This window comes from Phyllostomus discolor, chromosome 13 (genome assembly GCF_004126475.2).
Source record: "Phyllostomus discolor isolate MPI-MPIP mPhyDis1 chromosome 13, mPhyDis1.pri.v3, whole genome shotgun sequence".
Taxonomy (NCBI): domain Eukaryota; kingdom Metazoa; phylum Chordata; class Mammalia; order Chiroptera; family Phyllostomidae; genus Phyllostomus; species Phyllostomus discolor.
In genome coordinates this window covers 19,519,536-19,663,064 of record NC_040915.2, presented here as the reverse complement: position 1 = coordinate 19,663,064, position 143,529 = coordinate 19,519,536, and the positions used below count along the sequence as shown (strand labels likewise).

Sequence of the window (143,529 nt, the reverse complement as noted above, 5' to 3'; positions counted from 1 at the left end):
AGGCCCCCATCCTGGTGAGACCTCGTGTCCCCGCCAGCCAGGGAAAGGGCGGCCAGTCGGCCAAGGGGATGTGACTCAATGGAAGGAGCCGGGAAAGAGCAGTCTTATCAGGGTCAGTCACCCCCGTCACTGCATCTCCTCTCAGCCCAGGGCCCCGTGGAAACAGCGAACTCACGAAAGTAAAAGGTCACTGTGATTCCAGAATTCTGTGTCATCTAATAGCAGCCCTGTCAGTGGAGAGCCAACCCCATTTACTTTCTAATTTCCTGGCATTTATTTGTTATTCAGACCTCCCTGCTGCAGCTGATGGTTTCGCCTGGGTTAGCCTTTGTGATGGGAACAAAACAAAACAATATAAAACACCACTTCTGAATCCACCTTGAATTCTGCCCTCACCGCCTGGGGACTTCTGGCAAGCCCATCTGGGTCTCAAATTTCCCGTGAAACAAATGTCCCAATCTACCGCACTCATACCAAATTGTATTTATCTACTTGGCAAAAGTATTTGTGCTGCTACAGGAGAGATTAAGTGAATCACTCAATAAACACTCATTGGCTTTTGATGGCTCCCATGTTAGGAGGTAGGAAAAGATGCAGTCACAAAAACTAAAAGCCAGGCAAAAACTAATACATCCGGTGAGGTCAAGGAAGACACAGTATTCTAAAACGTATGAGATGAGCAACATATGCCAAGTATTACTGTTGTTATCATTCTTCGTCTGGTACTCCTGGTGGGAAGCCACCTCTGACTTCTTTACCTTCTATGTGCTCTGTATTTAGTCTCCAAATTCTCTTCCTTTGAGAAGACCTATATCTCGTCTTTTCCCTCCAGTTTCACTGGCACCTCTTAGAGCTCATTCCCAGCCACTCCTGCCTCATACTACCTAACTACCAGTAATCCTTTTGTTCTTTACACCGGTATAGGCTAATCTGTTTGTTAAGTCACACATGTACACAGGACCACTAACAAAAAGAAAATAGTGAAGTGCCCAGCTGATGTGGCTCAGTTGGTTGGGCACTGTCTCACAAACCAAAAGGCCACCAGTTTGATTCCCCGTCAGGGCACATGCCTGGGCTGTGGGTTTGGTCCCCTGTCAGAGTACATACAGAAGGCAACCAATTGCTGTTTGTTTCTCATATCAGTGTTTCTCTCCCTCTCATTCTCTGTCCCTTCTGAAAGAAAGAAAGAAAGAAAGAAAGAAAGAAAGAAAGGTAAAGTGACACTCCCCTAAACTTTTCCTTATGCTGAAACTCTTCTGTATTCAGCAACTCTACTCAGAAACATAATTGGCCCCCAGGAGCCTGTCAAGGTGTGGTTCCTACCCACAATACTGTGTCCAGCCGAGAGCAGAATGAGTAAAAAATGGGCCAAGTTCCACTTCACTTTTGAGCTGCCAGTTCCATACTCAACTCCTCCCTGCTCTGCAGCGACACACCCTGCTTTTCTCCCACCCCTTGTCACTGAGAGGCCAAGGCCTGCTTCACAGACAGCCTTGCCTGTGAAGTCTAACCCCGCCCACCCTGGTCTAGGTCCATAGCACCTACTTTCCGGGAGCCCCAACCATAATTCCCAAAGAAAGATGCTCTCCGGCCCACACACCAAAGAGAAACATTCCAGCTCCCTACCTTGGCATAAACCCTCACCACCAACAAACAGTACAAAGTGAAAACGCCGTCCAGTTGACAGAGGCCTGTGAGTTTATATAGATAGAGTATCTCAAGAGGTAAGAGAATGAAACAACCTTATTCACCATCCCAGAAATGGAAGGACTAATCGGTTTAATCATCTTCATCTTCATTCGGACCAACTTGTATTAAACACCAACTACGTGGCAGGCAATTTGCTAGGTACTAACAATGCAAAAAAAGGAAAAAAATAGCCTCGGGGTTGGTCACTGCCGGGTGTCTGGGCCTGGCCGTGGGCCTGGGGAGGAAATGGAAGAGGCTCTGTGGCTTCATCCTGCGGCTGCTTTTAGCCTGCTGGCGGCCCGGCATGCTGGTCGCTGCAGCCAGCCCGAGCTGGTGATTCGTCTCCTGGGAGAATGTGCACCCCGCACCTGGCCAGTTGCTGTGGAACCCTCTGTGGGGTCCTGAGGGTCTCACAAAGCATCACACTGACAAGGGCCTCTGGAAAACCTAACCCTGATCGCTGCACACCAGCAAGTTCATCTTTCCTTTTTCCTCATCAGGAAACCAATACACTGCAACAATTTTATTATAGTTCTAACATTTAGGCCATTTAGGGCATAATAAAACTCTTTGAGAGCCTGACGAAATTTAGGGCCTTTCCGTGAAAGTCTGGACAGATGCACTGAATTTTGAATGCAATTCCAAGAACTTCATTGATTCCCTGATGTAGAAACCCAAGATTAAAATAAAAATGTCTGCTTTAATGTGAGACTGTCATAGCAGCTATGACAAATGTTGACTTGATGAAGTGACTGAGTCCTCCCTATTGTCCTGCATCTGGCTTGTCCATATATTTATCTCAAAGTCATAAATACAATCTCCAAGTGCCATTCCTGTCAACAGAATGACTCACTGTAGAGATCCTATTTCTTTATGTAACATCTTTCTTTTCTCAAGAGAGCGCTATGGAAATTATCACATAAATGGTTGCGGGTATCCTATGAGCCACACAAAGGAATACGTCATTGCTTTCACTTACAGACTCAAATGCAATGTCAGAAGAGGTCGAGCAACCAGCTGAGATTTTGGTGAACCGTGAATTCAATCCGAAATCAGAATGACTGCAGTCAAGAGAGACTGATGGCATGCCTACTGTGTGCCAGGCACGGCACAAGCCATTGAGTCTGCTCAGTCTCAGACTGCCGTCTTGTTCCCACATCTGCTGCAAGAGGGAACAGTCCCTTCTCTCTGGAAACTGACTGGGATGAGCCCAGCATTCCTAACTCAGTGACAGTATCTCCCATTTCCACAGCGGACACAAAAACAGTAGAGTGTGGATTGACACAGTTTCTGGAAGCAGGCAAAACTGGATTAGGATCCTGATTTTAGTTACTAAAGCACTTGAGTCTCTGTTTCCCTGAAAAATGGAAATCGTTTCTGGAGCAAGGGTCCACAAACTTACGGTGGGCCAAGTTCAGCCATTGGCCTATTTCTGGGTGACCCGTGAGCTAAGGATGGTTTTCACATTTGTAAAGCAGTGTAATAACAAACAAAAATAGTAGACAACAAAAAAAACTGAACAAAAGAAAGAAGAGGAGGAGGAGGAGAAAGAGAAGAAATCCAATAGAGATTGTATGTGGCTCCAAAGCCTAACCATCCAGTCCTTAATAGAAAACATTTGCTGGCTCTCGTTCTATAATCAGAATGCCTGTGTTTCAATCCTTGTGGCCTCCTAGCAGCGCTATGATCTTGAGCCAGTTACCCAACTTCTGAAATCTCCTTTTCCTCATATGTCACATAGATGGTAATAGTACTTATTGCCATGATGCAAGGGTCACATACGTTAATATGCAATAAAGTGCCAGAGGCTGGTATATGGTAAACACTTGAGAAATGTTAGCTGTTGTTACTCATATCATTATTACCATCATCACCAAGTCTTTAAAAGATGTTTGTATTAAAGGAGACAGTGTCCATTAAACACACATTATGTTGCACTTCCCAGGCAGGCACTCAGTAACTATGTCAGCTAACCTTGTTATTATCATCGCCATCACTGCCATGGTTCGAGTTGCCACAGTTCTTTCACATACATCATCTCATTAGAAGCTCCCAGCACCGCAGTGGCTGCTGTTACTACCTCTTTCTAAGAAATGAGAAACTGAAGCTCAGAGAACGAAGGGACAGATGCAGAGCCAGGAAGAGGCAGATGATAGACAAGTGCAGGATTCTGTGTTCTGCACCAGCGAGTCCTCTTTCCACACCATGGGGCTCCTCCATCAAAACATCTGAGCATCTTTTGTTTGTTAGTTTTCTCCAAATGATATACTTTGAGTCCTGGGAGCCTGACAGGGCAGGCAAACATGACTGTGTTCTTCCCTGGCAGAGCTCTGCAGACAGGAAGCTGGGATAATTGGATTCCAGCCATTCGATCTCAGGACTGCATTTGTAACCAGCCAACGGCTGATGACCAAGTCTAATGGAAAAAGCCCTGACCAAACAAACAGAAGCCTCCTGCAGCACCTCATTGTTTATGCTGCAGGGAGTGAAATTCATCAGCAGCGGCCAACACTCTTCTCCTGGTTCTTATCCAGGACAGGGATGGCTTCAGAATGTGCCACGAGGGACTAACAGAGGTACCTGGAGTGGGGACGTCGGAGGCGAGGAGCCAGGGCATTTTGGACAGCAGAGCTGCTGTTGTCTGACCCGAACTGTATTTTACTTGTTTTTGGCCAAAGGCTGGAACACATTCAAGCAAAATGTGCTCTCAGAGTGATGTTTAGAGCAAGTTTTAAGATCATAGCGGTACAGGCTCAGAGTGAGTTGATGACAACAAAGATAGGTAATATTTCAGAGTCAGCTCATGACAGGAGTCTTGTCATTTCCAAGCAACTTCAACTTCAACTTTGACTTTGGCTCAGATTATTTTTTTTTATTTTTTAAAGATTTTATGTATTTATTTGTAATGAGAGAGGAAGGGAAGGAGAAAGAAAGGGAGAGAAATATCAATGTGTGATTGCTTCTCACTCACCCCCTACTGGGGGCCTGGCCTGCAACCCTGGCATGCTCCCTGACTGGGAATCGAGCTGGTGACCCTTTGGTTCTGAGGCCGGCGCTCAATCCACTGACCCACACCAGCCAGAGCTTGGCTCAGATTATTTTTAAGGCAGTAGATTCAAATAGAGTTTATTGTTGGGAAGTGTGTAAAGTCGTGCTTCCTGATGTTATTGCTGCAAAGTAATGAAAAAGACCCTTAAGAAGCTTCGGCGTTGCCCCTGATGTGTAGGGCAGAATGGGACTGCCCTTTAAGGACAGGGATTTGCCCTCGGGGGGAAGCTGATGGTCTGCCTCTACTTGTGACAATAAGCTTTGCTCGGAATCAACTCTGTGCCTGTTCCCCAGCTGTTGTCCAGGAGGCACAGAGCTCTCAGTCTGAAGAACAGGACTGTGTGGCCTCCCTGCCCAGGGGCAACGTCCCTGTGGCTCCTTATGTTGGGCCAGAGGCAGTCTTCTCTCCTGAGCCTATAGCAAATTATTTTAAGGTGGTAACTTAATATTTGTGGGTCAGACACTTTTAACTAGTAGAGACTTCTTCCGAGAGTAATGAAGGTGGAGCTTACCAGGAAACGTAGGGTTCTTCGAGTGTCCAAGCAGGTTGTGGGTGCTATGCAGGTGTTTGGAGCATGCTGAGTCTTTATTCCGGGCCTGGCCTCTGCCCTCCGTGTTTCACCAAGCCTTGTCTTCTTGGCTTTGAGTTTTGCTAATACCTACTGCCAGGCAGTTAGCTAACCACCAACTGGCCCCTGGCCCTCCACATCACCATCCAAACAAGAGCCAAGTAGCCTCACTGTGCTGCTTCCTGGGTCTGCGGTCTACCCTAGCTCCGTCCCCTGCTGCCAGGCTGAGGCCCTGGCTGGACCAAACATGTTGAACTTAAGAAAGGTGAGGCCACTGAGTGAGCATGGTCTACTGGGATTCTTTCAAGTCTACAGGCGAAGGGATGTGTGCCTTCTTTTCCATTCAAATCTACACAATACCAACCCCATGGGTTTGTGGTGAGTAAAAAGTAAAACAGTCAATGTCAAAGGTCTTTGCAAGATCATGGTCTGAAATACAAATGTAAGGAACAGTGTCTGTTTAGGAAAACACAGCTTCAACCAGCTGTGTTTTAGGTGCTCACTCCAGGCAGGGAAACCACAAACAGCCAGAGGTCAGAGGAAAACCAGGCTGTTAATTCAGCAAGCTGGACGTGGATGGGGGGGCAATCAATAAGGCCTTCAGTACAAATGTTTAAATTTTTGAAAATCTAGATGCTAATTTTATATTAGTATTTTAAATTTCATCTGAACGTTGCTTCAGAGTGCCCCATTAACCACATCTCCCATTTTTAAGTATAGTGAACTGCAGAAAAGTGTTTGTAAGGATTCTACCTTCTGAAATTTTCACAGGGAAATGTTTTGTTTGTGATTTGCCAGAATCTGCTCACTACTTTCAGATATGTTTATAATTTACCTATATGTTGCACTCTTAAAAGTTCATTCATCAGACTCCATAAGGGTCTAATTCAAGAAAAGCAATATAGTTATTTGCATTTAGAAGGAAACATGTAAGTGACTATGCAAGAGTAGTTACATTTTTTATTTTATTTTATTTTAATTGTTGTTCTAGTACAGTTTTCTGTCTTTTATTCCCATCCCAGCCCAACCTCCCCCAGCCCTCCCCACCTCCTTCCCATTTCCACTCCCCCACCTCGTTTTTGTCCATGTGTCCTTTATACTTGTTCCTGTAAACCCTTCCCCCTTTCCCCTGAAATTCCTCCCTGTCTCCCCTCTGGTCACTGTCAGCCTGTTCTTTATTTCAGTGTCTTTGACTATATTTTGCTTGTTTGTTCTATTGATTAGGTTCCTGTTAAAGGTGAGATCATATGGTATTTGTCTTTCACTTCCTGGCTTATTTTGCTTAGCATAATGTTTTCCAGCTCCATCCATGCTGTTGCAAAGGGTAGGCGCTCCTTCTTTCTTTCTGCTACATAGGATTCCAAAGTGTTGGAGAGGGTGTGGAGAAAAGGGAGCCCTAGTGCACTGTCAGTGGGATTGCAGACTGGTACAACCACTATGGAAAAAATTTTCTCAGAAAACTAAAAATGGATCTGTCTTTTGATGCAGCAACTCTACTGCTAGGATTATGTCCTAAGAACCCTAAAACACCAATCCAAAAGAACCTATGCACCCCAATATTCATAGCAGCACAATTTATAATAGCCAAGTGTTGGAAGCAACCTAGGTGCCCATCAGTAAATGAATGGATCAAGAGTAGTTAAATTTTTAATTAAACACTTACTAAGGCCTAATAAAGCAACATATGTGTGAGTGTATGTATGTGAATATGTATATATACATCAAGTATTAGTTACTATGTATATGATATATGTAAGACTACAATTGTCTCACCCCATGTGTAATCCCAGCCACACGCATACTTGAAACCACTGAATCACGCAGCAGACCCAGAGCAAAGGAGTGGCTTCGGCTCCTCCTGCGTGAAATTACAACATGGACTGGCCGGGTCCTGACTGCCTGATTTCCAGGAAAGCATGCCATGCAAAAAGGTCCCTATATATTTAAATCTTTAGTGATTACTTAAAGCCCACTGAAAGTTTCTGATTTTTTTCTTAAATTTTTATGGGAGGTTTTCATCAAATGTGCACAGTGTTCTGATGGTAACCCTTAGCTTCGTCAGGGAAGGGTAGATACCAGGGCATGTCATTGGGCTGATCCAGGACTAAAGAAACCCCGTTACAGGGTCCGAATCACTGTCTAACCACATAATGAACTTGTACTAGCTAATGATGAGTGAGCACATGCCCGGCACAATGAGCACACAGTGGGACTGCCTGGCTTCAGTTACTGCTCTCCCTAACTCACTCAGGGGGGGACTGCTGCAATAAATGCGGAAAGTGGGGCAGAGGGAGGCCCCTGGGGGAGGGGCTCCCAAGGAATGAAGCTGTGGTTAGAATTCTGGACATTTGACTCTACCATCCTAATGGTCAATAAAACACCTAACGGGGCTAGATGAATAAGTCATAGTTTCTATCCCAAACAGTCTTGTAATTTATCTGGAAACATGCTGTGTACATGCACACACCGGTTGCCTTTAACAAGCTACAGGAAGGGCTGTCACAAGGCTGCTTACATTGTCAAATAAATCATAGAAGCAGAAGGTGCTATGTCTGTATTAAAGAGGGGAAGGGAGTATCACGCTAAGATGGGCAGAGACGGCTGTATGGAGGAAGTAGCCGCATCCATCCGATTATACATCAAAGATCTTCAACACAGACGTACCATAGGAGGTGAGCTGAAGGAAGGGGCCCAAGATGGTATCGTCTGTGCTTCTGTTCTGCTGAATTGATCCAATCAAGTTGCCCTTAAAAATCCCTTAAATTGGGCAAGTTGCCCAATTCCGGGGTCCTGGCTTTCTGCCTGGCCTCTTGCCTTGTTTGAAATGGAACTCAGTGTTTTGCTGAGGGAACCAGTGGACAGAGTTAGGAGACCGTGGCAGAATTCGGAGCCCTGACGGTGTGAAGGGGATATTTGGATGGGGTTTCCTAATGCAGGTACCTGGGGCACCTCTGGGAAACCTGAGGGAGCCACAGATGGTTCTTCCCTCTTGGAATGGGACCCAGAGTTCAAGAAGAAAAGCGTCTCGATGCTGACCTGGGCCAGAGTCTGACGGAGGATTTGAGGTCACAAAAAGGGCAGGCTTTCAGAAGTGAGGCTCCGGGAGTCTTGATGCTTAGAGATTAAAGGCGTGAACTTCTAAGTCAGAGGGCCCTGGAGTAGAGAGCCGGTCTTCCTTCTCACTAAGAACATTTTCTCGGTCACGTTGCATCTAAGCTGCAGGTTCCTCACCAAAAAACGGAGGTTAATAAACCTACCTAACAAGGTTAACATGAATATTGTATGGGAAATTGTATATGAGTTCATTATAAAAGGGCATATTATATGGGATAATTTCTGGAAGGAGTGCAGGATGGGGCCTGGCCAGTGATGAGGAGGAGGAAAGGAAGGAAGGAGGGTGCCCTTTCTGTGCATACTTCGACCATCACCCCATGAAAGGTAACTCAGAACACCTGGCTTAGGTGCTAACTAGCTGGGTGGGTCGCTTTCTCTCTGTGCCCGTTTCCTTTCCTGGCCAGTTAAGGTAGTAACCTGCACTGGGAACTTCCCAGGTTGCCATGGGATTCAAATGAGACGCTACCTACGCAAGTGCTTTTTAGACATGCAGTGTGGCATAACCATGCTGCGCAATGATTAGGTGCCCCGCCCTGCCCCCCAAAGGCACCTGGAGGCTGCTAGACTGCTCATTCAGGCCAAGGTCACCTGTCCACTAACCTCTGCATTTTCTTTCTTTTTTTCTTTCCCCACTTCTGTTTGGCTCTTCCTCGTCTGTGGCTGTTTTCTGTTTCAACCAAAAGTGGCTGCTCCTCTATCTCCAGCTTCCTCCTGCTCTTCTGCAATAGACCAGTTCCTGTCTAGCTCTGAGCATGCTCTGTAAGTCTGTCCCAGTGTTGTGAGTCTGTCTGTGTCTGTCCACTCACTTCTTCCTACAAAATGGATTCTACGTATTCTTCTGTCCTCCCCGGACCAGGTTGAGTCCAGTGGGCACGTCACATAACACGGAAACCTCACAGTAGGCTGAGACGTGCCAATCCCAGGGTTCCTTCTGGGCCCCGATCGCCATTGATCTGAAGGCTGAAGATTCATACCCTCTGGGAGCTTGATTTTATGTCACACCCAGTGCTCTTTCAATTCTGTTTTGGACTTCTTCCCTGTTCTGGGAGCACAGCCTTCCCAAGTCCTCTGGGGGTGCTGAATTCAGCCCGTGCGACCCCGGCACTCAGAGCTTCCCTCCTCTGGGTTAGCCCCGATTCATCCCAAATTGCACTGAAAATCAGTGGTGAATTCCTTCATCTTTTTCATTTTCAAACAAATGATTGTGATTAAACCTTTGGGGTATTTTTTTAAGTTTTAAACTTTTAAATCCTCACCCAAGGATATAGAGGAAGGGAGAAGAAGAGAGAGAGGAACATCAATCAGTTGCCTCCCAACCAGGGATTGAACATGCAACCTAGGAGTGCCCTGGCCCGGAATTGAACCTGCAACAATTTGGTGGTTGGGACGATGCTCCAACTAACTGAGCCACCCAGTCCGGGCAAGTTTTAAACACTTAAAAAAACCTTTCATTTTGAACCACATTTGTATCTGTAGAAGAACAGTACAGAGGCAGGATGGATGTTCCTATACACCGTTCACACAGCTTCCCCCGACGCTAACGTTTTATATAACCAGGGAATGCTTATCAAAGCTGGAAAATTACCATTTATCTGACGCTGTTAACTGCACTACAGACTTGATTTGGATTCCCCCAGTATCAAATCTGATTTCGAGAAATTATTTTGAATTTCTAATATTAGTTATCCTACTCTACAGTAATGCCCTTGAGACATGTACGAAATAGTTTCCTCCGCTCCAAAGGGCCCCCATTGCTTTTGCTGTGTTGACTTTGGTGAGCTTTCTTCTGATCTTTCCCTCACGGCACACATCCACCATCGTTGTTTCCTATAATCACGTCGTTTACCACCTGCATCGTGTACCACCCTGCTAGGGGCCAGTCTCCGCTCCGTCGTGTGTGGAAGAACCAAGCTTTTGAGAGCTGTGTGTAAACCAAGTTCCAATATTTTGAGTGAAAAACTGAGGAAGGCAACAAGAAAAGTCCACATCTACATTGTAGCAACTACTCTGATGACTCAGAGATCTTTCCAGAGAACGAACGAACAAATAAAAATCTGCTCAGTGCCAGTTTCTGGATGGTTATGATTGTTCGATGCCCGGCCTTTGAGTAAAGGGCTGCCGGTGAAGGATTCACGGAAACACATACATACACGTGCCTTTCTGACTGTTCATTTTCTCTTCATGACTCAGGTTCTCCTAAAGTAATAGCTAAGGGCAAAAAGTCACCGCTCCACCACCTAGACTGAGTTCCTTGTCCCTTTATACGCATTTTCTCTTCGAGTCCTTGAGAACCCCTGTATACGTCGGCTTGGGCTGCTCTAGCAAAACACCACAGACTGGGGCCCAAACAACAGACATTTATTTCTCAGTTTTAGAGCTGGCAAGTCCAAGATCTAGGTCCCAGCACATTCAGTTCCTGGTGAGGATGCGCTTCCTGTCCCCACCTTCTCATCGCATCCTCATGTGGGGCTGGCGGGGGGGCGGGGGGTGCCAATGTCTGGTCTCTGTTCCTCTTCTGTAAAGACACTCATCTCATCATGAGGTTCCCACCACGCAGGACACCCTTTTGGAGCACTGACTACTCCTCAGACGAATCATGCCCCTCGGGGCTCTTGCCTGCCTCTGTGCCTTTGCCTGGGCCATGTCCTTCCTCCAGTACCCCCGTGTCCAATGCAGCAGCAATGTCCCATCAGCTCTATCTTCCACATATATCCTGAATCTCACTACTTCACAACTTATCTGAGCCCCCAGCATCTCTGGACACCTTGAAAGTTGCCCGTGGCATGCAAAATAATAGCTGTCCAAAGAGGTCCACATCCGAATCTCCAAAACCTGGGACTATGTCACCTTAGGTGGTGAAAGGGATTTGGAAGCTGTGATCATCTTGGGGAGATTATCCTGGATTGTGCGGGAGAGCCCAGCACAATCACAAAGCATCCTTGTCACAGGGAGGCTGAAGGGTCAGCGACAGAGGGGGAGACGTGAGGACAGAAGCAGAGGTTAGAACAGGGAGGCCACAAACCAAGGAACGTGGGCAGCTCCTAAGAGCTGGAAAAGGCAAGGAGTGGTGTGGCCCTCTAGAACCTCCAGAAAGAATGCAGCTGTACCTAACACCTCGGGTTAGCTCACTGAGACCCGTCTCCGATATCTGGCCTCCCGAAGTATAAGGTACTGAATTTGTGTTCTTTTAAGCCAGTACGTTTGAGGTAATGTGTTACAGCAGCAACAGGAAGCTAATGCACCTCCTAATTTGCTTCTGGGCTCCCATGCCATCCTCACTCCAGTTTACTCTACACACTGCAGCTAGATTGTCCCTTCAGAACATAAAGTCCTTGTGAGCCCACTCTACTTATGACCTCGGTCTGCCCCCCACCGACCTTAGGTGAGCACCACAGTCTTTAGCATGGGGAGCCTCCCGAGCCTTAACCCTCAGCTTAGACTGGCACTACGCTGTTCTGTTCTCACAGTGCCCTCTGCCCGCACAGCAGGGGGCCTCTGCACATGCTACCCTTTTGCTGGCATTCTCCTCCCCGCTGCCTGGGTCACCTCTACCCATCTTTCAGCTCTCATCTCCATCACTTCCTTGGTCTCAGAGCCCTGACAAACTACCCCTGGACACATCTCCCGTGACATGCTTTCACAGCATCACCGAATGCTCCTCCCTCTCGACACTGCTCACGGTGGCACTTTTGCTTCTACTGTGGGCCTCCTGCACTCCACCGTGAGTTCCAGGAGGACAGGGATGGCGTAGATTTTTCTAACTGCCCTGATACCTCCAGGGCACGGCTCAGTGTCTGGACTGTGGTAGGCACTCAAAATACGGTTTTACATAAGTAAGTGGTGGAATGAATAAATGTCCAGAATTTGATAGCCTCTTTCCTCCTGAACATCCAGTAAACACCCAGTGTGAGAGCCTCATTTCCAGGTGTTGGGGCTCTAACTTCCATGAAGCTCTGCCTTAGGGTTGAATCTCTGTAAATCCCTGCACCTTATATTTTAATAATCAAAACATCTCCTCACAAGCGCCCCCGTGCGATCACTGCTATAAGGGTGTGATATGAAATAAAGTCGAACCGCTTCCTTGTAATGCCAGGCTGGGCAAGCAAAGGTGGCTATTATTATGCCACTAATTACCACATGCAGGCTGCTCTGAGTGTGATGCTAATTGCTCAGTGAATGAATTGTAGACCCAGGTAATTGCCAAACCTAATGTGGCTCCTGTCATGTTTGACTAAATTAATGCAAAGGGTGGGGGAGAACCCAACTGGGAGGGAGCTGCTTCCTGCCTTGCTGTTGCTTGAGAAACAACAGAGAGTTTGCGCCTGGACTTGATCCTGTCCAGGTTCACCCATACCTCTGCTTCCTGCCTGCAGCTGCAGGGCTGCAAGTAAGACCCTCCACCAAACAGAGACCCAAGACTGCCACTCTAAACAGATGACAGCCCTTTGGGGGGTTGTTTCCTGATCTGTGAAGTCCTCTTGAAGGTCTCTTTCAGCCCTGTGATCAACTGCTAAGTGAACAAACATTTGATCAACTGCTAGGGAACGGATTTCTGCACCAAATCGGCAATGAAGTACTGGGTTCGAGTCTTCCCTTTGTCATTAAATAGCAACTGTAGTAATTGATATTTATGGGGTCCTTTCTAGTTGGTTGGCACTATTCTGTTAAGCATTTTATGGGCACGATCTCATACAATGCCCACGACACCCCAGAACATTGGGAATAAGCACAGAACTCGTCAGCGCCGGAGCCGGGATTCCACCCCATGTGTTCTGCCTCCAGGGCCTGCACTCCCAACCATTCAGCCCTGGGAAGGTCCCGTTTTCCTCCTTGGTTTCCCCAGTAGTGATGATTCCTGCACTCGCTGTGTGTCTAGCCCTTTGCTAAGCCCTTGAAAGATGTCAATTTTATCGTCACACCAGAGCTGTGAGGTCCCTGTAACCAATGTGCTTGAGCAGGTCCCACAACTAGTCAGTGGTGGAGCCAGAGTGGAAGGCTGTTGTTTGCCTGCAGAAACATGTGCTCCCTTCTCCCCAGTATCGCTCAAATTGGGGGTGAGTAGGTCCCCATAAACATGCCCGGAGACTGCCTGGGGTTCATGCAACCCAGCTAGATAAATGCCGCACAAAGTCAGCCACTGTCACTGTGACATCAGGGGGAACCTGAATGCACGGGGGACCGGAATTCACAAGGCCGTGTGGATTTGTAAGGTGGCCATCCGGAAGATCCCAGATCCACTCAGATTATTTACTAACTACCAAAGGGAAAGCACCACGTCAAAGATATGTATCTCACGATGATTCGGGCACACCCACACCTGGGGAGCACCTCTGCAGGCCACACACTGTTTAAGACGCACTGTCCTCAATCGAAGTCCTGCAAGGACATCTCAGACAATCCCTGCACCCTGTGTGTCACACACCAGACCGCGGTGACAGGACCCACCGATGCTGTAACGAGGAAACACGTGTGTCTGCTCACCGCCATCATTCATGAGGCCTGCTGCCTCTCCACTGCACGCTGGCTGAAGGGAACCGCCCCTTGGAATAGCCACTCCAACCCCACACCTCTTCCTGGTTACTCCTGAACCACCCCCTCATTAGCACAAGAGAAGGAGACACAGAGATGTGTCTGTAGAAGGCTATAGAGGGGTGGGACGCTCTCTTTATGTGACCATGCAAAATGAGGAAGTGCCATTGATTGCCAGTGAAGGTGACTTACTGGTCAGATTTGGGAGTGTGTTTTGAGGGTAAGAGTTGGGGCTGCATGGGGACTATGACCTTATGTAATTGCTTAACCTCTCTGAGCCTCTGTTTTCTCATCTGTAAAGTAGACCTAGGTATAGTCACTACAACTCAGAGCTGTGAAAGTGAATGACACAGATGAAATCACATTTTTAATTACTAAAACCAGTGCCAGCACACACCCCTGTTTCTCAGTGGATTGAGCTGTGTATGACTTCTCATTATTATCATTCACGTTTCTCCTGCACAAGCATCATTTCACAGATATCCCTGTACCTCAGGTACCAGAGTGCAGCCCCATTTCATGGGGTGTTAGGTTCGAAGCCCTTTCTTGAAGACCTGTATTTAAGTCATGAACAGAGTCACTCGGGGGCAAGAGCTATGGGCAGGAGTCTTCCCGTGGTCCTGGCCCGGCTCTGCCACTTACTTACCACGGGGCTCAAATACTCACTTGACCGCTGTGAGCCCCACTTTGTCCTCCCGGTACGTGGTCTCACTGCCCGCCTTGCCTGGCCTGAGGAGGAGCTACTCTGAAAGGACCCATGAAAGGAAAAGTCAATTAGCTCTGCTTTAATATGCTGACTTGCCAAATTAAAAGACATCCAGTTGTCTTTTCTATCTCGAGTCCTTTTAGGTTTCACCTATCAAGAAAATACAGGAGAACAATATTCTTAACCAATCAACTGCTGTACACGCATCATCACCATCATTACTATATACCGATAACTGAGAAGTGAAGGGAAGGAAGAAACAGAGTCCTCCCCGTTTCAGTGTGTTGAGATTCTCCTCTGTGCATGCCCTGGGCTCGTGTTCCATGCATTGTGTCCTTTAATCCGGACACCAGCACGGTGAGGTAGACACCGTTGTTCTCCATCACAGAGGAGGACAGGGAGGCAGAGGGAGATTAAATAACGTGCTGAATATCTCAATGCTGGTAGGTGGTAGAGCCTGGTTTGGGTACTTGGTCTAGATTAAGGTTTCTCCGTCCTGACACCATCGACACTTTGGGGCCAGATCATTCTCTGTTGTGGGAGACCGTGCTGTGTACTAGACCGTGTTCAGCAGCCTCCTGGTCTCCACCCACTAGATGCCAATGGCACCGCCCCTGCCGTGGCAACCAGAAATGCCTACTCAGTGCTCCTGTTGAGACTCACTTTTCTAGATTCACACCTGGTCCATGGCCACGTGGGAACCAGCTTAGTATTCGGGGTCATCAGTTAGACCAGGTCTGATTGGCTGGACCTTCACGTACTACCTGTGTTCCCTTGTCATTTTGCTTAACTGAAAAATGAACACAATACTGTCTCCTAGGGCTGTTGTGAGATTAAATAAGGTTCATGCACGGAGAGGGCTTAGTACTGTTCTTGAGACATACCCACCTGTTAATACAAGTCAGCAATTAACTATCACAATTCAAAGCAAAGCATTAATGTAATTCATGACAAACCATCAAGTTGGTTGTCAACATACAAAGTCAAATAACTAACTGGGGTGTGTGTGTGTGTGTTACTGAATGGGTTTGACATTGGCTTCAGGAAGTGAGTGGTCAGGGAGATCTTAAAGTCTCTAGAAGTTTCATAACAACCACGGCCCGACGCTGGAATCTGGGTTACTGATGACGAGACCCACTTGCAACGGAGATTGACCTAAATGCAATTAACACACTGTGCGCCGCCGCCGTGCAGTACTGCGGAAAAACAGGAAGCACTTGTCAAGCAGTCAGTTTCACTGCGATGCTTAGAGTCAACTTGCTGTTTGATTCATCTAATGGGTTTACTGTTCCAAATGTCACCAGAAAGAATCAAAGGGACCGATTTAGCTCCATTGTCTTTCCGGCTCTGAGTAGTTTAGTGACCTCGGTCAGCTCTTTGATGCTGCTGAACCCAGAACCAACCCCGGTGGAGGTATGGGGGTACAGCGTGAGGTGGAACATAGGGTCTATTTTGGTGAGTAACACCAGAGCCCCAGGCTCTGCAGGGGGGAAAGAAATCTGGGCTCTAGTCCCAGCTCTGCCACTCACCGTCTGGGTAACTCTGGGCCCATTGTTGCCTCCAGGCCTTCAGTTTCTCAGCTTTAAAATGAGCAATCTGGATGCATTGCTTTGAACTTCGCTTTGATGATCTGCGTCCCCCTGCCCACCCCACTCAGCCATGCTCTCAGAAGCACGCAGTAGAAAAGAAGTCAGGATTGGTGGGGAGCTCTCTTTGGTGCCTTTGAAATATGCCTGTTGAGCGCTCATGCTTTCCGTCCTTCCTCTTAGGTACACGGTTCTGCACAGTGGGCATCACCAGGAACTCGAGAAACTGCCCATACACAATGACCCAGAGTCCCTGGAATCATGCTTCTGATCGAGGACATGGCACACAACCAAGCCGTTCATTCCATTCGTGTCTGCATGAACAGGACACCCTGGCACCTCTCCTGACCCTCGTCACCGCCAGTGGGGCACAAGGCAGCAGGGCCGAGGGCCCAGGGCAGGTATGTGGAGCACAGCGTTGGACCGGACCCGAGGCCAGAGCTTGGAGATAGCAGAGTGGAAAAAGGACTTCGAGAGTCGTCGGGTGCAGCCTCCCACCTCCCGCCTCACGCAGGGGTAGTGGCAGCATCCACAGCTTCCCTGGAAGCCGGTCAGTCTCTGCTCGCATACCTCCAGGGACAGGAGCACGTGGAACTGCATTACCCTCGAATGCAGCTCCTTCTGCTGTGGGGAAGATCCGAGTAAAGGAAGTCCTTTCTTGTTGGCGCAGAAGACTGTCCCCGCTCCACTGGGGCCGTGGAGTCGGCCCCTCCTCCCCTCCATAACTCAGAGACAGTAGAAGACGGCGATCTGCCACCCACTCACCCTTTTAATCCTTCCTCAACTAGGCAGCTCTGGTGTTCCCTCCATTCTGGCCATCTGCTTCCGGACATGCTTTGGTGGGTGAATGAATCAAAGCTCTTTTCACAAACTTAGGTCGATATCAAAGCCAAAAGGTCCATCCAGAAGCACCGAAGTCCTGACAAGGGAAGAGTCGATGTATTTTGGTTTATAGACATGAACATTTTTCTTGTCTTTGTTTTTTTTTTAATTGTGTATCAACCCTGGAAACAATGCTTCGGTTTTGGTTTCAGAGGCACTACCCAAAGACATTTTTATAGCTGGCCTGGTATGCGTGTCTGTTTACAGGTGACATTTTGTCATTGGCACACTGGCTTGGAGGTCATTGGGAATGAATCTTGACTCACTTCCCCTCCATGACAATGCACGTGAACCCGCGCCTTTCCCGAGAGTGGCAATTAAGAGCGGTCCTACCACCTGGATTTGGGGAGCAGCACTGAGTTGCTGCAATCAGACACGTTTTAGGGCCTTTCAGGGCCCTGTGCGGAGTCAGCTCCTCGTCTCAGCAGGGGAGTTTGCTCATGTGAGCAAAGACCGAGCTGTGGACCAACTCAGTTTCCGGGAAGCCTCACTGGGCCTGGCCTGTGAAGCTGCTGGGCTGCCATTTCTCTGCATCTTTTACCAGCATCTCATCCCTTCTCCAACCTCCTAAGGAGATGCTTCCCTGATGTCCATGTTACCACCAAAACTCTTATCTTGGGGCGAATTTTGTCCCCAGGCTCAGGCTCAGTTGCCTTGCATTCAGTTGCTGACTAAAGCCCCGTGGAAGGGATGGACTGCTGGTCCTGCCAGGGGCCCCGGGAGCAGACAGTGTGGGGGGTGGTGGGGTGCATATGTGAGACACCCTTCCAGGCAAAGGTGTGCCAGAAGTTCCTAACCTCCCCAGCTGCCCTTGTCCTTCCACTGGGCCTGCTGACCCCACTTTCCTCCCTGAGTAGTCCCAGAGGCCACAGTTGCCTCCCTGTCACCTATTTCAGCAGTGAGGGCAGAACCCATCCTCTCTCCCTCTTTTCTCTCTGCCCCCAGGCATGGTCAGAAGGATGGTCAGACTCCACGTAGCACTACAGTGGTCACCACCCTTGTTTTAACACCAGAAGTCCCATATCCCGAAACCCCGTCAGTCCCAGGCAAACCAGGCTGCTTGGTCGCCCCACTGACTGGACGCTCCTGAGCTGATGATTACTAATAAGCCTCCTCATGGTTGTTTTCCTTTCTTCACTTTTATGGGAAAGGTGGAGATGAGAGAATGTGGGGGCCCAGAGCTCTCCACGTGCTGTCTGGAGGTGGTTTCTCTCTCCCTGAATCACAGGGCACTTCTTGGGGAGGGGCAAGACAGGTCATAAGAACTGGACTGCAGTGAGGAGAAGTAGGTGCAGCACTTCGAGGCAGCTGGTGAACTTTGTTTAACGCCCCTGAAGCCAACAGGATCTGCTATTAAATGCACATGTGCACACACACACACACACACACACATGAATACAACAGGATTTCTTCCCTATGAGATGCTTCTTGTCCCGGGAGCTTAGCAACTGTACCTGCTTATATAAAATCTTATTTCTCAGTAGCAGGTCTACCATCTTAAAGGGTGACTTGGATGCACAGGGCCAGCTGATTGCGGGACAGGTGGGAAAATGAGACCTCATCACCTCATCCCTGGTCCATACCTTCTGGACTCACACCGGTGGGCCCACACCGGTGGTTCCCCGGGCAGGACCAGGTGTGTTCCGTGTGGACAGCTGCTAGCTCGGCATTCTGGGAATCCAGGTAACCTACCACATGTGTGAAAGACTCAGCAGGGGCAGACTTGGAGTGCATCCAAGGAAGGAGGAGACCTACATCTGGCCCTCTGAGAAGACCACCGTTTCCCAGGGAGTGCACAAGGTCAAGAAGAGATGCTCCTGGGAGGAGGGGCAGAAGGGCCTTGACAATGGCTGGGGTGAGGGATGCTGCAACCAGACCACCCCACGCCGGGGAGAAAGGGGGCTCACCCGTGCTGCTTCTCACCTTGACTCTCCAGCCTACAGGCTGTCCAGGCAGCAGCCCGGAAGCTCCCTGTCCAGCTCATGGTCAGCAGCTAGAAAAGAGATTAAAAACCAGTGTCTTCCACTGACACCCAAGTATGCGTTGGTAGAAAAACTCATCGTTTCTGAGATTTCACCTCATCTCACTGACACGTCCTCTCCATGCTGCTAACTTGCTGTTTCTGGAGAAAGCTGCCATGTAGCTGGGCTGGGGGGGGTGGGGGGGGGCGGATATGGGGGCGGGGTGAGGTGGGGATCCGGGGAGGGCCTGGGAGTGGCTGTAACTGAACGGCCTTTCGTGTTGTCTTCAGAACAGCAGGGCTGTCTCCTTGGTGCTGTGCTGTCTACCTACCTGTTTTTCTCTTTTCTCTTTGAATCTCTCTTTCACAAGAGATCAGAGTGGCTTTACTCTTTTTCTCCACTACTCAGCTTTGCTTGGTCAGACTCCTTCCAGTAACAGCTGCTCAAGTGCCAAAAAAAAAAAAAAAAAAAGGCAAATGCATTGACCTCTCCTAATCATACTTCGTCATCTTCCTTCCGCCCAGCCTGGAAAACTGAGGCTGAACATTTTGTTTGAAGTTAAACGAATCAGGGGTGACTCTGAGTGTGGGGCATCATGTCACTGTGGGCACCAGCCTCACTCGTCTCGTCCACAAAGTGAAGACAATCTCTGAGCTGCTGGGAGTGTTGTGGGTTTTCCAACGTGTACCATCCGAGGGCCACCATCGGGGTTTGTACCCAGTGTGCGTCTTGCTGGTACTGTGACTTGTGTAATATTTTTATTCCAGTCAATTCAAGCTTTCACTTACATAAATTTACTTGAGGAAGCAACATTTTGTCGGCACCCAAAATAGAAAATCATATTACTTGCCATAAATAGAAAGCAGCCATGGAGATAGAGGACAACAAGACAAGGCTATTACGTTCCGATGAGAGGCCAGTGCCCAGAGCCCACCCAGGCCCCCGTGGCTGGAAGGGAGGGGAGTGAGTGCGGGCGAGCGAGCCGGTGGGGGCACCCGCCTCTGATGATGAGCTCTCGAAAGCAAGGAAGGGGTGAGAAGAGAATTTGCCAGAAATGAACTTTCAAACTTTATGAGTTAATGTGATTTAATTGCAAGTTGTATTCCACACTTTTGGAAACATAGACAGGAGGGAAGCTGAACGAATCTTTTCAGAAATATTATATGAGGAAGCACCCAAAGATACCTGGAATTATCTTCTGGAGGGCGGGCCCCTTGTAGTACAGGGTTTCCTCGCTAGGTGAGTGTTCTAGGAACCCATCTGTATCAGTGTGCCAGCTGCTGTTGTTATGAGAGGCTGTGTTAGGCTCCAGTGAATTTTTTTGAGGACTCTTTCAACGCATTAGCCCATTTCCCGATGGGTGATTTATGAGCGTACCTGCCCACACTGCGAGCAGAGTGTTCAGCAGTTTTTGACCAAAAATAGCATGACGCCCGTGCCCCACCCTCCCTATTCACCTGATCTCACCCAGGGCAACTTCTTTTTTTGTTTCCCTAGATGAAAAAAAGGCCTCAAAGGGAAACATTTTGCCAATGTGGAAGAGGTGAAACAAAAAAGGCAGAAACACTAAAATGCATCAAAATTGATGAGTTCAGAAACTATTCTGAACAGTAGGAGAAATGTCTTGATAGGTGTATTACATCAAATGGAGAGTGCTTTGAAGGTGACTGAAGTTTCAACGTGTAAGAATAAATATACAATTTTTTATAAATAAATTCTGGGTTCTTTGGGATCCCCCCTCATATTTGATTTAGATTAGGTTTTGCTTTTCCCCTTCTTCTTCAGCTCGCCAAGAACATATATTAGTTCATGGTAATAAAAATAATGTAGAATCAAAACTGCAGCTACCGTTTGCTGAGCATCTTTCTGCTAGCACTGCGGAGAGTGCTTTACATGGATTATCTTATTTAATCCCTGTGAAATCCTACGACGTAAACGTAAATACCCGAATCACCCCTGCTTCACAGATGAGCAAACCCCGGCGGAGAGATCTGCTGCCCAAGGAAACAGACTTGGAAAGTGTGGACTTGACTGTGAACAGAGGCAGTCTGATGCTCAAGCCCCGGCCCTGTTCATTGTCAGGCTTAATTTATTCCACAGGCACGTGCCGGACCCAGTGCTGGGAGAGAGCAGCAAATAAGCCAGGTGTGGTGGCCTCCCTCATCCCATGTTGCCTAAGCGTCATCTCCCTTCTGCACCAGCTTGGAACCCGGAGAGCACCTGGGGAACGCCTGATCCAGGGGAAATGCCCCGTCTTGCTTGCCCTGTTGCTTTCTCCTGCACCCTTCCGTTGTCAATTTCCGTCTTTAAGCAATGGGGAGACACAGGCAGATTACTGGTCAGCAGGAAAGGCCTTTCCGCATTGATCTTTCCCAGCCTTTTCAGTATTTAGGAGCCGGAAGTCCCTGAATAACCGGTGATGCACTTCAGTGATGCACCTCGAGAGTCAGACGTGTGAGCCAAGGGAGAGCTAATGCTTGTCTATTTCAGGCCCACCCTGGGACACCCCCCATGGGAGGCACTTTGACCTCCCACTTTTTTAGCTGGAAACTGCACTTGGTGGCTATGCCCGCATTGGTTTCGCTGCGCCTGCACCACCAGATCTCTGAGCCTCTCACCGCCCCTTGAGTGGGGGGATCATTGACTTCACTTGATGGAAAAGGAAACAGACTTTGTACAAGGACATGGAGCGTATGTTGGGACAGAAATCGAGACTGAGACGCTTCCGGTCACTCCATTCTAACAGTGTTTTCGTTCTCCTCTGCTTTAAATGTGTTTGATTTCTAAATATACAAATTCTATATTTTGAGGCTATATTAACCATGGGTTATACAAATAATGTATTTCTGCAATCTAATCTCATTATAAAAATTATAATATAGATACAGCGAAATACTTTTTGACTCCAACTCAATCTTACTCCAAGAAGTAACTGCTCTTATTGCCTGGCTTCCATCATCCAAGACAGTGTTCTGTGTATTTCCCATGTACAAATGTACGTACAATGAATAGTTTTGCCCTTCTGTAGAAATAAGACGAGGCTGTACGTGATAATGCACAAATCGCCTTTCTCAGTGGCACACACCCCCAACACCATTTCACGTCCGCACGGGATTCTCCTTCGTTCCTTGTAGCTGCCGTGCGTGCACTTCCTGTGACGACGTCGTGTGGTATGCGGCATTGCCTTTCGTGTCCTAGCTGCACCCCGTGTCTGAGCGGGGTGTCGGCGGCATCGGGATTTCAGCAGCCTCCTTTTTCTGGGACTGTGCTGACCATGGGAAGGGCAGCTGGCTTGGCTCTGGGTCTGAGCGGCAGCAGCAGCTCTGACTTGGCAGCTTCCCTGTGGGGCGGGTGGCCCTCACCTGGCTCCCCGGCCTCTCCCCTCCCTTTGAGGGGCCGGGACACTTCGCTCAAGCTGCATGGGCTTTGGAGTCTGACTGCTGGCTCCACCCCTTCCTATGTTTGGGTTTCTGAGCAAGATTTTTAACCTGCTCAACCCTAATTTCACCAACAGTAAAGTGGGGGACATAAGGACCAGGCATATTTTGAAGTGTCAGTATGAGGATGTATAGAAAGCACTAGGTAGACACCTCTAAAAAAGCTCTCATAGTGTCGTTTTCCCCTCTGAATACCGTCACCAGTTCTCTCTGCTCCCCGCCACCTGGCGTGTGGTCAGGGGAAGCGCAGATCATATGGAGGGACTGGAAAAGGGGGAAACCCTGTCCTACTGAAGGGAGCCACACCGGGAGCAACGCTGCCCCCACTCATCACACCTTCTGTGCACCGACGGCTCTCGCGGGGCCCTCGCCACTGCCCTGGGCGGTGGGCACATCGTTCACTGTTAACCATTTTACAGATGAGGAAACTGAGGCACCAGAGCCAGGCTTGCAACCATTTATCCCAATGTCACCCAGGAGTCAAGTGAATGAGTCAGAATCCAAAGCCAGGCCTTCTGTGTCCAAATGCGAAGGCCCTGTAAGAACAATGGTGCCATGTCTTATCTGCAGGGGTTATCAGGACTCGAGAGCACTGAGAGAGAAAGCCGGTCCCCCCCTAACGGTGGCACGAATTCACGGATCCCTCCATAAGGCATCCTTTAAGGCCTTTCAGAATGTGCCAGCTCCGCATCTCTGAGTGGACAAACAGGACCCAAGCCAGTGGTAGGCAAGGCCTCCAGTCTGTAAGCGAAAAATGATTTTTACTTTTTTAAGTGGTTGGAAGCAAATCAAAAGGTATTTTGTGACATGTGAAGATTATGTGCAATTCAAACTTGTGTCCATAAATAAAGTTTTGTGGTACCACAGCCAAGCCCATGTGTTGGTGGATGGTCTGTGGCTGCTTTCTCACCACAAGAGGGGCGCTGAGAAGTCGAGGCTGAAATATTTACTATCTGGCTCTATGCATAAAACGTGTGCTGACCCCCGCTGCAGGACAATCGCTCCGTAGCCATTCGGTCCAACCGCCTTCTGTAGCAGGTATCTCCCGAATTCTTTTTTGTTCTTTATTTGGCCCTATCTGGGCAGCTGTAGGGTGATTTCAGTGCCCCCTCTGCTGTACTCATTCTAGCAGCGCACTAAGTGAGACAGCTCAATGGGTCAACAAAAGTTAGAAAGCAGCGACCTCTAGTGGCTCACCTAAGCATTAGATTATTTGGTTAAGGTTACAGTGAAAAAAGTTTGAATACACTAAAGGTTTTATATTATTTTGAAATATCTATTATAGAGTGTTGATACTTTTCTTGCCTTTTAATGACCATTGTTCTAACCTAGAGAGTGGGACATGCTCTTTTAGTTAAAAGGGAGGTTAGCTGACTGAAAAACAAGGTACAAAAGACATGACTATTATTAATACAATGGGAAGAATTTCTAAAGCCTTGGGAAAGACCGCAGAAAGACACTGGTTATCATTTACACTGTTTTAGTGTTAAGAAAGCTTGCTGGGAGGGACTTCCAGCCAAGATGGAGGCATAGGTAGAGACACTGTGCCTCCTCGCACAACCAAAATAAGAACAGCAACATTTTAGGAAGAAGATAACAACCAGAACTGACAGAAAATTGAACTGTATGGAAGTCGGACAACCAAGGAGTTAAAATAGACACATTCATCCAGACTGGTAGGAGGGGCAGAGAGGGGTTGCAGCACAAAAAGCGGTTGCACTGGGCGAGCAAAGCACCCCGGCATGCAAGACCGCAGCGGGTGGACCCTGGGCATGCAGGCAGCTGCTGGCAGACCCCGGGGGGTGGGGGCGGTGGCAACCGGCAGACCCAGCAAGGTGGGGATTGTGAAGCAAGGCCCTGCACGCAAGGCAACTGGCTGACCCCGAGGTCCTAGGGTCCCAGTGCTGGGAAATAGAGCCTCGGGGAACTGATTGAAAACACCTGTGGGGATTGAGGAGCAGGGAGAGACTCCCAGCCTCACAGGACAGATTGTTGGAGAGACCCACGGGGTCCTAGAATGTGCACAAGCCCACCCACAAAGGAATTAGCACCAAAAAGTCCCAGTTTGCTTGGGGGAAGCGGCAGAAGTGACTGAAATCTGGCAGAGAGTGGAGCAAGCGCCGTTGTTCACTCTTGGACCCTGCCCCCCCCATATAGCATCACAACCCAGTGGCTGGGTTGCCCACCCTGGTGAACACCCAAGGCTCTGCCCCTCGTACATAAGAGGCGAGACAAGACAAAAAAAAAAAAAGCCCAAATGGAAGAACAGATCAAAGCTCCACAGCAAATACAACTAAGTAACTAAGAGATAGCCAACCTATCAGACGCACAGTTCAAAACACTGGTAATCAGGATGCACACAGAATTGGTTGAATTTGGTCACAAATTAGATGACAAAATGAAGGCTATGCTAAGTGAAATAAAGGAAAATGTACAGGGAACCAGTAGTGATGGGAAGGAAACTGGAACTTGGATCAATGGAGTGGATCAGAAGGAAGAAAGAAACATCCAACCAGAAAACAATGAAGAAACAAGAATTCAAAAACAAGAGGAGAGGCTTAGGAACCTCCGGGACATCTTGAAACGTTCCAACATCCAAATTATAGGGGTACCAGAAGGGGAAGAGGAAGAGCAACAAGTGGAACACTTATCTGAACAAATAATAAAGGAGAACTTCCCCATTCTGGCAAAGGAAATAGACTTCCAGGAAGTCCAGGAAGCTCAGAGTCCCAAAGAAGTTGGACCCAAGGAAGAACACGCCAAGGCACATCATAATTACATTAGCCAAGGCAAAAATGAAGGAGAGAATCCTAGAAGCAGGAAGAGATAAGGAGACAGTAACCTACAAAGGAGTTCCCATCAGACTGTCAGCTGATTTCTCAAAAGAGACCTTACAGGCAAGAAGGGGCTGGAAAGAAGTATTCCAAGTCGTGAAAGGCAAGGACCTACATCCAAGATTATTCTATCCAGCAAAGATTCCATTTAGAATGGAAGGGCATATAAAGTGTTTCTCAGATAAGGTCAAGTTAAAGGAGTTCATCACCAAGCCCTTATTATATGAAATGTTAAAGGGATTTATCTAAGAAAAAGATAAAAAACATGTATAGTAAAATGACAGCAAACTCACAATTATCAACAACCACACCTAAAACAAAAACTAAGCAAACAACTAGAACAGGAACAGAACCACAGAAATGAGATCACAAGGAGGGTTAGCAACAGGGGAGTGGGAGGAGGAGAGAGGGAAAGGTACAGAGAATAAGTAACATAGATGGTAGGTAGAAAATAGACAGGGGGAGGATAAGAACAGTATGGGAAATGTAGAAGCTAAAGAACTTATGACACATGGACATGAACTAAAAGGGGGGAATGTGGGTGGGAGAGGGTGTACAGGGTGGAGGGGAATGAAGGGAGGGAAATGGGACAACTGTAATAACATAGTCAATAATATATATATATTTAAAGAAAACTTGCTGGTATCCTTGCATTTCTATAGACATTAAGGAGAAGGAGGCAGCCTGGGGCGGGGGGGGGGGGGGGGGGGGCGGCGGATCAGCCACTGGGATTTGTCCTGTCGTCCTTAACCAGGTCTGGACCACTGGCGAGCTGTCCCTCTGGGCTTCAGTTACTCTCTTGTAAGGGAGGGGGTCGGACTAGACAAAGGGCCCTCACCCCTCACACAGACCACGCTTATATACTTGTCGTGCACCACATACCAAGGGGGTCAGGCTCTGAGAAATGTCCTTGGGTGATGGGGTTGCTGTGCAAACAGCAGGGTGCACTTACACACACCCACATGCTACAGCTACTACTGTAGGTGTACGAACTGTACTTTTACAGGAGGGGCCGCCCCACAGGTCTGTGGACACCAGCAAACACGGATTGTTTTGTGCTCGTTTCAGCCTTTCAGCAACCAGTGTAGTGATTGGACTCACTTGTAGTCCGATTGCAAGGTGGCCCTCAGCAACGACCCCCAGGGAAACTTGAAGTTTATTACAGACCTGGAAATGACCCACGACACTTGAGGCCACACAGGAAGCTTGAAGCTTGTAGAGATCATGGGCCTGAGGTTCTGCCTTAATTGGGGTTCAGGGCGGGAGCTCAGGGTCTCCAGGGTTCATTCTTTGTGAATTTAAACCCCAAGAGGTGACTATAAAACGGGGGAAGGCAAGAGTCAAGCAGCCCAAACGGTCAGTTAGTGGCCAACCAAGGCCACTGAGAGAAAGGAGCCTGAGAGGGATGCAGCTGCGCTCCTGGGGCCGCGGCCGCCCAGGTTCAGCCGCCTTTGAGACGGGGCCTTGCAGCCCAAGCTTCCTCAGTTACAGGAACGGCAAGAACCACCTGCCAGGGCTCCCACCACGCTGACGTGCCGGGCTGAGATTCCACCAGATGGCCACAACATCACCAGGGGACAGGGTTGTTTTCACTCCATTATAATCTGGCGGGAACACCATCATCCCTGTGGTTTGTCGTCAACCTAAACGTCACCACGGGGCACGTGACTGTTTGAAAAGACTGGAGGGTTTCCCCCAGACCTTCAGTGAAGCAACTGTTGAGGTCACTCAGCCAGCACACAGCAAAGCAGGTGCTGCTTTTGTTTTGTCTTAACCTGATACTCTAAAAACTGCAGAGATCTCTGCCATGCCAGGTTAACCTCCCTCCTCGAGAAAGGACAGAGGCCATCTCCAAACGCCCAGGCTGGGAAATGCTGTTCCGTGCCCTCTCCGTCCTGTGGTTCCGCGAGCTGGAAATCTCGCAGCCGCGGAACTGAAAAAGGGCAACACAGGAAAGGGAGTTACACCGGAACCTCAGACGCCACTCCACCCGCTCCCTTCGTGTGTAATTTGCAGTAACTTGCAGTTCTTCTTTAAAAAGAGGGATTCACGTCCACAGCAAGAAAAAAGTTTTTAATAAACTTTTATTTTTATTTTTATATTCAAGATAAAGCATATACACAATTGAATGTGGAAATAAATAACTAGAAATGCTTTGCAAACTTTTCCATTTCCCTCTCAAAACTCAGTTTTTTAAACTCATGAATCTTTTTATTTGATTTTAAGAAATATGGCCACTGTAATACCAAGAGGAAAAAGCCCCACAATTTTGTACAGACACATGCGGCCCCCCGCTGGCCACGGGGTGCAGCTCTGTCACTAGAAACACGAAGAAAGCACACAGGACACAGACTCTCCGACGGTTTACTCAAACCGCTTCGCTCGAGAAGGAAAAGGCACAGATTTAAGGGGTGACAGTGATTATTAAGAATATAGTAAATGGGGGCTCAGCCAAAAAGTGACATTTATGAACTAAGTCAAAAATGAACTCTTTCCAATGATCTGCCTTCATTAAAATGAATTTTTAAATTAAACTATATAAACATATGATATAAAGCTGGTACTTAGGAAATGTCTTTGTATAGTTCCTCTATGTACAAATCTTCGTATACAGCCTCAAGGTTCCTTCCGCATTTCCTGTACACAGCCCCGAGCCGCGCCCGGCCCCTGCGGAACTCTCCCGGGCAGCGAGGGCCGGCCCAGGACGCTGGGGAGCGGGAGGCCCGTCAGATGTAGTCGTCCTCGACCGGCTCGCCGTTGACGTCACAGTAGTGGATGAAAATGGCCACGACTCGCTGAAACACACCCTTCTTCATCTGCCGCATCTCGGAAATTTCTTCTCCTATTGTTTCCATGCAGATGTCCGCAGACAGCTGCCCTTTCCTTCGAGGAGCATAGATGGTGCCTTGGAAATCAGAAAGAAAAGGGGAAGCATGTATGATGATCAGACTCCTTTGGGAAGTCGCTCGATTGAGCTGGTCCACGAGACGTGCCTGGACACAGGGATGCGAAGGCACCGGTGTGCGCGCAGACCACGGAGCGGGCACCGCTGCCTGGCCGCACAGCCACGGCTGACGTCCCAGGCAGCCCACATGAGTGGGCAGAGGCCCAGGGCGGAAACCCACCTGAGAGGTTCAGTAAGTCATGGATGTACGTGGAACTTACAAAATCCATTTACCCATAAAATGGTTTTGAAAACATCCTGTAAGTAAAGGGTGCCGACAACGACATGCGCACCTTTCTTCAAACTCCCCCCAAATTCCTGCATCTAAATCGTAAGTTCCTCCGTGCTACCCAACAAGAAGCTGCTCATAAGTAGCAAAAGGACAGTTACTATAACTGGAACAAATTTGAAATATTATAACTGACAATAAGAAGTAACAAAATTATAAACAGGAAATAAAAACATCAAGGTAGGAAATCCGTCTGAAGGAACCCTTCCCACCAGCCTTCAGAGACCCCTGGTAAGTCAATGATTATCTCTTGTACAAATTGGGAGGTATTTTTTTTTGGAGGAGAACCAAACATCAACAAAAAGCAAATAAAAACGTTTACATGGGAAGTGATTTAGAAGCTGCGCTGCCCCTAACTCTCAGACAAGCCGATGTGTCTAACACAGTAGATGGGCTCAAACCAGAGAACACAAATCGGGTTGTAATTACTTTCTTCGTCGTCTTCAAAATCGTATCTGGCGAAGCTGTTGGGTTCTGCTGCCCGCAGGGACCTCAGCCAAGGGAAGTCGGAAATCAGGGAGTACGGGGCGCCGTCCACCACACCTGCAAGAAGACGTCAGCAGTGCTACTGCGGAGGCGGTGACTGGGCTGCACATGCAGGGTTCCGGAAGCGGGATGTACAATGTACTCTCGCCCCTCCTGGCTGAAAAAGCGTCATCGGACCAGGACATGTGAATTCCAGTTCCCGTCCTGCCGCTATCTGGTCAGACTCTGCTTTCATGAAGCTTCCTGATGGTTCTTCCCTCCCTCCATGTATTTAAAATAAAGAGGCTGAGCCAGGTGCCCTCAAGGCACTCCCGGCTCTCAAACTAGAGCAAGTTCCAATTGCCTTCCCCTCGGTTTCAACACTGCTTGGATCACCTTGGGGCCAGGAAAGATTCACCCAGGGAGAGCAGTTGTTAGCTGGTCCCTGCTACCTGCAGATGGTCAAAGCACCCATAGCTGGACCAACTGTCAGGCTCCGGCTCCCGTCTCCCAAGCACGTGCCTCTCCATCTAGTTAGGTGACAGCTCTTTGGCTCTCCAACCGGTCTGGGACGGCTCACCTTCTAAAGTGTAGATGTCTCTGCCCCAGGGGTACCTGGGGTGCTTCTTTAGGTCATCTTCAGTTCGCGTGGCTTCAGGGAAGAATTCATACTTAATGAGCTCTCTGGAGGCAGCACAAAAAAAAAATCACATAAAAATTACAAAACTGGAAATTATGTTGAGGTGTGGGGTAGGAAGAAACTGTCAACTGTGCTAGGCCTAGATGCTAATGAACATCTCAAATTAAATAATAAATACCCAACGGAAGACTCAATCGAGAGAATATGTATCTAGTCAGGTCAAAATCACTTTCTTCACCATCTTCAAAATCATTTCAGGTAAAAAAACAAAGCCATTCTCTAATCAAATGTCTTGGTGTATAAGGGGCTTAACATAATGCTTATATAACGGATGCCTTAAAAGTCCCATTGTATGAGGAGGTTAAACACCAGTTTTAAGATTTTTACTTGCTCTCTTTTCTATGCCCTGAGGCTAAAGAAAGGAAGTCGGCTGTACGCATACAGTTCCTGCTCCTGGAATTTTTCTTTACATTTGAAAAAAGCTGCAAATACATGCAGGCTTTCTAGTTTTAGGCTCTCACTCCCTCAGTTTTTCACACGTTGTATCTCATGGGTCTCGTGCCGAAAACGCCCAGATGAGATCATCGAAAACGGAGAACAGGATTTGCTCCCAGGGGCCCGCGCGGAAGGGCCTCCGGGGGCCGCAGGTGACTTACTGATTGATGTTCGCTATGGTGTCCATCCAGCTGCGGATGCGCACCTTGTTCCGCACGTTGGGAGGGTTGCTGAACTCGTGGATGATGCAGATGTGGTAGGGGTAGGGGCCACTGAACAGCTTCTGCTCCAGCGTCAGCGTGTCCACCTACAGAACACAGCACAGAGAGCTTTGGACCAAAAAAACAGAGCACCTTAGAAATCTACCTCTTAGAGCTTGGACAATGTCTCCAGGGGCCCTACGTTTTAAAACCTTTGGCTGATTTGAAAATCGAATGTCCCATTTGGCCCTGAACACAGCTTACCAGGCTGGCGACGAGGCTGAGCAAATTCGTCTGTCCAGCGAGCTCAGCGTTTACCTTTCACTGTTGTGTAAATGCCCCTTGAACCGAGAGTCTGTCCTCACAGGGTTCAGTGCTGACTGCACTGACTGCCCTGTTCAAACTGACCTCGGCCCGCCCCAGCTCCCTGCCCACCCCGCTGGCCTTCATTCCCCTTGCTCTCTCCTCAGGCGGTGCCCTCCTCCTCATCTCTGCTTAGGAAGCCCCCTGGCCGCCCAGTGGCATTCATGCCCACCCCCTCCGGGAAAGGCAAACTCCCTGCGGGAAGGAGGACGCCGCCTGAGTCTTTTCAGCCCAGCACGTTGTAGACACTCGCCAGTCTGTTCAAACAGAGACAGTTTGATAGTTCCTTTCAACTCCCTTCAGGAATTAAGTGCAGAGCCTTACATATAGTGTTTACTCTATATTTTTTGTTGTTTTATTGAGAAATAAGTCATATCCATCCCTGTATAAATTAGAGGCACACAGCAAGTTGGTCTGGTTTAGGAATACTGTGAAGTGTTCAGCTAACATCCATAATCTCGTATAGGCACAATAAAATGTCTCCTCTTCACAGTAGTGAAAATGGTAACAGTGACAGCAGCTATCACAGGGTTGCTTACTGCATGCCAGCCGCTGCTCCGCACTTCACACATGAACTTAACCGCCAGGTTTTCATTCTTCTGATTTTACTGATGAAGAAACTAAGACAGAAGCTAAATCACGAGCTGTAGGGCAGTGAACCAGAACTGAATCGGGCGGTGGAACCAGCCTGTTCTCTTACTACAGCCAACTTGAGTGAGGATGAAAATGTGTAGAGTAACCATGACCCACCGATGTAACCTCCTTTTAAAGCCCATTGAAATCTAGCGGGGAAGCCTGACGGAGGACTCTGTGGAATCTAAAGCAGCACGACTGTGGGGAGAGCGAGCGAGTCGATGCCAAGCCCCAAAGGCCGAGGACTAAGAGGAAGTACCCCTGCAGGTGAGGCGTCCCGAGCGAGGGGCGGGGCGCGGTACCTGCTGCATCGGGCGTAGGTATATGATGCGGTTCCTCTCAGGAGGCATGCGGAGTATCTGGTCTAGCACCTGATCCATGTTCAGTTTCTTGCACTGTGCGTAATCAAATCGGTTCACGATTGGTGCGTTTTCAACTTTTAAGTGTTTCAGAACCCTGCACCTGGTAGCTAGAAAGTGAAAACAATGGTAAGCGGCACAAAAAATCTGTGCGAAGTAACAGAGCAACGCCCGGCCTATCTAGAGTCGTCCGTGGAGGACTGGCCTGATGTGTTTAGCATGAAACACTGCAATGTAATACAGATCTCACTCGTCATGTACTGTCATCAAGTACAACAGGTAGTTAAGTAATTTGAAAAGGGGACTCCGTTCTGTTCAAAAGGAGGGGGTCACCCACATGCTAAGAGGGATGGTCAGGTACCTTCTCTCATCTAAGATTTCACTGGCAAGGAATCCAAGTCCCACAGAATGACTTGCCTAAACATAGGAATTGTTCAGGAAATGTTTACTGAAAAGAATGAATGATGGTAGCAATTAAAGTCTACAGTTTATGGTGATGGTCAAATACACCTGGAATAATTCACATATATTTTTTTGCATTCACCCACAGAAAACAAGCAGAGCTGATTTTAATTCCTACATTGGGTATAAAAGCAGAAGCTTCAAAGACCCAGAAACACATGCCACCATTGGTCTACAGGTGGACAGTCCAATGTGGCCACCACCAGCCATCTGCAGCTATGTGCAATTAACTACAATGAACAAAGCAGTTCCTCAGGCACTAGCCACAGGTCAAGTGTTGGACAGTCACGCGTGGCCGCTGGCTGCCGTGCCAGATAGTGCAGGTGTAAAATAGTATACCAAGTCCAAAAAAAAATCTCCATTTTTTTTCTTCCCAAATTTCAATCTGGTTTTATTTTTGTCATAGATTATAACCTGGTCCAACTCAACAGTGAGAATCAGATGAAGATACTATAAAACCGTAAGGCCGGTATGTCTGATCTTTTTAACGCATTAAGGGAGTCTTCTGTAACGCCTCTGACCCAGATAGCATCATCTTGCACACTCTGGCCCTGGAGCTAGCCTGTTCGAACAGGGGCAAGTCCAGTCTCCGGCCTTTCCGACTCATCTCTCCTGCGACAGGGCAGGAGAAAGGAGGCAGGAAAGGAGGAAAGGCAGAGACAGGGCTACCTGGGGATAGGGGTTCAATGGTTCTCAGCTGTAAAACCAGGCATGGTGAAGGCCATTCCAAACTCATTTGGTCATCTCACCCGACATAACTTAGCTGTCTTCTAGTGACTGAGTTACTTATCTAAGTCCCCTGTCCTGTGAGCTAAACAATATGGTTTAAGGGCAAAAGGCTGAGCCTGAGGTCATGGGATCTACCACTAGGTCACAGAAGATACAAGGAGAGCCACCCAGTCAAGCGCGGAGGTGAAAATTCTCCAAGCGATCATCACAGAGAAAGGGAGGACCTCTGAGGGCAGAGCTAAAAGCCCTTGTCTGCGGCCTTAAGCTAGGCTGGGTTCCCTGCTGTTATGATCTTCTGAGCTTTCAAAGGGTCCCTGCCCTGTTTTAGGAGAAACTACCATAGGCAATTATTATTTATTAGATGTGTTAAGACCTCATTGGTTGGAATGCACCTCTTAAGGTATTACTTAGTGGGCCTGGGGCTCCCCACTAGGTCTGGTGTTTTCCAGAATTCAAGAGACAGGTTATTATGTTTAAATCTCGGTTTTATTTCTCCTTTCTGGGATTCTCCTAGTTTACAGAAAAATGTTTGGTAACAATTTGTTGTGTTTTGTTTACTACCAGTGTTATAGAAGAAGTGCAAGAAAAGAAAGCCCCTAATTATTTTCTGCAATACTAATATAATACAACTTAACACTTATTAGGCTTTTATTAGAGGTCAGATCCTCTACTGTGTGGATGGATGTATGTGTACACACACACACACACACACACATCCATCACGGCATTTAACCTTCATACATGCTTTATAAGGTAAGCATCTTCTGCACACTTTACAGATTGAAAAAAACTAAACGCAGAGACTATATATAACTGTCCCAAGGCAAGACACAAGTCAGATCTTCATAATTTTACATGGATAGGCATTAATGATGTAATTATGAGTGAAAAGAGAAAAAGAAAGAGATCGTGTACAGGGCATACTATGCATTTAAACATTTTTACACTCACACAAGGTAACGCCCTAGTGTTTCAGAGGTAAACGTGCACAAGCAAACACATGAAAGATGGACTGGAAGGACACGCATCAAACACACAAGTACAGGTGGTGGACGATGAAGGGCCTGGCAACGAGGGACAGATGGGACCACTGGACTGATGGTCACACGCCACAAGTGAGGTTGTGATTAAGCATGTCAACCAGAGCCAGAACAGTTAAGCACTTAAGGCCCAGTCACCACTCCCCCCGAAAACAGTCACAAACACACCTCCAGCCTCGCACAGTCAGCCCACAGCAGAGGCAGGATTCAATCTGAGGCCTATCTGATTTGGTCAGGTCAGGCGGCAAACACCATTTAGAGGAACTGAAGGAGAGGCTATTTTAAAGGATGAACCAAGCAAGTCTCTGTCACAAATACTACTAACTATCTGAGAACTACAGAGCAGGACAGAATTAGAAATAATCCCACACAGTGATTCCTTTGAAAAATAGCACAGTAATGCAGTGTATGTGAGCCCTTAATTCTTTACACGTGCTCACGACGCCGTGCCTGACACAGGCCTGGGTACGCACCATGGATGAACATCATCTTGGGGCAGTCTTTTAGCACCAGGTCTGTGATTCCGCAGTTGGTCATGGTGACACCCACCAGGTTTTTGGACTTTAACACAAGGACCTACGAGGAGAGAAATTTCAAAGTTAGAGGTCTCTTTCTGTACTTTCTTTGGAAAACTTAAATGTTTTCACTGGCACAAGTGAGAAGTCGCTGTGACCGATTTCTTTTGTTTAGAACAAGGAAAGCGGACAATCGTGGAAACCCTGGCTCTTCTCCATTACTCAGGCCCTTGGCTGGACTGAAAGGTGAGGGCTTTTTCTTCACCTGCACATGGTCATCCTCAATCACAGGGTCACTGGTACTGGTGGACTTATCTGCTGTCCGCTTCCGCTTCACAGAATGACGAGGCTTTGTTTTAGCAACCTCTAGAAAAAGCAAGAGGAACATGCAAATTTCAGCCTTGCTTTCTTCCCTTGAAGACAGCACATTCAATTGTGTGTATACAAACTCCATCAAGGCAGCTCTCAAATCTACAAGTGGTCCCCAGTGGAAGAGTCAGACTGCTATTTCCAACCGACTGCTTCAAAACCAGATCACCCTCCATGGTCGCAAACACAGTAGCCCCTTCTCACCCCTGAGCCATTCCAACCATCTAAGTAACATTCCCACCTCTAGTCGCCCAAGCCATCTGAAAGATCATTGGTGGATTAAACTCACCGGTGGCCTGCCAACAACTTTAAATTTTCAACTACTGCTTAATAAATGCATTTCAATGCCTGAGCTTTGAGGCCATGCTTCAGCCCACCTGTCAGTTTCATCCGCCCTATATCCTAGGCAACCTCCACTGCCCATGCCTCTGACGCCACTGATCATTCTAGTTCCTTCTGCTCAGAACAACTTTCCTGAGTCCACTCTGGGAAACACTACCCATCCCTGAAAACACCATCTCAAAAGTCACCTTTTATGACAAATCACCTGGATTCCCAAACATTAATAGGGTTCTGTAATTCCCTGTACACTTCTTTTGTTGTTCCATTTAAACTAAAAAGCTCCTTGAGAGCACCAACACCGTCTTAATTTTTGTATCCATGCCAGCTACTAATAATGATCTAAAATGAGTATTTATTGAATTGCACTCAGCATTCACTGAATGAATGAATGAATGAATGCATCATAGACACATAAATGATATAATAATAGCAAATATTTACTGAGCACTTACTGTGTGTCAGGCACTTTTCTAAGGGTTTCACTAGTACTAAAATAATTTAATTCTTTTAGCAGCCCTTTGAGATAGATTTATTATTCTCCTTATTTTACAAATTAGGGAAGTAAGATGTCGGAAGTTGGCAAAGGTAAGTAAAACTAGTGGAACCAGCAGCCAAACCCAGGCAATCTGGTGGCAGTCACTGTGCTAGAGAATCTGCAGTCTTTCACCTGCCAAACCCTAGTTAGCATGCCCTAACTCATGTGCCAACAGTGCTCTTAAACACTACAGTTTAATTATTAAAGCTAATATGACTTTATATACAAGTTCTAAATTCACCTCTACAACTTAACAAGCATGTATATATTCTAAGACAAGACACTAAAAGTCAGTCCTCACTTTTGATAGTTGTTCTGCAGTGGACACTCCATGAGGAAAGACTGAGCTTTGTGAGTAAAATCCCCCACCACACGGCTCTTTCACATACCACAACTAGACCACAACATCCCACTGGGTAATTCTCTGACTTCACACATGACAGGTTACTAAGACAGACAGGGAAATAAGACGCAAATATTGCAAATTCCCCAAGGCTTGGGGTTACTCTAGGAACTGTAGTTAGTCTAAGGGTTTTGTTTTGGTTTTGGTTTTTTGTTTTTTAACATACCAAACCTTTCCTCCACCACCTGAAATCTTACCATATGAAACAACTGAGAGCAGCTGCTTTTGGTCCGAGCCTAAAAGGGAACTCAAAAGTTCTACCCAGCAAACTTCCAGCATCTCCCTGAATGCAAGCAAAACCCTGGGGTTCTTGAAAAAGACACAAACTGCTGATCCGGGCAACCCAGGGAAGGCTGCCTCCCACACGGTCCCTGCAGGAACTCCGTGTCAACTCCGATTCCCTTCACTGGCAAGGCATCTTCAAAAGGCAGCTTATTTCACCTGACTGACAAAATTCACACACTCGCTACAACAAGTAACAGGTCCCGTCCCCCTCTCCCTGCACCACAAAAATGAAAGCAAACACACACACAACAGCAGTTTGGTGCTCACTCCTTTGTGACAGTGTTGAAAGAAGGGGCTTCTAGCAGCGTTCTCCTTTTAGGATCCATTTCCAAACCCTCCCCTCCCCTTTACCTTGCTAGAATATGAGGTTCAAAGCTAAACTGCCTGCTCTCCAGAGCACCCAAAGTGGAGGCTTATGTTTTCACACTTTATATGCTAATTACCTTGAAAATGGCTTCCCAACATAAAAGGACAACAGAGTTTATCCTGTTACATTTTTTTTTATGCCTCCCTTTCTGTTTATGGACAAGTAATCTTGTTTAGGGACAACTGTTAAGTGATTTCAACATCCAGTACCAACATGCTTCATGTGATGGTTCCTACCACTTATTAAGTTCACAGTTTTTCACCATGTCCCACACCACATGAGACATTCCCCTAGAAGCTGGGCATACAATGGCGAACAAGCACTGTCCCTGCCCTCGTGCAGCTCAGAGTCTACGGGAAGACAGACAGGAACACACGAAATGACAACATACCATAGCTGAAGTTAGCAAAGAAGATGCTACAGAAACCCAGCAAAGCAGACCCCTCCCATCTTAGGTGTTAGGGAAACAGGTTAGTATTTATGAGTCACACCATATTAATCCTAAATGTTATTCTCTGACCATCTAATCAGTCATTTTTGTGACATTTATTTTATAAAGTATTATACAATTAGGATAAATAGAAAACATATAGACATTTATTCCCAAATTTAGAATTCGCAAGACAAATAACTATATTAGCTTCTAACATATGTACTACATAAGGCCATAAATTGAAAACTAAATAAAAAACTCAAATGTTTTCTTTAAAGCAATTTAAAAACTCAATTAAGTTTGTTCCTTTATTAGTTTGGATTTTTCTCCTTAAATCTTTTCAGGTAGGATGGCAATAGATATCAAAAACAAGCTAGATTAAAAATAAAAAGTTGAAAGCCATCCAAATAACCTGTTCTTCTTTCCAAAAGAGAGCTGGATAACATTCACATCAGCACTTTGACATTTCTCCGGAAAAGCTATTATTGAAAGTTAAGTGGATATTTGTATTGTGTTTAAAAAATATTAGAACAAAATTTACCTACTACATATACATTAGCTGCATACATTAGAAGCCTCCCTAACTAGAAAAAAAGTCAAACAATAACAGATGTAATTTACTAAAAAAGTAAAAAAATACTATATAAATGAATTTTTTTTATTCTAGGGAATCATTTAACCTGAAAAAAGCTCTAGTCACAAAACAAGCCAGAAGGAAATGGTAAATGGGGTCGCAGAACACAAGGTGGAAGTTAAAGTCCCCACTGGTTAATACAAGGATATGTGTTAAAAACAAAAACAAAGCAAAACTCCCCAAATGGTAACAATGATAAAATGTTACCATAAGACAGGGGAAAAAACAGTCTCCACATAGGAAGTCTCAATGCTGTAAAAATGACAATAATCTTTTCAATCAATGTAACAGAATTCCACACCAAAACCAAGATTTGTTTTGAGAGCGTGACAAAGTTATCATAAAATACAACTATAAAAATAAATAATAAATGTATGCCTGGTCAAGGAGTTCTGACAAAGAATAATAAAAGAGGATGGAGCACTGGAACCAAATGCCCAGAGACGAACTTAGGTGTATCAAAGATACATGATGAAAGAGCATTTCAAAAATAATGACATGGGAATGGATGTCAATAAACAGTATTGACACAATCTGGTGATAATTTGAAATAAATCAAGTTAGTTCCCACAGATTAAAATAAACAAATAAAAGAATGTGAAGTTGTAAACAATTATCTGAAACAGTTGTAGAGAAAAGCTTCCACAGCATAAAAATAAAGAAAAAAATCATAAAGGTAAACAAACACACAGATCTGACAGAACAAATATGAAAAAATAAAACTCTGCCACCACAGGGCCGGAACGGCGCGTCTCTGTTTCACAGGCAGAGTTCCGGTTTGGACCACCGCGGAGTTCAGAGCCTGAGCACACTGGCTGCCAGTGAACCGTGCACTTCAAAACGGTTAAAATGATGAATTCGCTCATGGATAAAAAATATCACAGAGCATTTAAACTTCAAGCTGGAAAAAATATATTTTCATCATATGGCAGAACTAGTTTCTGCAAAGCATAATGAAATCATGATGAAATAAAACTCCTATCTTTAAACCTGAGTTCACGCTACTATGATTATTAGCATGTAAGTTCTCATATTTATCTCATAAAACCTTATTTTTGTTAGTTTAATTTTACATAATGCAATCAGCTCTACTTAGTATATAAAAACGCATTGACTGGATGTCCTGGGGCTGATTTTAAGATTCTGAAATTGAGGGAGACTTGGATAAAATAAAAATGTATTATTCTTCATTGATAGATATACAAAACTTAATAAAGGCAGAGGAGATGACTTAAAAATAAGGTCAGATAAACAGAATTATGATTAAGAAAATGTGCTCACCCTCACCCAACACAATGCCTTTGTATACACATTACAAATATTAATGAAATTATATACGTAGATATACTTTCAGTATATCTTCACCCAAATAATTCTCAGCTGAAGTACTTACCTGCTTATATCCCAGCAAACTTAACTAGAAATGAAACTAGACTTCAGAAAAAATGACTAAGTAACTGTGGAGGAGGATATTCTAGCCCCAGCAACTTCCGGTCCTAACTCCTGGCTGAGGGTGCAAGCTTCACCCCCGGGAGGACTTCCTCAGTGTGGGAGGGCAGCCGAGTTTATCTGCTGGGACTTACACGTCAGAACCGGGGTCCTAATTAGGGTCAATATACACAGTGGTCTTTTTTTCTTAGAAACTTAACTTTCGGAGTTTTTCTGGGTTGGATGCTTTATAAGCTGTTTTACACACCCTCCCCTCCCCCATCACTGCTGAAAGTTAGCCCCAAACCTGTAGGATCACAGAACCCCAACACAGAACTCAGTCTGCCCAGCTGGCCTCACGTGGGAAACCTCATGGAACACACTAACGCCTCCTCAAGTCCTACCCTGCAGGTGCCAGTCCTGGCGGCATTGTCATACCTGACTCAGATACCAGCGGCACATGGGACAGTCTGCTCCTGGCCCTTGTTAGGGGCCTCCGAGGGTAGTCTTCATTAGACTGCACGTCACAGCTCTCAGGCTGGGAGCTCCCCCTCCTGTCCTCACCTGTAGCCCCCGAGCCACTCCCATTAGTCCTCTCATCATGTGCTGGGCCTGAAGACCCCCCTTGTGGCAGAGTCCTAAAGGAAAAGGCGGATCTCGTACCATCCGGGCCATTCACAACACAGGCTCGGCTGGTTGAAGGACGTTCCTCATCAGAACACCTGCTAGTTCTCCTTTGGGATTCCTGAGGCCTGTGACAGCAGCATCTGGGGCAGACAGAACTCTCTGCATCTCCCTCCTCCATGGCCTCAGAGTCCTCTGACCCAGCGGGGGAGCAGACACACTGCCTGGACACATCCACTTCTGTAGGGCTAGGCTCGGAAGAGCCGCCGCTGTCCACCGTCCTTACACAGTCAGGGCTTTGAGAAGCAGCGCTGAGCGAGCTGGAGTTTCCCGCTGTGCTGGCGGTGGTGCTGCTGCAGCTGGGATAAACATCCTTGTTTTTTTTCTTTTCAGGAATATCCCTAGCTGCTTTCATATCGGCTTTGATCTGCTCACTGGTGACCTGACAGCCTTTCTCACAGCTGCTTTCCTCGAGGGGAAACTGCTTCGACTGGCCCATCTGATGGGAGTTGTACCTCTTTCGAAGTGGAGTCTTGCCTTTTCCACTTACTGCTTACAGAAAAAGAAGAATGGCCCGAGGAAAAGAAAAGATTTCAGTATAAATTCTGGACAATAGGTCAGAGTAAATTTGGACAGGGAACAATGTACACGAATTTTCCTAAAGTTTAACGGTGACCACATCACTCAACTGCTCACAAATCCTCTATGGTGCCCTGGCGCCCACTCGGTTTACACACTCCTCAGCTCAGCCCTTCCAGGCTCACCGTGATCTGATTCCATACTTACATTCCACTTCCTTCCCCTCGGGATGCTTTCTATACCGCAGCCCAAACTGACTATGACCCTGCCTTACTACACGGGGGGCTTTGTTCTCACCAATTCTCCGGCCTCGGATCTCTGTTCAGTTTCTTCTGCACCCCACCCCCAAACCACTGGAGTCCGTTCCCTGTAATGTTATTCTACACGTGGCGGACCTGACGTTCCCACCAGACTAGAGGTTCCCCAGAGAGTCCATGACTTACACATCCCTGCACCCCTCCCAGCGCCTAACACAGTACCTGGGGCACAGTAAGGCTCAATGAGTATGTGAGAAATGCTTAAACAACTCAGGTTTTGTCAGGCTGACAGAAGATCTAGTTTCTAAATTCAGAAACTGAACTTTCAAGGAAACATGAGGTTAGTCACCTGGTCATACTACTTTCCCTAACTTTCAGTTTCCATTAAAGCTCCTTTCAACCAGTGTAAAGATATCTGAATTTCTTAAAAGGAATAAAATAAGAATTGAGTGATCAGTCAAGGGTCAGTAAATTTCCCAAGTCTAAAAAACTGAGCTCTCTGTACACAGAAGGGTATGTATATTACTAGTTCGGTGTTAACTGTATACCGAACATTCTCACATATTAAGGAGTGGGGTGTCCAAGGAAAAATGAGTGGAGAATTTTTAAAAGCCTCATTCTTTGCTGAAAGTGGTAAACATAAGGTTCTGAGAAATAGAAGGGTAGGAAAGACAAGGAAGCTGTATGAACCTAAAAGTTAAGAGAATTACAGTTTTTTTGGTGAGGCAAATTTTGGCAGAAGGCTGCTAGCCAGATTTAAAGGGAGGCAAAGGGTTATAAGAAAATATGTTAAGACTCCCTTAAGCACCAAACTAGCCACCAACATTCCCCGGGCACAGCTGCAGAGATTATGATCTGGGCAGTATCTGTTTTCAGTGCTCTGGCTGGCTCAGTGACTAATCCCTCGCGATAATCCCTGAGCCCCTGATGCCACCACCTCCTAAAGCCTCCACCTGGGAGCCACAATCCTCACGCCTTCTCTTCCCTGAGCCCTGATCCTGTGGTTGTGCTACACTTGCCCTTGACGGCACCACCCAGGTTACCCTCTAAGTCGGGCTGCTGCCCTTCCTGCACCACTGAGGCAGGGAGAGCTTACATAAACAAACAAAGGCCTCGTGGGCCGGTTCTCAGGACTCCCACTAACAGGTCAGAGGACAACATAATGTCTCACCTGACAACTCCCTGGACTGCACAGGCTCTCCGGTTTTCTCTTCGCGCTCCGAGTAACGCCGAGGACCATTCTTAGGAATCCAGACTTCCTGGAGTTCCAGACTGTCTTCCTCGTCATCACTCTCTGAATCGTGAACAGTAATTGGGGTTGGTTTCACTACACGCTGAAGACCACTGGGTCCTGAAACAAAAAGCACAGGCCTAACAGTTACTTTTTGCCCAAGGCAGGCTCTCACTCAAAGCGCTGCTTCCAGGAACCCGGGCTCACAGAGGTGCCTTGGCTCCATGCAGCCTCCCTTAGCACTCATTTCAATGGACTACACACTTGGATGAGATGCTGCGACAGCACCTGGACTCTAAAGCATTACGTAAACTTTAGGTATGATTAACGTGCCAACCAACATTACACATTTCTAAAGCCAAACAGAAATAGGCTGCATGGCATCCCCCTTCAAGACCTTCACTATTTCGAAGTCTCAAATCATGCTAATATCATCAAAATAAAAGGCATGACAATCATTTAAAAAATGGGCCGTTTTTCCAATTTTGCAAATGTACAAAAGGCAAAGGAAATGCAGGTGAACCTCGGACACCCACGGGACTGGCGAGCACTCCATGTCCGTTAACCGAGGACAGGTCCATCTCACTGGATGAGCAGACGCGTTCCTGAAAGGCTACATGAATGCTACAGTTTGGTTATTTGAATGTTTATATTTATGTACCAAATGTTTTATCTGCTTGGCAGTACACACTGTAAACCTTTAGCTTGTCCCAGCCAACGCTCTGGACAGTGACTGATACTCGCTCCATCAATAAAATGTGGGCTCCAAGGAAGCCCGCCTATCTGTGCCCTGTTACACTGTATGATGCCCAGCAAAGAGCAGGCACACAGCACTTGCTGAGTAAGTGACTGCATCTGTAAGACACTTAAAACAGGGGTAAAGCTATTTTCCACTCAAAGACAAGGCAGCCTTCTAATAGACCAGGAGAGAAACTAAATTCTAATTTGCTTCTGTCTCTTGCTCACTGGCTGAGTGGGCTTGAGCAAAACATCCAAACTTTTGAAAGGATGCTAGTTTCCCTACCTGTAACACAAAGGTCTGTATTAGGTCATCTTTAAGGGCCCATGACTCCATGGCCGGCCTTAAGTCACCCAATGGCAAAAGGAGATTCGGTCTTGGTCTATTTACTAAACCAGGACAACTTCTCCACTGTTCGCTGTCCTCACCAAAATGGAGGGATGGGACAAACAAAGTATTTAATCAGGTCATTTATTTTCCCATCAACAATTCGAGCGCTTTCTTTCTCTGCACTCACACGCATGCGCGTGCATGCCAATAGTTATCACAGTTACAAAAAGTCAAAAACAAACTTTAATAAGACATGCACACATGCAGCAAGGAGAACATCAACACAACACAGCCCTCAGTAGTAAGCAGCATACAGCATATCGTTAACTGTTCTTAGTGCTTTACATTAGCACAGCCAGGGCCGAGTTTTCAGAACCATGCAAGTGGCAAATCACACGATTACCTGCTTGCTCCTCGTCGACATCCACGGGAATAACTGCCTGACTGTGAGCTGGCGTCTCATGCCCACTCTCAGCCACTACCTCTCCATCTTCTTGTACCATGTCTTCCATCTCATTCAATGCTGGAACAAAATAAACAGTCAAAGCCAACCCAGAAGAGGTAAAAAAAAAAAAACACAATTGCAGCCAAAACTGGGGCTCCTCTGAAATGAACAGCCCTGTGATTGTAAGACCAATTACGGAAAAATGGCATATTAATTGGGCTTCACTATATCAACATTAACAAGATGTGTGCAGTTACTCCGTAGGGGAGGAAACCACAGATGGGAAAGGAGCGCAGAGCGGAGAAAGCCCATCCCTGGCAGCCGGAAGCAGGGACAGAGGGTCACAGCTGAGAGGAAGTGCCGTGTTCATTCCTGAAGATGTTACCAGGGATGGCTGTAAAGGACAACTGTTTGTCTCCTTCTAAGTTGTTTGCCTTCAAGTAGCAAGAGCCACCTCCTGGAAGATCCTAGGATCATCTTATCGGCAATTAGTCTCATAGTACCTGCTGGCTAATCCAGGCTGTGCTGGGCAGGCAAGCTCAAATTGTTTCTTCTCCTACTCTCTAGAGGGTATGTTATCATTTTTGGCCAATGTGTGGCAAGGATTACTAACAAATACATGAAGTACATTTTTAACACTTCAATATCACTCAAATGTCTTATTTGCATCAAAGTCTTCACTACAGTTATTAGCGCCTATCAATAAATAGAAATGTGTCATTTTATTTACATTTTCCAGGGGATAAGCACAGTGAGCAACTTCAGACTGGGAAGCTTCAATCTGTTTACTAAGCAAATACTAAAGCTTCAGTCAGTTTACTAGTGTTAAAATAAAACAGTCACTTTTCTAAGAGGACCATAAATAAAAGAACTCCTGGCTTTGCCAACTTCTTGTTAAGACTACATCCAAAGCTGTCAAGGCAGGACTCGAGGCACGCCATCCAGTGCACTGGCGCCCTGCGAGCCCCGCCTCAGGCTGCATCAGGACAATGCCACACTAGGCTACATTCCAGGCTTGGCCACACCCTGGGAAGGCAGCGCACATCCGCCTGCGGCGCCACTAAATCCTCAGCGCCCAGGGGTGTGCGATAACCCCAGCTGAGAAGTCGGTCATCCAACCCTGTGAGTGAAACATGAAAAAGAGCAAAAGAGAAAGAGATCCTGCTCATGAAAGAATGTCCTTCAGGAGGCGCGCCGAGTTAATGCAAGCGGATGGAGCTGAAGACAACGGGGTAATAGAGTGGGCAGCTCTGACTCCTTCTGGGGCTGGTCCAAAACCAAGCAGAGGCCCTCGTGTGAGAGTTTTAACATTCTGCATTAAGGAAAGTCAGCACATCAACACAAATTTTTAACTAATTTTTAAAATAGTGCTAAATTAGCACCTAGAGTGGAAGCGTCAATGTTAGTCATTTTAACTAACACTGACTCTCGTTCATCCTTTTAATTTTGAATCCCTGTACCACTTTTTTTCTTATTTCGTTTTATTTTGTGTCTCTTATTTGAATTCTTTCCACTCATGGTTTTGACCAAAAGTCACAAAGCCTTTCTCCAGCTTATTTTTTTATTTAAAAGAATCAATGCAATTGATGTGCATGTAGTAATACATACAAATGAACATACTGTCAACCTGGAGAGACCCATGGAACCGCACATTTTACACCTATCTTCATTTCTCCACAAACGCTGCCATCATCTTTGGTATTCTCAGACATCCTTTTATTGAAGCTGTTTAATTCTTCAATCTCAGCTTTTATGTGGCTCACTGCTTTGCTTCTCGGCCTTTCACAGCATTTGAAGCTCTCGTATTTAACAACAGTGTAACTTCAGTATTTGTTTAAATGCAGGTCTCTAATCAACTAAAAGCCTCTGTTTCCATGTCAGCAGACTGGAGTTCCACCGTTCTGTCCGAAACCAAACACAGGGTTCTCGCACATGTCTGATCCCTGCTGCACCAAGGGGTTTCACAATGAAAGGCATTCTCCAGGATGTACTCAGAAGCCTATAGCCAACTTTCCAGTGGAGTCTATAATCTGTCCATTTCAGCAGCTCCAACCACACAACCACAGCTGGGTTCACAGGGTTTGGGCAGTTTTGGTGCTACATCTGCTCTCACAGTGTCCCATGGATGGTCTATGTTCTCTGAGGTCCATTTCCTTATGGGGCCAGTGACCAGTACGATGGCACTCAGGGACAACAAGGCAAAAGAGATAATACCTGACCTGACCTCACTCTCCTTCTTTAACCCCTAGAACCTTCTGTGTAGTTTTTCCTGGGGGGTGGGGGTGTCAGGGGAGAGATCTAGCTATAGGTTTGAGTGCCTAAGAGTACTTATGTGGAAATAAAAAGCATGAAGCTACATGTTACTGTAGTATTTCAATAAGTAGGAAGATGAAGGCTGGCAAGAAGGCTTAGAATTCTTAGCGTACAGTTGGTATGAAAGCCACGCTCGAGATGGAATGAGCTCATGTAGAGAAAACAGTGAGACTGAGAAGAAATGAGAAACAGAGGAAGTGGTGCAGTCAAAGCAGCACTTCCGAGCACCACCGAGCAGGTATGGCCAATGAGCTGGCGAGAAAACCAGGAAAACGGTTTCAGAGATGCCAAGAGTTTCGAACGATCTTAGGAAGGCAGAAGCGGGCATCGATGACAAATGCTGCTGAGATGTCGAAGAAGATGAAACTGGAGAAACCACCGCTAGCTTCTGGAAGAGTCCCTGTTGACTTTGCTGAGAACCAAAGTGGAGAGTCCCACGGAGACCGTGAGGGGAGAAAGGGAAGGCTGCGCTCACAGAGGATGCCTAGACGAGGGCCTGCATCCTCGGGAGTGACCCTACAGGAAATCGTGCTCCACACACTGTTTTTGTTACAAAAGCAGTCCCAGACCACCAGGGCTCCCACTTCTCATGAATCACTGTGCCCACAAGAATGGGTGAATGAGCAAGAGACGGATGGCTAGAAGAGATTCCTTCTGTAGTTCTTACGCGCCCAGCAGAAGCAGAAAATTTGGTGAGGAGATGATGTCACTCTTTCTACACTCATCAACAGAGGGGCCAACGAAACTGCCTAACACAAGGGTTGGCACACAGCAGGTGCTCAGTCAACACTGAAGAACTGGATGGAGTTACATAAGTGACATCCTGTAGGCCTTTATTAGTTCGTGTAATTAATTTGCTGATGGTTGTAAAGGACTTAATAATGAAAGGTAAGTGAAATATGCCTAATACAATGTCTACCATATCGTCGGTATTCTTTTCTTCAGCTCTAGGGACGTCCAAAAACAGTCTCTATATTCAAACTTAATAATCCTATCTACTGGTAAGGAGATGTTCTTTTGTCCAAATCCTCAAAGTAAAATCTCAGTTAAGCCAGGCCCCTGAGGCTCATTGTACCCTAATTCCCACAGGTTCTATGAGTCCTTCCCATTCTGTAAGCAGCCTTAAAGATTCTCTGGCAAGAGGCATTGCACAGACAAGTCTGAAACAAGCAAACAGATAAATTTCATTCACCCCTTCATTTACCTTATCAACTTGGACCCCAATGTGTGAAGTGACAAAATGAAGTTGGGGGGTGGGGACAAAATAGAATCAGAGAAATATGATCCAAGGTAAAAATCATTCCTATCTGGAGCTCACAAAAGATCTGGGTTACCGTCGGCTGCAAACTGCTGCTCTCCTGGTTGCAGATCTTGCCGGAAATCATTCTCCTCGTCCGAGTCATCTGGATGATGGTGATTGTTGTCATGGATGTTGGCGTTATTCTGAGCATTGTTATCGTTGTCGTTGTTGGAGTTCTGGTTGCTGACGAGGGCCGAGGACACCCCAATCCCCGTGCCTGCACTCAGACCTACTCGAGCACAGCCCTGAGGCGAGACAAAACCACATGCTTAAACCCTTCGCTCCATTCTCCACATGAGAGTATTTATATAGCACTTCATTTATGAAATGTTTTTACATACACACATGGGACTTCATTTAAGGCACACAACACTCCAAGCAAGAGTTTGTCATGCCTGTTTACAGATGAGATGCGCGGTGGGAGGAGAGCTGCCCACAGCACAGGACCAAGTAGGCGGTGCCACTGGGCCCTGAACCCCAGCATCCTGACCTCAAATCCTGAGCTTTCCCTACTCTATTGCACTGCTCCAACAGTGAGGACGCAACCACCAAGGGCTGACAACACAGAACATAGTAAGTTGAAGCATTAAGTTCTTATTACAGTGAGAATATAAGTTTTGTTTGTTAAGCAGTTTTAAAATAACATTTTGTTCAACTAGGCAATTTCAAATTTCCCAGGACATACATCTAAATAAAAAGATAGCGGGAAAGTAAACCACTTCCAAATACATTCCTAATCCTTATTTATATTTTGGGTTCCCGATTAGATTTAATCTCCCAATTAATTAGCCCAGGTAATAATTTGTCTTAGCTCAAATTTCCACCTTCGCTCTCTTACCTTACCTTCAGATTACAGAGCTGATGGAGACAGTTTTCCTACTTCCCTTTTTCTTCCCCTTGTCTAGAGACCCCTAAATGCTCACTTGTAAGGAAAAGACGCCATGCAAGCATTATCACAACCTTTATGCCCTCAGTGCACTGGCAGTAGAGTCCCATCATAGCATTGTAAAGGCAAGTCATTCAAAAGAAAAATATCACTTGTTCTGTTTTCTTCCTCGGGCACCAAAATAAACAAACAAAAGCTCTCTCAAATGTGATTTACTTTGGGTGGTTCCCGAAACATCTGGTCCAGCGAAATAAACTCCAGGCTGGGCAACAACTCAATAAACTGGCCGAAGGAGTCCAGCTTCAAAGCATGACACCTCACTAAGTTGATATCAACCAATCGAGTCCATCTTGAGTGGTCTGTTGACAAAATGCCGGAGAGATTTTAAGTAATACTTTTTCCATTACTAATGAATTTTGCTACAGTCACAAGGACTTTCAAATCCTGTAACTCTTCTCATGACCTCTAAAACTGGATGACTATAAACTATGATGTTTGTTACCTAATTTCATGGTGAGAGCTAGGTAGCTTGTAACCAATCCGCCTTTATTTAAATGTGACTCACTCAACAAACTACATACTTATTCAACAGTAGGACACTAGTTAAAGAAATATGGGTGCATTCATTTAATAGAACACTATGCAATTCATAGAATGGAGAACTAAAGACGCTTGCTGATATGGAAAGCTCTAAAACTATTCTTACTATAAAAGACAAGCTATAGGACAGTGTATAGACACAGCAGGATCCTTTTGTACATATAAATCATTTTAAATGCTATAATGTATAGGCCGCAATATGCACAAAAGAATCTGTCCAGAAGAAGATACAAGAAACCGTTGATGGTGGTTACCTTTGAGAAGAGGAGACTTTTCATTTTGTACCTTTCTGTACTGTTTGATATTATCAAGTGCATGTATTACTTTTAGTTATTTTAAGTGTTAACAGGAGTTCTGAGTGATGGGATTATAGGCCATTTTTTGTTTTCTTCTTTATACTCTTCTGTATTGAAGAAAACAAACAAATCAAAAACCCAATAAATGTTATTTTTTTAAGTGATCTATATGCCCCCTACAGCCTCAAGTTTGTATTTCCCAGTAACTTCTTGGTGCAGCTGGGCCAGGGATGTTTCAGTTCTGGGGGGTGAGATATGGTCATTCTACTGAGGAGCCGATCTCAGCAGAGGCCCAGTGCCCATACACAGACCTGCAAACGACTCTGTGAGCAGCTACGAAACTCCTAGGAGGCGACTCACACAGCAGACGAGGCTGTTCTGCAGGTGCCAGCGAGGAGGCGTGGTGTGGTTAGAGAGGATATCACAATGAAAACTTTAGCTCTGAATTTCTTTAAAGGTTTGTGGATTTAGGTATCTAAGGAGGACCTTTAAAGAAACAAATCGTACTACTCTCTTAGGGAGAAAAATGAACTTCTTCAATAACGAAAAATAACCACTGGGGGTATCTGAAACAGCCTAGAATTTTAAGGTGAAAATTTTGAATATAAGTTAATGCTTAATATGTCATGTAATTTATATATTTATATATACACATACACATGCACACATACCCATTTTGTCCCTGTCCTTTCAGATAATGTGTCATTCAAAAGGTAATTCAGAGATAACAAGTATAATATCCCAAGCAACAATTTCTAACCTTCATTGTATGCGCCTGGCCCAAAGAAGTATATATAAAGATGAGAGCACTTGTATCCATAACCTGGACAGTGCAGATTTCTAGGTAGAAATGTCAGGAGTTCAAAGAAGCACTGAGTATACTTCCCAGTAGGTTATCACAGGTTCCCAGAACTTGTATGAACAATCATGTAAATTACCTACATTTTATTTTAGGAATGCTATAGCACAGATAGAAAACAGAGATACATATTATCTCGATATAAAATACAACCATATTTAAGACTACAGTACCTGAGATCCAATTGTATGGATTATGCAGATGGGGGCAATTGTAAATTGCCAAATATTTGATACAGGAAAAAACTTCATTGACTGCCTTCATCCCTATATCGGTGATAATGCCAGGATTTTCTACCACATCAGCCAAACCATACTTCACCAGATCTGCATTAGCCATTCTGCCTAGAAAGAGAAATACATTTTTTTATAATTAAAAAAAAAAAAAAAAGAAGGTTAATTGTTGTCATGGGGCATTTCCAATTCTTTATCTTAACATCCAGTACGATCACTCTCTGAGATCATTCTGTCACCTGTTCGTCACTGGATTTAAGTTCAGGTACATTTTCTGGTTAGGTATACCGTATGAACACTAACATTTATTTTGCAAAGTGAGAATTTATATTAAAAGTTCAGGAGCAGCTAATAGGAAAAAAATTACTTCCAAATGTTTAGAAAAGGCAAAAAGAAAACCGAATTAAAGTAAAACTGAGGGATATATTGTATTACTGCATGCTTATGGTGAAGTTTTAGTTTTATCTTTTAAAAGAAAAATAATACCTTAACAGGTAGCTCTCTCACAATGCAAGGACCAGGTGTTTGGAGCTAGGTGTGGCTGAGTGTAGAGAAATGTAAACTAGGGCGGTGGGGGGGGGGGTTCAGATTCATTTTTAGAGCTCACTGTGTTGGTTAGCAAACCTGTATCTATCCCCAGAAAATGGATTTCTAACTCAGGCACACCTGCTTTCCCTGCCACTGGGCTGTAGTGCCTGCTGGCACTACTGGTCACAGACGAGGGGTGTGTATAAGCAGAAGAGGTCCCTCCATTCTAGTTCACACCATTGTGAATCACACCTCATTCCCAGTCCTCTATCATTGCTTCTCCTATCTACCTGCCCTTTACCATGCAGGACGGTCCACTTGACTCTGAACAATTTGAAGAAAAAAAGGAACTATGTCTAGTTCACATCTGTATCTTCCATGTCCAGCACAGGACTAGGGATACAGAATTCAAACGTCTCTCATGGTCTCTGTAATCAAGTGACGAAAGCACAAAGAAACGCAGTTGCTCTGGGGAGCCACCCTGCACGTTTCAGGGATTTATACCTTTGGTTCGGAACACATTTAAAACAACCAACCCATTCCAAACTCTTCCAATTCCACTTTCCATATAGTTCATGGTCTGTCTCCTGTAGTCCCCCCCTTTGGGTGTTACTGGTAGTTTTTGCAAATTTCACCTTAACCCATCTTTTACAATTTAGCCGAGCAATTTGCTTCAACCTCCTGGTAAGAAGTTTTTTCTTGCCCTTTGGACTCAAAACTTACCTTCTCCCTCCAGCCAGGTAAATCTGGGACTAGTCCTGTCCCCTGAGTGCTACCTGCATAAAGGCTGCAGCCTAACACGAGAAACCCACGTCCTTCACTCAGTGCTTTGAGACGACCACCGTGTTCCTGCTCTTGGGGTCTCCTGACTGTCACACGCCCTCAAAGCTCTGAGGACTTCACCAAGAACTCACTTTGGTTCTTTTTGATTCAGCCCATAGGTGTGCTAAATGTTACCATTACTGAATGCTTTCTAAATGTCAGAGATTGTAAAGATAAAAGTCCGTGTTTTCTCATTTGTTAGTTTTACCTTCATTCAACAGATGAGAAAACAAGGACTAAAGAAGTAACTTGCCGAGGTTCCATGATTAATATAGGCAGGCCTCAAAGCCATCTCTCTCCATCTCCCCAAAGCTTCAGCCCTAAAGACTACTCTGTACTGCTTCTGGGTTCCAGTGAGTGTTATCACCTTTACGTGCAGCTCTGCAATCCCAAGGCTAGGTGAACAAAGAACCCTTCTCTCAGCATCCTTAGTACGTGTAAGTACTAAGTGATCCTTGGGTCACTTTTCTCATATTCCTAATACACAGCGCCTGCTTTTTGGACGTTCATGTCCCCATTCAAACACTATCACTTCTACCGTAAATGTGTAAGGGACAAAGGTGATGCTTTGTTTGTATTTTGCCAGACCTGCGTAAAAAAGTGACTCGAGTTTTACCAGGGACCACCTCTTCCTCCTGGAGAGCTGCTTCAAAATCTAAATCACTGAAAAGGATGACATTAAGCAAAAGAATGTGGTCTGGGACCTCTCATTCCTCTCTAGATAGTCTCTTCCAGGCACCTGGAACCTATTCTGATGCAGAGAATCCTGGGCTATGCTTGGAGAAGCAGAGGAGGGCACTTATATGAGAAAAAATGGATGAACTGCAACACATGTGAAGAAAAGCACAGCTTACAGAATGGGCAAAGCTAAGAGACTATTAAGTGTGAAGGAGACTGTGAAATGAGTTATTCGGGAAATATAAGATAGCAGTAGTCAAGGGTAACGTGTTTGTCTCTGAAAACGTGTGATGAGGGGAAAGAAGCACGACAGGGAAATATCTGGCTATAAAGGTGATCCCCAAAGACAGTCTCTCCCTGGGCCTAAATGTGGCCACCTTAAATACACAACATTTGTCATTTTAAGCTTTCGAGGAGAACAAAATACAAGATTATAGAAAGAGGACCAATCACCAAGCTAACAACTTTACGTCACTACATAGATATTGTAGAAAGCCAGAGAATGGGAGCAACGTCATCAAACCCAAAGAAAGCCTGACACCAAACACAGCAGGTGCTGGAACGCTTTTCCTCACAGCGCAGATGAGATGCCGTGGCAACCTCACTCCTTCTGTAACAGTGAGCCTACAGGGAGATGGGTTTCATCATACAAACATTGTTTCACTGAAGTTCCAAGAATTTATTAAGGACTTTATGGAAGGACTTGCTGTACACTGATTTTATATGAAACTACTATAGTGGTTTAGCACTTTAAAGCTATGCTGGTAAAAAGCTGATCTTTTTCAAAGCTATAAAGATTAAAAGTGATTGCTGTGTAAAATGGCTGATTGGATTTTTTAAAATCCTTCACGTGTATAAATGAAAACTACAACAACAAAAAAGTGAAAAAAAAGAAAAGACAAAGAATAGCTGTGAAATGAAAAGAAATGAAAAAGGACGACAGCTGTGCTGTTGGACCCAGACTGTCCCGACCAGAAGAGTAAGCCTTCTCTGGTCTTCAACAGCGCAAATTAGATCCAAAGGAAAAAACCACCTGGGATGATAGTGACAGGTGAAGAAAAGACTTCTTGTAAACTACATGGGGAAGAATCCAATTCTTGTAAAAATAAAAACGTGGTGTCCTTGCATGTATGACTAACGTCATGTTTGAATAATGAACTGACATGCACTCGAACCCAAACGGTGAGGTCCCATTGTAAATACATTCCAGAAAAGGCTGTGAACAAGCCTTCCAACAGCAATCCTCATTAAATGAATACTGACCATCATGTGCTCACACTATCTGGGAAATCCAGAGGCCCCAGCGGGCTTATTATAGAAATGAAGAGCATGGGCAGGGAATGGGACCTTATCTGAGAGGACCATCAAAAGCTTCAAGAAGTGTGGTAGGTCAAATTCAACAAATGGAACCAAGGATGGCGTTCTGTGAAAAAAACGAAGCAGAATGGGCAAGAAACGTGTGCAGCAGAGTGGAAACAATATCAAATGTAGATAAAGGTTTTTAGGGGGAGGCATTCTGATAATCACTGTATTTTCTACAACATGCTAAAATCAGAGGCAATATTGAAAAAAACAGTGGCTGACACTTCAAGTTTAAATTCGTAATTTCTTTTTCAAGAAGTGAGAGCACCTAAGATTTTAAGTTGTCTTATAGATTCAGGATAACACGGAACATCCCAGTTCAGGTTTCCACTTGTCAAGAAAGTTTCCTACAGCAATTCTAAGGAATAAAAGAAGGTATTAAGTCTTACTCTGCAGCAAAAACTCATCTACATATCCCAGATGGAGGGTTTCAAACTGGGGGAACTCCAACTCTGCCATCTTCAGGGCAGAAAAGACGCCGTCTTTGGTGAGGGAAGGCTGGATCCGAACTTCATGTAACCTATGGACAAAGAGATACGTATCGCAGTAAAATGAAAGCAACCAGAATCAAAGGTTCTTCCTAATGTAAGGCTCTGAAAGAAGTTTACCTTACTGAAGTGTCAAATGCAAACAACTTTTCTCCCCTCCATTAAAAAATATCAGAGATGTTTCCTTTAAAGGGGCATTCTGCAAAGTGTGGGCACATCTTAGGTGGTGCACTGAAGTTCTATTGAATAACAATGAATCACACCATAAGAATCGTAAATCCTTTCCAGTGCTTTCTTAAACCTGATTAAGTCTAGGTAAGAATCTGCTGCTGGTATTCTCACATCTTTTCTATGCTAGCTGTTAAGTCCATTTGAAAAAAAGAGTACAGTTCTACAGTAGGTAACAATAACTACTTACTCAAACTCAGAAATGGTTTTGTTCTATTTATATTCTTAATATTTTACTGATGAACAACTGTTTTTGCATAAACTGAAAAATAATTAACTCAATGTAAATAAAACACTAAAGTAAAAGTAGCGGTAGACTTCTAAATAACATATGAAACAGTAAAGGTGGCATAAAATGATATGAAAATGTATTGAAAATATAAAGGTGTTATAAGGGCAGGACCTGAAAAAGCTGATTTTAAACAATGTTTCTCAACAGCAAACCATAACTCCAACTAACTAATCTGATTCGGAAGGCCGCTGCAGCTGAGACAACGCCCCCTGAGAGGGCCGGTGTCCTGCGGACTTGGGCGGCACTCTCAGGCGCTTCCCCACGGCTGCTGCTTTCCTCTGACAACCAACCACTGCCTTTCAGGGCTGGCGGGATCTGAGGAGGGGCAGAACTGGTCACCCGTTACAGCTTCAAACTACCACTAAGCGACAACCCTGCTGCTACCTAAACAACTCCTGTGTACTTTAAATCTGAACGAGGCATAACACAACTTCACACATACAGATTCTCCCAAATTTTTGTAAAACAGGAAAAAGCGTATCATTCTATGACATAAGATACAGGTGAAGAGGAAACATACCTACGAGCAGCAGTGATGATGAGGTAACCAAGGTCTACTTCAAGAGCATTTTTGCAAGCCCCCAAAACAATGGTGTGCAAATTTCTAAAACCACCTAAAGGAGAAAAGGAACAAGACAAAAGACATTTAATTTGACTACAGCACTTTTAGTAAAGCATTTATTTACACTTTAGAAAATTATCTGTTTAAAAGTAAATCTATAATTAAGATCTATCATAAAGAATAAAATATACAATCTGGAACTGATTTAAAAAAAGTAAATCTAAGTTTATTTTTCCATTCAAATTATTATGTCAAGATCAATTGTGACTACTAGTCATCTCCTAAAATGAAAACAGATATCATCATTCTGAAAAGACATTCTGATGGTGTGTGAAAATTAGTCCAATTATTTAGATTATTAGGTAAGAATTTCCAGAAAGCCAGAGCTCACAAGAGAATTGTAAACAAGGGATCCTGACACTTTGGCCAAAGTATGAACCTCCAATATATTTATAAGGAATAAAATCAGCACGATTTTAACTTCAACTGGTTTTGTCCCATGTTTTTGAAACTAGTGCAAAATACAGAGGATAAAAAGTATACAAATTATCAATGTATATAGCTCATGAATTTTCACAAAAGACTGGTTTGTTCTGAACTTTTATAAATAAGATCATATCATATGTACACTTCACTGTCTAGCTTCTTTCACTGAACATTTTGTTTATGAAATTCATCCACATTGCTGCCTATAGCTAGTTTGTTCATTCTCCTTGTTGTACAGTATTCCATTGCAAGACTGTGTTACGTTTTAATTTTCCATGCTACTGCTGGTAGGCATTAGGGTCATTCCCATTTTGGGGTATTTATGAACAATGCTACTATAAACAATCTTGAACACTCCCTGGTAAACATATATATGTGTGCATTTCTGTTGGCTTTCAAGTATTACTGTCATTATTACTGTTAATAATAATGTCTGTTACCAATGGTACTTGATTTTTCATTTATACTTTGAATGTTCAAAGTTAGATTTTTAGTTCTCAACTATTAATTATCTAACTAGCAAAATGTCTTGGTATTTTTATTTCAATGAAATGATTAACATGGAGAAAATTTTATTTAAAATATAATTAAGAGACCTAGAGAATAAAATGTTTTTCTTTTAAAAGCCATCGTCTAATGGACAGATCTATATCCAAGTGATAAACATGAAAACATGTTATTAATATCTGAATTCTCTCATAGGCCTAAGGTATCCAAGTCAAAAAACATCTCTTAATACCAAAGTACATTAGACATTCCTGTTAACATTTCTCAGAAATGTTCCAAATATAACAGATATGTTACTAAGTAAAAAGTATTAACAAGCCAGAAAACATGCCTTACAACTATTTATTTTAAGAAGGTTTAGCACTGTTAAGCGTAAATGAATGCCAGCCTGTGCTCATGGTTACTTATTCTCCATGAAATATACCAGACAGAACGTGCCATTAGTAACAAGCATTTTCTTTTGAAAAGACTCAAAAGAGAAGTAAATAAAAGCTTACTGATTTTTAAAAATCCATTTTTAAAATATTTAGTAATTAGCCCTGGCTGGTGTGGTTCAGTGGGCTGAGAGCTGGCCTGCTAATCCAAGGGTCACTGGTTCAGTTCCCAGTCAGGGCACAGGCCTCTGAGGTTGCGGACCGGGTCCCTAGTAGGGGGTGTGTGAGAGGCAACAACACATTGATGTCCCTCTTTTTCTCCCTCCCTTCCCTTTTCTAAAAATAAATAAATAAAATCTTTCAAATTCTTTTTAATAAAATAAAATATTTAGTAACTAAAGAAAATTACCTGATCTCCAACTGTCTTCCACTACATGCTGGATAAGACCTCCAAGGAAAGGAACTCGAACCATTTCTAAATGTTCCAAGTTTCGGGCAGAGGCCAAGCCTGTTACTAAAGGGACGTATTTCAAGGAATTTGTGGGACCTGGGGAAAGGGAAAACAAAATTCAATCAAATGACAGAAACTGCCTCAAAGACAAATTTGCAAATTAGAAGCTGAAATAACTTAAATTCTTTTTTGGAAAGTGACAGCCAAGTAGTCGGCTCTCTCCCGTTTATTCCTGTTAGAGTGAAAGCATTGCCCTGCTCACCGTACACTTATTCAGCATAAGGTTTATCAGTAACATGGGAGAGGCATTTAGTATTTTCTTTAAATAAATTCCCTGAAGTCTTAATAGTTTTGAGCTCAAAATAATGAAGGGAGAAAAAGCTAAGTCGAAAATTTGATCCTTTATTCAAGTAACATAGCTCAGTCATTTAAATCTCTCTCCATGTAATGAGCGTTGTATCGAGTGTAAGGCAGTTCACAACAGATGGTCCTACCACAGGACTTGTGACTGACATGGAGACAAAACTAATGTGAAAATTTATAAAAATATAAAAAGGCAGAACATATCAAGTACAAAAACAAGATCTTCTATATCATACAAAAAGAAAGGGAAGTGGAAAGAGGCAGAACCGAAGGACGTATGCAAGTGGAGCGGAGGAAGGAAGCGTGTCACTCAGGACCAGACAATACAGAAAGTACGAGGAAAACCACGCCAGTGAAAGGTGTTTGGTTGTGGACGGTGTGCAGGCAAACCTGACTACAAAAGAAGGTGCGGCTTGGAAAGGAGGCAGAAACAAAGCTTCAAGTAACCAGGCCCCTGGTTACTGTGAACTTTACAGCAGAATAGTTCGCAGCTGACACTCTTGGGAAATGGAGACACGGGAGGTTTCTGACTAGGGAACGAGCATCATAAAAGCAGTGTTTTATGCTTTCAAGTAAAGAGACTGATCAGATAACTTTTTACACACAGAATGATTGGGGACCAGAGACAAAGAAAGCAAACAGAAACATATTAAAACAGTCCTATAAAAAGTAAAAGTGCCAAAGTGCCTATAAATATGTAGAGACATGGTGACGCCTTTTTTCCTCATGGTCAGACACAAATCATGCATCTACTATCTTTAAAACAAAAAGTATATTTATCTTCACAAGGGGAATAAAAGTTATAAAACACAGTAGTAGCAAAATACAATTTCATTTATGAATGAAGCTGTGGAGTTTGCTTTAGGGTACTTTTAGAATAGCACAGGTGTAGCTCCACCATAACGGAGACCCATTACCTGCACAGTTCCTCATGACGAAAGTCCGTAAACTGATGCAAAGAAAGTCTTTGAACGGCTGTGGTTTAGTGAGTCTCACCCACTTCATATAAAGGTGCCTTAGCATTGGAATACAAGGAATTTCAGGAACATTCACCCCTAAAACATATTCCAAAAAAGAACAAGCAAGAAAATCACCAGGAAACTTTGTATTCTGTGTCTAAATGCAAGAGTCTATTTTTCAATTTGATAATGTATCCTTCAGGGATATTTTTATCAGAATTACCCAATTAAAGTCTATCAAGTTTGACTTGCTTAACACACTCTTGTAAAGAACAATCTAAACAAACCACAAACAGACTAGTACCTTGTTATTTCTTTAGAAAAAGCATATGGGAAGATAGGATTTAAAAAGTATTTCTGCCCTGGCTGGTGTGGCTCAGTGGACTGAGCACCAGCCTGCAAACCAAAGGGTTACTGGTTGATTTCCAATCAGGGAGCATGCCTGGGTTGCAGGCCAGGTCCCTAGTAGGGGGTGCACAAGAAGCAACCACACACTGATGTTTCTCTCCCTTTCTCCCTCCCTTTCCCTTTGTCTAAAAATAAATAAATAAAAATCTTTTAAAAAAGTATTTCTATATTTTATACACATAAGTCTTTCTTATAACTCTACAACCCTTCCCAGATATACCTGCCCTATAGATATAAGATGAAAGCAGGCACTGAACACAAAATTAAGAAGACACAGAAACAATACACATAGTTACTATCTGACTACCAATGCCCACTATCCCATCAGTGAGAAAACTAAATTTCTCAGCACAAAGGCAGGCTAGCTGGCCTTAAATATCATGATTTCCAGAAGATATCCAGAGACAGAGATAAAGCTCCTTCTAGAAATATATGAATCGTACGGGTTTGTAAATGTGCAGTAGGAGCCAGTCACCATGATGCTGAGAAAGCTAACTGCCTGTCTTCCTCCTCCTTCCTCGATTGGGATAAACATTAGAGAATGTTTAGACAGAGAATGCACACTGTGCCCACTGCAAATAGGGTGGCTCTGAAAAAGACCACCTCCTCATTTCTCAGGGAAACAGAGAAGTGGCAGAGTGTTCCACTGGCTCTGGGTTGAAGAACACAGGGGAACCTTCTGCTTGGAGAAGATGCAAGTAAATAAGAGCTATAATAAGGATTCTTACTATATTAAAAAAATTATCACTAAAAAATCTTTATAGTGAGGATTATTTTTTATTATGCGGTGTTCTAGGGCTGAGCAGTGTTATAAAGTAGCCAGTAGCTACAGGTGGCTAGCGGATAAATTAACACAAAACATTCAGTGCCTCTGTCTCACCAGCCACAGTGGGCACCATATGACAGAGTACAAAGAGAGGACGTTGCTGCCGTCACAGAAAGTTATACCAGAGCGCTCTGTTCCAGAGGGCAGAGCCAGGACCAAAGGGTGAATGTCAGGAAACCATGGCAGGATCTGGCTCATTGAAAAAACAAACAAACAAATAAAAAACCCAAACAACTTTCAAAACTACTCCAACTGTCTTCAAAAAGGGAACAGATTGTTCGTAAAACAGTATTTCTCCCACGCTCCACCTCAGACTCTTCAATGGGAAATTTTTATACAAGTCTCACAGGCATGTCTTTTGCCGTCACCAATCAACACAGCCATCTCTAAAATTACCCTCACTTCCTTTCAGAGAATATTCAGTTATGTGGCATTTCAAGGAGCCACAAGTGACCTGACAAACAGTACTCACCAACTAAATGTAAAGTTTGAATTTTTGCTCCTATAGGAATTTTCAGTTTATTTTCAGGAGGAATTGGAAATGCTCCATTACGATTCCGAAATTTCCCCAAAATGTGAACATGTGGCATATATGTCCAAATGGATTCTACCAACTCCAAGTGAGAAGTCTCCACACCCTAGAAAATAATGCCAAAGGAAGAATGAGAAAGGCTTTTAATTTAGCATCAAAGCTTCTACTTCTGGACCATAAAATGTTAAGCATGCAATGGAACTTAAAAGTTTGCTATGGGTGAAATTTGCCTGTGAGTGAACATGTATTATCATTCTCTTGATTTATTTCATCAGTGAATTGATGTCAAATATTCAGCTAGATGCACTCACCACTAAGTTTGGGCATGCCTGCAAAGCTTCCAGAACACCTGGAATGCTAAAAGCTTCATGGCCCCGTACCCTTCGCCTCTCAAGGTATCTAGGGTGAAGGCCATATAGTTGTTCAACATCTGGCATCTTCTTCAATAGTGTCAGAAAACTGGAATCTGTGAAGCCTGAGAAGTTCAAAGATATTTAGTGCCAAGTTCATTTTTCTGCTTGTCAACATTTATTAGTCACTTTCGTCCTCCCCAAAAGGTACTCTCTGGTCCATAAAACCTCAAGGGCTCTGTGGAGCAGGCAACTGAAAAAATGAGTAAGATGTGATCTTCATCTTCAGGAAGCTCAGTTCTAAGCTCAATCTGTCCCAACCCAGATTCTCTTAGTCTGACCATTTCCCAGTAACACTGCTCCATCCTGTGTTTAACTATTGCCCCCCAGATGTTTTGAACCAGCAGTTTTCAAAATTTTCATCTCATGGCACATGTAAACTAACTACTAAAATTCTGCAGCACACACACAAATATATTTTTTTGACAATCTGGCAAAAATAGGTATAATTCCTGATTTACAAAAAAATTAATAATAATAGTAATAACCTATACTGTTTGGCTCCAAAATGACTTCTAAAAAATCATTTTTATATGCCTATACTTGCATATAAGGATTTCTGGTACGAAGAATTAACAGCTGCAGCCTTATTATGTGATGTGACCAATAAGATGCAACTCTATTATATAACCTATGTTTATGGTTCAAGACAGGGCATTCACTCCTGACAGCTATTGTTATGTTGGCTGATGCCTTTTTTTTATTTGACCATCTAAAAGAAAAGAGGTCAGTGTCCTTGACTAAATAGTTAGGTATTGTTCATTTAAAAATTCTGGAGTTATAAATTGCTGTTTGAGACAGTTCATTCCTTTGGAAAAGACAGATGGATGCAAGTTAGTCCCTAAGAAAACATAAGTGACCCGCGCTTTGAGGATGCTGCGCTGACAGACGGCTATTTGTCTGGGAGGCCAGTCACGCCCTCTAGTGGGGATCAGCCATCGGAGCACAGAAGGAGGCAGTTAACTCCCACAGAGCAAGTGCTGGTGAGGTAAGCCAGGAGAAAATGCTCATACAGATGACACTTTATTATCTGGGTGTTTTGTTTTTTAATGTAGTCTGTCAGAAAGCCAACTGTCTGCTCACTAATGACAAATAAAAATATTAACTCTCAATAATAAAAATGAAGCCCCAAATCACTAAGTCTTACTCAAGTTTTCAAAAGTTGTACCAGTTGTACAGGGCTAATCCAGACGATATGTTAACTTTAAAATCATAAAACTGAAGAGTAAGAAGGGACCTCAGAAATGACTTGGTCTCTCTAATTACAACAGTTCGTATTATTATCCTGTATTGTAACCTTTACTGACTGAGCCATTCACTGGGTTAACCATTTTACATTTGTTCTCATCTATTATCACAACCCAATGAATAAGGTTATCACCCCATTTACAAATGTAAAAAAAAAAAAAAAGAGCTTGAAAGAGTTTAAAAAGCTACCAAGCAGCAGAGCCCAAAGTCAGAACTAAATCTGGGCACCACCAATGTCCAGTCTCTTCTGTTGTGCAGTACACACTGCCTTGCACTAAGTGTGTGTAAGTCTCACCTTTACAGAGATGGTATGAGAATCCAAAGAGATCACATATGAAAACCATAATGTACTATCAGTATATAAAAATCTTAGCATGATTATACAATGAGTCAGGGTTTAAAGTCCAGAGGATAGGCCAGGATGGCATTAGTAAGTAGTTAGTAAGAGTTTACTCCAGGCTAGAGACTGTTTGCTTTGACTCTCTTTTCGTATTCACTGCAGGGCTGGGAAGCCTTGGCCTGGCAGGCATTTATCACAGTCTGAAAGGAGCCAAAAATGTGCGTACGAATTCTTCTAAAACTGTACCCACTGGGAGCTCTCCTCTGCTGCGGCTTCTCACCGTGCACTGATCCCATCTCCAGAACTCCTGCTGGCCTAACCTCCACTAAAGCCAATCCAGTGTAAGCAGTATCAGTCATTTTCACACTGCTCTATTTTTTTTCTTTTCTGCAGTAAACGATCACTCTCCAGAAAAGATGAATCCTTTTCCCTTAGGATGGTTTCTTTCAAGTATTTAAAGACAAGGTTTGCCTTCTCCCAAGCTAAGCTCTAGTCTCAGTTCTATATACTGTTAACCAACTATGGCCAACTGACAAGAGTTATCGATTAACAGAAGACACTCTTGAAAGGATAGAGTACCCCAAGCTGTGCAATACTCCAGCATTCCAGAGGCAGTCCGTCCCATTCCACATATGGGACAACGCAGGACAATTATCTCCTCAGCCCTTCATATTCGGGAAGGGTCCCTGTGCCCAGCCCTATCGCCTTTTCAAAATACCAGGATCTGGATTATTTTGAAAGGTGGTTAAAAAAGACATGCAATGAAAAGTGGTTAAATAAGACATTTAAAATTGCCAAACGGCATTAATTAATAGACTGATATTAACTTAAAAAAAAAAAAAAAAAAAAAAGACTAATTGGCCCTTTGATTCTTCCCTCTCAGCTATATTCTTAACTGAAGTCATCAACTTTCTTTCCTCACGGTCTCTTTATCTGAGGTCTGTTTGCTGTGGAAAGGCTACTAACTTTGAGATCTTTACCTGCAAGGCCAATACCTTATTTGAAAATATCCAAGACCTAGTACAGGCCTTTGAAAAGTGCTTAAGAAATTCAAGTTCCAGAAGTGGCCTACTAGAACAGCTTTAGAAAAACTGGTTTAGTTTACCTGATATTTTAGAATATCTGTTTAACCAGAGGGTGCCCTCAAGGGGTACAGGAAAACTATGAAAACCTGCATCGTAAAACAAAGGACCCTTTGTGTCTAATAAGGTCGGCATATATGTAGTTAATAAAAGTCTCAATAATATTCTCTAATCACATATTTGTGGAATGGGCTGATATAGTTCCTGAAGGGAATAGGAAGTGAAAATGACAGATAACTAAAACAGTAATACATCAGGCAAAATGTATTTTATCAAACTTAACCTAAATAATTCACATAAAATCCTGCCTCCTTACCTGCAAGGTGATTCCAACTGCCTAGCTCAAGACAACGAGAAACATCTGATGACAAGTAACCTTTGATGGAAACATTATTGATAATTTCCAGTAGAAAACTACAGACACGTTAAATGCACTTACCGCTTGGCATGTATTCCCACCACCGCCCTGCACAGAGGTCCACAACCCGCACAACTCTCAGATACAGAGTCACTGCTTCCTTTAGCTTCCGGGAAAGACATTCCATACACATGATATCCTGCAGAGGGAGGTACCTTTGTGAGAGAAAGAAACTCAAATTTATCAAGTGGCTAAGTACTTCCTCTCCCTCATGGGTTATTTTTTCCTTCTTCCACTCTCCTACTCCTCAAATGAAATAAGACCTTAGGAATAGTCACAGGGTTTTAAGATTAATATGCATTTATGGTTTTGTACTAAAAATAGCTAAGTCAGTAAATACTCAAGTATCTAAATAAAGTATTGGGCTTCCTCCATAGGGCATTTGATGGAACCTGCCTTTCTCCTTTTAAGTTTTTAAGGACAAAGAAAATTTCAAAAAAAAAAAAAAGGACAAGAGAAGTCTCAGTGCATTTCAAAGCAGGATGATGAGGGAATGCAAGGATGATGAGAGTACTGATCAATCTAAGGTGGCCAATTTTATTTCACAGAACCAACCTTCTGTAGTGGCTAAAAATCCACTCTCTGCTCCCTCAACACCACCCCCTGCAGAAGCTCTGCTATTTTCTTCATCAACAGACATGTCTACTGGGTTTGTAGTGGATCATTTTTCCCTAGATCTTTCACCTTTTGGATCACATACTCTGAGGAAAGTACTGCATAAGTGTTAAGTGAGAACACTTTATCTGAATAGCAATTTCCTCTTTCCAACCTCCCATTATTTTTCCTTCCTGAAACTTTTCAATTAACCTCTGCTCTTGTTCTGTTTCCAGTAATACCAATATATATTTTTGAAAGATCAGAATATCTCATTCTTTCTCAAAACCCCTCATGCACAAGATTAATTTAAAAAAAAAAAAAAGGAAGAGCTGCCCTTTACTGAGCTGGTGTCCTGTCACAGACAGAAGTCACTGTTTCACAACTTTACAGGCAGGTTGTTCAGTGCCTCCCACACAGCCCTCCCCCACCCTCCCCTTCTCTGCTGGGCAGTGTGCCCTGCCCTCTGGCTATCAGCTGACTGTAGACAAGTCAGGCCCAGGCAAAGGCTGTCTGCTGTTTCTAGTCAGCCCCCCAGTTGAATTCTTCAACATCCCTCATTGATTCCCTTAACGCTACCCACACCGCTCTAAACAGTCCCTTCATTAAATTATCTTCAAATTCCAGCTGAGTGTATCTTGTGTCCTGTTAGAACCCTCATAGATAAAGTAGGTACTTTGATTTTTCTATTTTGCAAGTAATGCAACCAGAAAGTTGGTTCTCAGAAAAGCTGACCTGCAAAAAGTCCACAGCTAGGGAAGAGGAAGAAAGAGATGTCCACACCGTTGGGTCTGAGTCTAATTCCTAAAACTTAAGTTCATTCTAAAAGAAAAGTCCAAGTATGCCTGCAAAGTATTTCTCTGTTCTGTGATTTTCCTACCTCTGGCTCCTCTCTCTTCTCCTTTCAAACTATTTAAATAAAAAGAATCAAATCAAATCAATTTCTCTACTTAAAAAACATATTACTGCTAAGTTAATTTACACTCTCCATAACTTAAATATAAGTAGGATAATTTTTAGAAACTATACAACTACATATTTTATAAACAATGAAAAATATTGAATTTTTTTCTAAATCAAGTTTTGCCTCTAAAACATTTCCCCCAAATCACTGTTACCCAAACTATTTGCCTAGGTTGGTATTATACTCCCTTTAAGCACAAACAGTTCAGCAATCATGTGAAGTTATGTCACGTTTGCCCTTAGAAAAAGAAATGCTGCTTTTCCTTCACAGATACATAGTCAGTGGGCTGGCGTTCAAAAGACAGATCAAATACGTTTCAGAAAATCTGTGTCTGACACAGCACACACAGCAAGGCTTAGGTTCCCTTTAAGGAAACCATGGTTTGTCTTGGTTCATGAAAACATGCTAAGTAGTTATCAAAAATTAATACATGGGTCCTCAGATAAAAACTTTAGAAGCCTAAAAATACATCTTTTTTAGAATAAACCGTTCATACCAAATTCAAGTATTCAGCTTAGTTCACAGTTCTTCACATTTTGCCAATTTGCTGTGCGTTTTTTTGCACTAGAACTCAAGTAACATCCTTCTGCTCGACTGCCTTACATCTGGCTACTCTGTTTGAACTGCAAAATGTTATTTGATCTACTCTCAATTTTAAAAATGGTCCAATTTGTTCATAGTATGTCCTCCCGTCACTCAGCAAACATCTAACACACATGCCTGGGAACAGTTTTGCCTATGACTTCTTCTGGAATTTTAATAGCTTTATTGTTTAGTTTATTGATGCATTTAGAATTTAGTTGTCAGATATGAGATAAGAACATGCTTTTATTATTTTCTCCAAATGGTTTTCAGGTTGTGACATCATCACTGAATAATCCATTGTTTTTCCTCATTGATGAAAATACCAAATTTATCATAAACTGGGTCCCCAAATATATTTGAGTCTACATATACAGCCTGCATATGGAGGCTATCTGTTTTATCCAACTGTCTGGATATCTTTTTCAGTTCCAAATCTTTAATCATTGTATATTTTAGAATATATTTGAGTATCTGGTAGGGTCAGACTCTTTTCCCAAAAAATTTTGGCTATTCTAGTAGACTTCTTTCTGTAAAGTGAACTTTAGTATCATTCTGTTATGTTTAAGAAAAAAATCTGTTATTCTAATTGGGCCTCCTATTCCCAGACGGAACTGAACTATGTCACAGAACAACAAACTGAAGAAAATAAAGACTAACGCACATTTATATTAGAGAAGAAAAACAAAGTGAAATAAAGTAAGCCGTGATTCTCTAAGGGAACTCTACTTTTTAAATACTTAATTTACAAACATAATACTTTTTAAAACTTCAAAACATTTCTAAGAACTTCATATGAGAATTTCCCCTAGTAAATAATCTAAAATAACTGAAAATCCAGATGCTTACAAAAGTTAATTGCATAAGAGAAACACTGGAAGCAATCCAGATGTCAGAAAACAAGGGCAAAGATAACTATCATGTTATATGACTAAAATGGTAACTCTGAAGACCATGTAGCAATATGAAAAAAGGTAGGACATAATCATAACTATTAACACCAAGAACTTAAGGCATGCAGTGTGTTAAGTGCTTTAAAAGCATTATCTCAGTGAACCCTTCTTATAACATCTTTATACCTATCGTTGGTCCACAGATAGCAAACAAGAGGCTCAGGGTTCAAACTCTGGTCTTCAACTCCAGAGACAAAATATGTTAAGGTTTGTTTACTGAATGAATGGATAATGACTGAAGGAATAGAGCTGGGGAAACCAGAAAGTCAGGTTTTCTTTCCTTTTCTTTCTTTTTTTTGAGGGGGGAGGGATTTCTTTTTTTTTTTTCTTTAACTATTGCTATAATGCAGTTTGGACAAAAATATAATTAAAAAAAGATTTTGAAAAATGTTACCACAAAACAACTTTCACGTGTGCACAGCATATGGCGATGATGGGTACCACTTCATAAAACCTTGGTTTCAATCACATACTATCTGTCTACTAAATGTGTTTCTCACTGTGGGCTGTAGTAAAAAAAGTCCGGAACACTGCCTTATGTACACACAGTACCATAATAACAAAAGTCAACAAATCTTCCCGTCAATAAAAATTCCAAGAAGCCTGGAATGTTAACACAGTCTAAAGAATGGCTGTCCAACAGAACTTTCTATAACACAAGAAATAATCTTACCTAAAAATATGGCAAAGCACTTCATGTGAAAGTTGATTCATATAGTCCTTCGTTTCATCTGATGCTGTTTCCTCCGTGATGTCATTATTCATGAGACATGTTTTAACACTTTTCTTTCGTGGACCCATTGCTGTGTTATCTCCAGTATCGAAGAGCAAATCTCCCCTCTTGGTTACCTGAGGTCAGAGTACCTGAAAGCAAGCAGAGAACAGAGTAGATAAAGCAGCAAACCAGAGGCAGACATTAGCCCTATAAAGCCTAGGTAAAACAACATTTATTTTAAAATACCGACAGACAAAGGTAATTACAATAGTACAGACCACATCCAAATTAATAAAAATAAGTACACAAAAGACACAGAACATCATCTTCTGAAGGGCAGCAGAAAATATAAAACTGAATTATTTAAAACGAGCAAAACTCCAAGGAATCAGGAGTCCTGGATTGTCATTTGTGCTCCTAGCTAACTCACTCACAGTCATTTGATTGCTCTTCCCATCAGTTTCAACACAATACTGCTCTTGCACCTACTCCTACCGGCTTTCAGGCCTCTGTCGGCCTTCACCTGGGCTACTGCCATGACTTCCCAAGTGAGGTCCACCACTGTATCGCCAGGGCCTGGAGCAAAGCCTGCCACACAGTAGGCTTATAATACATAATTTGCTGAATCTTTTTTTCAAAAATTTTTAAAGATTTTATTTATTCATTTGTATAGAGGGGAGGCAGAGAAGGAGAAAGAGAGGCAAAGAAATATCAATGTGTGGTTGCCTCTCATGTGCCCCATACTGGGGACCTGGCTGGCAACCCAGGCATGTGCCCTGACTAGGAATGGAGTTGGTGACCCTTGGGTTTGCAGCCCGCATTCAATCCACTGAGCTATACCAGCCAGGGCTAGACTTGTCTTTTTAAAACATTCCCCTGATTACACACTAAGTGAAAAGAGCAAGATGATGAATTTTCATAAAAGAAAATAGACAAATATGTTTATGTTTGCATGGGGTACTTTTGGAGGATTGATGACAAAAGATTAACAGTGGTTACCTCTGGGAAGGGAAAACAGAGGTTTCGAAAAGTAGGAAACAGGTTTACTTTTCATATTCTTCTCCATTGTCTGAAGATTTTAGATTGGTTGTATATATATATATATATATATATATATATATATATCTTAAAAAACAAACAATGACCAAATCAGTTTACAAGGAACCCTAGATTCTAGGATAAAACCTTTTCAATCTGGTCTCAAGCCAACTTTCCAATGTCATCTTTCGACCCTACCACTTGCTCCGTCGGACATGCAGTTCCCCCACACAAACATTATCTTTCATCCCTAGTAACCTACTGACTCTCACTAGAATAGAATGCCCTGCCCTTCCTTTTGCTTTTGCTTTTTTGCCTAAAAAGCCACTAATTTATTTTTTTTTAATCTGCCTTCAAAATCTAGTTTAAATGTTAAATCCTCTAGTTTAAATCCTCTGTGAAAACTTCTCCAACTCACCCCCTCTTCTGAGCTCCCCGGGTGCTTCTACTATAGCAACTTGTACTTTTTTCATCGTGTCTCTGCCAGGAGAAGAAAAAGAAACTCAACCTCCTGCCTCTAGGTGATAACAAGTCCTTGCTCATAATAAATCTTCAAGGGCCTGATGTATATGAACAGCCGCCCGTCATTCCATTCCTCCAGATGCATCCAGTCGCTCCACGGCGGCTAAGAACCATCTCATAAGAACCTATTTGCTACCACAGCACTCAATGATCTCAGCAACAAACCTGGAAGTCTGGCAAAAATGCAACCAGATGTTATTCTAATAAGGACACATCACAAACAGCTACCTTGCAATATATAAATGACTCAACAAGACTAATAAGTAGTACAGAACAATCCAACCATGGATCAATTCTCTAGCTATCGTATTTTAACATGTTTCACCATTGAGAATCTTTACAACTCTAACTGTTCACAGACACCATGTTCTTAACTTTTCATACTTTAAATAAAAAGCTTTCTTAGCCCTTCTCCCTTCTTTTTCTTCACGAAACTCACACCACTTATGATTTACACCCTTATCTATAATCCACCTTTAATTGTCCCTTTTGTTTTGCAATGCTGTGGTTTTGTGTGAGTCAGATTTAGTAGCCCCAGCAAACAAATTGCATTTGAATTCCTAAATCTCATAGACTGAGTTTATAAAAGTGCACTTGTCTGTAACTCTGAGAAACATTTAATCACAGATACGACCTTATACAACATCACAGGGATGTTAGGACTCCAGCAAGCCCACAAAAACCTGTTGAACCTGCAGTGTGCACTAACACTACCGAAGAGCCTCAGTGAGAAACACTAACAAAATTTTAGGTGAAATTGTCTATTTCCCATATTATGCCTAGAATTAGAGACTTGGTCATGTAGCCAGAGTCGCAGGCTTGGTCGCGTCAGCTACCTACTGGCCAGCAGGCAGAGTAGTGACTGCGCTCCCTCTCCCCTACTCCAAGCCTTCGGTGGGGAAGGGACTAACGGAGATGAACGCTAGGGTACGTAACAACTCCACCCTCCACCCAGGGCCTCAGCAGGGCAGGACCTCTAGACAGGGCAGCTCCCTCAATCCTCTCCAGTCCAACTAGGTGTCCCTGGAAATGTCCAGGAGATAAAAAGCTTCCTCATCAAAGGCTATAAAAGACTCCCCTTGCCACCACCCAAACTCTACAAAGGATACCACAATCGTTTCAACAAAACTCAGCTTCACCTCCATTAACATGAAACACCAGCCAGGCCATGCTAAGCATTTCATCCCAGGCACTGAGCGACAGAGGCCTGGAATCCCTGCATGAGAGGCACGCAAAGTCCCAAATGATGATGGTGTCTCTCTTGTACATGCACACCCTCTCCTAATTACTTTTATTTCAGTGGAAGGAGAGATGTGAGCAAGTGAGAATAGAAAATGATCATGACTAGCTTTCTATGTCTTGGTTTCTTCCTACCCTCGTCTCCACATCACCACCATTTGCCCCCTGAGTAACTAAACGAGGCAGGAAAGGTCCAGAACAGCAGGAGGTGAGAGGGCAAGTGGAAAGGAGAGAGATCCCAGTTATCAGCGGCAGAGAAAGAGGAGGTGTTGGAGTTGGCCTGCAGAGGAGTCAGGGAGGGTACGGGAGAGCTGAGTATACATAACAGGTGAGTATAACAAAAATGTGAAGAATATATAGTGTGCAGCACTGGGTATTTCTAAAGTTAGCAAGTTCTAAGGGCTGAGGCCCTAAATCTCATTCTGACAGAATTATATGATCACAGAATGTTCCAAGTTGAAGGGGCCTTCACAGTCGACCTAGACGCACACGCCTTCATTTTTTCTGGGCCCTGAACCCATATGTGACTATGATGAAAGCTGTACCTCTTCGCCCCCAGAGACAAACAAAACACACCCAGACCCATGTATGCTGAACTATACACACACAGTTTCAGGGGCTGCACAGACACAGCGAAGCTCACTCAGAGGTCCCTGTCCAAGACTGGCACCCTCAGTTTCCAGATGGACAAATAGTACCAGAGAGCGTCAGTCACCTGCCCCAGGGCATAGACTAAGCGTCAGAGTTCAGGCTGGATTAAGACTCCCCAACCCACACTACACACCCTATCAAGTCAGTCCTCTGCACCTGGGCTGTCTCTCTGCATTCTAGAGATACACCCCAGTGCTTGCAGATGGACTTCTGGGTGCTCTGATAGAACTGCTGCTGACTGCAGCCTCCTTCACACACTAGTTTTGTGGTCCATGTGTGTAAGGCTTCCACACAGTAGCCCATGACAGCACGGGCACCCTACTTCTGTTTGAAGGACCTTAGCCACAGGAAGCATTATTTTTGTCCTGCAGGCCCAAGTACATCCTAAATATCAATCCTGTGTTATTTATGAGTACCCTTTAAATGGATCCTTCCATAACACAATGCTCTTCTTTCAACCTGCCAGTTCAAAGCTCCTCCCATCCCAAACAAAACTACACTATTCTCTACTAATTTAGTTCCTTCTGGTTGCTCCCAAATTTACCCGTCTTTTTAATCCATAGCCCTGGAGGTTATCTCCTTCTTGTAGAGGAGCATCAACATTTCCTTGCTTACAAAATCAACTTACTTTCATTTTAATCCTCTATTTCCATTAAAGAGGTTTTAACACTTTTTCACAATTCTCACATCTGATACCTACAAAAGACCTACATAAACTCACTCCTTTATTGTCTCAGTGTCACACCTAAAAGTCTTCCCATCCCTGTTCCATCTTGTCCACATCCTCCTCCATCCCTAAATTATTCTAATTACTCCTTTCCTCATCACACCAGCCCCTCCAGGATACATCTTTGTCTCTTATTACACACATTACTGAGCAGAGAGAAAACTAACCAGAGAACTTAGGGACTACTTCTTTTACAAAACGTTCACAATTCTGTATAATTTCTCATTCTGTATCTAACTAAAAACTCTGTGGCAACTCTTCATCTTGACTGCTACTATCTGTCCATCCACTGCTCATGTAAGTAACCCATCCTTCTGAGGGTAGGTGGTGACAAAGTCTTCCTTCCATGAAGCTCGCAATCTCCCAATGGAGTTAGACTTTTACCACGAGGATCTCACAACTCAGTCATTTCAATTATTGTAACTTCAATTACTTTTCATTACCCTCATCAAAAATAGGTTCTCCCCTTTAAAACTTCCCATCACCCTATCTGGTCAAGGGCTTCCCTGCCCTTCCGATTTAATGCCTTTCTTTGGTTTTTATGGGCTTCAGCTTACTCCTGTCAAAGTAATCTCTTGCATGCCACTTAATTTGGTCACATTTCTCACATCCAAAATCATCAATGTCTCCTACCTAGGGCAGCCTCTCTTTCCTAAAGAAGTGCCACACCATCTTCACCAAACTGCTTAAAGAAACAAAACCAAAAAACAAAAATAAAAACAGACTTATAGTGCAGAAAGGATCAAGAATCATCCAGTCCAGCCCTTCCAATAAGGAAAGGTTTTCCAGATAAGGAAAGTGAGGCCCAGAGAGGTAAGCCAGGTTGCCCTAAGTCCTAGATCCAGAAAATAGCACTTCTAAATGAAGCAAGGATCCGGCTCTTCAGCCCTAGTGCCGGTCCAATTTTATTTCACTGCCACTTTAGCACGCTGAAATACAGTTGCTCCTTTTCCTCCTATTCCATGTTAGTATCTTTTTTACTAAAGTGTGTACCTCCAGGGCACACATTCATTTAAACAAACACACACACAAAAGCCTATATTCTTCACCTAAAGAGGACACAAGAATTACAGCACTGCAAATTTTAGAGTGGGGAAGAGCTGTAGTAACTGTCCAAAATGAAAGTTAAAAATTACAAGCACAGATTTTTCAAGTTATATGACTACATATGTACCCTCCAAACCCCACTTTTCCCGCCCCACCGGAGAATTTTGATATGATAGAACCACTGTTTCGTTCTTTATTTGCGCTGAGAGTTTGCGAAAGGGGATGAAGAACCAGTGACCCTACCCCAACACCTTCATTTGCCAGATGAGAATCTCAAGTTCACAGGGAGGAAGAGATTTGCCAAAGTGAACGAGCAATTTAGGGAAAAGTTTTAAGGCTAAAAAAAAAAGTCTCCTAGTTTTCACACTGGAATGCTCTACACTGCCGGTATGGGTTTATAGACAAAGCCCTCAGGGCAGAGATTCCTACTGCACAGGAAGCACAGGGACCTTCCCAAGCGCTCCGTTGCCCCAGGCCAGTTGAGGTCTGGAAAGAAATAGGGTAGACATGTCTCATCGGCGACTCCCTGGATAGAAACACATGCTCTTCAGATCTGTCTCCAAGGAAAAGAGTCGGCGAGGCAGTAGAGAATCTGACTTCCTGAGCTGGGAGGGACATCAGAGGCATCCAAAACATTCATTGTACCGACAAGCAAACTGTGTCACAGAAAGGGTAATGGACCTGGGCAAAGTGGACGAAGTAAGACTAGAACTCAAGGATGTATCCGTTGAATCCTGCTCAGGGTCATCCCCTGCGTATGCTGGGTATAGGCCTTTTCCAATTTACTGGCTTAAACACTAATTTAATTTAATATTAATACCATGGAAGTCATGACGCCGGGAGTGGGATGGGGTCCCCCATGTTGTCCAGGCCAACAACTCCCATTTTGCTCAAGAAATCGAGAGCAAAAGCGTGTTCCGTATGCTGGTATCTTGGACCAGGTTCAGACAGAGAAGCAAACCCTACAACGAAGGCCTAGAAGGCCAAGAAACACAAACCCAATCCCTGCTTTTCCGGGAGCCACAGGCCCGAGAGGGGCCGAGACCCACAGCCCGGGGGGTAGGGAGCCCGAGAGCCCCCATCCAGCCGCCGCACGCACCCCCGGCACCGCGGTCCGCCTCCCGGCCGCGGGCCCACCCAGCCGCCGCCTCACCTAAGCCGGCCCTCCTTCTGTTATCTGTGGTTGTTGAGAGGGAGGGAGAATCTGGACCGACGCTTCCCGCGGCCCCCACCACCGTGTGCTTCCGCTTCCGCCGCCGCTCGGGCATTTCCGGAGTACTGTTCCCCCCCGGCGCCGGCCGGGCACCCGGACCCTGTTGGGCGTGGGACACAGGCGTCGAGACACTGCCGCCATGTTAAGAGTGGCATCTTAGGAAGGGGTGGTGGCAATCCTTTCCCATGACAGTGTCAGCGCCCCGGAAGCAGCTAGAGTCCGACGCCAGGGAAATAGTTACGACTCAGGCGATTACAGCTGTTTTGATTGACAACCTGCACTTAGTGATCGGCAATGCAGGGTTTGGGGCAGAGCAAGGTGGTACAAGTAGGAGTCCCTCCACTTAACTGGCGCAGAGACCACAATCAAGCACTTCACCTCCAAGCCTCGGGTTTGTTAGGTGAAGATGGACATCGCTATGGTACCTACTTCACAAACGACTGCAGAATTTAGTGGCTTAGCACAGTTTGTTATGGTTTTGTGAGGTGACCGGGCTCAGCGGGGCAGTTTCAGTTTGAGGTTATTTGTCAGCTGAGACTGCAGCTAACTTCAGGAAAAACTGGCTGTTGCGATGTTGCCAATACAGGCTGGAAGCCATCCCCCACCCTCTACGAGCTCAGCTAGCGCTTAGTATCAGAATGCCTACTGGCCCCCCTCTCCCTCTGGTTTGGCTTTGTCACAGCGCAGCGCTTGGGTTCTGGTAGGAAGCACTCAGGAGCGGAAGGAAGAGACAGCACAAGATCTAACCTTGAAAGTCCCAGAACTTCTGTCACATTCTGTTAGTCAAGAAGCCACTAAGCCAGCCCAGAGTTAAGGAGGGGAGAATAAGAATTCACCTCTTATTGAAGGAGCAGCAAAGAATGTGTGACCATCTTCAATTTACCAAATTACCACATTTGTTTGTTTTTAATTGGGGGGGGGGGGGTGGCATATGTAGATTTTATTAGCACAGGTATCAAAAAGGAAGGCTGGTAGCCCCATCAATAAAAAGTCTTGAATCTGCACATGAGTGATTTTTGTTTTAAATTGTGGTAAAATATACATATCATGAAATTTACTATTTTAACCCTTTTAAGTGAACAGTTTGGTGGCATTAAAGATACGTATTAACATTGTTGTGCAACTACATCACCAGCCACCTCCAGAACATTTTCATTTTCCCAAATTGAAATGATGTACCCACTCAAGGACAGCTCCTATTTTAATCCCCACATCCACCGCCATTCCCATTCTACTTTTTGTCGTTAGGTGTCTCACGTAAGTGGAATCATGTGATATTTGTCCTTTACTGTTTGTCTTCTTTCACTTCACATTATGTCTTTGAGGTTCATTTATGTTGTAGCAGGTCAGAATTTCCTCCCTTTTTAAGGCTCAATAGTATCCCATTGTACTCATATTCCGCATTTTCCTCATCCATCCATGGCTGAACATCTGGGTTGCTCTTCTATTCTTGGCTATTGTTGAATAATGCTTCCATGAGCATGAGTGTGCAAATATTTCTTCTAGATCCAGCTTTCCGTTCTTTTGGCTATATCCCCCAAGGTGGGATTGCTGGATCAATTCTACCTTTCATTTCTCCATAGCAGCTATACCATTTTACATTCTCACAGTGTACAAGGATTCCAATTTTGCACATTCTTGCTCTTATGTGTTCTTTGTGGGTAATGTCTGTAAACCACTTAGAGCAGTGCCTGGCATAGAGCAAAAGCTGTACAAAAGTTAGCAGTTATTATTTGATTGTTCAGAGGCCTCTATTTCTTCCTTTCTTCTTGGCTATTGTTGAAGTCACAAAGTCTGAATCGATGTGTCTGAAGTTCCTTTTAAAGTGCGCTAAATCTCCAAGTAACATAAGGAAATCCTGTAAAGGATGTTGTACATAGGTAGAGAGAGGATTGCAGTTTCAAAACCAAACACAAGGTGGTAGGTTAGGCAAAAGAAAAAGGAAAGAAGAAAAACCCACAAGGGAATCTTACAAACATGAGCTCTGAGTGAGCACTGAGGAACAAAGCCTTTGCTTTTCGTTTTTAATTTGGACCATGCTGCACAAGATCAAGGTTATGTTACTAGAAAGTGAAAAGATCAAGGATGAAACTTAGGAAACTGAGCCTGCTTTCTTTCTAACAGTTAACTTGACTATGTTTTCCCTGTCACTACATCTAGTGCACGTCCTTTAACCTGATCTCTAGGGGCATGGGGGCAAAGGGGTTTTTCTTAAGAAAAGAAAATCCTTTGAAATACCAAGAGCTGTTCACCATCAGCCAACATTTACTAAAAGATCAAATGGGACCTGGGAATTTGTTCCATACCAGGGCTGCAAAGGTGGCTGGGAAACTCTTTGCTCCTAGGCAGGCTGGGAGACCTCACCTAGAGAGAACATTCCAGTGAAACGTGAGAGATCCTGGTACGGTGGAATGTCGGATGCCAGAGCAGCACAGAAGGTGCTGAATCAGTCCAGTCTCCATGCAGCTACACTTGACATAGTTGGAAACACCCTTTTATAACTCACCTTTCTTCCCCCGATAGGCTTCTGTCTCACTACTTCTTCACTGTGTCTCTCTGTCTCATCCTGGCTCTAGCTTCTCCTTCACAGCTTCTTGTTTTAATTGGGTTCGTTTTTGTTTATGCATTCTTGTAATCACCATGTGACTACCAATCATTTTAAATACATCATGACATTGAATTCCTATGAACTCTATGAGGTAGGCATCGCTTGCCCCATTTTATAGGTAATGCAACTCAGGTTCAGAGAGGTTAATTAGTTTGCTAAACATCACATGGCTAGTAAATTGCAGAGCATTGTTGTGAAATTTGAGCAATCTGACTTCAAAACCCACATTCCTACTTACTAAATTGTGCACTGTTGTAATTTTTTTGCCCCCAATGACAATCTGATGTATCTTTCTAAGGCATCCTGTGACTTATGGCAATGGCTCCTTTTTGCTTAAACTTTACACCTCAAAGCACACACCTGTATCTTGTGTTATGAGACAGCCAAGGTCCCAGATGCTTTGGTGGCAGCCTACCATTTCCACCTCATTCTCCTTCACAAACTCCGCGTCCCAGCTGCACATAGGACTCACGTTTGCCCTCACACACCTGTGACTCTCCTGCCCTTGGTGGAGTGAACAAGTTGCCCCATGTAGGCAAAAGGTGTATGAACCTCCTTCAGCTGTTACCAGGAAAGACATGGAAGATGCTGGTACCCCGGGCCCAACTAGCTGTGTCCCATACTGGGCCAGAAATGGGTGGTCCTTACATTCCAAAAGTAAGGGGGAGAAAACAGTTGTGGGTTTCAAAAGCTGGTTGTGTTCTGAGCCTGGCATGATTTATTCATTCATTTAACAAATATTTCCTGAGGATTTGCTCTGGGGGTAGGCATTGGACTGGGTGCAAGGAAACAATTGTGAGAAGTTGGTACCTTCGTTTTGGTAAGTGGAGACAGACAAGTAACCATATAGGTGAATCAGTTTCTTAAAAACAAGCACATGGGTAGGGGGATTGGCACACAGTTAAGCTTTGTTGAGTGAAGAATTAATGAATGGATAAAACTTTTATGCTCAAATTTTCCTTTTAAGCATTTAAATTTAACAAAAAATAAAACCCCTGCCAAATAAATGTAATAACTCTAATCAATTAAACATATAAATATGGAAAATGACAACTTCTCCTCAAAATGCCAACAATAATATAGATAAAATTCCTCTTCTTTCCATTTAAAGTTCTAAGTTTCAATCAATATTCAATTAAAAATTTCAAACTGGGATTATAAGCATCGTTCATCTTATTCTTTAATAGGCCATAGTTTCTTAAAACATGACAAATAGTTTAAATAAAAATTATAGACTTTCTTAGCTCATAGTAATCATATAGAGGTGATTTAATCATTTCTGTGCTTCAATTCAATCTTTGGGGGGTTACAAGACACCCACCTACAAAGCCATTCTATTTCCCAAGTCTGGGGATTGCAGGAGCGTATGGCTTGGAAGAATGTCTGGCTGGGCCTCAGGATCCTCCTGCCCCCCAGTGCTCTCCTTTCTGGTTCATGAGCCGTCAGGACACAGGCCTGGTGTGGTAGCAGCCATGATGTCATCATGTATATAAAGTGTGTACCGGGGATGATGAAACCAGCAGTTAATGAAATGCATAGACTAGCAGAGGGCAGAGGTGAAGAGGGAGACTCCTGGTGTTGCCTAAGCCCGTGGATGCTGCTCTGTTTGTACTAAGACCCACCCAAGCTCCTCCCAGTGGCATGACCCCACTCATTTCTCGTCTGGCCTAAACTAAGTTTCGGTTGGATTTTTATTGCTCTTAACCAAAACACTGACATATTGCAACCGGAAAAGACACCGGTGTTCGGGCTGCCTGTCACTACCAAATCCAATAAGCAATGACAGTGATTGAATCTTTATAGGCGCTTTATTCAGATGGCTGGCGATCCAAGAGGATGGTGGGTTCATACCCTAACAAACCATCTTCCTCTTTCTTTCCCAGCCAGATCTTTTATAAGGGGGTTGGGGGAGGGCAAACAAGGTGTCAGCGAAAGCCTTTGAAATTCAACAGTTGCCTCCAAGGGGGAAGGGTAGTCGCTTGCTTCTTCCTGGCACAGACGTCTCCAAAAGGTCATCTGCTTACTCTTAGGCGCCAAGATAGGCCTTATCTGTAGTTACTGAAACAAAAACTTAACATACATATTACTTGCTAGATTTATGACTATTTACCTTAAGCAAATTTTCCAAGTTTTGAGTCCCTTATCAATATTTCTTATTCTGTATTAACCACGATTCCCCTTTATTATCCCAGATCTTCAGAAAACTTTTTTTTTACTCTGAATAGCCTTGAAATGAGGCAGGGGATAATATAAAAAGAACTCTGAGACTGTGCTGCTGTTACCAGCCAGCGTCTGGCATCCTGGTCACCAGGAGAGGCCTTTTGGCACTTAGGTAGGGTGGATAGTAAACAAAGGCAGGGAAGGAGGAGGGAAGCCCTTGAAATTCTATATATCGTTTCCACGGTCTGGGAAAGAAAGCCTTGAACCTGTGTGTTCATCCCAAGGCCTGGAAGGGGACAGAGGAGGGAGTCCACAGTGCCCAAAGAAAAAGCCCATAACACAACTTCAGTTCATCGCCCACCTCTGGTCACTATCTGTTCTATGAGGGAGAACATAAAGGCCTGGGGTCCTCTGACATTAGGACAACAGACCTCCCATCGTCTGTGCACTGGAAAGTTGAATCATTTTGTATTGTTATGAAATGTGTTTTCCAGGAGACTTGGATCTCTGGGTGACATTTCCTTGCTTCCCACCAGGATAGTAATGTTTCAGGTCCTGGGAGTGTCATCATTTACTATGATGCAAATAGGTTACATAGTTCATTGTGGTGGAGGCAGGAAAACAGCAGGAGGTGGAGCTTCAGGCAGGCCTGAGGGCAGCCTCCTACTCTGAGGGTGGAAATGTGGCATCCAGAAAAGATAGTGCCAAAGCATCTGCTGTTTTTGCTTGACTTGCATTCACTTCTCCTGGCAATGGTGCCTCCGTTATTTCTTTGGGGAACGATTCTTTGCCCTCTTCTAGTTCTATACTGAGGGCTGCCTCACCCTGGCTCCCACAGTGCTTTGTGAGTCAGTTCACTTTAATGAAAGTTGGGCATCCTTGTAGCCCTAACAACTGATTCAGGAATCATCCCAAGGATGTGGGTCAAGTGGGGTGGTGGTCAAAGCCTATCTGAGAATGAAGACAACAGCAAGGAAAATGTGGATGGATCCAAACAATGGAAGGAAAAATTTCTGCCAACATTTTTTGAGAGACTGGATCTCGCCATGTCTGAATTCAGAGATTCCTCTGCACTTTCCAGGAGTCATGGAACCCACCCTCAACTCCTTGCCTTTTTCCCCTTCATTTACTTTGAGTTGGATTTTCTTGTGGATGTTATTCTTCCAAAGAAGTTCCATATACTATTGGATATGATAGGGGACTCAAAACTTGGAAAATTTTAGCTTAAGGTAACGAGCCATAAATCTAGCAAGTAATGTGTATGTTAAGCTTTTTGTTTCAGAAACTACAGATAAGGCCCAACTGGCGCCAGAGGAAAAAAAAAAAACTGACCTTCTGGAGTGCTGGCTAAAGATACCGCCTGGAGACATCCCTACCAGGCGACTACCCCTCCCCTTGGAATTTCAAAGGCTTTTGCTGACACCTTGTTTGCCCTCCCCCACCCCCTTATAAAAGATCTGGCTGGGAAAGAGAGAAGATGATGGTTTGTTAGGGTATGAACCTGCCATCTTCTTGGGTTGTCGGCCATCTGAGTAAAGCGCCTATAAAAGATTCAATCACTATCATTGCTTATTGGATTTGGTAGTGACAGGCAGCCCAAATACCGGTGTCTTTTCTGGTTACAGATATATGCGGTTTTCCCACTAGAGGGTGTAGCTCACCCACTGCATTTGTTCGGAGAGGTAATGCTGGCAGGCAGGCATTCACTGTCAGAGCTGCTGGGATGGTGCGGGTCCCAGCCAGACAGCTCACATTCCTGACAGGGCCCTTGTCTTATTAGAAGTGCTGGGAGAGCAGTTAGATGACCAAGGCATGGATACAGAGATAGATGATAGAATAGGACTAAGGTGCCAGGTGAAAACTATGTCTCAAGAACCACAAAGCTTCCTTAGTCTTAAAAAGAAAAATGGTGAGGGCAGGAATGGCAATTAGGTTTTGTCTTCCATACCAAATCTGATTGCCAGCGCACGCCTGGGGTTGCCGTGTTAAGAACACATCCAGCTCAGTGGAGTGTACATACTATCCTTGATGACTGGTATCTGCTCTGGGCACGGGGAGCAGCAGGAAGATTGGATATGATACATACTGCTCATCCATGGGTGAGATGTTTCTCGACAGGAGTACCATCAGCATTTCGATGGCTCAGTCTTCACTGTGTGGGACTGTCCAGGGCATTGCAGGGCCTTAGCCCACTGGATGCTAGTAGTTCCCGTCCAGCCACTGCGATGAGCAAAAATCAAGTTCCCTCATATTTTAAATGTGCCTTATGAGAATAGTACTGCTCTAGTTGAAAATCATTAGGTTTGAGCAAGATCAGGCCACTTTGATTTACCTGAGGATTGAACTAGAACTTTTAAAATTCTTTAAGGCTAAAGGAAAAAAGTGATTTTTTTTAAGATCCTGAGACCAGACTGAGCTTACCTTCAGAAAGGAGTAGGGATTGAGAATACGGATGGAAATGAAGACTCTCCAGCAATGCCTATGGGAACAGGGAGTCGAGTAGAACCTCAAGCAGGTGTGATAAAAATGTCCCCCCTGGCTGAGGAAAGTGTAGAGGGAGCCTCAGCTGGGGGGAATGGGTGTCCTGTTAAGCATCAGTATCATTTGGGGTACCCTCCTTCCACTTGAGGGTTCCATTATCTGTAGGTGTTTCTTTGGTCAGAATGTCTTTAAATGACAGTTCTCAGAGAGCTGCTCTCTGTACCTTGGAATCTGCTGAACATCAGCCAGCCTATATCATTTTTTGGAACAAGGCAGCCTGAGTCCATGAACAAATAAATGCATGAATAAAATATTCCCTACCCCCTAATGTAAGAGTTCAAGTGTCACCTGTTTTCATATTCTTGATGCCCCTGGAGAGGGGAGAAAAGGCAGTTTGAGCTACAAGCATAACGTGGCAGCCACTTGCAAGTATCACATTTGTCGACGCTCACTATCCAAAGACCAGCAGAAACACTTCAGTTGAACTTGTTATTCACTGCTGAGAGAGAGAACGCCCATGATAAGCCATAAGGCATCTCACTGAAAGGGCATTAGAGGATGTAGGATTAGGGATTGTTAGGTGGATTTGGGGGAATTTTAGGGAAGGCTGGCTTTGCTCTGGATTGGAGTTCCTCAGGAGTGGGAGTGATTCTGTAATTTGGCATCCTAAAAAGTTTATTTAGGAGTGTAGGAGGCCGTTCTGCGTGGCGTGGGCCCAGCTCCCACTCAGAGATGCACAGGACCCACGCCCACAGATAGGTTCTCCCGTGGGGAATCAGGCCTGCAATGTGCCTAGGCCACTTTGAGTCTTGCTCTTGCTAAAAAACTCCCTCACCCAGAATTGAGGATATTTACTGCAAAGTAACTTCCTAAAATCCATGCTAAACCTTCCAAGGATGCGTGGATCTGGTTCAACCACTTCTGCCTTTTCATTTGCAAATATCCCTCTTCTGTGATGTGACTAGCGTCATTGGCTCCTTTGTTTTCTGTAAAAGGTAACACCTAAAGCGAACCTGTGCTTAGTAAATAAGGACCATCACTGTAATGTGCTGGAGAGATGGAAAAAGAGGCCTGTCAGGGTGGAGTCCGCAGCTTTTGCTCCCCTTGAGAGAAAAGCCATGCAGTCCCTTTTTCTCCACCAGACTCCGTAGTCTGTGTGAATGTCTCATTTCATCCATACTGATGTGGACACTGCGGGCCAGTATCTGCATCAAGGAGGAGGGAAGGATAACCAAAGGCTAGAGTTGAAATTGTTGAAGAAGCAGCAGTCATTCGTACTAGTCTAGACAGGGGATGTTGGTATTTGTACCACCAAACGTAGGATAGCATTCACGTTTTGCCTGTGTTCACACATGCTTTTGGAAGGGCATTATCTTTGGTTACAGACCGGCTTTGTCAGATGTTAATGTTCTGTGGAACATGAAGGCCTAGATGTGAGTAGGAGGCCAAACTGTAGCAATGTCAAGTTCAGCTCCTGGCTATACAATTTTGTTTCAAATAATTCATTTTCTTGGTCCCTCACTGGTTTGTAAACTGCACACGGGCCCAGACCTCTTTTGATTACCCCTGAGGATGAAGAGTCTAGCCCAGTCTTTGAGTCTCCTAAGTGTTAAAGACTATGTACTGAATAAATGAATGAATTGTCTAATTAGCCTGTCAGACTGACTTGCTTAAAGTCGGGGGTCATTTCTATTCAGCTCTTTATTTCTAGAAACAAACACAGTTCTGGTGCAGCTTAAATACATATTGAGTTAAAGAGGAGTTTTCCATCAGGTAAGATTTATTGATTTAAGAAAATAAGGTAAAATAATAGATTACACATTTCGAAGGAAAGACGATGCGCAATTCCAGCGGGTTCACTCATGACAAATGAAGAAAAATCACGTCACATCCGAGGTTTTTAGCATTCTCCAGTGTATTGAATATGAAGAGTGAAATTCAAAGCTCTAAGAAAAATTGACATAAATATTTTAGAGATCATTGGTAGTAATAAAACCTTTCTTCCTCCTGGCCTAGCTGTACTACAATAAGCAGTGTAAGGGAAGAGGCCTTGATTTGTAAGCTCCTGACTTACAAAGAGCCCATAGCTAGAGATTTGCCTCTCCCCTTACAACCCCCTCACCCCAGACACGCCTCTGCCTTTGTAATCATGGTGAGACATCATTCCACTTTTTAGCAAATTTGTAAACATATGCTAAGAAATGGAGGGAGGGGAAAACAATGAATCACTCAGGAGCCCCAGAAAAAATCTTTTTACTTTTCTGAACCAGATAGTACCTTACCTGCAAAGTGACCGAAATGGTGGCTGCCTGCTGAGGTAGGGTGTACATGTGTGTGTCAGGCACGATGCTAAGCCCCCTGTATGCATCATCTTTTTCAATTCTCACAGCCAACCTCTCAGGTAATTACTAATTACTGAGGTTAAACTATTGTCCTAGGTCACAGAGTTTAAGCAGAAGAGCTGAAATTCCAATACACGTCTAGTCTCCGCTCCTACCCACGTATTCAGTTGTCAGAGATCGAACCAATACACGCAATAAAATGTTTTTAATTACCTATAAAGGGTGCTTTAAGTTTAAAAATGCATTTTATACCCATTATCAAGTCATTGTCCCCCAAAATATGTATGTCCCCACATATGTATGTATGTGTGCATGTATGTAATGCAACAGGTACTTATGGTACATACTTGATGCCAGACGTGTTAAGTGCTAGGGCCGAGTCACGAACCTGCCTGCTGACTTCGTGGAGCTCATGTTTGGTGATAAGTCGAAAATAACAAAACAGGAAAATAAAATATCTGGGAGTTGTACATAAGACTTACAAAGGACACAGAAGCTTATTAGTGTGGAAACTATCAGAGGCAAATCTATTTTAGGCAGGATGGTCAGGGAAGGCACCTGTGAGGAAGAGACATTTAGGCTGAAATCCCAATCATGAGGAACCAGCCCTGAGGCCAGCATGGAGAAAACGTTCCTGTGGGAGAGAACAGTTTGACCAAAGGTCCTAAAGCAAGAAAGAATTTTGCATATTTGGAAATGTTAGGAAAAGAGAATCCGTGTGGTCCAAGCCTGTTTAGCAAGTGAAGCAGATACGCAATACGCAGCCAGTCTCAGATACAAGAGCCTGAGGTTTGGAGGGATTGGGGGGCGTCCCCAGGTCCCTTAACCACAGAGGCGGGGTTCGCCCCAAGGTCTCCTGACCGCACGCTGAAACTTGATGCTTTAGTCTCATCTTGAAAGAGGGGATTTTGCTTACCGCTATGATGTTCAAACATTTTAGGAACAAAGCCTTTTTTCAAATAAGACCTCGTAATGAATGAAACCTAATGTTCAAACTGACCCAGGGAGGCTTCTCTGCTGGAATCGGAGGAGGGGACTCGGAATCTCGGTTGTTGAGTCCCTGCCACCCTTCCTGACCTTGGTGCGGAGCGGAAGGGAAACCCCAGTGGCACTGTTTTCAGTTTACAGAGTCGTACCTTGAGGAGGTCACGCCCGTTCTCTAAAACAGGTGGAAGTGTTATCAGTCAGCCACACAGCATGTTCTCAAAAGAGGGTTCTGTTTTGAGTTTGGCGTTTGCACTTACATGTGAGCGAAGCAGTACACACAGGAATTGGGGTACGTAACGTTATTAGTGGCACATAATGGGCTGACCCGTATGGAACATATCCCTTTCTGCTGGATAGAATTCCTCTGGTAATAACTGCATGAAATGTCCTAAAACAAAATTCACAGGTCAAAACCTCCATCTTGCAACGATCCCTTAATAGCATCTATTATAAATCCTTGGGAATTTTATTTTGTGCAGAGAGGAGATAATAATAAAATGTGGCTTCTTTTAAACTTCGAACATGACAACTTCCTGATCTTAAATTCAGCAGCTGGGATCTTGGGGATTTGTACTTTGCCAGGCATCTGAGCCTGTGCAGCTCGGGCCCTTGACTGTGGAATATAAACCTGTAACTTGTGAGGAGGGAAGGAGACCATGATGGGAAGTGATGAAAATGACTACAACCGCTGTCCAGGTGCCTCTGAAACCCTTTTAGTCAGTCAAAACCCCCCTTGAAGACAGCCACTGCAATGCCTTGGGCAAGAAGTGAGGACTTGGATATGGGCAAAAGCAAATTTAAGGGAGAAAAAACATTTAAACACAAAAACAAGGAGTTTTAATTGCCAGTGGTGCATAAGAAGATAAGAGGGCAGGAAGAGACCGGGATGAGGCCTGGTTTTCCCCAGGGTTTGACATAAGTGGATTGAGCCATAATGGATGTCCACTGTGGAGATCAAAAAAAGGGTCAAATAGTAGCAGTTTCATGTGGTTTAATAAAGTTCAGCTAACTAGAAATACTAGAAGCCTAAACCTGGAAAAATGGTTCTTATACAAGAAGTAGCAAGCTTACCTTATATGGCATTAAAACAAAATGATCTGAAACAAAAATGTTTAGAAAAAAGGATTAAATAAAACACTGTAGTGTTGAGATATGAACAGTTAACTAGCTCACTAAGTAATCTCATAAATTAATAACCATGAACACCAGAGAAAAACATGTGGCTTTTCCACACAAGGTTTATCGGGCCATGCCTGGTTCCCAGACACTGCTCCCTCCCCTTCCTCGCGCCTGGGACGCCACTGTCCCAACTGAAAATTCACTCTTTGCCTGTGAACCTTCCCAGGTGCCATCTGACCTTAGGCAGGAGAGGTCTGAACTCAAGCTTTGTCCTCTGGGACTCAGCATATCTGCTGCTGAGCTGCTCACTGTGGGGGCCGTTTTAGAGAAATGTCTAATCAGAAGGGAGAGGGGAGGGGATACAGGGGGAAAAGGGGGAAGGGTTTACAGGGACAGTTATAAAGGACATATAGACAACAATAAGGTGGGGTGGAAAGGGGGGGAGGTGGGGAGGGCTGGGGTGGTGGGGAGGGGTGGGGGGAAAAGGCAGAAAACTGTACTTGAAAAACAATAAAAAAAGTAATGTCTAGTTCTTGATCGCCATGCTGGCTGCATGCGGACACAAGTCTTAGCTACCTGTCTTTGTGTCTGATGGTTGCCTGCCTTGAATACACTGTTTCCCCCCCAAACTCTATCTGCTCCTGAGGAAGCCTTTCCCTTTGCTTGGGACCTCTGTGTCAACAACCGCTTACCAAACTAGTAACAGCTCCTGCGGCCTTCCTATTTCATGTTCTGCGCCACAGCCCGGATTACTCTCGGTGGCTGCAGCGGAGCCTCCCTGCCACCCCCTCCCCCCACCTGTGCCAACCTGCCAGCAGACTCAGTTTCTCATCCTGGGCTTCCATTGTTGGTGTCATTTTGTTGGACTAACCAGGAAGCACTGAGCCCCCCTCTCGAGAGTCGATCACATCGGGTTCTTCTCACTTAATAAGCCATGCCGGAAACACACACTGTTTTGTGTAGATGACACTAGAGTGTGCACACACTCACATGAAATACCAGTGTGAGGGGAGTGTGGTAGGAAAGTATTAGGGAGAAGAGGGAGCAGAGAGGAAATTGATTTTCAACTCAAAAGGCCAAATTATTTGTCAAATATTAATGACACCTCTCATAGATCATCCCTTAAAATATCTCAAGTCTGAACCTGTCTATGGCAGTTCTTGGAATATTTAAACAATGGATTCCATCACCGATATTCACAGTAGTTGAAGTCGTGAATTCTTTATCTCTGAAAGTAACTTCAAGGTTTCAAAAAACCCTACATCTACAGAATAGTTATCTCTGGCTTGATACTTCACTTGGAAGAGCAAATGTTTACTCCCTCTCCAAGGTTCTGCTAAATCCTTACACGAGAAACAGCCAGTGACCAAGAGGACAAACAAGACAGCTTTCTTCATTTCCATGCTGAACAGTGTGACTCGTCCACCAGCGTTCCCTCAGTGGGGAGTTTCCTAGCAACTCACCAGGCTCCATCCTTCAGAGGATCTGGTGCCATGGCCCCACGGCGAGCCTCAGACCCCATTATGAAGTCATCTGCAGATGGTCTGTCTACATAAGACACTGAGAGCTAAGTCATCAGGTCATCAAGGACCAAGACGGCTTCCCAGGGCACATATTTTATTCTTAACAGGCTATGGCCTGTTAAGGTTGTTTAACGTTATTTTGTTTGATTGTTCAGTTATTATTCAGTTCCATAGATGTACATTCTGACATTCTGGTTGTTTAACTAGCAAAGAGAAACAAGTGTGGGGAAAAAAAAGTAGAATGAATTGTTCTTGGGAATTTTTCCAAAATTTACATGTCTGCCTTCAACACCTATTTCCTTTAAGCTGAAGATTCTGATTCGGTAGGTCCAGAGTGTGACTCAGACATGTAACACACACACACACACACACACACACACACACACACCATTTAAATTGCACGGTACAGTGTGATTCACCTCTTTGAGAACCAATGGATTAGGACACCCTGTGTCTCCTAGGGTCCTAAGGAGGCAGCATTACCAAAATAATACCCGAGTTCCTGTAGCACCTAATGGTTTTTCAAGTACATTCTAATAATAATAACAATAATAACATCTACAGCAGCAGCGACATTTATATCATTTAACATTGTTAACATTGTGATGTGTTCTGAGCACTTTCTTTCCATGTTATTTGTTAATCCTCATAATAGTTCTGAAAGGTAAGTATGACTGGTACCATCTTTAAATCTATGCAAAAAGGGCTTCTGTGCCCTAGGCCCCCCAGTTTCAGAGGGCTTCCCTCTGGCTCTTCATAGCCATGCCCCTCCTTAGGGCTAAGAGCTTACAGGTCAAAGACATATGCCCTATGCACAGCTGTCTTCCCTTCTAGACTATACCCTGAAACCCTGAATTCCTGAACTCCCTTTCCAAGCAGACTTGACCCTGCTTACAGGGCCTTCATAAACTTCTGCCCCAAATTCATTCCCTCAAGTCAGACTGTGTTGCTACTATGCATACCCTTCACCCAAGTGTGACCCAGGGGTGGCTGTGGGCGGGGCTTGGGGTGGAGATTGGACATGTAGCCTTCAGTATGCAGGTGCATGTGAACATGGCTTTCCAAGGGGCATGACAGACCTGGGGGTGGAGAAAGAAGACGATTCCAGGCCAAAAGAGGGAGCAATGCCCTGGTACCAACCTCTCCCATGCCACTACTTCTGTCCAGGAACATGACAGAGGCTGAGAATTCTAAGTCTCAGCCTGGGTTTTCACATTGCAATGAAGCTACATTTGCCAACACAAGAGGAGAGAATATGATTTAAGCGAGTGTTAACTCTAAATTTTTAATAGTCGGGCTGGGGGTAACCTTAAACGTTAGTTTAACATTTTCTTATTAAATGGCCTTTCAGTGTGCTTAGACTCATTTAGGCCATGGGGCAGATGATAATCAAGATGCACTCTCATTCTTTAAGAGGTCCATACTCCAGCAGTGTTTTGCTTATTAGCAGAGTTATATTTAGATTATGTAGAAAAATACATACCATGGAATGGTAACACCAAAAATGGAGACAGAACTCTGGCTGATGTGGCTAAGTAGACTGAGCTCTGGACTTTGAACCAAAGGGTGGCTGGTTCGATTCCCAGTCAGGGCACATGCCTGGGTTTCGGGCCAGGTACCCAGCAGGGGGCACACAAGAGGCAATCAAACATTGCTGTTTCTCTCCCTCTCTTTCTCCCACCCTTTCCCTCTGCTTAAAAATAAATAAGTAAGTAAGTAAGTTTCAAAAAATAGAGACAGAAAATGTTGTTAGAGAAGCCAAAAATTCATCCAGGAAGAGGCTCCAAGAGAAGGATGGGTAAGAGGCTTTAGTGCCGTCTACATAGTAAGGCCCAGTTCTTTCAAAAGCATTCTCACAGTGTTCCAGCCAAGGAATCATCTCATCCTCTGATTGCCCGTGTCTGTTCTGGTATTCTTGTTTGCTTTTGCAAATACCCTCTATATACCTATCACCCAAGCTCAAATGCAAGCTCCATTAAATCAGGAACCATTTTTATGAATTTTCAGAGCATCCATGGGGGCTTTTCAAATAGGGAGGAATAACACAATGAAAATGCTACTTAAGCCCAAGTATTGTTCATTCAATATTGGGTGGCTATTATATTCAAACTACTGAACTGGGTATGTCATGTCTCCCTGACTATGAAAAAAACTCAGTACAAGCAGGGACAATGTCTATTTTGTTCATTGTCTGAGCCCCAGAGCCTAGCACATAACATGCATTTAGGCATTCAATAGTTGTTTGTTTGTATGTGAAAGGGTTTCAGGATGGTGGAGTTATCCCCCTTGACTGCCAAGGATCATGGGATCAATTAGGGTACAAGACACACCTCAGATCTGGTTGTAGGGATCAGAAAAAAGGAAGCGATGGAAAGACAGAAACTGACCCATTAGAACGTGCACAACTTTATCATGGTTCACTCCAAGATGCTTCCGCCCTATCCACTTGGGAGCGTGGAAAGAGTCAGAGAGTCCCATCCAGGGTGGTTCTCAATATCCTAATCAGGGGATACCCACCTTGCATGGTAAAAATGCACTTTCTAGTTGCCAGAAGTCAGGGATCTAAGCTTCTTATGCATAAAGGGTTTTCCTTAATTCTTGTGGGGGCGTAGGGGTGGGAGGGGACAGTTAGCAAAAAGTATCCACATGAACCAAGCAAATCATGGGGCTTATTTCCCTGACTTAGTTAGAAAAAAGCTTATGCCTCGAGCCCTTTGAGCTACTGATTCTCACTGTTGTTTAGTAAACAAACAAAAAAAAGAAAGAGAGTCTTTACAATGGTTTTTGAGCCATACTTATGATTAAAGTAAATCCAAAAGATTTAGTTTGCATACCAAAAACTTTCAGAAAGAATTTCCTTTAGGTCTGTCAGTGTGTTTTATTTAAAAGCAATAAAATGCATAGTGGTACATAAAACCAGGCCTCCTTCTCCTGGGAAATAATTACCTCTGGTGCTTAGAATGCACCATAAATTATTCCAGAACCACCTCAGCTTCCAGCCTATAAAAACTCAAATTTATTATTCCTTGTTTTCTGGAGAGATGATAAATACAAATAACATGCTAAGCAGGTAAGCATTTACTTAGCATCAAACTTCACCACGATGGCTTAGAAAACCTGTCCCTCACTTGTTGATACTTTCAAAGTTCTGTTTGAGCTACAGCTCTGTCTGAGTTCTGTTACTGAAACTTGTCTACAGTCGCCTGTGCCCTAATTATCTTCCTGTCTTTCTGCTCACTAACCTTGTACAGAGGCATATTATAATTTCCAAACATCCCTTAACTTTTCTCCTCTCTTGTCCCCATTCTCCACTGGGCCTCCACCCTCCACAGTTCACCAGACCGCTGCTCCCTCTTTTCATTTCTCAGCATCTGTTGACCTCATAGTCAAGCAGAGGTAACCTGGTATAGTGGCTAAAAGTAGAGACTCTGCTGCTAGAATCCCTGGGGTCAAACCTTCTCTCTGCAACCTTGGAGAAATTATTTAAGACTTCTGTGTCTTACTGTCCTATCTGCAAAGTGTGGTACAAGTACCTACTTCATACAGTATTTACAAATAGTAAATGATTTTATACACATAAAGCACTTAGGGTAGTAGGTGGCATGTAGGAAGGGCATTATGTATCTGCTATAATTTTCTCTACTACCTCTGGAATTCTTACTTAGAGAGGGATTTTCCAGAAGCCCAGATTTGCTTAGGAACTGTAGGCTTACGGCACTGTGCCCATGCCTACAAGACAGAGGCTGAATGGCTTAACACCACACCCCCTGATCTCTGCTACCCCAGGGAACCTTCTGAGGGAGCCCTAGGAGAATTCTTCAGTTCCACGACCCAACCTCCACCCTCTATCCTCAGCCAGATATTTTTTGTTTTAGGTCCAGTGAAATTCTCAATGCATGCAAATCAAGGTCATGTACTTTACTGCCTTTCATTGTTTGCTTAGGAAAAAGTTGCATTTATTTCTCAAGACCAGCTCACCCATTCATCTCACCAACACTCTTGTCGCCATTTTTATAGCCTGCATGCTTCCTGGGGAAGCAAAATAGCAATAGCTGACATTATGGGACTCCTGGCTAACTGCCAGGAATGCTCTGAAAACACCGAATGTGGCTTACTTTTTAACCCTTGCAATCCTTCCAGTGGATACTATTAATATGTCCTTAAGAAAAAAAAATGCAAACCAAGAAAAGTAAATTTCCTAAGGTCATATAGCTAGTAACTGATGAACCTATTACTTGAACCCAAGTCTGTGACTTCCAAGTTCATATTCTTAACTTCTCTGCTAATGCAGTATTCTCTTTCACTTACAAGGAACAGCCTTAAAGAGAACTAAGGGTGTCACTTAGTGGAACTTTTTTATTACCACCTATGAGAACATTAACAATTCTCACAGTGAATCAAAATGAAAAGGGTAAATCATATTCTTCATCCCCTGGAGAGTAAGTAAAGAAAGACAACATTTTATAATAATACTAGCTAAACCTCCTAGAATTCTTACAATACACAAAGGACTACATTTATCCCCTTGCAAAAATTACAGCATTTAAGTTCATAGTAATTCAATGAGGTGGGCATAATAATTATTCTCATTACATAAACGAGGAACACCGGGACACTATACTCTGTTGACTCCATTAAATAGTGATTTAAATCTGAAATTCTCTCAGTAAAACTGACCTCAACAGTTACATGGATAAACACTCAGCTACATAACAAAATTATGTGGCATATCAGAGTTATCTGTGATGATTCTAGACAAATGATTCCAAATCAGACCTTTTACATATTATAAGACATAAGGAAGAGGTTTTCATTTTGCAATAGAAAAATTCACCCCAACTTTGAGATTACATAAAAGTAATAAATCTGAATTATATATGAAATGGTCATTTTCTCTAATCAAAACCAATTGTTTTTGGAAAAAAAGATGATTTTGCTTCAGTTCTTAGTCTTGTGCTAGCTGACATGTGGCTCTCCTCAAGGCTTTGAATCAGAATAATAATCAGGGTTGACTCACTCAGCAAAAGGGGGAATACCACGGTAGCTCTTCTGGAGTAAGAATGGAGTACAGACACAAGGACCTTGGACTGGGAAGGTGGTCCTCGCAGTGAGGGGCTAGTTTAGTCCATTGATGTCAGGCCATATTTTCAGTGCTCAGTAAATAGAGAATGGATAAGTAGATAATAGAGTTTAAACTATTAAAATCTTTCCACAGTCATGATAGAAAGTTAAACCAATGTTGATTTGTACTCAGTAAAACAAAAACATCTTATTGAATCAAACAGGTCAAGAATGGGCTGGGGTTTTTTGTTTTGTTTTGTTTTGTTTTTAAAGAGTTTTTGTATCAAAGCAGAAACTAAATGATGATCACTTCAGAATCTCCCAAGAAGCTTTCTATGTAGTGTTAGGAAGCTGGGTTAGACAAGCTTTGTGGTCTGAGTTTATGTGATTCAGAGGGAGAGAGGAAAATGCATTTTAAAAAATAGGCTTGCTCATCTCCAAGATGAAAGAATCTCAGAAGTTCCTAGACACAGGTTCTCAGCTGAGAGTCTAAAGTTTTAGGATCAGGAGGGGCTATTGCTCCCAGGATGCTGACAGTGACCAAAGACAGTAAGGTGTGGTGGAGAAGCAACCTGCCATCATTAGCCTAGCCCTTTTGAGGCTTGCATTATATCCTGGCCAGAAGTGTCATCTCTATTAAGAAACGCGTACTTCCCAGAACAAGACCCTAGAATGGGTTTTTTAAAGAATTCAATGAATTGGGGGGAAGATTTCATTGTGAAAGATGATTTCATAATGTGACCCAAATTAATACTACTTACATCACATTTCGATGGTACATACAGTTCTTTGTGTTTTCACATATGTGTTATTTGTTTCGCATGTAAGTCTGAGTTGGGTAGTACCATCATCTCCAGTTTACAGAGGAGGAAACTGGGTGTTTGATAAGTTGCCTAAGGTATAAGAATGAATAAATGTCTGAAATAAGTCTTAAAGACAGGTTTCCAGGTTTAGTCCTCATTTTCTGCAATGGTGCCATTTTTAAGGGTCTGGTGGAGTGATCAGTGTGTCTATCAGTACCGGCTCTCTTGGTCCTTTACTTGGAGTCTTCATCTGCTTCCAGACTAAACACAAAACAGATTAATGCACTGGTCTTGACTGATAAGCTTTAAGCAGCCATTATACCTGTACAGTGGACCATGGTTCCCTGGAGAGCCCCAAATTTTGTCGTATGGGTGGAGCTAGTGAGAGGGCTAGCCAGATATCTACTGAGGCTATACCTGCTCTCTGTTGGAAGCTGCTTATTCAGGTTTTCTAAGGGAGAGATCACTGACAGCCTCAAGCACAAGAATGAGGGTCCATGAGGATAGCTTAAGAACACAATGGTGCAGAACTGGGACTGTCCCGGATGTTCTGGGCCATGATTGCTTTGTCTCCAAATAGAAACTAAGAATCCAAGTACAAGTTTGATGGATTAAGAGCCAGAGGCCCTCACTGCATTTAGTGTCCAGGGCAGTGATATCATCAAATGCCCTACCCTTGTCCAAAGCAAAGGCACCGTTTGCTCATCTCACTATATCAGACATTAGGAAGTAACTTACTTATCTTGAATCAGTATTTCAAAAAGATTCATTTACGTTGTTTGCTGAATGCTATAAGGCCTCTTGACTATGCAAAAGGACAATTTCAAAGAGCCATTCCATGAATCTATGACAAAACCACTGGCAGCTCCTCTTGCCTCTTACATTCATGGGCTAGAAGGATGCTCTTCAACATTAATGGACACAGTGCCCATGACCTGGAAAGGCTGTACAACAGAGAACTCGCATTTATCTCCCTGTAAGTGAATAAAGACAGCAGAATCTGTCCGGGTAGCGGCTCTGGGGATAGAGCTTACGATGTTGCCTGGGGAACACAGCAGGGCGGTGTTTAGGAGCCTGAGCCCTAGAGAGCACTCTTATCAAACATAACTACCATTTCCTGTTAATGTTGGACAGCATTTCTGTCACCATGAAACCTTATTTTTCTTAAGTGAGAAAAGAATCAGATTCATTCATTAACTTACTACTCTATTTTGGGGGGAGGGGGTTGAGGGGAGCTCCTGTCACATTCCAGAACTAAATTAGATGCTAGATTTGCTATGGTAGATAATAAAAACACTTGCATTTGTATTTAGACGCACTTATTGCTAGAGTTGTTCTGTGAATTAAATGAGACCATGATTGAGTATAGGAACCTGGTCCAAGAGTTTACTTCAACTAATGTTAGAAAATTTGGGAGGTAGACAAGAACTTCCTTAAAAATATGGGCAGGGTTCTCAATTAGACCTTTCCTCTGTGGTTCCAAGGACTATAGTTAGGACAAGTGAGGGGTACGTACAATGGGATGAATCTGAGTTTGATAAGAAGTTTTGACAGTAAGAGTTCCCTGAGGAAGGAGTGAGCCCCTTCTCACTCAGAGCCTGAGAAGAAGCTGCATGATTATCCGTTAGGAATTCCATAAAGACAACCCTTCACTGAGTATGAGGATGGCAGCCATCAATGTTTTATATTTTTAAACAATTTACTGAATGCTTGTTGTGTACCCTACCATGCATATTCTGTGTGCCCTTGAATTTCTGCCTTGCTCTTCATGGGAGCTCTCACAGAGAAAGTGGAAATATTCGCTTTCTCTACGAAGGGGGCCTCTGTATGGACTAGCTTCCTGATCAGTGCAGAACCATTCTAGAAGAAGAGTACAGTCAGTCTCTCTGTCCTCGAGGGAAAAGTGTCAGAGATCTATAGATATCGGAGAAGAAAGAGAAAGCCCTAAAGGCCAAAATATTGGTGCTTTTCACTTTAGCAAATCTTCCCAAGTTCAGGGCCAGTTTATCGTTGAGAGCACCTACTTCCTTCCTTGGTCCTCCTTCTTACCTTTCCTCTACTGTGTCATGCATCATACATACAAGAGGGTGTACAGAATACACATAGACAGTTTAAATGATAGTAACAGTAATAAAACAAGAACACAAACGCTTGTAAATCTATCATGCAATTTAAGAAATGGCACAAGTAATGAAAAATGTGAAGGGGGCTAGGAGGTACAAACTCCCAATTGTAAACTAAATGAGTCACAGGAATGTAATGTACAGAATAGGGAATATAGTCAATAATGTTGTATAACTTTGTAGGGTGACAGGTGGTCACTAGACTTAGGATGGTCACTTTGTGAGGTAAGTAAAAGTCAAATTACTAGGTTGTACACCTGGAACTAATATAATATTGTATGGCAACTATATTTTAAACATTAAAAATAAAAATTGTTTCTTATAAAAGTTCCAGCAGTAAAATAAATAAATAACTTAAAATGTCCCATATGACAAGAGAGGAAATAAAATAGTACAAGCTGTATGTGCAAGCATTTACATGCCACTTACCTAACTCCCGTTCTTTATTGCTACTCAGGCTGCCAGCTCCCACCTAATCCTAACCCATTTTCTTCTCCTCCAGGAAAGATGCAATGCAGCTATGGAATCTAGAAACATTTCTCCATCTGGAAAGGAGTTCAGTTGCTTTTCCAGCTCTTTGTCCTTTTCCAGATAATACAGGTCCCTGTTGTTATTTGCAGGCACTGCAGAATTTAGTGTGGGACTCTCTGTACCATTAGGATGTCAATCACAAAGCTTTGAGTACATTAAGCCTAAGTGTGTTTTGATTTTTTTCCCTGACAGTTTAAAAATTCCAGGTATGCATATGTCAGGCACTGCCTACCATTTGTCAGGAAGGACAGAAAAGAACAACTACCCATTTCAGACACGAGGGTGAACAGGACCCAATTTCCTGCGCTCAGGGGGCTCAAAACCAGATGATATATATTTTTCTACTACTTTTTTTAGAAAAAAAAATCAGAATAACTTTTAAAAAGTCTTCCCGAAGTCCCAGAGGGGAGGTTGTGTATTTTCATTTCATTGCAATCAGACGACTTTGGTGACGACTTTTGTAACAGTGACTGTGTGCTCTAATGACAGGTTCATGGTGCATGTCCTCTCAGGCCACAGCCAGGCAGAGATCAGGCAGGCGTGATGGGGTGGCAAGAGGACCGTCAGGGTCCAGAACCTAAATTAGAACCATCCATTGTGCTTGCAAACGTAGGGCAACCACAGAATTTTGCTGTTAGTATTTTAAAAACCACTCAGCAATCATTTGCTAATTACGTGCCCGGACCAATATTATGTAGTGTATGTATGCACATTGGTTCCTGCCAGTCCATAGGAACTGCTGCTGCCCCCATTCTTCAATGCAGGAACTGAAACTCAGAGGTCAAACTACTAACTCAAGGTTACTCAGAAGTGGCAAACCTAGATTTGACCCCAGGGCTCTTTACCTCCAAAGCCCCCATCTTTATTTTTTTTTAATCTTTAGGTGTTTTTTAGTGCTTTATAAAAGCAATTAAGGTATAACTGACATATAACATTATATAAGATTCATATGTGCAGCATAATGATTGCATAGTTATATATATTGCATAATGATCACTATCTTAACCAATGGTTATGTGTCTTAACCATTTGTATTGTAACCAAATAATTTTAGTCTTGCAGGGTGCACGTGTTAATATCTATAGGGTGTGGCAGCAAATGGATGGTAGTTCAGGCAATCTGTGGGCCTCAGAAAGAAATAAGAAAAACTGGAACCCAGGCAGACAGCCAAAACAAAGACAGGGCGGCCAGGGAGGTGCGTGCCACAGCAGAAATCTGCCAGTGTTTTGGGTGCCTGCCACTGGGTTCCATTTCTAGAAGAGGTGAAGTGGAGAGGAGGAGAGAAGCCAGGCACACGACCTAGACATGCAGAGAACCAGAGTCTGGCTGCGGGGAGGGGCCTCAGGCTGGGGAGGCAGTCGGTGGTCAGAACCGTGGGCTTGCTCATGCGGGATGAGATTGAGAAGCTGGGCGCATGCGGAATGAAACCTCCCACACAGGCTTCCTCTGTCTTAAATCACACAGGGCTTGGCTCGCCCAGCCCTAGATTTAAACCTGAGCCTATTTGGGGGTAGTAAATGCCTCCTGTGCCAGGAAAGAAGCAATTGGGAATAATAGGATAGTTTCCCAAACTCTCCAGAAGCATCTTTCAGAACTCTAGTCATTTTTTTTTTGGTGTTTAAGTGGGCACTTTAAAAAAAGCTTCACTTTATATTGACTTGGTGTTTTATTTTTCCTTAAGAAATCCTGAACAGTCTTCAGGGTGCGTTCAGGTGGATGTGTTTTGCTAAGACATGTATTTATAGACCTGACTTCCATTTCCTTGTCTGTACTTCTGCTGCTAATTGAAATTCTGAAGTCAATGTTTCAGGTCAACTTTGTTCTCTGAGATGGACGGGAGTTGCCTGTTCCAGAAGGACTGGTTTGCTGGGTGTAGTAATGCCTGCTGTGCTTAAATATGAGGAAGAAGTCATTAAAAAGGGGACAGAGTGAGCTTTCTTAGAGTTTGAGTAGGCTTCACTTCTAGCAACATGTTTTGGCAAAGAATGGTTTTTATGTTATTTTATTCTTGCACCTTTAAACTTTTATGGCAATTCTCTTTTCATGTTCCAGATGACAAGGATTTGCCCAGTGGTGTTGCAAGAGCTGAGTGTAGAGGGTGGGAATGTAATGAGCAGTTTTAGGCTGTAGGTGTGCAAGGTAACCGCCATCCGGGGCACTCCCCCACAGTCTCGGGAAAAGCATTCATTTCTCTCTGTGAGTCTGTGGGTTCGTTTTATGGGAACTAGAAGAAACCATTTAGAGTCCGAAAGCAAACTACATGCTGTTCATTAGAATGCTACTATACTTAGAAATTCCACAGCTGGATCAGGAGTTGATATGTGACTTTGGGATTATCTAGGATTAGACATTATCATTTCTTGGTTTACTTGTTGATAGAAGTCAAATTCAGTTCACCTTAATTTAGTTCATTCATAAAGCATTATTCGAATACCCTCTTTATCTCTTCACTCTTCAGAACTAAGTAATGCCCAGGGAGTTTTTTTCCAACTTGAGAATGAAGAAGGCATCAGCTTTAGGTCCTTTGATCGTCTCATTCCCACCACTGGTTGTAATTGGCCTTTCCCCCTGGAATGTGTCCCTAAGATGGCCTATCAGACATCATCCCCAAGTGAAACAAGTCTGTAAGATTCAACGCAAACGAAAAAGGTCAGACATGTTCATCTCACGTAGGTCTACTTTACTCTCCGAGGAAATCAGGATAGAGTGGTGGCAAGATTATGTGGAAGAAATTTTCTTGTACGTAAATCACAAGATAGATTCAACACTTTCCAAAATGTACAAATTTAAGCTTGTTGTCAGTTTTCCTGTGGAGAGGAAAGAGTAACAAATGAGAAATGCTGAAGCCATAAGCACTTTGTTAGCATCTAAACTTCGCCAATGATCCCCCCAAATATACGCATGTCACTCTATTTACTGATGTGTTTAAGAGGAGTGACTGCAATTTAGAAATATTTTAGCAGCTGGTGCTGGTTACATAAGATTAATACTCTAAATACCTCACAGTTTATGTCCCTGAAAACATATTTTATTGGATTTTTTTGTAATTTAAAGGGGATGCACAATCAGATACATTTTATGATATGATTGTAACTTTTTTCTTATTAAAAAAGAACCAGAAGGATATACTATATATATGAGATGTTTGTTTTCATTCATGTATATTTCAAAAATAGTTAAAAGGAACTATATATTTCTATACATTCTAGTATATAATTTATCATTTAATATTTTTAAGCTGATGCCAGTAGACCTTCCAGACAATTACTTTGTAACCTTTAAACTACTATGGGCTATTTGATTTTCTAAATTTAATTTTTGTTGGTGCTCTAACATATATATTTTGTGGAGACATCATACTTTGAAGCAGAAGAAGTTCTCTAGGTTTTCCAGATATCATTCCCCTTTGGTACCAGTCGTTAGGGGGTTCTAATGTACTTAAACTTGGCTGAAGCTCAACAATAAACAGGGCTCATTCTAACAGATGCAGACTGGCACACCTAGGAGGAGCCACATTCCTCATCCCAGAAAACAGACTGTGTGATGACTTGGAGGTGACTTTTTTGTCTAGGGAGTTTAAGCAATAAATTAGTAGTTGAGAGTGGAATTAACCCTTTAGTTTCCTTCCAACACAGAGATGCTGGGATTCTCTGATTACTACTACCAGACGATGTTGGGATACAGTAACACTGGGGGGGACTCCAGATCCCATAAATAGTGAGCATTCTGTTTATCAGGGTCAAGGTGAGATGGTGCACATATTCCTTATGCCCTAAACCACTTCTTGGAATTGAGTTGCTTTTATCCTAACATGTAATTATTAGACCTTAACTATAGAAAAGAAAAACATTTTGATACTTACATAACTTTATCACAAAAGGTGCAATCATTGGTATAAGTTCTGCCATCAGATCCACAAATTGGTGCATACATGGAATAACAAATTCTCACTTCTCCTGGTGGCAACTTTTTAAACTTACTACAATCAATCTGAAAACACATGTTAGAAACCTGGCATTTCTTCAGCCAAAGCTTTATTCCGAGGATTTAGAATCTTGCAAGCAAGTTCAGAAGGCTTTCCATGCATTCACTTCTTATTCCCATTGTTTGTCCTCCTCTAGCCTCTTTGAAATAGATCAAGTATACAGATTTTTATATCAGACATAAAATCATAAGTGATCAATTTCTTTGTGGTAGCGAGTAATGAAATCAAAATCTATTTAAACATGGAATCTATTCCACAGGACCAGGGCATCAGCTCTCAGCACCCATGCCACATTCAGCTCCCTGCTACTTCTCTCTTTCACTTGAACAGTTGTATCTGAATATAATTGTGAGATGTGTTATAAAAATACATACTGTAGTTTTAATAACTAGTACATCCCTGGCAACTTTTACCATTAATTATTGGTAACAAGTTACTTGTTCTACCCATCACCAGCACATGGACAGACAAATGTATGTTAACATTGTAGTTGTGAACTGCTGTTTGAAATTCAGGGAGCAAAGCCAAGATGATGAGCCACAGTGGGAGCAAAACGGTCATTACCATGAAAGAAATTTTCTGGGTTTGCATCTACAAGCAAACTGAAGAGTGTGGCTAGTAAAGTAATATGCATTAGAACTCAAATCCTGCCTATGTGAATCTGGGACAATTATTTCACCTCTCTAAGCCTTAGTTTCTTTATCTGCAAAATGAACGTGATATACCTACATTGTCAGATTTAAGTAACAAATATGTAATTGAGAAGATATGTGTAAAATGCTTAGCACTACACGGAATGGAAAATACTGAATGAATAATAGGTATTTTTTCTATCCATTGGCTTTACTTCCAGGTCTGCACAAACTCCAGCTCCATGCAGGAAACTACGGTTCCTGCTCTTTCCACCCAAGAGCTCCTGACATGATATTTTACTAATTGGTGGACATTTCTACTTGCATAACCTGAAATATGCTCAAACTTAAAGTCAAATTCCTCCTGCCCTTCAGATATGTTGTAGGAGTTAACTTATTCATTCGTTCAGTTACTAAACTCCAGGCAACCTTCCAAATCTTTGGGCTGAGCTGCTGGCAATACAGAGATTGGGGTACGTGATTTATCAGCAGAGTGACCTCAGCGGCTAGTGGAGCTGAACAAAAACTGTGGCGCCCCATGTTGAGAATACGCCAGCGTGAATGATTTCCCTTCCTCTCCTGGCCGGCTCGGCCCCCAGTGCCAGAACTGATATAATACAATATGATCAGGAAACTATCAAAGCTTCATGCCCATGAACCCTTTTCCTCCCAGTACCGGCACTACGTTGTGAAGGATGGCTTGAATTCAGGCTAGCCTGGGTCCAAAATTTATGTTCTTAACCTTACTGTTTCCTTTAATGTATTAAAACCAATGACTCAAAGCAGTGAAAGGAGGAGACTAAGGCCTGAGGGCCACACAACTAGAAAAGAACCCCAAGTGCCTGACAGCTGGTTTAAAGCGTTTGCTACCACATCCACATTTTTCTCAACAGTAGTCACTACTTAATATGAGCCACAAAGGAAAGCTCACTGTAAAATCTTTGTTCTTTAGGGTAGAGGACGAAGATATATGTGGTCCACTTCAGAATTGTAAGAATCTGGACTTGTTCTTACTGAGCTTTACTCTGTGTGGGTACTGCCCTGAACCCTTCCCACACACGACGGCTTTAAGTCTCGTAGTGATCTTATGGGCCAAGTCCTGTTACCATGGCCACAGATGATCCAAGAGCTGGAATCAAAATCCAGGACTTTGTAAGTCTGATGCTAAGTTTCTAGCCACTTTGTTCCTTCACCTCCATTTCAGAAAGGTCTGTCTACAGTTTTCGAATAAAAGCAATTTTGATACTTAAAAATGTAATTATGTACTGACACTGGCTTTAAAATTACATAAAAGCAGGACTTTGATATCAAGATAGATGTACTGACCCGCTGGCGACCTCTGGCACACTCTACATCTGTAAGAAAAACAAGTACAAGGAAAAAAATGAACTCTGAAAGAATCTAGTCTTATTAGAAAAATAATCTTTGATTAATGTCTCAGCTCTCTTAACCTGTCGTAAAAATGGAGTCTCTTCAGAACTTCTGTCTCAGTATAATATCAAAGGTTGGAGCTCAACACAGATTCATTACTTATTTATTTTGGAGCAGGATTAGAATGTAGCCAAAAGGACAGAAAGGCTGTTATAATGATGAGGGGTTCACCTTATTCTTTCCTTTCTCATAATCAGAGCTCAGAAAATATGTAAAAAACCAAGGGAATCTTCTACCAAGGAAGCGTCTGCTCTTCTGTAGCAGCCAGAGACAACCACGGTTGAAGGTTCTAGGAAGACAGATTTTAACTCAACAGTGGAAGGAGAGTAACGGTTCACGCTGCCAGACCATGGATGGGGCTGCTCTGTGAAGAAATTATGTCCCTATAAAGAATGGTATCAAGTCAGAGCAGTCTGGATGAGTACTTTCTAAAGAAATTACAGAGTATATGGGTAAGAATTTGGCCTTAGTTGACCATTTAGGTCCACTCAAGTGTCTGATATGATACGATTTAGTGATGTATTGGTGGAGACAAAAAAAAAAAAAGCCTTTCCCAAAGCTCCCCTCGTTATGTATGTGACATGTGCATCCCAGAATGATGTGGGCAGAGGATGGTGTGAGCAGTCAGGACTCGGCAGGGGCAGTGCCGTGAGGCAGATACTCACTGATGGTGGTTGTGAGCGCCAGAGTCAGGAGCAGGGCAAAGGCTGTCAGTCTCATGCTGCTGGAGGGGCCAAGGGCAGTCAGATGGAGGCCAAAGAAATGACTTTCTGCTGTCTGCCAGTGCTGCCTTATATAGCGCCAAGAGTTCCTTCCTCAATTGTAAAACAGCTAATTGCAGGAATCAGAATCCTGAGAAGAGGCCAGAAACACCTCTTCCCTGGGTATAGAAGTTCTTTTATTGCGAAAGACATTCTAATAGGTTACAAGACCTTGTAAAAAGTAATAGCACCCAATAAACCTGCCATTATATCCTTTTATCTTTATGTCCTTAAAAATTTCAGAGCTTTCACATCTGTTACACAATTTGATCTTCATCATGAATCTGTCACAGAGTTATTACCATTTTCTTTGCTCTACAGATAAGGAAGTGAAGTTACAAGAAAGTTAATTTTACGGCATTTTTTGCCCGCTGTACTGCCTTGGCCAGGAACAGTTGTGAGCACGGCAGCTTTATGGGTGCTGGCATATTCTCAGGTGTCCCTTTTTCCTCCTTCCTTGTCCAGCATCAAATGGAAAATGTTGCCAGCTGGGACACCAGACTCGGCACAGAGAAAAGGTATCAAGTCTTTTTTTTTTTAACAGAACACCTTCACAGTCTTTTATTTGAATCTCAAGACAATCCAACTAGTTAAACGAGGAGGAACGAGAATAACTTCCTCTTTTGTGGGGAGGGAAAGGTGTCATGTTGTGCTATTTTTTAATTTAAATTATATTTTATTGTTTATGCTATTGAGTTGTCCCAATTCTCCCCTTTGCCCTCATCCACCCAGACCCCCAACTCCCTCAGGCAATCCCCACACCACTGTCCATTGTCCATGGGCCACGCATCTATATTCTTTGGCTACCATATTTCTTAGGCTGTACTCTACATCACCATGACTATTCTGTAACAACCAACTTGTACTTCTTAATCCCTTCACCTCCTTTTTTATCTATCCTCCTGACCCCCTCCCATCAATACCTAAGTCTTGGTTAAGCTGAAACTAGTGGTGATTCATACTCTTTGGCAGGGAGATAATTTTCCCAAGAACCTCAAATTTGGGGAGCTGGTACAGTGGATGGAGCTGGAGGTCAAGGGCCGCTGGGAGAACCGCCTCCTCAAGGCCAATAATAAAAAGCTTTGGGACCCTCTTAACCAAGAATGGACTTTATGGCTGCAGTGGCTGGACTGTCCCCGAAGCTTTGGCTGTGATTCTCTGCTCCCCAAATGCAGACTGAAGGTTGGAGAATAAGATGTTGACCTTGCCCCAGGGCCATAGTTACATACATGGAGAGTGACATCTTCTGCTAATACAGTGACTTCTAATAGACAAGCCACTGATCCTTTCCCCATGGTTTAAATACATGTAATTGTGTTTTCTTCAAACCATGCTTCATTGGAAAACTTTGATAAAGGCTACAGGGACACCTATTTTAGAATGTGACAATTTTCAAATAGAGTGACCCTGTGAGTAGATCTTGGAAGCAGCTCCTGTAGTTTTGGTAGATAGAAATTGGAAGTCACTGCCTTTAGGTGTTTACTAGAAATAGTGTCAAAGGTTGGAAGACCAAATGCACATTTGTTTCCCTTGGAAAGGATAAGGACAGCTGAAAGCAGTGTTGGGATGGTCAGGGGTGGGAGGTAAGAGCAGGTGTCATATTTTTACTGAGAGCTGAAACCCTAAGAGTCTCACAGACATGAATTCATTGGCAGGTCTACCATTCCCTGCATGACCCTGTGTGAGTTTTTAACTGCTAGAAGCCTTAGTTTATCTTCATTTGATCATTTAGTAACTACAGATGAACCTTTACTCTTAGAGACTGTATTACAACTTGAACATACAACCATGACTAATGAAAAGCTTTGCCACTGTCCCCATTGTAGCTTGACAAACACTCTCTTTGACCAAACTTTAGTTATATTTCTCTGAGTCCTCTTCTTGATTAGGTCTTGACTTTGCCCCCAGCCTCTCCCTGCACCTCATGTCTTTGGCCTGTCCAGGTCTCTCTTAGCATGGAATCGTGCTAAGTAATCCCCCTACCATTGACTTTTGATCACCCTTGACATCGGGTCAGGTTCTTCACCCCCACCTGTAATGTATAAATGCTTGGCCTGCCTCTTGCAAAAATTCTGTCCATCTAGTTTAGCAAGAATCTTCCACCTTTGGTATCTGCTCTTAGTAATTTTTTACCTACTGGCTTCCTCATCCTGCTCCTTAGAAATAAATCCCTATTTGTATTTGGAGTTGAGCCCAATGCCTTTCCCCTATTCCAACAGGTGTAGTGAATAAAGGTACTCAAGACTATACCTTGAATAATGTCTTTCTTACCATTTTAACAAATATCAAATAATTTGTCTTTAATAAACTTACAATAAAGTTAATAACAACACCATCACCATAAGCTTGTTGTTTTAAATAAGATGGTATAGGTAAAGCACTTATTGAGGTTTGGCACTCAGTAAGCCCTCAACATATGTTAGTATTTAATGACAATGGCCATGATAATGAAGACAATAATGGCAACAGTGATCTGGAGAAGAAAACATTCAGAAAGCACTTAGGAACCATCTTAAAATAAGCAAATGATGTATCTCTGTGGCCTTACTGGAAATAACAGATCTAGACATCATGGAAAAAGGAACTTCATAATGATCAGAGTTGTTTGATAATGACCAGAAGTGATGAGAATGTTATCAAGTTAAGTGTCCCAGTGGAGGCCAGGGGGCTACCTTTTAGAATGCTTACAGGGGTGATTCCTTTACTGAATGTGAGAATAGCCTCTATCCATATTTTTTCCGAACACACATTCATAAGTAAACTCTTATAACTAAAAGTTACTCCAATATTACAAAATTAAGATTTTAATATGTAAGACACTCTCAACACAAAGAATTTGTCTGAACACCCAACTAGTGACTCAAGCCAGAAACTAGAGACCTGACCACCGAATGCGTAACTGCATGCCTTTAGTACCTTCCTCTCTCTCAGTAAACACTTCCAGTTAATTACCGTATCTTTGCTAATTATACACCCAAAACTACCAAATTCAGTTTCTTTTGTCTGTCCCCTTTGCCACAGATCTATTGATGCCCTCAAAAGCTCTAATCTGGAGGGGTTTGCAGGAGTTCTAGTGTAACACTATGGAGACGTTAACTAGGGTGGGAGATTTGGAAGCAGCACAAAGTGATTAGACTTTGCGGTTATCCTAACAGTGGCACCAACAGGACCTGCTAATGGATTAGGAGTGGAGTTTGAGAAGGAGAAGACTCAGGGAAGCCTCTCGTGCTTTTGGTTGGAGCAACTGCTGAGTGGCTGTGCCACTTCCCGAGACTGGGGTGCTGCCTGTGGAGCGAGTCAGGCAGCTGAGACTGAGTTTGATTTCAGACACGAGCACAGTGGGTGCTCAATCTGTATTTTTTTTTTTACAAATTGAGAAACTGTGTTCAATAATTAATTCCTATGCATTGTTCAAGTTCTGTGCTTTCGTATTTGCTTTTCCCTTTACTTGGAATCACCTGTCCCTTACCTGACCAACGCATGCTCAGATGGATTACAACTCAAGGGCAGGCCTCCTCAACACCCCAGGCAGAAGTAGGCTCACCTTCCTCTATGGCCTATAGCAGCTTGGCAATGTTCATGAAATGCCATGGATGAAGCATCATACTAATCACTAGGTATATAAAGAGGTATAGGCCTCCCCTGAAAGAGCTTACAATGTACTAGGGATAGGGGAACACACCCGCCAACGATTGAGTACAACGTGGCAAGTAGTATTAATACAAAATGCTATGAAACAGCAGATGAGCAAATGGTGGGAAGTCAGGCAAAGGCTCTCATATTTATTGTGAGTATTCGTCACATGTATGACTTGTATGACTTGTATGACTTCCTTTAATCATGACAGCGACAGCCCCATACGCCCAGCATAGGGTTTAAGCACCCGCCCAAAGTTGTCCAGCTTGCATGTGACAGAACTGGTTTACAAAGAAATCCGTGACTGCTCAACCATTTCTCTGCCAAATGAAATTCAGAGAAGGCTTCCTAGGAGGGATACACTTGAGCTGAAACCAAAGGGTAAAGGCCATTTCCAGCAGGGGACACTGTGTACATACAGACACAGAGGCCTGGGCGAGGGGAGTGTTAGAGCCAGTGTCCTCCAGAGACAACAGGAGGACAGGGGGTTGGGTGGGCAAAGCCAGCTCAGGAGTCTGGGTTTTACCCTGGGAGCAATGGGTAACAAACGAAGGATTTTTGAACAGAGAAGTAATAGAATCAGATTGACACCACAGAGAAATTACTCCAATATGATACCCAGTATCGATTTATATACCAGCATTTATTAGAGGGTATAATTATTTTCTAATTTGTGTATATCTCCCTCTCTAGAGTTTGAGCTTTAATTGAACTGAACTCCGTTCCATTCTGTGTGTATGTGAGTGTGTGTCTTGGGAGCCACTTGGGATTCCTTGTACGAAACTTTCTCCTGTTTGAACAACCAGATTTACATGTTCCTCATTTTTTTTTTTTTTGCAGACTGAGATAGTATACCTTGATCTAAGAAACAAGGACAAACTAAAGTAAAGATAAACACTCTGGGGTCTTTTAATGAGATGCAAAGAGAAGCCAGTCGGTCAGGGAGGTGCGAGTTTGAAGGAAAACACAACAACTTTCTCCACTCTGTCCCCCCACAGATGACTGCACCCCTGCCCCCACCCCTGAATCTCTGCCATGCTGAAGGAGAAGGTCGTCAGAGTCCAAGGACGATGAAGATGACGCTGAGGATGTCATCGCCCCACACCCACATCTATGGAGGAGTTAACATTTTCCTTCATGAAGAAAGCGAACCCTTCCATACGTTTTCCTACAGGAAGACACAGTTAACAAGATTCATCAACACTAGAGGAAATCTCATGTAATAGTAGAGCTGAAAGGGACCCACAGAGCTTCTGAGGCAGAACCTCATTTTGCAGGTGGGGTAATGGAGTCTCTGAAAAGGAACATCCTTGCCATAGGCAGCCTCTGACCGAGGCAGAAGCAGAATTTCCTGGTCTAGTGACACCGCCACCCCACCGGTCGCTTTCACGGATCCCAGGGCCCAGGCTCAACACCCCATGTCCTAAAACAACAAAGACAGAGGGATCCCACCGAGGGAAGTTGGAGTGGCTGCCCTTCTGCCTTTCCTGGTCAGCGGGCCCTATGCTGGAGCTGGATCCTGCTTCGGTGAGGACAGTCCCCCCATGTCCCCACCAGTGTCCTTGAATATGAGCTGGTTTCCAGGCCAAGGGCCCCGTGTCCATGCACATTAGAGAAGCTTCCCTTTTATCAAGTAGATGTCCTGCACATAGGAATAAAGACAGAGATGTATCCTTCTGGGCTCAGGGTCTAACTTGGTATTTCAGCTTGTTAAGATCACCACAAAGATGAAAGAGGCAAGGTCTAAGGTGAGTGGCCTCAACCCAGTAGTCTAAGAGAGTTAACGGAGCACAGTGGACTTGCCGTAAAACAGTAAATGCTAAGTTGCCTGCTGTGCACCAAAGAAGTGATATCTTCCTACTTGTTTGCCTTCAAAAACACTGCGCCAGCCAAATAAAATATGCAAAGTAAACATGTCTGTGGGATACAGGTCCAAATACTGACAGCTTGTATCCCCCTGTTTTAGATAAAAGAAAAAGAACCCTTTGTGATGGCCTTATCCCTCTATCCCTCTGAAGGCTGCCGATGTTTGCAGTCGCTGGGAGGTTGAGGAGGACAAAGGCCCTCTAGCCACAGCCTGTCTAAGGAACAAGCTGTGCTGAGACCTCTTAAAAGTTGTGTAGGATAGGACAGTGGTTTTCAATTATTTTTAGTGTGGGGTTTAGGATACTTTCTCCAAGCAAAACATTGTATGAACTCCACTACTTAAAATAGTCAAAAGCTGAACTTGGAGTTGGAGATGACCCCGAATGGCCCCCTTAACACTCTTGGTGACTTCTAACTTGCCTCTACAGAGCCATTGGACTCTGGGACAGCTATTTGAAAACACATGGTCTCAGTAGACACCTCAGTTGACAGATGGGAAGTGGAGGTTCTGGGATGGATGGAACCAGTGCAAGCCAGTGGCCATGGGTGCCCAGCCCTAGCCTGACTGTGAGACAGTCGGTTTGCTGCCTGCACAGGCTGCTGCTTCTGGGTGGAGAGTTAAGCAGGCTCATGGAGAGAGGGGAGGTTTGCAGGGAGGACACTGGCCCCCGCTTCTTTTCCCCCCATGAGGTACTCACAAGATCTCAGTACACAACAGGCATTCGTTCCCATAGGTGATGTAGTCAGAACCACAGACAGGCGTGTAGGTGATGGGGCAGGGGATGGCCACCACTGGGTACTTCTTGTAAATGTCGCAGTCCACCTGTGCCAGACACCAGAGAAATGTCCTGCCTTGTTCCTGGCCCCTAAACTAGGCTAGCCCTGCCTCTGTTGCACAGGCAGCAAAGTATCATTTTGGAAGTTCCAGCTCAGATACTCTGATGCTACGGTCACTGCCTCTACTGGTACCAATGCCATCACTATGACAGAAACCAGTAATGCTAGCACCACTTCTATTACGACTGGTGCATTCAGTTAACAATGCTAAGTATTTCCATGCCAGGCATTAAACTTAAATCTTATGTGCATTTTCTCTGTTTAATCTTCAGAACAACCAAATAGAGAAGGTTCTACTTTTATCCCTATTTACAGAGGTGGGGGGTGGGGACAGGGGAAATGGATAGCTTAGAAGGTGGAATTTGGCCCTGGCTGGGTAGCTCAGTTGATTGGAGCATCGTCCCATTCACCAAAAACTTGTAAGTTCAATTCCCAGTTGGGTCACAAACCTAGTTTGTGGGTTCAATCCCCAGTGTGTATGGGAGGCAACAGATTGATATTCCTCCCTCCCTCCCTCCCTCCCTTTCTTTCTAAAAACCAATGAACATATTCTTGGATGAAGATTTAAAAAAAGGGGGGAATCTGTATAACATAAAAGCTAGAAAGTGGTGAGGTTGGGATTTGAATCCAGAGCCTGTAGATTAACCAAAGTCCTGCCTCTTCCATGTTGCTTCCCATGAAGACTTTGCCAGCTGAAAGTCATCTCTCTCCTTTAACTCTGAATTTTTTAAGGCTCTGGTTATTTATATGTATGCCATATTTCTTCAAATAGCAGAGGAGATTTCTTATCAGTGTCTGCCTCCACCTTCTACCCCCCTAAACATACTGACTTACTCCTACATATACATCTGATAATTATTGGTTGACTAAATGACAGTTAATATGGATTGAAATGAAAGTGAAATTCAATATACTCACAGTCTTTAAAGGCAGACTAGCAGCTTCTGAAAGGGAGATACAAAATGTTAAAAATAAAGCAAAGTCTTGAAGTCTCATGAACTAATGTAAATTTGATCCCATAAGATTAAGACTGTATTTCCCCTGGCAATAAGTCTCAGCACACAACCCATTCTTACACAAAATTCCGGCTGTTTGCCTAGGAAGCCAAATGGCCAATGGACTAGATGAGCCCTTGGTTCAGGCAAGAGAATTACCCCCACTTCCTCCCTTCATTCCCAAGGGTTGTTCTTGGAAGCTCATTGTGACTTTGATAATGGTTCAAAGTCAGACAGCAACAGGCAGGGTGCAGTCACCACTCTCAAGGACCTGAAGCACCATGTCTGATATTCTTCCCCTTCTAAATGAGGTAAAGGAATGTAATACAATGTCTTTAAGGTGTTAGAATCTTTTTTTTATTTAACTTTCCAGCCGTATAAAAAGCCTAATTGTTGGTGCCTGGCCTTTGGAGAACTGTGTTTTGTTTCACTCCTCCCAGATTGATTTGGGGAGGCATCCAAGTTTTTCTGTGTCTAGTACCCGATAGTGTATAACAATGTCCAGTGTCCTTATGAAATGGAAGACTTAGGAAGAAATGAGCTCATTTCTCTGTTCCCTGGATGGAAATAAAAATCCCTGATAGGGAAAACCCTAGACCCAAATCCCCCAATTCCATTAGGGACCTAAGATTCTGTTTTTCTCAGGCCAGGGCTGCTTCTTCTCTAAACCAGTATGCTTTTTATTCTAAACCAGTATACTTTCAATCCACACGACCAGACATTTTTCTGTGATGCTCACCTCGCAAGAGAGGTTATTTGGAACAAGAAGCCTAACGGCTGTAAACTATCTACCTACCCTCAACTCACCTGAGCTGCTGCAGAAGTAGGTCACCATGCAGAGCAGGAGGAGAGCCCCGATGGCCTTCATGGTGGAGGTGGCTGTGAGGCAGAGGCTGCTCAGGGCTGTTACAGCAGGGAAGGGGCCATGTTTATATGGCAAAGCCCGGCTTCTCCACCTTTCCTATGAGGTCATCTAGAGTCAATGCTGGCTTTGAGAGGCTCTCCAAGCACAGTGTCACACCCTGGGTGGTGCTGCAGTCCTTGTCACTTAATTGCTAATTCCTGTCTGACCAACACATTAATTACTTGAGGTGACAAGTATTTCTCAGTCTTTCCTAGAGGTGGGGACTGTTAGAATTCTAAAGCTCATGTATTAGAAAATCTGAAGTATAGGCTGCTCAGCCAAGTTATGAAATAAGTGAAAACATCAGTTTCTTTATTTCACAAGATTAGAGGGTGTTTAATCCAGGTTAGACAAACCATACTTATGCTTATATTTTGGCTTCTGGGAAACCATTGGTTTATTTTTGAGGAAATAAACCTATGAAGCAGGCTGGGACCTAATAGGAGGAGGAGTGACGTTAGCAATTCTGAAGTCTGGAGAAGCGTGCTGACGTTTTCTAGCTGTGTGATCCTGGGCAAGTTGTTTATGTGCTGTGAGCCTGTATCAGCCAGAAATATCTGGTTATGTTGTGGTAACATATAACCCCAAGCTTTATGCAACTTAAAACAATATGTTTACTTTTTAAGCAAGCTGCACAATTGTATGGTCACCAGCTGATGGTGCTGCGAGGTGTTGAACGGCCCTGGTGGGCAGAGCTGTCACTATCTGGAATGTTGTTTGTTCTCAAAGTTAACTGAACGTGTGTTCCTGAGGGCTTCCCTTTTCAACGAGTAAGGTTTTTGGCCCAGAAGCGACACCACTGTCACCTTCCCATGTGGCTGCCCCAACCACAGAGGACGTGGAGTGTGATCTTACCTTGTCCCTTGACAACCGGAACTTCAGTTCCATCCCATGCAGAGTGGGAACTATTGCTTGACACAACAGAATTCACACAATTGGCGTCACTTTCACGAGAAATTTGCTCTAAAGTGCAGTGCATGTCGTAACTGTGATGATGATGATGATGATGATGATGACCGATGAGCCGAGTCTCTGCTCTGGGTTCCTGAGAGTAGCCTGTAACTGGGCTATGCAGGCACGAACGTGCCAATGGCTGTTGCTTGTCTGCTGAGTTGAAGGACACATGTGTGAAGCCCTGGGGGACAGCAGCTGAGTCTCCTCCACCCATGCTCTGCTTGGCAGGTTTGCTTTTAGTGCATTCTGAAACACAGTGTCTACAAAAGGTGATAAGCTAATTAATAAATGACACTGCATGACTCCCTAAAATTTCAACTCTTGCACCTGTTTGGGGCTTAATATAATCAAGTAGGTAAAAATATGGGCATGGAGTCCAATGGATTTTATTTGGGATCTTGTTTTTTAATAAATGTTGACTTTGTGACTTTGAGTATATGGGTTAAGCTCTGGATATGTTAGTTTCTCATCTGTGACAGAGAAATAATTTACCTCCCGGAGTGGTTCTGAGGGTTAAATGAGATTATGTACACAATTGTGTGTGTGTGGCAGACTGCCAAGACCACAGTCTTAACTTGAGGATGGTGCCTAATTATATGCAATATGGGCTCCATGACGACTTGCTGAGGAAGGAACTTGTATGAGTCTAATGTTACTAGTGAGTAAACTGAGGCTTAGAGGACTTAAGTCATCCCACCCAAGATCATGATATGAATTAATGGAGAAGACTGTGTTGAGGTCAGCCATGGAAAAGAGGGAAGCAAATGTCTTAATAAAGGGATTTTCTTATATGTTTTCTTGTTGCAGTGAACGTGTGGAGAGAGTGAATGCTGAGAAAAAGCCACTATGTTTCAAGAAGTGGAGTCTTTGTTGCAGATTGAAAATGCCATTTTAACATAGTGGGGTGGGAGTGGGATCAAAGGATGATCAGGGTGAAGTGGAAATACTTCTTAGATGTTTTACAGTAAAAGGGAGGAGGGAATGGAAGAAGCCAAACCTTCAGCAAGGTCAATCTAGGAGAGACAACAGTGCATGTCCTAAAGCCAAAGGGAAGAAGAAAATTCAGACACACGGCGGCCGGTGGGAAAGGAGAGGAGTGTAGAAAAGGCGGAGGCGAGATGAAAAGCATGTATTGGGACACTGTTCCCTGTGATATGAGGGGCAGAGAAGACTAGACGAAAGACAAGACAGATATTTTGAAAGGGCGAGGGAGAAAGAAGTAGGGGAACCCCCTAGACAGCTGGCTCCAGCTGCTAAGCGGGACTGACTCCGGCAGTGGGAGGACTGGGTTGGTCTGGAAGCTGGAGGAGGCCTGGCACAGACATCGATTGATGGGAGTGCGCCAGGGAGTCGACAGGAGTATAAAAATGGCCACTAGACAAAATTAGCAGTAGACAATAGCAGGCCCAGTCAGTACCATGCTGAATATTTCTCCCAAAATACTGTATGTTAGGACACTGAGTAAAAAATGGGGAAAGGAGGGATTTTATGCATAGAGACTGTGTACATCAGAGACTTGAGGGGGAGCCATGGAGATTATGGTGGGTTTAGGAGGGAGCCAAGTGTTCAGGAAGGTTCTTGGGGGATCATGCAAGTTGTGAGCCGTTGAGGGTTCAGGGGTCAAGGTTTGGGCTACGTGTGAACTTAAAGGGTGTGGGCGGTATGCACGATTGTGTGTGGAGGCTGTGGCTAGTAGGCTAAGTTTCAGGTGAATTTCTCAGGGCTGAGGCTGAGATAATGATCCTCAGGGTGACGAATGATAAAGCAGATGACGAATGGGTGGAGGTAAAGGTCTTTGGATTTAAAAAGGTGAGGAAAAGTGAGGGCAAACGATCAGGTGTGGATTGCTTTGGGGTTTGGCAGCCCTTCATACGGAGAGAAAATTTTCAAGCTGCATAATGAGCCACAGATTATGGAGGGTCCTTTGGGAGTGAAAGATGAAACCTGTGGAGACTTTTTATCAAGCAATCTTTTTTTTTTTTTTGGCCAAAGGCAGTTTCTTTATTCTTCCTGATACTCCTGCAAGGGGCCAGACCTTGAGGCCTTCTCAGAGGGGATCACTATGACAATGGTTGCACTCCGGGGAAGGCAGGATAGGATTGGAAACATAAAAACATAAACATGGAGGAAGAAAAGGCTTGAGAGTGTCACATCCCTCATTTCTTCCCCCATGGGTCTGCGGTGCCCAGGGAAGAGGAAGGTGGCCCACTAGAAGGTGAGAGAAGGGTGTGGGAATGAAACTGGAGCAAGGCTTGAAGGAAAAGTTCCTGGGTCAGTCAGCAGAAGGGAAATGGGGGAGCCGGGACCACAGCTGGGCAGTAACATGAGTACGGAATAACAGCTGTAGGAAGTGAAAGTTATAATAAGAAAATCAACCACATATTAAACACTTACTATGTAGCTGTGCTACACCTGCTGTGTGCACTTATTCAAGACTTACAATAATCTTATGGGGTGGATGTAGTTGTTTGCCCTGTTACGTAGCTATGGCAGCACAGACTTAGAGAAGTAGCTGGAGCCCTGGCTGGCGTAGCTCAGTGGATTGAGCTCGGGCTGCGAACCAAAGCATCGCAGGTTTGATTCCCAGTCAGGGCACATGCCTGGGCTGCAGGCCATGGCCCCCAACAACTGCACATTGACGTTTCTCTCTCTCTCTTTCTCCCTCCCTTCCCTCTCTAAAAATAAATAAAATCTTAAAAAAAAAAAGAAAAGAGAAGTGGCTGAAGTTAAGAGCCAATGCTTTTAATTACTCTGTTGTATTATTGCCTTGGCACTTAAATCTAAAACCTAGATTTGGAGACGGGTTGAAAATGGGAAGAACAGGAGTTACACTGGCAGAATCAGAGGTGTCAGGAAGGGTAGCCACTGTCTCCAATGAGGCAGAGGGAGCTGAGCACCGGGTCCGAGCACTGGGTCTGAGCACTGGGTCCAAGTGCCTGGCACTGCCCTGTGTGAGCATCATCTGGAAAGAAGGAGGGCCCCAGTGGGGACAGGGCATGATCAAGAGCCTGGAGACAAGGCTTCTTTCTCTGTCCCTGTACCCTCACCTGTCGCAGGGGCAATGTGTGACAGTCCCTTCTCCATGCTGTGCTTTCTGCTCCCTAAACGTCTAGTGAGATCAGCCTAGGGTTAGAGCTTCAAGTTTCCCTGTTAACAGTCCCTCCTTGGAACACTAACATGTGCAAATGATGAATAAGGCCGAGGACTTCGGGTGAGTGGCAAGCAGTTGCAACACTTCTTTGAGATTCTGTTTCTCCCTCCTAATGGCTGCACCAGCCCAACCCCCACCCACCCCACCTCAGCTCCTTCCTTCTCAGCGACCAGCACATCCTCCGGTCAACACCTGGGGGCCTTCTTGTGACAGTTTTAAAATCAGTGGCCTAGATTTGGCTGGGCTATCTCTAGTTTTTGGTGTGTCCTGTTCTCCTTCCCTCGTGTGATACTTTCACGCTCTAGCTTCTCTTTTTCCTTTTTTAAGGCAGCCCCCACTGTGATTGCACCTCTGTGCGCACTGAGGCACAGTGACATTTGCATTTTGATCTTGTGTCTAGCAGGACCTTGTCCCCTGCCTCTCTTGGGAATGGGAAGTGAGCACATGCAGGCATACTACATTTTGGTTCTCTTCAGTTTTCTTTGAATGACTGAGGCCCGATAGTTGGAATCATGGAACTGCTGAATGAATGGTCATGGTTAGTTCTTCCATTGGTTCATGCTGTTCCCTGATGACCTCACACGACCTGGATCTAGACTATACACAGACACATACACACACACCTCCCAGCTCCTATTTGTGAAATCCTGTCTATTTTGCTCAGTGATGAAGGAAAACACCTGTAACCCCAGAATGGGCCGATGTTAGCACATATATTAGTCTGTTAAGTCTTCCATAACAAAATACCAAAGAATGGGTGACGTAAACAATAGGTACTAATTTTCTCACAGTTCTGGAGGCTGGAAGGTTAAGGTTAAGGTGTTGGCCAGGCTGGTTTCTCTTGAGGCCTCTCTCCTTGGCTTGTACACAATCACCTTCTCACTGGGTCCTCTCATGGCCTTTGCTTTCTGTGCATGACCCCTGGTGTCTCCTCCTTTTCTAACAAGGATTAAAGTCGTATAAGATCAGGCCCCCGCCTTTATGACTTCATCTAACCTGAATTACCTCTGTGAAAGCATTGTCTCTAAGTGTAGTTACCCTAGGAGTTAGGTTTTCAACACACGAATTGAAGGAGACACACTTCAGTCTAGAACATTCTGACATCTGCAGCCCCACCTCCAAATTCATGTCGTTTTAACATGCAGAGAATCACAGATCTCCAATCTTCAAGACGCTTGGTATCCCATGAAAAGTTAATTGGGATTTCATGACTAAAGGGTTCTCTGGTCAACCAGATTTGGGAAACCTTGAACAATCTATTTCATTTGGGAGAATTATTTATGACAAGCTCTTGCAATACAGAATTCTTTCCACTTTGTTTAACTCAGTTGTCCCCAAACTTAATTTGCTACAGGACACACACACACACACACACACACACACACACACACGGTTTACAGGACACTTAATGTCTAAAGGGATGCTAGTGTTTTCCAAAGTCACCCCAATACATTTCATAAAATTTAAAAAGAAATAGAATGTAGTTTTCAAATGTAGATGTGCATTAGGACCACCTGGAGCGTTAACACAGCACACAGAAGCCCAGGGCTATTGAAATAGGGTAGGCCTGGGTCTCTATACAAAAGCTTGTACAGAGCCAGGAAGGAGGAAGCTATGAGGGGAGCGCGCGCCCTGCTGCCTGCCAAGATAGGCTGTGATTTAGCTGGAAAGGTGATGGCAGAGCTGTTCGCCTCCCTCTGGAAGTTACCAGTTCAATACCTAGTCAGACTGGGAAGAGTGAGGCTGACATCTAGTGTCGACAATAAGTAATGACACAGAGCACACAAAAGCCAAAGGCTTTTTTTTTTAATGTTCATTTCCCCAGCCTGAAACATAAAAATGACTCCCTGATCTGTATTAGTCAAGATCTTTCAGTTTAGGTGACAAATTATGAGTCAGATTAAGCAAAAAAGAAGGAGGAATTTATTGATCTGCGTAATAGCAACAATGGGATGGAGTGAGAATTGGGTAGGCTGGAATTAGGTGGTTAAATGACATCAACGCTCTTGAGCTCTCTCCAAAATATGTCTGCCCCCAAAACGCTTGGCTGTTCTTCTCCCTCCTGTTAGCATGTGGAAATTCTTCTCTCCTAGTGAAGGTGGGCTTCCCTCATGAATACCAGGTAGAAAACCTCAAACAGCTGTGGGGACACGTGTGCAGGATATTTTCTTTTGCTCAGGTCTTTACGTGAGATGAGAGGGGCAGGGGCCGACCTTGCAGATGGGCAGGCCTGCAACCTGCAGTTCATTTAACTCAGGAGAGTGGGCGGTGGGCCTGCTTGGTGACAGAACTCAGACCCGAGCCAAGGGAAAGCTGTCTCTCAACAGGGATGAATGCTGACCACCTCTTTTACTATAATGTTTATTTGCAATAAATGCCATATTTGGCTCTCCATTAGTTTGATTTGTCTTCTAACTGTTACCAATTTGGGGTCCAAAGAAAACAAACACAAACCAAATCTGAGTGCAGCATAGGGCAGTGTTTATTACACAGTCTCAAAAGAATGCATACATTCCAAATGAAGTGATTTTCAGAATTTAGTAGTGGAAAGAATGAGCGAATGTAATACTCTGTTACTTATCATGACATTTCCCATATTTATCAAATTGAATATGCGAACCATAGTCCCTAAAGAGAAGAGAAAAGAAGAAGGTTAGTATCACAGGGAAAGATCAGTCTCGTGGTTTCCCATTCTCTTATCTGTCGAAGGACAGACACCCCAAGACACGGCACTGCGGTACAGCTCCCCTTGCACCCATCTGTTCCCCACCCCCCATTACCGCCACCACAGCGTGCCTGGGCCTCCTCTGTGTCGTGGCTATGCAAGCAGCGCTCTGTGGAGTTTCTCAACAGAGAATACTCCATCCCCGAACCCACTCCTATTGTGATACCTTTGCATTCAGCAGAGCAATGCCAGATCTTTCTACCAAGAAGTAAAAAATAATCATAGCAATAATGCGATGCATAATAATTCACATATTTCACGCTCTCTGCTCAAATTTTTGCTGGGCTTACATGTCCATGGACTACAGTCTGTTCTCCTCACTCTAATATTTATGTTTTCCAGAAGTTAGCCTCTGCCTAGCTTTCCATCCTTATCTATTACTGTTCTCTGAATACATAGCATTCCTTTCAACACAATTTTTTCTTTACTTCCCTAAGGTGTTGCACATTTTATCAATTCCAAATATTTTCTCAAGCAATGGGCCCTGTGTAAATTGCCTATTCTATTTTCTTTTGCATTTTTTAAGAAGCCTTTAACCTCCTCCTTTCAGAGACTCCCTATCCTGACCCCTATATCTATCTGCTCACTTGGGTCAGGGGTTACAAATGCAACTGCTTGTGGAAGCCAAGCTGGTGCTATAAGTAAGCGAAGTGGGCCACCTTTACCATAATGGAGAAAGGTGGGTTTCTGGCAGCCTGGAATGCTTCAAGCCCATTTGTATGGGCAGCTACTATGGAGCAACTGTTGCTTATTCTAACATACAAACTGCTAGCTTACTGTGAGTGTAATGTTTGATTTTTTAAAAATGCAATGGAAATCTGTATTTTTGGATAAAGTCTGATTTTTGAAATACGGTCAACCAATCCATAACTTCCTAAAATACTGTTTTGGCTGAATGCAACCACTGCTATTCTCCCTGATGGATTTTCCTGTGCATATATTCTTTTTGCCAAACGAGACTGCAGACTTCTGAAGAGCCTGGTGCCTGTTTCATAAACTCTCCATTTTCTTGCTACTGTCAGGGCCCTACATGCAACAGGTTTAGGGGCCTGAGAAGGTGGTGACGGTGATTCTGTACCAATGTTGGCCCAGGCTTGCACTCCTCAGTTGTCTTTTCCCAGAGGATTTACAGCATTCATAAATGGTGGGGATCTGTCAGGATCGTGAGTCCAGTTTGCCAGAATCTTTCTTGAAAACACTGCTAAAAGCAGGGACATAGGAATTACTCCCCTCCTTCTATCACCCATTCGTCTTCCTCTGCCGGCAGTGGTAGGAACTTCGTCCGTTCACATTGTCCAGTTCTCAGGCTTTTCCTTTAGAGGACATTTCAATCATCCTCTGAGCCTAGTCCTTGCTCTGCAGACGAGGGAAGTTTTCTTTATGGGACTAGCTTCTGAGCCCGTTCCCGTCAGTGCTCAGCTGCCGTCCTCACGGGACGGTCACATGACACTGGGAGCCCAGGTGGATTCTTCCCAAAGGAAGATGAGCATGGAAGAGTCAGATAAGTCAGCAGGCTGGGGATGCTCAACTTAGTTCCAGGAATATCGTGCCTGGTAAGAGTGTCTTTGTAATCCAGGTTGTATGCCAGGCCAGGCAGTTTATGCTCAAATGAGTGCCTGTCATCCTGAGCCACTCTGTACCAGTCCGACCCCCTTTTTGCGGGGGTCAGTCATACAGGTGTTGCATGCCTTGGTGACTGGCCCCTGAGACGTGGCCTGGGCACTAAAGCTTTGGTGAGCTTCCCAGGCTGTCAATGCCTCCTCTCTATGGTCACACGTCCTCTCTGGGCGATGCAGCACTGCCTGTGTGAGTCCACTGGGAGAAGACAACTGGAAGCTGGTACCTGGCCTCTCTGGTCTCCACCCTGTGAGCTTCCTGCCCTTGCTGCTTTTCATCTCTGTCCTTTCTCCGCAATACGCCATTATCACGCACAGAGCAGCTTTTCTGAGCCCTGTGAGTCCTCCCAGCAAATCATCAAACCCGAGGGGGTTCTTGCTCACAGGAGAGTTACTGACAAGACACAAGGCTAACTTGTCAAGACAATTTCAAATTAATCTAAATTTACTATTGAATTTACTTCAAAGTCAATTATCAATTTTTACCACATAACTACTGTTATTCACACGTATATTCACACCTACACCTAGCCTACCTCTGTGCCTGTGTCTGTTTGCATCTACCAAACAACAATCACAGGCGCTATCACAGGTATGTCAGTGTGAGTTGTATGGATAGTTGCAGTGACTTCTAGAATCTGGATTTCTACTCATTGCTTGAATATAGCCTATCTACTAAAATCTCTACACAATTCGATAAAAAAAATCATGTCAGATTTTCTTTCTTTTAATGAGTCAACTTTGAATGTGCACGACATTTTTTTAAAAAAATCACTATATATGTAGTCTGTCTGCAATATTTCGTGAATAATAGAGGCCATTCTTTTTTTAAAATCCCATGCGTTAGTCAATCCAGTTCCTTTGCTCAGATTATTTGAAATTTCTGTGACGAAGAAACAAAGAGAAAGTTAACGCCACTTTAACTGGGACTTACCACTGAGCGACACAAAAGTGACACTCGTTCTGGTAAGTGTGGCCAAGAGTGGTGCACACGGGCGCAGTCACATTAGGGCAGTACAGGTCATTTGTAGGGTCCGGCGGGTAGTACATTTCACATGGGGGCTGCGAATGTTATAAAATATTATGTAAATAATGACTGATAGATCCCCCCATTTTTTCCTATCCTGCCACTTCTGCCCCACACAGAAATAGTATCAAAAATTACTCATCAGTTGATCTTTTTTTAAGGATTTTCTCTGCTCTAGGCTTTAGTCAGGCAAGTTTTTTTTTTTTTGACTGAAGTGTCTTCAAACATCCCATCATTCTTTCAAGTTATGAATACTCTGATATCTCAGCGAAAACCCTAAACGCAAAGTTCTCATTTAAACGTGGAGTCCCAATGCGAGATGCTTATCACAGGAGTGTGTGAACTTGGAGAGGACGGGGCTCACAGGTGGTTGTTGGGGGGAGGGTTTGTCAGAAACAGACTTGCAGATACAGAGGCCAGACTGATGGTGGCCAGGGCGAAGGGAGCTTTCAGGGCTGGCGAAATAGGCGAAATATCGGGACATGCAGCTTGGCAGTTACAAAACAGTCATGGGATATAAAGTGCAGCCCAAGAAATAGAGTCAATTATATTGTAACAACTACATGCACCGTGCCAGGTGGGTCCTGGAAATACCAGGGGGATCATGTTGTAAATGACGTGGCTGTCTAACCACTAGACTGTCCACCTGAGACTAATATAAAATAATACTGAATATCAACTGCAAGTGACAAATAACATTTTTTAAAAAGAGTGAGGGCTTGTATTGAGGCTGGGAATAAATCCTGTATGTAGGACTATTTAACCTTGTGACCCTGAGCGAGTGACAGGTATTATTTCACTTAATGCTCAGAGGTACATTTTCCTCTTGTCATGCTTATGTCACCCGAAAGTCTGTCTAAGTCTGGAGAGGTTGAGGTACATGTCCAAGGTCACACAGAAACCGTCCTGTTCTACTTTCCCACTATGAGGTTTTGGGTCTCGTGTCTAGAGAGTGATCAGGTTAGAATCAGAATTCAGAACTGAGAAATTTGAATTTACCTTAGGCCATCTAGAGTAGTCCCGTTTCACGAATGCTGTAAATAAAGACACAACAGGTTAAAAAAATAGTTTTCCATGCAATAGGATTTCATCCACTGAAGTTACTAACATAATAAGGAAATGTGATTTAATTATACCTATGCACAAAGAGATACAACAAGATTGGTGGGTGGTAGCTACTTTATCTACTTATTTATTTATTCTTTCTTTCATTTTCATAGTCCTGACTTCATTTGTGACTTTGCTGTGACATTGAGAACAGAATAAAAACTATTTAAGATTGTACTGGCATAACTTGCCAACCATGTCATTTTTATTAAGTGACTCTGTTTTGGTTGTCTTCAGTTTCCCATTCCCTACAATGGGCATAAGTATACGCATTTGGAAGACTGTTGTAAGAATTAAATATGACACAGTAAATAGGGTAGGAGGCCTATTCCTGCCGAGAGGCCGGACTCAAGATGACAGTGAATGATGAGGAAACCTAGGAGTTCCTTGGCCCCAGGGAGGCTGAAGGACACGGAGCACTGGTGTGGGTGGGTGCCGGTGCAGCCTGGGGAGAGAGGGTGACCAGCTGCCTGTGACAGAAGGAAAGACAGCCAGCCTCCTGCTCTTCCCTATCTGTCCCCGTCAGATGATACTTAAAATATCCAAGACTAAGTGTTTCCAATGAGAGCATTATGCTAAGTGAAGTAAGTCAAGCAGGGAAGGACGAGAACCTATGGTTTCACTCCCATGTGGGGCATTAAACAAAAAGCAACAAACAAAAACAAACTCAACAGGTATCTACCTATACAGCATGCTATCTTTTCTGTTAGAGAGGAGGAGGAATAACAAGATGTATGTATATATATTTGAGCAAAAAGAAGCACAGGAAAGGAAACAAAGACTAATGAGATTGGGCACCTACAGGATGGTAGGATGGGAGCCAAAGGAAAAGGGCATGGAAGCAACAACTCACATTTCCATCTAAACTTCGTGTTGCATTTTCCTTAAGTTCAAAATAATTTTGAATTGCCCTTTTGATTTTTCTTGACCCATGCCTTAGACAGAAGTGGGTTGCTTCATTTTCAGATCATGCTGTTTCCAACAGTAATGCCCAGTTTATAGGAATTTGCACAGTTAAACCCAACGGTCTAGGTTTCAGCCAAACTTTTTCCCTCCAGTCTCGGTATTCCTTTTCTTCCCTACAACTAAAAGATAACCAGGTGCTTCTCTCCCAAGACCTATACATTTGCTCACCTGAAACTTGTTCCCCGGTCATGGATACCAGGAGAAACACGGTCACGGTCACGAGAGGGAAGGCAGCCATTCAGTCTCACCCAACGTCCTGCTTGGAGAGGCCTGTGAAAATGCTCAAGATAGTTAATTCCTAACCCCTTGCCAAGCCAGCTTTCCAACCCCTCCTACCAGAGGTGACACCATTTCCATACACTTGGCCATGACTGCCTCCCCCTGACCTGGTCTCCAGGGACTCAGACCCCAGAAGGCCCTTCTGCTCCAAAGAGGGAAAGAAAATTAAAACAAGTTTTTCTTTCCTTTTTTTTTCTGCCAGTAGCTAGTTTACAGTCATCATCCTGGCCTGGAAGAGGAATTAGGCTCAGGGTTCTCACCGCAGGCATGTTACCTATAAATAGGTTCACCCTGTTATTGGACATGAGCCGGCCAGAGCAGGTCTGCCTCAGGCCCGCCTGCAGTGTGTGGGTTCTTGACGTCCCACAGGAAGGATTTCACAACCCGAGTCCTGGTGATTTTAACAGTATGCTTATTAAGGCTGGGGACGGTGAAACGCAGGAAAGACTTAGGGTAGAAGAAGCAACAGGAGTGAGCCCAGGCGGGGCTGCTGTCAGCTCACTGGGAAGTGAAGGTCGCAGAGACAGGAGTGAGCCCAGGGCAGGGCCATTCTGAGTTCACTGTGAAGTCAGAGAGAGGGGGGAGCCTGGAGACAGGACTAGAGGGTAACCCGGGTGGAGCTGCCACTGCCCACTGCTCCCTGGGCTGCCAGTCCCCCGGGGACCTGTAGAGTTCAGGAGGAAATAAAAGATTGATACCCGAGAGCAGGCACGGACGCAAGTTCGGCACTGAGGGCTTTTTATCTTTTTCCTCCGGGTGAGAGAGAAACTTGGGGGAGGGTTTCAGCAGAATATTCATCAGCTTCCAGATGCGTTTTTGATATGCTGATGTGTCAAAATGAGCACAAGGGGGCGGGTGGGAATGTTCTTTGGTCTGCGATACGGTTTTACTTTTCTTGGGTCTGTCTGGCCTTTAATGGGGTTTTTGTTATTTGTTTCCCTGACTTCATCTGTCCTTGGGCACAAGTGGCCCTAATTGGGTCTCTGTTCTCTGTTTCCCAGACCAAGGAGATTTAAGCTGTGTATTCTCTGGTTAGGGAAGAGAGCTATAAACCATTCACTCTCAAATGTCCTTGGCTAGGGGGGATAAATGTTCTTGCAATTCACCAGCTGGCTGTAAGTTGCTCAAAATCTTTGGTCTTGTTTAATTTTCTTGTCTCAGTTTCCCCATTCCACCTGCTTAGGAATTTTCGTAGGTTCTTACCACCCTGCCTCAACCCTACAACAGACCATCTCAACTGGGACACTCATGTTAGTGAATACGGACACGAAGAATGTACAAGAATTCTCAGATCACAGGTGTGAATGCAGGTCTGTCCTGCATAATCAGGAAGACGTTACCTACGTCATTTGATTTCCTGGGATGGACCAGTTCCTCCCACCCTGAAGTCCCTCTTTTCCTGGTGAAGTTTCTGCTTCCAGGACAGTTTCGTGTGTTCAAACATCAAGAATGGATCGGAAATGGAATTGTTGGTCCCGGATCATAAAAATTATGCAGCCCTTCCCTGAAGCAAGAGTCAGGATATATATCTATAGCTAGATCTAAATATAATTTTTATAATTTTTATGATTCATACATAGGTACACAATGGTTTTTATCACTCATATAGGTACTCATAGACATATACATATGTACATATATATACATATGAGTTCAAATTCTGGCTCCAACATCTCTTAGAAATGTGAGCCTGGCCCTGGCTGGCATAGCTCAGTGGATTGAGCGTGGGCTGAGAACCAAAGCATTGCAGGTTCGATTCCCAGTCAGGGCACATGCCTGGGTTGCAGGCCATGGTCCCCAGCAACCGCACATTGATGTTTCTCTCTCTCTTTCTCCCTCCCTTCCCTCTCTAAAAATAAATAATAAATAAAATCTTTAAAAAAAGAAATGTGAGCCTGAAAAAAATATGAACTTCATAGGATATTGAGAGGATCAGGTGATATTAATATAAGTAAAGAGGGTAACTATATTCAATTGTCAATTTCTTTAGCAAACTCTTCTTTTGTAAGAATGGAAACATTGAGGCCCAGGCAAGAAAACACTTTCCAAGACCTGTCATCAATGTGCTCACGCCCTACTCCATACATTCTGTCTCTTCCCCAAAGCACAGCTGGTCGGCACACAAAGAAATGAGGAAGAACAACATTAGCTGCAAAGTCTGCCTTACTTTCAAGTGCAGAGGCACGAAAAAGAGGGTGGGAGAGGAAAACAAACATGCGGGGAAACCTACTGACAGAGAAGAAAGCCAAAGAGATCCCAGAGCAGACTTGGTCTAAGGATAGAGGTGGAAGGGTGTTACCTGAATAAGGTTGCTGCAAAGTGTCAGCCTGCTGTCACCCCTCTGAGGTCACAATTAAGCTTTAAGCAGAGTGGCTGTGCCTGGGGACATCTAATGGCTGTTTCCTCTGTCTATCCCTCTCCTGAACCACCTCCTCTGGTGTTTTATGCTCCAGCAGGCAGGGACATACCTGGAGGTTCTGTACTCGTGGTTTCCGGTTGTGGATCAGAAGAGCCAAAAGGACTTGCATCCTAAATATCTGATGACATTTGCAAACCATGATGATTACCGGTCACATTTCAGAGGATGTGGTGAACTTTCCTGCTGAATTCAATAGTGGTTCCAATCTTCATCATCTGCTCTCCCTCCTAAGGTCACTGAGTCCATCTTGCTTTTCTGGTTTGCCCGTTTTATTGTTCTAGGACATGATTTCTGACTCAGCCTGGAAAACTCCAGCACCACAACCAATAATCTTTGCAATGCTTAAACCTCCTTATTCAGGTGCAACTGCAAAAGAGTACAGTAGCAATGGCAAACAGTCCGTCCGCTGCTTATAACATGACATAATACATTACATTAATACGTATCTACTATAGGACATGATAATTCTGCTTCTAGCAATTCACCCTAGGGAAATACAACCTTATGTTTACACAAAAACTTGTACACAAATATACAGAGCTGCATTGTTTGTAGTCATGAAAAGTTAGAAGCAACCCAGTTGTCCTTTAATGGGTGAATGAACCATTCAAACCGCTGTATATCCATATAATTGAATGACATTCAGAAATAAAAAGAGCCCTGGCTGGCGTAGCTCAGTGGATTGAGCGCGGGCTGGGAACCAAAGTGTCCCAGGTTCGATTCCTAGCCAGGGTACATTCCTGGGTTGCAGGCCATAACCCCCAGCAACTGCACATTGATGTTTCTCTCTCTCTCTCTCTCTCTCTCTCTATCTCCCTCCCTTCCCTCTCTGAAAATTAAATAAATAAAATATTTTTTAAAAAAATAAAAAGAATGAATTTCTAATACACTAAGAAACATGAAGGAATCTTTATGTAAAAAAAGTAGCCAGGCTTAGAAGAATATATACTGCATGATCTGATTTACATGAAATTCTGGAAATAGCACTGTTTCAGAGATCTGGAGTTGTAGAGGTTAGGGATGGAGGTTGGACTTGACTATGAAAGCACAGCACGTAATTTTTTTGTAGTGATGGGGCTGTTTTATATCTTCTGTTGGTGAATTTGTAAAAATCCATAGAACTGTATACTAAAAAGGAAAAAAAGTGAATTTACTATATGTAAAATAAAGTTTAGTTTTAAAATTCTGGTTCACAATGTTGGCCCTATCTTGCTAAGTGATCTTGGACAGGATATGTCAGCTCTGAGATCCAGTTTTCTTGTATGAAACAGGGGGGCATTGGTCTAAGTTTTTTCCCAAGTTTAGGTGTCTGTGATTGGTATTTCCCCATGTAAATGCCTGTCTATTTTCCAAGTTCAGTACACATTCTGCCAAAGGAAGTCATCCAGTAGTTAGTCTGTGGTGCTCTTTTCCTCAGCAAGGATTCCGAAGAGCCCAGTGAAGCATCACCGTCATCATCAACCTGGAGCTGTCAACACTGCCCGAATTCCCCAGGTGATTCTGTATTTCCAGACTGAGACTCACCAAAGAACACTGAGAATTATACAACTGCAAATTAATATTTCTGCCCTATAGTGAAGTTTCCACAGAGAAACACAACACTTAGGGGAAGAATATATAGTGAGGTTTTCACCCTCGGGGAAGAATATGGAATCCATGGGTGTGCAGCAACACTGAATAAATATTAACTCTATCACTCAGAGCTCTGCCTCACACCTTGTCATTCACGCTGTGGATAAAAACACCGGATATGTCTGTCATTGTGATGTAATTTCTTGCAATACTGTTATTTTTAATTATGCAGATTTATGAAATGGAGTTGCAATAGGGAATAAGATCTCTTCTTCCAGAAAATCACAACCTATTAGTCAAAAAGGAATGTTTCTAAGCTTCTGACAGATATAGAGGGCTAAGAGAAAAGGGCAAATTCTTTGACACATTAGCATCATAGTAATTCCAGTTCTAAGTATCTACCCTAACATGAACCGCATGCAAAAGTATTCCCTGCAGCATTACTTGTAGTAGTAAAAAATTATAAGTAAATGTCTGCCACTAAGGGATTGGCTAAATAAAATGTGATATAACCATGTAAAATAATACTAAAAGCAAATAAATTAAAACTTCAAACATCAAAAATTAAAGCTTCCAACATCAAAATTGATAGCCCCCTAAAACACTGAGAGACAAAATTCATATTAGAGAATGTAATTTATTTTTTAGAAAGAGACACAGTAGTTCCATGTATCATCAATAGTTATACATAGGGTGGGACAAGAGTAGGTTTACAGTTGTGAGTACACGAAACACAGAGTTTATTCTTGTACTATTATTTATTATTGTATTTTTTGCCATACAAACAACTGCAAACCTACTTCTGCCCCATTCTGAATACATACATACATATATATATATTAGAATTGTTTTTGATGGTACATACTCAACTAGCAACACAGGTTGACTTTCAAGAGAAGAGGTAATAGTGATTCAAGTAAACATACTAAGCAGGTGGAAATTATAGAATAGGCTGTACTAACAAACTCATAGAAGACTCACATATTAAAAGTTTTCTTATAAGTATTTTAGGGACATTGGCAGTTGCAGCTCCTGCGTAAGTAAGGAATGGCCCTGACCACAAGAAACTGGGCAAGCATCAGTGATCCATATCAGAACCAGCAGAACGCTGCCCGCACATTCTGTTCCCAGATATCAGCAGCGAAGCTGCAGATGGAGCGATGAACCTGCTGGGTGACGCGCACAGGACATCATCACACTGAACCCCCTGGGGACTGCATGTAGCCAGAGATTCCTTAGTTCCCCTATTTCCACGATTCCCCTGTATACACTACCCAGGACATCTGGGATGCTAAGATGGGCCTTGAGACGAAGGTTCCTCACCTTTCAGGTTGCCAACACCTGAATAAAACCACTGTCCTTTATTTTTTTTAATTTAATTTAATTTTTTTTAATCATTGTTCAAGTACAGTTTTCTCCCCCTACTCCCATTCCAGCCCACCCACCCAACCCTCCCCCCTTCCCCCCATTACCCCCCACCCCTAGTTTTTGTCCATGTGTCCTCCAAATTTGTTCCTGTAAACCCTACCCATTTCCCCCTTGAAATTCCCTCTTCGCTCCCCCCTGGCCACTGTCAGACTATCCCCTATTTCAGTGTCTTTGGTTATATTTTGCTAGTTTTTTTTTGTTTTGTTGTTTAGATTCCTGTTAAAGATGATATCATGTGGTATTTGTCTTTCACTGCCTGGCTTGTTTCGCTTAGCATAATGCTTTCCAGCTCCATCCATGCTGTTGCAAAGGGTATGAGCTCCTTCTTTCTTTCTGCTGCATAGAATTCCATTGTGTAAATGTACCATAGTTTTTTGATCCATTCATTTACTGATGGGCATCTAGGTTGCTTCCAGCACCTAGCTATTGTAAATTGTGCTGCTATGAACATCGGGGTGCAAAAGTTCTTTTGTATTGGTGTTTTAGTGTTCTTAGGATAGAGTCCCAGCAATGGAATTGCCGGGTCAAAAGGCAGATCCATTTTTAGTTTTCTGAGGAAGTTCCAAACTGCTTTCCATAGTGAAAACCATTGTCCTTTACATCAGCACCTGCCTCTTGAGTATTGGCTTTCAAAGTGGCGGACAGCTGGACTTACATTTGGTTGCAAAAAGAGCTCTTGGAGGAAAACATGTCCATGTATTATTTGTCCTGTGACAAAACATTACCTTTAAACAGAGAATTCACTGAAGAGTGCCAGAGAGACCTGGTTCATATGGAAATTTTCCCATGGCCATGTAGAAAGGCCCTAAAGACATGTCACCTGTAAAACCAAGGCCAGAGGCTGGAATGGTTGGCATCGCCAAGGGAGGCTCTCCTCGTGGCCCAGGCTGTTTTAGATATTCACCTGTGGGCTACTTTTTAGGAATTAAGAGCACATTCACATTGTTCTTAAGCAACCAGAGAGTCCTGAAAATGATCGCTTTAAATGTTTGAGTCTTTTGAGCAAATCACTATTTAATTTTGTTTCCATCACCCTCTTACTGCCAGTCCACATCCTCCACCACTCAGAGGCCCCAAACCACAGAATGACACATATATATTTACACATTTTGGAGAGAATTAAGACTAATTTTGTTTGAGAATCCTGTGACACCCTTTGGAATAATGAGAAGGGCCCTGCAGTGTCACAAAAGCAGAATTAGGAAAGCATCGGCTTGTATCGTTGCCATGGGGATCTGTTTCCTGTAAAAATCCAAGTTCCAGAGACATCAGGAAAGAGGGGAGAAACCTGGGCAAGGCTGTGAGTGGGGCAGGGCAGAGTCGCCAAGCACAGCACACCAGTGGGGCAGGAGCGCTGCCTGCCCCGTCTGTCCAGGCAACACGGAGGGCTGGCTGCCAGGCTGCAGCGAGTCCGCTCTGCTCAGATCCACTTTGCAGAATGAAGTGTGGACAGGAGAGGACTGACGGGGAGGAGGGGCCGTTCCCCCATCGCTGTCCAGACCTGGTCACTGACCCACTGAGCGATGACAACACAATGGGCCTGGGGCACTGCTCTCTCTCTGCTGTTAGAGCATTGGCCCCTCCACGGAGGTGTTTTATGTTTCCAATTTTAATTTTAGCATCTACACTTCGGCAATTCGCATTTGAATGTGTTGTCAGAGAACTTCAATCTTTAATAGGAAGACCAACTTTCATTTTAATATGCTCTGAATTTCAAAATATCTCTTTTTAGCATGAATGCATATTATCAGAAGAGTGGCCACTGTTAAATAAATTATAATTACCAGGGTAAAATTTAAACAGAGCTGGCTTTGAGAAGCACCTTGGCTTTGTTGGACTTTATTTAAAGATCCTAGTGAAACAGAAAGTCCGAAAGAAAAAGGAAACCTTCAGATGCAGGAGGCCTTAAATGTAGAATTTATTCTACCAGCAGCGGAGAAATCCAAGCAGAGAAGTGAGTGCACAAGGGTTGGTTAGTTATAAGAAATGAAGATCCTCTGAAGGAGAAAGTAGGAAGGTAGAACTTTCCTGGTGTTCCTTGTTCTCCTGTGCTGCCATTTGAAGGCCAAATTAGGAGACAGGTCAAATTCCCACAAAGTGTAGAGTGGGTGTTTCTGCCTACCCCTTTCATTTAATATTTTCACAGGAGTAATCAGGACTTTAAATGGATACATCAGTTTTTGTGGATTCTGGAGAAATACTGAAGCACAAGCACAGTATTGTGCTTTCATCAGAATGATAAAAGATGAGTGGATAAAACAACTATGGGATAGCTACACAATGAAATACTACTCAGAAGTTAAAAAGAAGAGAATTTTACCCTTTGTGACAGCATGGACAGACCTGGAGAACATCATGCTAAGTAAAATAAGTCAGTCACTCATATGTGGAATCTAGTGAACAAACTGAACTAGCAAGTAAAATAGAGACAGACTCATAGACAGAGGGCAGGCTGGAGGCTGGCAGGGGGAGGAGGGAGGTTAGGGGTTGGAGGGATCCGGCAAAAAGGAAAATGGCCTCTCAGACATGGACAACAGGGTGGTGACTGCGGGGGGAGGTGGGTATAAGGGAGATCAATGATCATGGAAAACATACAATAAAAAAGGAAAAGAATGATAAAAGATACACATCTCATCCTACCTCCTCATCTTCAGTGACTCCCGGTCACCATGCTGTGGCCTGGCATTTCAAGCCTTTTGGACTCTGTTTGCGGCAGGCAGTTAGACAGATGAGGGCAGAGCGAGAACGCTGGGCCCAGTACAGCAGGTCACCAGGGCAGAAAGCCTCAGGTGCCCACCAAGGGGCAAAACCAGGAAAACAAGGACTTCGGCCCCAGCATAACCTTCCTACCTTAGCATATTGCTGGCCATGCAGTTTGGACCCCAACCTTTTACATCGGTATCGTGTGGTTTGGGTGCTCTCCTGACTTTCTGTGTCACTGGTCCTGCGGTTCACAGCCTCTCTGACCTTGCCTCCCCAGCATATTGCTAGGAACAAGGGGTGAAAGAGTGGTTCCAAGCAACTCCCATGTGGGCTGGCCCTTACATGACCACTCCCTTAAGCATTAAGCCCTAGGAATAACATCTAGGCCTCAGCTGGGGTTCGGCTCCAGGCCCAGAAGAACAGCAAAACCAGACAAGTGAAGCTAAGGCTGACATCAGGACCAGATGTATTGACTAGTGACCCCCTGCCCTGGCACTGACCAGTCGGTGGAGACCAAGCCCTGAAAGGACACATCTGGAAAGCTGATGAACATTCCACTCAGGTCATCCCCCGAGACCTCCCTTGCAAGAACCCAGTGCGGCTCTCTCTGTGGAGCACGCTGGTGCCTCTCCCCACCCTCTTCCCCCAAGTGCCTTTCCTTGTCTCTCTCTCTTTCCTAAGCTCCAAGGGCTCTTAGCTCCTTCCTCTGCAACTTGTTTCCTGAGCCCATTGCTTCCACAGCTCACTGCTTCTACCTCTGTGACTTCCTAAATAAACTATTTCTTATAGTTTGAGCCTTAGCTCTCAATTGTTTCTTAATCAGAATTGAAGTACTGAAGTTGCTGGACCAAAGTCTGGTTTCACATGTGGTGTAGCTTAGATGCAGATCAGGCCTTCTGCCCCAGACCCTGTCCAACAGCTGGGGCCGTTTCACCAACAGCGCCACTATTCATGCCACACACTGTGAGCCCTGCTAAAGGAAGAGAAGGGGAAGGAAATAGAGAAAGGAAAGGAGGGGAGGGGAGGGGAGGGGAGAGGAGAGAAGAGAGGAAAAGGAGGAAAAAGAAACAAAGAAAAAGAATTTGAAAGAGAATGAGGAAGGGGAGGAGGACCAGGAGAAAGGAAAAAGAAGAGGAGGAGAAAAAATTCAGAAATTCTCTCTCTTGAAATATCTTTTAACCTTTCTCTTTAAAATTTCCATGTGGTTTTAAATGACTAATGCATTTTTTATCGAAGGAAATTCCCTTTAGAAGTTTCCAGATGACTTTATTTTGCAAATAGTGCTTCTACATTGTTAACAAGGCAACTGACCCAAAATGGCATCGCTTATGCTAAGCCCCATGTCACCAAATGAAGACTTAATTACAGTTTCAACCCTTTGGAAGTGAAATCTTACACCTGTCAATCAGGGATCACCTGATCAGCACTAGTTAGGTAACCTGCCTGAGAGACCCCTGCTGCCCCCTAAAGGAGAGGAACTTTGCAATAACCAGCCTGCTTTCTGTCTAGTGTAACTCCTTGTCCTCGCTCCCTTCTGCCTATCAAGGACTTTTTGCATGGCTCCTCGGAGCTCCTTTCTGTCTGCTAGATTAAATGATGTTCAATTCAAATTGATTTTAGCTCAAATAAACTCTAAAATGTTTTAATAGGCCTCAGTTTGTCTTTTAACAATTCAGAGGGACATTTGTTAGCAAGCGGAAAAGTAAAAATTCAGCTGTATCAGCTCAAATTGATCACTTACAGATTTGTCACTTCAGGGATAAAATGGCACCTAATTTGACAAACTGCCTTTTGTTTTGCCTCCTCTGCTGGTCATCCGCATCCTCAGTGGGAATCCTACACGGAGAACCAAGGACAAAGGAGGACAGAACCAACCCCTTAAATTTGACCTACAGCAATGGAAAGCAGAATAAAAAACAGGTAGATACAGCCACAGCTTCAGGGTGGAAACACCAGAAAGCACACATTCATTTCTCCAATTAGTATTTGCTGCATGTCAGGTAGAAGAGCCTCACCTAGCAAGTGTATTAAGACAAGATAACTGAGAAAAGCTAAGATTTTAAAGTGCTTCCCATGGGCCAGCCCTGCCCCGAGTGCCTTCTGTTTATTAACCTAATCCTCACAGTCACCTTTGGGTAGGAACGATTGTACCTACAGTTAACAGGCATGGCAGCTGAAACAGAAACATCAGCGACGATGCTCAGTGTTACACAGCTCACATGTGGTGGAGCTTAGGTTCAAAGCAGGCAGCCTGCCCCGGAGCCCACACTCTAACCATTCAGTTAGTCCTCTCCATCGGCTCTGAAAACCACCACCTCTGCTGGGGAGTGCTGATGGAGTTTCATAAATGATCCACATTCTCTGCCTGTTTCACTTGTGACTAGAGAACTAGAGTTCACAATTAGGATATGTAAGAAATGTGTCTCAAGAAACACAAACCAATGGCTTAAAATGCAATGGGGGAAATTCATGCTCAATAATGAGCAGATGGACTAAAATATCTTTGTCATGGGACAGGGAATGTAAAGAGGTCAAGTAAAGAATTGATTCAATGACTTCTTCCCGGAAACACAGTGTCCACTTGCTGGCTGTGAAAGAGGAAGAAAAAACAGAAACCTCGAGTGCTTACTAGGTTCATATACTTTGTGCACATTGCCACTGAGGCTGAAGCTTTACACACTAGGTGGGCAATGACAACACACTCATGTGTGTGTTACTGAGTTTCTTGCAAGAAGGAAAAAACATACTGAGGTTGGAGAAGGGTGTCTGGTCAAAGCATTGATGTTTTTCATTAAGGTTTTTTTTTTAAGTGCCCATTAGTTTCTCAGGCTTTCGAGGCGATTGTGCATTTCTCAGTAAAATATTACCCAAGTGAATTATTTATCAGGCTCTGGGAACCGCAGACCCTGGAGAACAAATTTTTCTGATGTCTCATCTCCGGGAGGGCTGTTTGGTGTCACCCTCTGCTTCCCTTCTGCAGGTATCTGGGCTCTGTTTGGCTGCAGCTGCGTGTTCACTGCAAAAGGCAGACCAGCTGCTGAATATGGGCAAAGGACGGGACAGGGAATCTGGGGTTCAGGTTTAAACATGCATTAATATTTAAAAATTTAAAATGATCATATTTCTGAAAGATATAAAAACACATTAAATTTTTCCCTGAATTGTGTAATTTTATGTTATTTCGTTTTTACTCTTTAACTATATTTTTGTTGCTATGAATTTTCCAGGGTCATATTCCAACAACAAGCATGCACAGTCTTTATCGTGAGAAAAAGATTATGCAAATAAATACAATATTTTCCTGAATAAGTATGGAACTATCTGATCGAGTTTCCCAAACTTTCAGTCACTTGTACCTCAACCTTATGCTTTTTTTGTCAAAATCTGTGTAAGACCTGTATCATATACATTTTAAATCTTATCTTTTTTACTTCAAAAGATTAATTGAAAATGAAATTCTACAGCCCAATCCTACCTAGAAAATGATCATAATTTGCCATGAAGAAAAGGAAAGCATAAAATAAATATAATTAACACAGTAATATTAATACCATTTCTCATTCAAAGGTCCTGATCCTGAGGTTTGTTTACTTTTCATTTAAAAATGAAGATTAGTGGGAGTTTGAGGGGATAAAGGTAATCTAGCACCAAACAGAGAGCATCTCTTTGTAATAAGTAAAAATACTAAAGTAGAACTGAAAAGAGAATTACATTGTGAGAGTGTGAATCTGTATAACTTAATCTTGATGCCCTGGCTACTTACAAACACTGTTTATACTATGATGTCTCCCGTGCTTTGGGGACCATTGGTCTAAAGCAGCTCGAGCAAATGGAGTGAGTACGAATGCCTTCTAACAGGTCCCCAGAACTGGAGACTTCACAATTTTGTTCGTGATGCTTTTCAATGTTCCCCGAGGTGCACACATCCCAGTTCAAACCCAGTCCAGCTTTACACTGTTGTCACAGCACAACCATTCATCACACTCCCTTTTACGCTGCAGTGCGTCCTGATTTGGTACAGTCCACTGTGGTCTCACCGGGTTGATGGTTCACTGTCCATTTTCCGAGCACCTACTCTGGACCTGGTGTTCTGATAATGACTGCAAACACAAAGGTGAACGAGATAGCTCCCAGTCCCCAGAGAAGTCAGGAATGGGAGATCAGGGCAAGAAGGGGAAGGGAACCACTTAATGACAACACCAAGTGGTGAGAGTCCCATGTAGGTCTATGCCATATGCTGTTGGGATCTCAGGGCAGGACAACAGATGAAGGAACACGGCAGGTTCCTCAGTGCAAAGGGCAAGAAGGTCAGCTAATGGGTGGTTAAGAACAACGAGTCTGCTCTGCAGAGGCAGGTAGGGCTTTCCCTTTTAAAAATGTATTAATTTGCATGCCTACGTGCTCAAGGAACTGGGGTGGTAAGGGATTAAAGTAAGAAAAACACAGTTTCTGACTCATATTTCTTCAGTGGTTATACGAAAACTTGCCCTGCCTGGTGAATCTTATCTGTAGAAATAGATAAAAATGTTTCCAGAGGAAGAACATTCACCACAATTTACTAGTTTTAAAATATAAATCAGATCATATTACTTCCTTGCTTAAAACCCTTCTTGGGTTGATCATTGTTCTCAAGAGTTAAACCCACACCCTTCCCATGACCCAGGAGCTCTGCCCTTCTTCTGCAGCCCCATCCCCTGCTGCCCTCACTCCAGCTCACTAAGCTTAGTCTGCCGGGACTTGGCTGTCCCCTCTGCCTTGAGCACTCTTCCTCCAGGGCTTTACAAGTCTGATTTGTATAGAGGGGACAGCCCCCTGACACTGACACCAGCAACTAGGGAAGTAAGCAAAGCCAAGAGGTCAGGAGGGGTATTCCTGCTGATGTCATAGAGCACCCAGGCTATGGGCTACATAACAATAGGGACTCTGCCTGCTCCTCTGTGGAGAGGCTTCCCCCAGCCGCCGCAGATGAGTCTACCAAGACATGATCTGCTTGGGAAGGAAAGGCTAACCAGTCTCTCAGGAGAAAGGTGTCAAACCCCTCTCTCAATGGTCTTTTACTGAGTTTAGCTTTCATAGGGACACATATCAAAGAAAGGGGGTATGGTTTACAGATAACATTTCTGGGGTCATGGGAGTCCTTTTGAGTCAGGGTCTGATAGACAGGGTGATGCCAATCAGCTGTAAAACTTTGGGAAACAATTATTTTGTGCTTGGATCCTTAACATTTAAATTGAGGACATTCTTAGCAAAGCCCGTTTCACAGGACCTTATACATTCTTTCTTAGGCCTGATCACCCCCTATTGGGAACCTCCGGTTCCTGCACAGGGCCTGCACCCCTCTTCGGCATTGTTTCAGCCAAGGGATTAGGACACTTTTTACAGGTAGAATGAGGACTCAGGCTATGATAAAGCTGAGGGGTGAGGGTTTTTTGTCCCTTCTCCACAGTCCCCTAAGTTCTTCCCTGATGGCCCCTTCACAACTGTGCCTGTCTTAGATTGTTTCTTTCATGAGGAATCTTACCTGTCATTGACTATCCAGCCATCCTCCAGTGGCCCCTGCCAGGAAGATAAGTTTTCTCTCCTTAGTGGCTTATTGTCTCAAGGTCTGCTAGCCATGGGGCCTTTTCACCTGTCAGCAGGGTTATAGCTCCTGAAACCAGGTAGGATGGTTCCCAACACTCCACCCCATGCTGTGCCCTGGTACCTGGAACCTGCCCAGCACCCATTTCCCCAGCAACACCACATTCATCATTGTTGGGAGTTTCCGTATTAAAGCCCAATACTATAGCACTACGAGCTTCTCAAACTACAAGATGACCCACCCCAATTCTGTGCAGAGAGGATAAAAAACAAAGTATTCAATATAGCTTTGTAAATCATCAAATTTATTACAAAATTTGGCAAAACTTTAATAAGAATGCCCCCAAAATGGGAGCAAAGGAGAGGAGGGGAGGGGAGAAAGGCCTCAGGAAAAATGTCCATTCAGGTGTGGGCTGAGGGGTGGACCCCCAGGGAGGGTGGCCTGCTATCCTGTCCCTCAGCAGCAAGGCCACGGAGAAGCCAGACCATGTGTATCCCATGCAGAGAATGCTGCGGCAGTTTGCACACTTCCATCGTCCACTGGACCAAGTCCTTTCACCTACACGCACAGCGTGTGTTTCTGGCACCGTCTCTCCTGCAGCTGCTCGCCCCAGCCTCTGGCTCATCTCCTGCACCACATGGCCGGGCTCCCTGGAGCTCAGCGCCTTCAGGTTCAGCATGTAAAATGCAGGGAGTGTGGCTTGACTTCCCCAGAGTTTGACTGTGGGTCTGCCTGGGCCGTCCACAATTTTAAAAGTTATTCGGGCTTGACTCTTGTCCTTTTGTGACCCTGCTTGGTGGACAGTTCACAGCACAGGCATTTTAAGAAAAGCTTGAAGGCTCTCTGAGCCACCCCCTGCCAACCCTGCCTGTGGCCAGGGGGAGAGACTGGGGTCCCACCAACGGGCTGTGCTGTTTGGAAGCAGACCCCAGCGGTGGTTCCATCTGAGGCTCTTCTACTGCTGCTGGAGCTGCCTCTGCTGTGGGTGGTGGGCAAGCCCCCAGGGCCATGAGGGAGGGCCTGGCTGGGGGTGGCTGTCCCAGACTTGGGGCTGGGCAGGGAAGTGCTGGTCCTGGATGCCGGGAGGTTGGGTGGGGGAACCGTCATCCTCTCTTCCTGGCTGCTGGAGGAAGAGCTAGATGCCAGGCTGGGCTGGGGAGTGGTCGTCCTTGACCCCAGGCAGCTTGAGGGAACTGCAGGCTCTTCTGTCTTGTTCCTGCTGTTGGGGTCAGGGGAGGGCCTGGGCCTCACTCGGATGGTGTGGCCCTTCATCTGGGTTTTCGATGTTTTAAGGATCAGGTATGTTCCCATCACCCTGTTATATTTTTTCTGGTTCAGGGACTCCTGAATCCCATGCTCCCTAAATCCCATGCCCTTCATTGTTTCTGTCACCTGGGGGTCAATGTCACCCCCAGGTGGCTCACTATATGGCCTCAGTTCCTCCTTTTGGCCCATGTTGACCCATGGATCACTCATTATGTCTTCAAGGGTTGGTCTTCTCCTGGGGTCAAGGGTCAATAATTTTTTTAAAAGTTTTTGACCTTCTTCGGATAGTTGGCGTGGTATACGGACTTTCCCACGCAGTATCTTCTTCTTTATTTCCCCAAAGGTGTCCCCTACAAATGGCAAATCCCCCACCAGCATCCTATACAAAACTACACCCAGGCTCCAGGCATCAACCTTTGGGCCATTATAGATTTGGTGCCGCATTATCTCTGGGGCCATGTAAGGTACGGTGCCACAGTAGGTGGTCAGTTTATAATTGGTAAATTCCCGACCAAAGCCGAAGTCCGCGAGTTTGATATTCCGCTCACCATCAATCAGTATGTTGTCTGGCGTCAGGTCCCGGTGGATGATTCCCTTCTGGTGGCAGTACTGAACCGCTGATATGAGCTGCCGGAACATGGCTTGGGCTTCCCTCTCGCTCCTGGGGCCATGATTTTCCAGGTAGTCAAGTAAGTCGCCTCCACTCACGTGCTCCATAATGAGATAAAGTTTCTCCTCGGTGGCAATCACCTCAAATAATTTTGTTATATTTGGGTGATTTAAGCTCTTAAGGCAATGGGCTTCTTCAAAATATCTAGTTATGTCACACTGGTTAATGGCCTTGACAGCCACCTCTGTCCCCGTCAACATGTGGCGGGCCAACCACACCTTGGCAAAGGATCCTTTGCCAATGGTGTTCAGGAGGGTGTAATCACCAATAAAGCTCTCCTTAATGCCAAAGCTGGCTGCAAGGTCATTAGTCATTGTGGCATCAAAATAAGAACAAACAAAAAGATAAAAACTAAAACAAAGTTAAAACAAAAAAAATGAAAACAAACCAAAAAAATTAAAGAAGAAAAATAATAAAGGAAAATGAAAAAAAACTGTAAAATGTGACAAAAAGTAAGAAAAAGAAAACAAAATGAAAAGCAATGCCAACAACAACACCGACGAGTCCAAGTCCAACAGGTCACCACAATCAGCTTCCTGGGCATCAACGGACAAAATCTCAGGCCAGCCAGGGCCTATATATGGGAACTGTGTGCGATTCCATCACAATGGCGCTTTATGAGGCCAGAGCAAGACACGGACCAGGCATGGCTTGGGGTAAACCACAGTGGGTTTCTCACTTTTGGTCTCAAGACCCTTTTGCTCTGGAATAAAAAAAAAAGAAAGAAAGAAAGAAAAGGACCCCCCCTACCGCCAAAGAGCTTTTGTTTATGTGGGATATGAAAGATTAATATTTACCTTATTAGAAATAAAAATCTGTGAGATGCAAAAATAAAATAAAATAAAACATCTTACCTATTCTCATGCTCCAGGTCATAGTTCAAGTATCACCTGCTTAGAGAAAACCTTCCCTGACCCTTCCACTCCCACCTGCCTCGCCCAGCCCACTCCTCAGTCATCTTCACAACGCTGCCCACAGGGCGCCCGATTCTCGTTCACTGTCTGCCCTTCCCGTGCAGGCAGGAGCATGACCGTCGTCCTCCCTGTGTCTGGCACAGTGAGTGGAAACAAGAGTTTCATAAATAGAAGAGTAACAAAAGAATATATGGCCAACTACTTATTTAACCAACGTAATTCCTTAAAATTTTTTTTCTAAATGCGTGTTCTGTCTTCACTTGGCCTTTGGAACAGGCAAGACGGGAAAGAGGAGAGCTGCAGTCTGGGCCTCCAGGAACACGGGTGCGCGGTGGGGCTGAGGAAAGGCCCGAGGTAGGAGCCTTGCTGTAAAGACGAAAGAAGATGATTCGCCCCGCCATCCAGCGGTATTTGCCAAAGGATGCGATGAGTCTGGATCTGCAGTGAGGCTGCAAGGTACTTTTACACTCTGAACATCCATTTCAAGATTCCACAAAGGACCTCTCAGGGGACCTTGAGGAGCCACTTGGGTAAATTTCTGCGTTACTGAAATGAACCATCTCTGCAGAGAGAAGTGACGATGAGGCCAGTGAACTTACATGTGTAAAAACACTTGGAAACCTCTGGATGAAAGGACTTCTGCAGAGGTACAGAGGGTGAGGTGACATGTTGGGGCCAATTCTGCCCTTTTATGGCGGCCCAGAGGGAGCAGGCAGGCTTGTGGGTGCTTAGGGGGAGCTTCTGGCATGTTATATTCAGACAGATCCTCCAAGACAGCTCCCTACTTTCAGTATATGGAGTGTTTTAATCACATGTATAAATTATTATTTTAGTAATTACTTTCCTTTAACATTTCCCTCTCAAAGTCTCAGCTTTGTGGTAAAGGGACACTTTATAGGGATTTGCCTGTGAGCACTCCCCTCCACAGCACTTTGGTTTGCTGCTCTCTGCCTTACATCAGTGACACTTGGCTCCTTAGCCTGACCCTGTCTGCTGCTGAGCCACCTGGGACCCAAATGGGGTTATTTCATCAGCTATAAATGGATGTCCACAAGTTACAGTCAGAGATTAGAATAAGCTCAGAAAGGAGAAAGGAGAAAATTTCAAAGAAATCTGTCAGTCTGTGAGTTAAATATATTCATTTATAAAAACAGTGTTAATAGTTACTTAAGGAATACTACCAGCAAAATAGAACATTTTCCGATCTCTTTCAGCAAGGTAAACACAGACCTAAAGATAAGACATTTGATGTAAAACTGTCAAGGCAAAAGCCAAGCTCTGGGCAACTAACCTGAGGTCTCCTATAGGTTGGGGTGTTCAATTAGGTGAAGGAGGTGCACGTTAGGGGGCCTTTTAAAATAACAAATTCATGGATCAACACCTTTTAACCTTGCAATTCAGGGATTAGTTAACAATATCCGGCATAGTCCACTCCGGCGAGGCTGGAGGGAGTCCCTGGGAGACATTCCACTGATGGACCACGTGCAGGTCGTAGGCCATGATGCTCGGTGGCGTCTCCCAGAATTGTGCTGCGGGAAGACTGCCCTATGAGCTCGTGCTAATTTCAAGAGCCTCTATAACTTCTCAGCAGCAAGTGAGAAGGACTCCTTAGTAAGGCAAGTTCCCACATTCCCAGATCCAACCTCACAGGATAGTCCTTCCTTCCAGTAACAATTTTAGAAGGGGACAATAGATACATACCAAAAGGAATTGATCTTAAATTAAGCAATACCATGGGAAAGACTTTAGGCCAAGGCAGATTAAAAGATTCAACAGACTTTACCAACTGGATTTTACCTATCTTGTCAGCTTGTTCTGTAAGACGAGAGGACTGGGGATGACAAGCACAATGAAAATGCTGCAGTATCAGCGAGGTCTGCCTACTTGGTGCAGAATGTGTCTAGTAAAACGGGTTCCCCAGTCCCTGTGGGACTCTGTGGGGATTTCATAGTAGCCAAAATCAGATTTTCTGGAAGCATTTTAGTAACTGCTATGCCTGTAGCCCTAACCAATGAAAATACATATGCATAATCATTAATATATTTTTATCCTTTGGGTGGCAACTGGATCGAAATCCACTTTCTAAACATCAAATAGGCCTAGATTTATTTCCCCCTTTTCTAAAGAGAGATTCCCTTATTTTAGTTACACATTTGATTGTTCACTTAAAAAACTTCACAATTATAGAAAATTAAATGGTTAGAAATAAAATTTAGTTCTTTAAATATTAAGGTTTTATTTACCTAAGCAATCAAAGGACTGATGATGCAGAGAGACTGATGATACGTCTTACTCCTTCTTTGTAATTTTTGACTGAGAGCATACCGATAGTATAGGAAAAACAAAAACTTATGTCCTTCTAACACAGAGAGAAACCACATCCAATTCTGTATCTGCGTACTTTAACTTCAATAAATTCATTTCAACCTTGGTTTGACCAAACATAAGATTATTTTTTTCAAGAATCCTTTTCCATGAAGCTTCTGCAACACGCACAAACTTCCTGCAACTTTCATATGTCTTTTATCTTTGTCCTTTTTCCACTTTTAATTTCAGAACAATCATTCACTTTAGGACAAGGATACTTCCTTTTCCTTCAATAAAAATGTCTTTCCATTGCTCATACCTTCTTTTACCAAACACACACCTTATTCTCTACCTGCACTCACTTTCCGTCACCCTAACCTCCCAATCGGACTTCCTCACAAATGTCTGTGTCTTAATCTGAGAGACCTTGTGTCTTCTTAGCCTTGTCAAATGACACATTAAGGTCTCTGATCTCATTACCCTGGTTTCCTATCTGGTCTGTCAGCTCCAAAGCCAGAGTATAGTGGACAACTGCATGTCCTTAACTAAACCAACATCCTCAAGCTAGTTTTTATTCACTAAAGATTAATCCTAGATTATGTGCACTTCAAAAGCAATAGCCTTAGTGTTTGTTATTTCTTCAGTTTGCATAGGTGCTCATTTGTTTTAAGCCAATTGAATAGATCCCTTTACAATCTAAATTTGATTTTACAAATCAATTTTTGGCAGTACCATTTAGTGATGGAAATATACCAAATCTACAAACAGACATGCATAGGCACACGTAAACAGACAGCACAATACAAAGTCAAAAAGAAAAATATGGATTTAAATATGTTTTCTAAAAACTGCACTAGGTTGAGGTTCTGCTCAGATGGTCAAAGTTTTGCATGCTGTAAGAATTCCTTTAAAACTGTTTTATTTTTAATAAAAGAATGTATTCCATTGTCTCTGAGAGGTTTGAGATTCTCATTTCTAAAGTTTCTCTGTAAGGCGTGCTTATTAACAATCACCAAAGGAATAGAAAGCAAGTGTTCACAATAAAGTTGGAAGCTCCAAAAGTTAAGACAATGGTCCCAAATGCCTGAGACTTAAGATGGGCCAATCTTCCTGGGGGAAGATTGAAAAATGGCTCCAGAGGGGAAGCCCAAGCATCAGATGGCTGCTGCCCATTGGAGACAAAGGTGGGGTAGGGGAAATAGGGAGAGAGTAGGCAGGGTGGCAGGCATGGGGTGAGGGTGGCTAGAAAGTGAGGGATCTTCCCAGGTGAGGGAACACTGCTCCGGAGTCCCATCCGCATCACCATGGAGCGTCAACAGAAGGTCACTGGCGTCAACTGAACACCAACAGAAACCCCCAATTTGGAATGTGGTAAAGAAAGACACTTTATTCTGTGCAAATAGCTCAATTGTGACATAGAAAGGCTGTGACCCATCTCAACTGTGACAGCTGTTGTGGAAAGAGCACTGCTGTTAGGCAGGCCCAGGGCCTGGAGGCCCTGGGACAAGGTGCCCTAGGACCAGACCATTTCTCCGGCTAGACATCTCTGCACCCTACCAGCCTGCTCTGCTCTGGGTGCCCTGCACCGGTCTGCTCCACTCTGCTCCACTCCAGTGAGACATCTCCAGTGTGTTAGCTCCAACTGGAGCAAACTCCAGCTTTTGGTGGAAAGGGAAAGTGCGCTCTCAGAGCCAGAGGGGAGCTGACTTATATACACAGAAGTCCCCATCCCTGGTTCCTGACTGGTCCATCCTCATGCAAATGAGGACTCCAAATCCTTGCAGTTTGATTGGTCCAAAAGGCACTATCCTGGTTGGTCAGGATGGAGCCACTCTGAAGGGGAAATAGGTAGAGGGTAGGTCTGACCTACACCCTGTGTAGGTCTGAATAGATGGGGAAAGCCTCAGTCCTGCTGGTAGAGACAGGATTCTGGGCACTCCTTTGTAAAGGCTGGCTCAGATGGCAGACACACAGAGAGGCACACAGTGCAGGGTGAGCTTCCCCCAGAAGTGCAGTTTGGGTGAAAGGCCCCTGTGTGGAAATGGCTGCTAGGCCCATTTGTTTGCTCGTTTGTTTTTGTTGTTGTCTTTTTAACTTGAGCCCAGTTAAGCCACCAGGAACCCTTCTCTATAGGTATCTTCTTTCTCAGGGTCACTTAAAAGCACAGTAAGCACAAGGAACTTATCTGTTCCTGATGAGCCTTATTTTCATATGTTAAATGGGAACAGTCTGACCTATTGATTTTCTACAGTTAATACAAAATCCCATATGAAATACTTTGAAATTTGTAAGGTCTACAGCATAAAATGAATTAATCAATGGAGGCAAAATGTAGCCACCATAGTGACCTATTTGATTATAAGAGAGAATAAGGTTTTCTGTCTCCACCTAATCCTCTTCCTCCCACCTCTACTCAACTGTATAACACATATTTATAAATGGCCTAATGTGTGCCAGGCACTGTATCAGGTGC

At 43.9% G+C, this 143,529-nt stretch overlaps 5 protein-coding genes across 9 annotated transcripts; all 5 read right to left on the bottom strand.

Moving 5' to 3' along the window:
* Positions 1 to 27,551: 27,551 nt before the first annotated feature.
* On the bottom strand, positions 27,552 to 73,638 carry FBXO38 (F-box protein 38). Of its 5 annotated transcripts, none has more exons than XM_028527313.2 (22): positions 73,527 to 73,638; positions 67,108 to 67,298; positions 63,363 to 63,496; positions 60,155 to 60,318; positions 59,784 to 59,949; positions 58,036 to 58,173; positions 56,714 to 56,851; positions 54,896 to 54,989; positions 53,757 to 53,887; positions 49,918 to 50,088; positions 48,206 to 48,348; positions 47,138 to 47,348; positions 43,449 to 43,568; positions 41,917 to 42,096; positions 39,724 to 40,458; positions 34,755 to 34,855; positions 34,448 to 34,550; positions 31,687 to 31,853; positions 30,350 to 30,495; positions 29,634 to 29,737; positions 29,018 to 29,131; positions 27,552 to 28,260 (listed from the first exon to the last, which is right to left on the bottom strand). In XM_028527313.2, the coding sequence occupies exons 2-22, from the start codon at positions 67,233 to 67,235 to the stop codon at positions 28,082 to 28,084; spliced, it is 3,567 nt and encodes a 1,188-aa protein (XP_028383114.1). In that variant the 5' UTR covers positions 67,236 to 67,298; positions 73,527 to 73,638; the 3' UTR covers positions 27,552 to 28,081. The 5 variants fall into 5 exon arrangements, with proteins under 5 accessions (XP_028383114.1, XP_035870349.1, XP_035870350.1 ...); XM_036014456.1 differs by having other exon boundaries at positions 39,850 to 40,458; XM_028527314.2 differs by having other exon boundaries at positions 28,082 to 28,260; positions 39,949 to 40,458.
* A 24,345-nt stretch (positions 73,639 to 97,983) lies between these two features.
* LOC114510298 (serine peptidase inhibitor Kazal type 9) lies at positions 97,984 to 102,151 on the bottom strand. The gene is made up of 4 exons (XM_028528943.2): positions 102,038 to 102,151; positions 101,268 to 101,296; positions 99,187 to 99,314; positions 97,984 to 98,131 (listed from the first exon to the last, which is right to left on the bottom strand). The coding sequence occupies exons 1-4, from the start codon at positions 102,090 to 102,092 to the stop codon at positions 98,086 to 98,088; spliced, it is 258 nt and encodes an 85-aa protein (XP_028384744.1). The 5' UTR covers positions 102,093 to 102,151; the 3' UTR covers positions 97,984 to 98,085.
* Positions 102,152 to 106,654: 4,503 nt separating this feature from the next.
* On the bottom strand, positions 106,655 to 110,468 carry SPINK7 (serine peptidase inhibitor Kazal type 7). Its single transcript, XM_028527192.2, has 4 exons — positions 110,275 to 110,468; positions 109,391 to 109,416; positions 108,334 to 108,458; positions 106,655 to 106,937 (listed from the first exon to the last, which is right to left on the bottom strand). The coding sequence occupies exons 1-4, from the start codon at positions 110,333 to 110,335 to the stop codon at positions 106,892 to 106,894; spliced, it is 258 nt and encodes an 85-aa protein (XP_028382993.1). The 5' UTR covers positions 110,336 to 110,468; the 3' UTR covers positions 106,655 to 106,891.
* Positions 110,469 to 116,934: 6,466 nt separating this feature from the next.
* On the bottom strand, positions 116,935 to 122,258 carry SPINK13 (serine peptidase inhibitor Kazal type 13). The gene is made up of 4 exons (XM_036014242.1): positions 122,092 to 122,258; positions 120,844 to 120,890; positions 119,752 to 119,879; positions 116,935 to 117,104 (listed from the first exon to the last, which is right to left on the bottom strand). The coding sequence occupies exons 1-4, from the start codon at positions 122,153 to 122,155 to the stop codon at positions 117,050 to 117,052; spliced, it is 294 nt and encodes a 97-aa protein (XP_035870135.1). The 5' UTR covers positions 122,156 to 122,258; the 3' UTR covers positions 116,935 to 117,049.
* A 14,397-nt stretch (positions 122,259 to 136,655) lies between these two features.
* On the bottom strand, positions 136,656 to 138,149 carry LOC114510299 (serine/threonine-protein kinase MARK2-like). Its single transcript, XM_036014486.1, has one exon. The coding sequence runs from the start codon at positions 138,147 to 138,149 to the stop codon at positions 136,656 to 136,658; it is 1,494 nt and encodes a 497-aa protein (XP_035870379.1).
* Positions 138,150 to 143,529: the final 5,380 nt, after the last annotated feature.

Coding starts and splice junctions, on each gene's coding strand:
- LOC114510299 (XM_036014486.1), bottom strand. CDS start 138,149: ATGACTAATGACCTTGCAGCCAGCTTTGGCATTAAGGAGAGCTTTATT.
- SPINK13 (XM_036014242.1), bottom strand. CDS start 122,155: ATGGCTGCCTTCCCTCTCGTGACCGTGACCGTGTTTCTCCTGGTATCC. Junction 120,891..122,091: donor ATCCATGACCGGGGAACAAG/TTTCAGGTGAGC, acceptor AACCTGTTGTGT/CTTTATTTACAGCATTCGTG. Junction 117,105..119,751: donor CACTTTTGTGTCGCTCAGTG/GTAAGTCCCAGT, acceptor TCTTCTCTTTAG/GGACTATGGTTCGCATATTC.
- FBXO38 (XM_028527313.2), bottom strand. CDS start 67,235: ATGGGTCCACGAAAGAAAAGTGTTAAAACATGTCTCATGAATAATGAC. Junction 34,551..34,754: donor TTGAGGATGACCATGTGCAG/GTGAAGAAAAAG, acceptor CTCTCCTCGTAG/GTCCTTGTGTTAAAGTCCAA. Junction 29,132..29,633: donor AGACATCTACACTTTAGAAG/GTGAGCCGTCCC, acceptor GTCTTCTTGCAG/GTGTGGTGGACGGCGCCCCG.
- LOC114510298 (XM_028528943.2), bottom strand. CDS start 102,092: ATGAGACTGACAGCCTTTGCCCTGCTCCTGACTCTGGCGCTCACAACC. Junction 101,297..102,037: donor GGCGCTCACAACCACCATCA/GTGAGTATCTGC, acceptor TTTTTCTTACAG/ATGTAGAGTGTGCCAGAGGT. Junction 98,132..99,186: donor ACCTTTTGTGATAAAGTTAT/GTAAGTATCAAA, acceptor TCCTCTCCACAG/GAAAACTGACAACAAGCTTA.
- SPINK7 (XM_028527192.2), bottom strand. CDS start 110,335: ATGAAGGCCATCGGGGCTCTCCTCCTGCTCTGCATGGTGACCTACTTC. Junction 108,459..109,390: donor CTAGTCTGCCTTTAAAGACT/GTGAGTATATTG, acceptor TGTCTGGCACAG/GTGGACTGCGACATTTACAA. Junction 106,938..108,333: donor CTGTTGTGTACTGAGATCTT/GTGAGTACCTCA, acceptor GTCTTCCTGTAG/GAAAACGTATGGAAGGGTTC.